Source organism: Lepidochelys olivacea (genome assembly GCF_965140295.1).
Source record: "Lepidochelys olivacea isolate rLepOli2 genome assembly, chromosome: 12".
In the NCBI taxonomy this organism is placed as follows: Eukaryota; Metazoa; Chordata; order Testudines; family Cheloniidae; genus Lepidochelys; species Lepidochelys olivacea.
The window spans coordinates 24,878,453-25,009,780 of NC_140422.1; the positions used below are offsets into that span (position 1 = coordinate 24,878,453).

Consider the following 131,328-nt stretch of genomic DNA (forward strand, 5'->3'; position numbering starts at 1 on the left):
CAGCCCTCCCTACGGGTTTCACTGAACACAGCCAGCAGTGCATTATCTACCTGTAAATATGTCCTTTTAAAGCATGTTTTTCTAGCCTGGCTCTTAAAATATATTTTGTTAAGAGCTTCAACAGAAATCCTACACGTATGCGGGAGACTAATGTAAGGGGCTGATTGAACAGAAAGTTACATGTAAAGGGTTCCAAATTCTACTTACTGGGAAAGCATAGTTTCTATATTGCTAACCCAAAAGGCCGCTCTTACTGGAGCTGCACTAGTGACTGTATCAGTTTCCTCTACTCTTACTCCAGGATGTAGTTTTTAAAACAAAATTTTGTCTAGCTGAGTGATAAAAGAACAGCAAGCCCAGAAATCCTATTTTTAAAATGAAATAACATAAGGAGCTGGCTTTGGAACCCTCTGGCAAGAAACAAGCTCGAAATAATAAACAAGATATTGCTAAAAGCATGTGCCTAGAGTTACTGTGGTGCCCAAAGTTCTCATGCACGTGAGACTTATTCTGACCAGTGATACATGGGATCAAAGGCTTGATAAATGATTGACAGCTAGTCGATTTGTAGTCATGTATCCTCCACTCCATACTCTGGTATCCTTGAGTAGCAAAATATTTCCTGTTCTTGGTTGCTCCTACCAGGCAATGCCATGATAAGGAATGAAGATGAGAATCCTGCAGAAAAGCCATGGTTTATGCATCTCTCTTCAACATGTTGTAAAAAGGGCCCCAGAAGATGTTGCAAATGGAGGACTCTGGAGTAGGGTTAGCCCTGGGTTTTATGTGAAGGAGTGGGAAATAGAAGAGGACTGCTGTAATTCTCTTGCTCCAGGAAGTGAACAGGAAGTCCTAGATCCAGCTTATTGGCCATTTCTTCAGCAAATAGTGTCAGACAAACTTTGTGGAAATACATTGCAGGATCCAACCAGGACACTTTCTACCTAGGGAGCTAGAGTAAAATGTACAGCTCTTTGCTAGGAGAGTGACAAACCAAGAAAATGTCTTGCCTCTGTTTCTTGAGCTTCACACTTCCATTCCTCAAGTTTACTTTTTCTACCCTACTTCCACCCAGCAGTCCATCCTGTGACCCTGGTGCCTTCAGTGACCTCCAGGAAAGGTGCTGACGTAAGATGAAAAGGAGTACTTGTGGCACCTTAGAGACTAACCAATTTATTTGAGCATAAGCTTTCATGAGCTACAGCTCACTTCATCGGATGCAAGCTGTGGAGTATGCATCCGATGAAGTGAGCTGTAGCTCACGAAAGCTTATGCTCAAATAAATTGGTTAGTCTCTAAGGTGCCACAAGTACTCCTTTTCTTTTTGCGAATACAGACTAACACGGCTGTTACTCTGAAACCTGAAGTAAGATGAGAACCATACAATTGACCTTTGCATAGATGAGTTTACTGTAGCTCTTGAAATGTTCCTTCAGTTCCTCTTTGCCTCTAGCTGGCTGGTGAAGTTGTCATTGTTTCACCCATAAGCCCTCTTTGCAGCAATTCTGAATTATAAGGAGCACAATTCAATTGATATCCCCTGAGCTGTTTTGGCTTAAGTAAGAAACAGAGCCTGTTCCTCAACTGGTGTAACTCAGAGTAGCTCCATTGCCTTCAATGATGCTATGTCAGCTGACACTGGCTAAGGATTGGGCATGTTCTTTTCAGAATGTGCCAAGAGGAATAGTTTGATTTGTCTCACTGTCACAGCCAAGGCTGGATCCTTAAACACAACTGATCAGTTTTCTTTAACTTTGTTAAAACCGTAATTTTTAAGTGACATTTTTAAAGGGCCATTTTTTTTTTGGTACCTTTTGTATCTTTGGTGCATTTGAATGGCCTTAGCCAATGCACTAATTGAACTGCTAGGTGTCCACACCTGTAATCACCTATTTGCATGTACAAATTTGGGTTTCTGTGGATTTTACATCCATTACACAGACCTTTGAGAATTTTATCTTAAAAGTGTTCATCTTATGAACTGACTGTTCTTTGCCACTGTTGTTTGCCACAGACTTGCCTTCTTCCACTTTGTTAGCTTTCATGCCTTTCTCAAACTTTGAAAAGTCCATTGTTTGCTGTTTGTTTTCTACTGCATAAGAAACATGCAATCCCACATCATGTATTTACCTTTGATGTGACTGAAGCTGGCAGCATGAGAGTGCGTGCACAAGAAAAGTGCAGCTACGACCATTTATTTGCCACTTTAAATACAGGTGGAAGCACCTTGCAATCAAAACAATGCGATAAGACTAAAGGGATGAAGGAATCAGTTCAGTTACACAGAACTAGGGGCTCCTTCTAATTGTAAGTCTTAAACTGACACAAAACACTGGTCCTTTTTGGAGTCTTGAAAAAGCTTGGTAAAAGCTCTAGCTTTTCTGAAGTTTAGTGCAGCTCTGCACTGCCTTGCTTTTGATAAGTCAGGAAGTGTTCCTTGAAGGCTGGCCAATGGTTTTGCATTTGGTAGGTTGACTGTGTAGTTTCCAACTCAGCCTAATGTGTCATGCTTGATAAACAAGATAGCCAATTCTTTCTCCTGGTCTCTAATTTAGCTAATAGCACCCACCCCCTGTTGGATATATCTAAAACTTCTAATATCGAAAATCTAATTAGCCCTAGAATAAGCTCTTTTGTGCTTTGGGGAGAGTGAAGTAGATTGTAATGGATAGCGACCCCCAGCTTTTATACAGGTTGCACCAGGCTCCTCCTGATAGTCCTGCAAAGATGTAGATTGACTTACACTGAACACCAAAATGTTATTTGGTGTGGTATGAACTAGCCTTCTGAATTTACAAATTTTGGCTAAACTGTCACTGGGAATAAAAACCATTAGCACTGAGCAAAAAAGGAGGAACCACTATAGGGTAACGTAGGGCCAAACAGATGGGAGGCAAAATTATGATTTCATTAGGTAAGCTTAACAATGGGAAATTCTCCTATTTCCTGCAAAACTTGCAGCCAGGGAAGGAAACAGAATTTACTGAGTTTGAAATAGTTTCAAGATGGTGTCTACATAAAAATCTATTCCTTTTTAATGATATGCTTCCCTTATAACTCATTTGAATTCTGGATTTGTTTATGGGAGCTGTGGTGAAGCTCAGTAAGTAAACAGCAAAGCAGATTAGAGAGAGTCTTGCCTCAAGCCTTTTTATTTTATTTAAATAATCCCAAACCCTATGCCACTCAAAATAACTCAGGTTCCAATATTTTGTGGAAGTTTGAGAATTATTTATTTTTTAAGTAAGGCTTTGGACAATCACTGAAACATATCTCTAGACCCAAATACAGCATTGGTTCCTATGGCCATAGCACCCGTAATAGTTAGGGGTAGGCAAGGCACCTTTTGGCTAGTGCTCTTTTAATCTCTAAATAGCCTTAGTTGACCACTGTGCTTAAAACGCCAGCAGTCACCAGAGGCTTCACTTAATGTGTTTACTGCTGTTGGAGCTGAACCAGTGGTAGCAATGTGGGATAGTTTAGCACAAATATTCTAGAGTAGACACAGCCTTAGCAAACATTGATGTCAGCACTATGTTTTGCAATCTGGAGAGCTCATACTTGAACTCTAGGACTGGGAATAAAGCTCTGGAGACACCTATTTCCTCCTTTTTTTTTTTTTTTGGTTTTACTTTATTCTCTAACTTTCCCCTCTCAACTGGGAAATTGCTTCGTGTTTCTTGTTTATGATATAGACTGAAGGGGTTCATCCTGTCTCATAAAACATCTATAATGTGGGTAGCATCAAAGATGGAGAATAGTCCAATGAGCCCAGGGAAACCTGCACCTCCAAAAGACAGACTGAGGTCTGCAATTGCTTTATTATTACCTGGCAGTCACCCTCTTATCCTGGACTGAATCTGAAATACCCATAGGGAGTATAGCTAGGAGAGTTGTCCCAGCTTCCAGGATGACCTAGCAAAAGGAAGAATCAATGCAGTTATAGTAATTCTAGGTGCTAGAAGCTAAACTGTAGTTACCTACCCATGGTGCAGACACTGTCACTTCATTGACAAGTATTTAATAGAGTCCTGATAGTTTCCAGCTGCAGAGGTCCAAGTTCTCATCTGGCAAGCTAGGCATGTCGACACCACAATCGGGAGGTGTGATTGCAGCATGTCTGGACACACTGCAGCTAGCTTGAGTAACAATGGCAGTGAAGCTGCACCAACACGGGTGGCAGCTGCTTGAGCACGTACCCCCGGTCCAAGGTGGGCAGGGCTCGCTCGTGCAGCTGCCAGTGCTGCCACAGCTTCACTGCTCTTGTTACTCTTGCTAGCTTTGATCGACCTTGGGTAGAAATATCACCTCCCACCTGCTATGCAGGCGCACTCTGTGCAGTGCTGAAGATCCAAGCCAAAAGGCTGGGGAAGTGGCAAGCAGGACAGATAGTAGCTTGGCAACAACTCTCCCTTCCTGAACAATTAGGATCATGGAAGTACATTAGTGAAATGAAAAAGGCTTCCGCAATTATAAACTGACCCAATGCGTGAGCCTCCACACAAGGGACATGAAACGCCACAGTGTGGTTCTGTTAATTAAGACTGTAACCCTCCTACTCAGAGTTGGGCAGAAGCCCTGACTCGTTCTCCCCCACAATGAATTTATATTAATTTTCCAGCATATGTTTCCTGTAAGATGGCCACAGGGGTAGGTTATTGTTTTAAGTACTATGGTTCTGTCAACCAGGCTGCATACAAGTAGGCAAAAATACTGGCTGTAACAGGAGTCTGGCTTAGTTTGATCATCCAAGTTTGTGAGATGCAGCCGCAATGATGCTCTTCTGTTAGAGCACTTTGCAAGATTGTTAGTTAAATTCTTCATACACCTTTACATCAGGCTTTACAACAAGCAGCATGAGGTTATTGATGAATTAATGATCCTCCTCTCTTCAAAATGGTGAGAACATGGCTTGGGAGGTGCTTTTGGGACAGATACACCACTGTTCTAAGCAATCCCCGCTCTTTCCTAAAGAAACATAATGTTTTGTAAAGCTTGCCATAGCCGCCTGTGCAACTGAAGACATACCAGTGAAATCTGACAGAATTAGCAGCAGCTTAAAGCCATCAATAAGGGTGTCTTATTGCATATCAGTACTTAATAGATCTGCCATATACGGGGGCTAGATGACACTATATGTCCTACAGCTCTTCTGTCCCTTGCTCAAGGCTGGAAGAGCTCAAGATCCTGATACTAGCGGCTCATACCATTAGGCCAACAGTAGCACTAGCTTTTGAAAAAGCTTCTTGGATGGGATGGGAAGGATAAATAAGGACAATAATAGTCTAGAGAGGAGGAAACTCAGGAATTAAAAATGATAATCTGAAGATTACAAGGGGTGGAATATCCAAAGTGGGGGGGGGGGGAGAAATTACCTTTATCTGCCACAAAAGAGTCATGTTCACTTGCCTGCAGGAGAGGGACACTATAGAAAGATTAGCAAAAGTGTTAAACTGATAAAACACAATCTGTCAATGTGAGCAGCTAACATTAAAACTCATTGACACGCCCATAAAGCAAAGTAACTGGGTAATGTGGTTGTTATCAGGGAAATACAGAGCACTATCCAAACCAGAGCCCTGATCCTGCTTAGCCTTTGCAGGATTATTTCCCAGGCCAGTGCCTCTCTGATGGAAGTGTGCGCATTATGAAACAATAGGTGCCCTGAGAAGGATGTGTTTATCTAATCTGAGTGCTACAAATATGAAATAGCCGGACTGGTTAAGGTTTAATTACAAATTGCCAAAGTGGCTAAATTCTTTTCTAAGTGGAGCTGCAAAATGTTAGCTATGGGCATATGTTAAACCTTAATTATTTATACTTGCACTAAAGAACCAAACACTTTCATGAATACAGCTGTAATCAGTTAATATCAGTTGGCATTTCTGTAAGCAGCATAAGGATCTCTTAAAATGTTTTTACTGGCAAACAAATCAAAATAAACTCTTTACTTACAGGCAACAAATTACAAAATCAAAGATAACTACAAAATGTCTTTATTGAAAAAAGCAGATTATAACATCTAAGGTTAAATGAAACTTCTGACTTTTAATATTAAATAATTTAGGATGATAGCAAGTAGCTGCTTCTTTAGATAAATAAATCTACATTTCCCAACCTTTTTTCTTCAACAATCAAGGGAATCAAACACTGAAACATAAAACCACAAGTCATTCTAGGGACTAAAAGACAAAGAAGCACATTTAGAAGTTTTACAAGGATATATACAAAAATAGTTAAACTAACGTATATTTGCAGCATGTAAACTAGTTACATGATATACAAACAGGGCATTTATATATTTCCTACAAAATAAAAATCAACGTTGGTCCAAGTTCTTGGAAGAAACTATATTCTTTTAAAGAAAATGAAAATATTTCTCAAAGGAAAACTTAATTTAAGTCAAATTATATATTCTAGTTATGGCATTAGTTGCATGATGAATCACAAACTTTTTAAAACTTTTCTTGAAACACAAGAAAGCAGCTTTTGTGTGCCTCCTTTAGAGCTTTGGTTTACTTAATTGTTCTGGAATTTCTTGTCTTAAAGAACTCCTCCATCCATACTTTACTTTTGAAGCCCAACTTTACAAAATATACAAAAACCCCTTTTTGAAACTTCAAATATCTGAGATTTCCACCCCCCACAATTATCATAATTTTGGTAATTTCTTTGGAACTTGTCTTCCAGTGCACTAGGGACGCTGTGAATCTCCTAAAATGGCCACATCCTTTTGGGACACTGTAGAAATCTTCCACAAAAATGAAACATGAAAGGTGTAGTCCTGACTTCTCATGATGAAAACAAGAACAAGTTGTAAAATGCTGAAACTTTATGGAAATATTCTGAAAGTACAGTACACCGAGAAGGTTTCCAATAAATAATCATGTTATAAAATGAATACTGGGAAGTTTACATCTGTGTTGAACTGACTGATATAAGAATACTCCTTAAGCAAAGCATTAGACGCTTTCATTTATACAATTCCCCAGACAGGAGGTAAAATGTACAGGAACGGTCATTAATACTAAGTTGTACAGCATGTCACTTTAGATTTGCTTATAGCTTTCTCCTTATTCTTTCTTAATAATAATAATAGGTGAATTATACCAACTATGCTCCAGCTCTTCTATTAATGGTGTAAAAGCCAGCTGACCTGAAGAAGAGCTTTGTGTAGCTGGAAAGCTTGTCTCTTTCACCATCAAAAGTTGGTCCAATAAACAATATTACCTCCCTCACCTCATCTCTCTAAAAGCCAGCTGTAATTTTGGTGTTTTAATAGAATGCCCCTGTCTATAGAAAATACTGGAACAACAACTGCTGCTTTCTGGTTTTAAACAAACTGCTCTTTCTATATTGAAACATAATTTTTCAACATTTTACCATGAAGATACTTAACACATATTGGAACTGAGTAGAACTATTAGAAAGAACTGAAAAATAAAAATGTGAAATTCAGTATTATTCTGTTCTAAAGGATGATAGTTTTCGAAAAAGAATTGTATGTACATGTTTGTTAGTGCTGTCCACTGAAAAGCAATGCAGGAGTGAAAATTTACAAACTTAAATAGACTTAGCACTAGTTAATAAACTGGCAGAGGGATGGTCTAAATGACCTAGTTTGGTCTCTCATCTCTGTTTTCTGTGGTTCTATGAAGTTCTAGCTCCCAGTCACCTGGAGCAAATGCACCTTTTAGTAGAAAGCACTGTTCTGGGTTGGCCTGCTCATGTGAACAGACCCAAATCATCTGTATGTTTTAATATTTTTTCTCTTAATGTCGGGGGTTTATACAAATATTTTTAACAATAACTCATGCTAATACAATGCCTTGAAGCCCAAAGCTGTTTTGTGAAATGGAAAAGTATTATGCTGTGACGAATACAAAATATTTACCTTGAAGCTTTGACACCCTCAATTTGATACTTTCAATACTCGAGTTACTTCAATAAAGTCAGATTTGTGCGAAGGTTAATTTTTACCTTTTACAGCTTAGGTTTCAGGAATGAGAGGCCCAAGCATCTATTTGCAGGTCATCTTTGCACATGCAATCCTAGTAACTGTGTACACAAAGGTAGTGCAAATAAATGCACAAAGCTGTACAGGGGCCTCTATTCCCATTTTCCTGAAAATCAGAACCATTGGATCAGCCACTGTAGGAAAAGGTTATTTGTAGCATTAGCAGTGCTCCAAAACATGGCTTTCACATTAACTAAGCCAGCTATTAATTATAAAATGACTGGTTAAATGCGCATTGGACTTACTGAGGAGCATCCAGTAGGGCAGATTAATCTTTGCCCACCAGACAATTCAGCAGCAGTTTCTGAACTGTTGCATTCATCTCTTTCCATCATCAATGAATGTATTTTTTTTTTTTTTTACCATAAAGATATTTTGGAATATCAAAAAGCTGTATAAAGGGAGTGAGAATCTCATGAGTTAATTATTCTGTTCAGGAATCAGAGCCTATTGGTTGCTCCTTGTGCTTTCCAACCATATCCTGAATTGCCTTATTGCATCAATGGAGTCGCCAAATAGCTATTTCCTTAATTAGTTTGATGAAACTTAACATGTGACAATCCTAAAACTGATGGGCCAGATTCTTAGGTGGTATAAACCTGCATAGCTTCATTGAAGTCACTACAGTTCTTTCAATTTACATGTGTTGAGAATCTTGCCTGATATTTCCACCTAATCCACAGTAAAAGAATTTTGTCATAATTAAATATATCTAAGGAAGGGAGCGATGGCCACATTTCAAACTATAAAATAATTTCAGGAAAGTGTAGCTCAATTCTCATGAGAATACATGGAATTGTTATTTAAACATAGAGATGTGTGATTGCATGTAAATCATCAAAGCACAGTAGAAAACAAACATTAAAAAAAGATTCATCTAACTTCCTATATGGAAGATATATATTACCCCAGACTTCTGAGGTTATTGTAAAAGCTTATGCAAAAGATGAGTGTGTACATTCTGTGTACATCTAATACTTGTTATAAAATACCAATTTCTGTTTCAATTGTCTGAAACCCTAAATTATTATTTCTGCTAAATCATGCTTGGTTTTCAAATGAAGATCATCACTGTAATCATTCAAAACTACATCTGGAAAAGAACACATCAAACTGAAAAGATGACAAAACTGCTGCCCATTTAAAAAATGTAACGACAAAAAATTGCAAAGCAGTTTATAACAAATGAAGTCTTGTATAAAACAAGTAGGATCAAGACACAGAAATGTCTCCTTGCATGGCCAAAAGGACTGCTAAACCTAGTAACCCAAACAGGTTTAAAAGATGGACTGCTTAGTAAGTGCCAAATCACCAGAAGAATATGACACGTGCTTCCAAAGCTGTGGCTAGTCTCACGCCACTACAAGCTACAAAAAACCAAGCATGTAAATGGCAAGTTATTATGGAGAGCCAGAATTTTCTTCATACGCAATAACCCTTTATGAAATAATCTTAACTTTTCAAATGGACACATTCTTCTGCAATGTGCTTCCTATAGAAGACACCTGTCATGTTTCTGCAGCAGGCTAAATACTCTGTTGGCTCACTGTGATAGCAAATAGGATGGAAAAGACACTGGCCTGAAGCCTTTCATAGGTGTGAATGCTATTAATTACTAATTAACCCACGTTTGAAGATTTTTCTTACTAAAATATATATTTACTTTGCTTCCTATTAACTACTACTGGGAATCTAAGTATTCTAGAAATGTGAGAATGTTTATTCTCTAAGACCAGGATGCAATGGGACTAGCTAAAATGCTAGTATTTATCTTATCACGCTTGTTGTGATATGTATGTTGCTAAATTTGGGGGATGAATTTTATACTTCTTACTTGGGCAAAACTCCCACTGGAATGAAGCAAACAAGGAGTGTAGAACAGAGCCTTTCGTACCACTGTACTGGGAAATGTTGCTGCTTACAGTTAGTTCAGCGGTGCGCACATTTTTTTTTTTGTTTTTTTTTTTCCAAGTAAGTGGTGTCTCAGTGAAAATGCTGAAGGTAAATAGAAACATGGACATGATCATAGAGGGCCTCTGACATATGATTTAAAAAAAATAATAAATAACTTAGCTGGTTTAGATGGTTATTAGAGAAATTTCATCTTTAAAAACTGGAAAGTCATTTTTAGTTCTTCCATCTTCTTTCTAGTGATTCATTGCTACAGAAAGTGTCTTTTAGAGCTCTGTAACATGCATTGGATAGCTTGGAGGTGGATGTGGTGACACTTTGATATTGAGGCGCCTAATATGACAGCCATGACAGAGTAGGTGTCCCTCTAAAGGATAGCAACGATGGCCTTCCTCATCGTTGAGCTGGAGACCGCAGTCCTAAGAGAAACAAACACACATCCACAAGTTAACTAGTGAATGATTGTCATTTCAATAAAACATCATTCAGACTTTGAAGCCTCTAAGGTGTCTCTTGTTCTCTCTTTCCTGTTAACTGCAGCAATCTCAGAACTATTTGGTAGATGGACATTTGACTATAATGTATTAAGAGTGACATCACTGAAATCTAAGGGAATATGAAATTTATGCAGTTTTGTGGCATATCTTCTCAGATTGACACCTGCATTTATTTTCTTCAGTCCACCTCATAGGTCTAGCCATGACAAAGATCAGACTAATCACATGGTAAGGCAGCACACGCTGACCTCTTAAATATGGAGCCGGTCAGACAAGCTGAATGATGTTGGACTTGGAGTGAGGAAGAGCAGAGATAGTTGGAGAACCAGAGAAGAGCCGAGTAAAGACAGACTATCATTTGGGCGAGAGAGAACCCATTTGAATTTTGAATTGTGATGAAGAACGGACTTCCTAAGATTGGTGTTCTGGTTGGGGCATAATTTAGAGATATGAGGCAAGTTGCAAAGTTCAATGGGTGTCAGGCCTCATGTTCCAATTTAGGCCTCTCACTAAGTAGGTCTCTTCCCTTTCTATAGTACGTTTCTCAGATTAAATTTAGACTAGATGAAGTAAAGTTGCCATATTTTTACAAAATATTTACATATTTACAAAATACCTCCATAGAATGGCCAATAATTTCAGCCAAGAGTAAGTACCAGAGGTAAAAAGAAAATAACCCAAGCAAAATAGGAGTCCTCCTTGGTGACAATTGTGTGCTGCAGCAGGGAAATGCTTGTGTTCAGAGAGTCTCTTGGTTACTTATCCATGCCAGTTGAGGTCAGGCAAATCATGGAGGTTTTACATTTGGATTCCGGGATTTGGAAAGAGGGTAGGGAGTACATAGAAATTCCAGCTTCTAGGTAATCCTGACAAAGTTGAGCAATATGTGCAACTAGATAATTTTCAGTGCTCCTCACCTTATATTTTTAATATCAAAGATGAGGCAAAGTTTAATTAATCATATTTTAAATGTGATCTGTTAAGATTTGAGCATTTTACCGTAAGCTATGGAAGTTGTCATATTTCTAAAGTGAGAGTACAAGAAAGAATAAGGTATTAATGTGCTTTCAGGCAATACAGGAGCATTTTATAAAAGTTTAGGGACCTTTTATTATTCAGATAATTCAATAATTTATATTTACTTAATAATTTTATATCATTTAACTTAAAAGATTACAGTAATCTAAGAGACCACTTTGGTAAAGAAAAAAGATCATTGTTGGTTTTGGTTTTTTTTTTTTTGGCCAGACATTGATAAATTAAGTTAGGAAATACAGAGGTAACAGGAAGGAACTTGAGATTTTATGACTTAGCTTCCATCACAGTTTATAAATGAATCTCACACATTCTTTCCCATTTAATTAGGTAGGAAATTTTGAAACAGTTCCACCACAGAGTCCTTTTTTAAAATGTATTACACTTCCCTGTAAAGAAATCACAGTAGCTGGAATATGGCACGTCTTTCTTCCTCCTATAGACTCTGCTATATTGACAAATGTTCCCCACAGTGTAGGTAAACACTGCAAACTCTGAATGCCCAATTATTTTTAGACCATACGCCTCAGATCTTGAATTAGAATCATGACAGACTAGATAGCAGGCTCATAAAAGTGGACTGAACAGCAGATTTGATGGGGGTCTGAGAATGAAATAAACCAGGACTGAGACATAAGAGTCTGGGCTCAGGCTCGTTAATTGCTAGCCAAGCACTGTATCGAATTGCAGTCATGGCAGCAGGCGTGCTACCCACTGGCAAAGCTCTGTTAGTTCAGTCCCTTGTTTAGAGTTTTAATGACTAGGGATTCACTAAAGAAATGCCAAATGCTAATAATATACCTGGCCCCCCACCTCTTCTTTTTTCTCCTATCTTGCTGCACAAACATACAAAGTTGCCCTAAAAAAGGCTGTCCTCTTAATGAATTTCAGTTTTAAAAGGAGCCCTACTGATTTACAAACTGCTGTTTGGTTTGCAACACAAATACTATGAAAATTCCTTTCATATGCCTCTTCTCTTGAATGAACATTTAATTCCTGCTGAGTTAGAAGGCTTTCCAAAGGGACTAGTGCGTTTGGGTGCCCAAGGTGACATCTGAAAGGGTTTTCAGGAGCAGGTGCTCAGCTCTTCTGGAAGCCAAGCACCTTTAGTGTCTCTCAACCTGGTACCCAAAAACGAATGACTCCAAAAATTCCCAAGTCACTTTTGGAAACCTTGACAGCTGAAATGCACTATTTTAATGGCCCCATTTTCAAAGGAGCCCGAGTCCAGCCTGTAAAACAGCCCACAGCTTTTCCTGTCCAATATCTGTGTATGTGTAACACGCTGACACACCCCAGTTGTCAGTGGGCGGGACCTCTGGAGCTTAGTGCATGAGCTAAAAGCCATACAGCCCTTAGCTCAGGTGTAGAACAGACTCATTCATCTCTCTCTCTGTGGTCTCGGTGCCACTAGATGGGACAGAACACCACCCCCAGAAGGTGTGTGGGTACATATGCCCACGGCAGGCAGATGTCTAACTATGTTATCTATGCACATAATGCAGTTAGCCATCCTGGATGAAAGCAGGGAGGCTGACTTGCTTCAAGCTGGAGGGAGAATGGTGAACTGAATAACGAAAGAGAACTGAAAATAAATCCTCAGTGGGGCATTCTAATATAAAGTTGTGGGAGAGAAAGCGAGAGAGCTGCCATCTCTTGGATATTGAGATTTCCTATGATTGATTAAAAAAGTTATTTTCTTAAAACATTAACAGAAATGGATGGCTTCCCCATCTGAGAGACAGCTGGGGTAGACTGACTCATTGAATTTCAGGATCCCTCGCTTAGCTTTCCTCTCCCCCACTCCCCTCCCTCACTTGAAAACCTGTCCCTGACAAACTCCTCTGAGGAGCTCTTGTCTTCCTCCCACTTCTGCCTTTTTGCTCTTAGTGCCAAGTAAGACAGACCATGCCAGCAGACAGCTGGCTGGAACTACTCACTATGGACCACATCACCATCTAAAGCCCAGCCACTGATTCACTGCTACACTCAGGCATCCTCTGCTCCTAAAGGCCAGATCTTGCCTTGATCCAACTCAGTGGCAGAGATGCTACAGGTTTACCTCGCAGTGATAACATTCCACATGGTAATCTCTGTCCATTGACACCACTCGAATGGTCTCCTCAGAGCCCTGGTTTGGAAAATAGAGAGGAAAAAAAATCAGATCAGGAATGTAGGTGGCATTTTGTCAATTTTCTACCTGTTGCTTACAGTTTGTAACATATTAGTATTCTGGCAGGGTAGGTATCCTTGATCTCTAGGAGCCCCTTGTTTAGACCTCAGCTTCACATGCACAGGTCCCTCTGAAGTCATTGGCAACTTCTCATGTCTATTCAAAGATCAGAATTTGGCCCATGGTTCACAAGTTCCTAGGACTCTCCTTGAAAATGAGCCATGTTCAAAGGGAACCCAGGATTTGGAATAAATTGCCAACCAGAAACGACAATTTATTAAGCTCTGTTCTTTGCAGCTGCTTTGGGTTTGACTTTCCACCAACAGTTGCGTGCGCGCACACACACACACACACACACACTATCACCACCAGCTGGAAATTTGCATAATCAGCACAACTATTAGCTATGTGAGTGGCCAGTACCCTGGCCAGTGGCTACACATGCATTAGTGCACGTATGCCAACCCAGGCCCTGTAAAACAGCACGTACGTCACAGGTAACTTCACCAACTCCTTTTCTGAGCCACTGAAAATGAAGCTTCCTTTAAAATTTTGCTTTGAATTGTTTCTAGTTCCAGGTGTGCTTACAGCCTGCGTCACATCTGATGCTCTCTGGAGAGGAGCGGCAGGCAAGTCATTACCTGACCTGCCAGACTTGAAGTAACACATACACCCTCCTTGGGAAACAGCATATCAAGTGCTTGGAGGAGGTTTGCTGCAAGTCTTGTTAACTGCCAGCTAAGTCAGAGGATGGGATAGAATGGGCCAAGCTTTTAGGGGAAGGGTTACTCTGTAATATGCAAAATACAGGGAAATAGATGAGACTAAAGAGAACACATGGAATCCGGGCATGCTGTCGCAGGCTCTTCTTTAGAAGCATTTCAAGTATGAGAGATGCAGGCACCTCACTGAAGCAATATGTGTAAGATTGTGGCACTTATACCTGATGTGCATTGGAGGAGCAGAATTATGGCATGTCACATTCCCCATTGTGCATGGCAGACACAGGCTCAATGGGATATGGGATGAACATGATGTGGCCTGCACAATGCGTACTATTAGTCTGGAAACATGGAATGTGCACCAGGAAGTAAGTGTGCGTGGGGGGGGGGAAATTGTCAGGCCCTGGACTATAACCTCGAGCTGACTAGTCACTGCCTCTTGGATGATAAGAGTGCTGCTGGTTCTATGCCATTTTCATGTCACTACTAGCAGAGTATGCGTTAGTGTCACATGCAGACAGGACAATAAGAAGGTATGTGGGTGAACGGATCCTCTCTTCATGTACAAATGTTGTTCTATGCCAAAGTGCCACTTCCAGCTAAAGATAAACATAAGCAGGGATCAAATGCCAAAGTATTCAACCATTTGGTCAAAGACAATTTAAATAAATCTGAATTTTGGTTTTGCTCAGTTCAGTCCTGCTGTTATTGGCTTGATTCTGCCACTTCTTTTCATGTTGCATAGTACCCTCTTGCAATCAATAGGACTATTCACAGAGTAAGATGCTACTCAATATGCGTAAAGGTGGTCGAATAAGGCCCTATACATTTCATACTCAAGATGGGTTTGAAACACCAGCTGCTTCCCAGGAGCTACAGTTGCAATGCATTGAGCGCCCCCAATTTCCATTGATTTCCATGGAGTTGGGGGAACCCAGCACTTCCTGGGAGGCTGCTTACAGGACTGGGCCCCAAGATAGTTCTGGTATCATTATTGTAACTACTGGCAGGGAGACCTATAACAAATTACTTGAGCTGTGTATGTGTAACTTTGGCAAAGTAAATTCTTATTAAGTAAACAGCACCTGCTCGTGGGCTTATGGAAAATAAAATCCCGTAAATCCTCACTTTGCATGGTTTGGTAAGACCTCTTTCCTACAGTTAATTTGCATCCTCACTTCTTTGTGCAGCAGGTTGAAACTAACACAAGGTCTGTCATATCCATCACCATGAACAGTGATGATATTCTGTCCTGAAAATCAGTTTAACGTTCAGGCCATATTAGTGCTGCTTGTACAAGCTCTGAAGCCTTGTCTTCCTCGAAAGGTTGAGTAGGTTTGGTTCTGGAGTTCTGGTTTCAATTCACCAGACAGAGATGGGCCCAAAGCTTGGTGGGGTTTGGAACCAGCGTTTTGCTTCAGATCCATCTCAAATACCTGGTTCCCCAGCTCTGCCTCAAACATCATAGCCAACTTTCTGCAGCACTTTCATCCATGCCACTGTGACATGGCTGAGGCCATGTGCTCTTTGAACAGGGCAAATGTTACCATCATCCCTGTTTGGAGCCTGGATATCTTAACAGCTAACATCAAATTTAGCAATCAAAGTGTACTTCTTGAATGAATGGGAAGTTGAGAGAGTCTGAAAATAAACAGTCTGTTCTCAGTTCTCTAGCCAGGGCTTTGAATTGAATCAGATGTACAGCAATGTTAATTAATACCCCTGAAGCACCCAAAGGATACAAAGTGCTTTAGTGTATAAAATTGCTAAGTACTATGATTATTATGACTCTTGGAGTTGTATAAGAATTATATTATTGCTGAGCTGTGTTTAATTTTGTATTAGATATACAGTTCATTCTGGGGATGGGGAAAGGGTCTTGAATAGCCAAGGTGTCTATTTCTTACAGTGTTTGAGCAGATCTTTGAAAAATGTCCATATGCAAACAACCACATTATCTAACAAGTTACACACACCCACACCCCCCCCACAAAACTTCATACCTGTGCTGGTAGAATTGGCTGGTTACAGGAAGCGCATTTTGGTGCAAAAACGCTAAGAGTCAAGAAGAGAAAATGTTCAAATTAAATTTAAAAAATTTAGAACCCCGAGAGCATTTCAAGCATAGCTTCTCTTTAGAGATGGGCTTTAACTGCAAAATATGGATCCAAATCAGGAATTCAAACTCTGCGAAAGTTTGGATCCGGGAAAGGGCTGATTCAAGCCTATCTCTACCTCTTGCTTCTATTTCTATGTCAGATCTCTCAAACATCAACAGGTACCTTTTCCCCTCCTCTGTTGACTATTGAATCCAACACTCTTATTAATAAATGCAATACCCATTTCCTCCATGAACCTGTATAGACAGAGAAGTGTTTCTTGACTTGGGGGTTGTGACCCAACAGGTGTCAGGGTAGTATGACCATCCTGTCCTTCTCTTACTGCTAAATGGGAGAAGAGTGGGTCCCAAGTAACTGGAGGGGGAGTTTCAGGGGCTCTCGGTATGGAAAAAGTTGGGAACCAGTGAGAGAGAGGGACTGTATGGCGAAGATCATTCCAGGACTTTGTCCATCACAGGGCTTGAACAACTTTCCTCTGTGATTAGAGCTCTAACACCTGTGTTCAGAAGCCGCAGTTGGCTTGAAGAAAAGGTGTTGGCTATAAGTGGTGGTTGGGGGTAAGCTGCTCACGCTGAACTGGTCACACATTCTTACCTACAACTGTGCTATAGACCAGCTGTGCTAATATTCACTCCACTGCCGTGCTGGGATGGATTAGAGTGGATCTGGAATCCTGTTGACTTCAGTGTGATTCCTCTTGGGCACAGGGGTCTGCATTAGTAGATCCCATTGCAGGACTTGGGCCTATGGTTTGTGATATAGCGGTGATAGTACCTAAGAGCCTTCACATTCTCTTTGACAGAAGGGAATCCCAGAGTGATTACTGAACCTCAGCACAATTCAAAGAGTTGTCATCAGGATGACACACGCAATTCTAACCCTAACTGGAATATTATGGGCCATTATATTCCATTACTACCCATGATTAATAGAGCTAGGCTCTGTCAGGAACAGAGGATTTACCTGTGTGCACACAAACCCATACTCCTATGAGTTTGAGAAACCTCAACAGCCCCTCAGGAGAGGGTTCGTGCATTAAGCCTGATGCTTCTTTACTGCTATAAAGTAGCCTTTAAGTGGATGTAAATGTAAGTGACTCTTTATGCTGTCAGAGTGGTGTAAAGGGGTCTTGGGGCAAATAGGAGTAAGACTCCAGGCCAGAGTTTTAAAAGTATTTAGGCACCTAGCTCCCATTGAAATCAGTGTCTATTGCAAAGATGATTCAATATGAACAACTTTTCAAAAGCAGTCAATGCATCTGTGTTCTTACGTGTGATAGTCTTTGACACAGTAAATATTGTTCTCCACGTCTACAGTGAAGGGGACTCCGTCCAAACATTCATTACAGACCACACAGCGGAAACAGCCAGGATGGTATGACTTTCCAAGAGCCTGTAAGATCTTAAGAAGAGCCAGATGACAAAATGAGAGTATTTGTTTTCCAGACAACATCCCCCGTGCATCAGCATTTCTAATTTTAAACAAGGTATGCTCCTCAGGAAGAAATATTGACTTTGTGGCTTCACCAGCAAAGGGCCTGATCCAAATCCAGATTCTCATTAATTTCAATGGGCTCTGCACCAGGCCCTTGGTGATGTTAGGGGACTGTGAAAATTGGGAGTAAAATGGGAAAGTAGCTTCACCGTTCATTATGAAGGCATGATATTGCAAATGGATGTACATTAAACCAGAACTCTTCATGCACAACCGAAAGTAAAAATGTCTTCGGATGGAGACTGGATGCCTTTCTGGAAGATATGTATGTTTTAGCCAAACAAAAGTTACTGGGCTCAATACAGGGGTGAAATTAAATGGCGTGTGATATATAGGAAGTCAGTCTAAATGGTCCCTTGTGGCCTTAAAATCCATGAATCTATGAAAACGGTAAATTACAAATATTTATTAGTTGCTCTAAGCCACCACAAATACAGCCCGGCTATCCTCTACTTCACTGTCACAGTGATGGCTCTCTCTTTTACAGGCTGATCAGGTCTATCTTAGTATCAGTTTATATTCACTGAACCTCAGAACTGTCACAGGCTTTTGAGACTCTGCCAATCAGTGTTTCAGCAACTGGCTTCCAGCACAGTCCCTTCTATACCCCCTTTTGCTGCTGGTGACCTTGCAAATAAAACCTTTCCATTGCAGCGGTGGTATTTCAAGGAGGCTGTGCCAGGCATATGGGGCAACACTGGGAATTTATTTTGCCTCCCATACCATTACATTACGCAGCTCACAACAAGTTACATCAGACATCGGATATTTTTTGTGGGTGACACCTTCTGAAAGCAATTTGAAATTGTATCTGCCAGTACATTCCCCCTTAGCTCAGTCTTGAGAAGCTAACAAGTTAAAGATCCTTTCCCCTCTAAGGTCCTAAAGCCCTGTGAATATTTTTATGAGTAAAGTTCAAATCAATAAAACTCGGTGCCTAGGAAAAAGTATGAACTACAGTCCAATTGTGTTTTTTAAAGAATACCCTAGGGTTATCTAGTCAGTGACAGGGTACCAAGTTTAATTTGATCTGTATGTCTGTCATTACTCAGAAACTACTCATATTCTCTCTCTCTCTCTCTCTCTCTGTTTTACCACATGCATTGCCTTGGTATCTGGCTATACAGATAATGGACCAATTATTACATTGATCTGACTCTGCAGACATTGAGGGCACAAAACTACCACTGAGTCAACTGCAATTCCAACTACTGAGCAGCTTCGGGCCCAAGTCTGTGGAGGTGTCATAGGTCTGATTTTTTTTTTTTTTTTACCTTGTGCAATGATAAGCAGGATTCCCACTACTGCACAGACATGTTTGTTTTCCTACTCATTACTGGGGAAGGGCTTGAAGGAATTAGCCAAATAAGACTGCTTAATTTCTGGAGCTCACAGCAATATTTCCTTTTGTTGTAGCATGCTTGCTGATAGGAGAAGGCAGATGATCACCTGCCAAGCTTCCTACTACAGAGCTCCACCAGCTAGATACTATGGACTCCTGAAATGACCCTTCCCCTCCTTCACAGCTCTAGAAATTTGTTCTCAGGCTAAAACGAACAATATCCTTGTCCAACTGGGGCACCCAGATAGGAGTAAGAATCCTCATTAGCTAAGTCATCCCAGCCAACTCTCATTTCCAGACCCTCCCAAACGTCAGTGCTTGCAATTTAGTCGCTATTTAACAACTGTGTGCTAACATTTTAATACATTTTAAGCCAAGAGGATAACACTGGTGTACTAGAATCTTATTAACACTCAGCTATAGTCTACAGAGTTCTTTAACATGCATTTAATCCATTTTGTTTGGGACTTTTTGCTTGGGCCAAATTCAACCCTGGTCTCACTCTAGAGGGTGCATTTGGCTCAATATACCCCTTTTCTTTCCCTTTAAAAAAAAAAAAAAATCAGTTCTGGATGCTAGCTCTCTTCAAGCCACAGCTGTAAGCTCCCCTCCTCATTAATAGAGACATCAAATCAGCTCGTAGCTTTGTGGGCCACACTGCTGCTGTCTGCTGGGGTCTGTTCTCCCATCAATGTACAGAAGGGGGATTTATGGGTAGCACTCATTTATTTTAATAGGTGTAAACTGTGTAAATCAATGGGAGAGCAAGAGCTGCTGATGGGCCAGCAGGGGGGACTGCTGCTGTTACAGAAGGACAGCATGTAGCCCCAGAAAATAAGTCCAGCTTCTTTGTCCTGTCAGTGGTATAACCAAAGAGCTTCTGGTGTGGCTCCTTTAGGTTTTGTACTAATTCATGGATCTATAAATTGTAAATTTTTTCCCTCCTTTCAGTTTTATTCTCCTGGATTGGTAGTAATAGCAACTACATTCCCACTGGAGGATCTCAAAGTCCTTTACCAACAATAATCAGTGCAGCCTTGTGTCGCTGCTGTGCCCAGTAAGTATTCTTCAAGTGATTAGTCCCTATTGGATGCGCACGTGCGCCGTGTGCCCGAACAGTTCTGTAGCAGGGTCTGCTGACTCTTACATGCGTCCGCCTTGTGCAGCTGAGGCTAGGAGAGGCCGTGTGGAATGCCACCGCTCCAGTTCCCTCTCACCGCCACATGGTCAGAGTTGGAACCCCCCTTGCTCCTGGTTCTTAGCCTCGCTAGGAGAGTTGGCTGTCCATTCCTTCTTGTGTATATTGCTGTGGATACTAATTTTTTCTTGTTTTTGTAGCGTGTTAGCGTTCTGCATAGATACAAGCCCCGCCGTGAGCATGAGACACTGACGTTATTTAAGCTCAGTACCAATGTGGACACAAGAACATATGGATATAAACTGGCCATCGGGAAGTTTAGACTTAAAATTAGACGAAGGTTTCTAACCATCAGAGGAGTGAAGTTCTGGAATAGCCTTCCAAGGGAAGCAGTGGGGGCAAAAGACCTATCTGGCTTCAAGATTAAACTTGATAAGTTTATGGAGGAGATGGTATGATGGGATAACATGATTTTGGTAATTAATTGATCTTTAACTATTCATGGTAAATAGGCCCAATGGCCTGTGATGGGATGTTAGATGGGGTGGGATCTGAGTTACTACAGAGAATTCTTTCCTGGGTATCTGGCTGGTGAATCTTGCCCACATGCTCAGGGTTCAGCTGATCACCATATTTGGTGTCAGGAAGGACTTTTCCTCCAGGGCAGATTGGAAGAGGCCCTGGGAGTTTTTTACCTTCCTTTGTAGCATAGGGCACGGGTCACTTGCTGGAGGATTCTCTGCACCTTGAAGTCTTTAAACCATGATTTGAGGACTCCAGTAGCTCGGACATAGGTGAGAGTTTATTGCAGGAGTGGGTGGGTGAGATTCTGTGGCCTGCATTGTGCAGGAGGTCAGACTAGATGATCATAATGGTCCCTTCTGACCTTAATGTCTATGAGACCTGGGCCTAAGGCTGGATCCCAGTCTGGGACAGCCTCTAAATGCAGTGTTGCCTCCCCGAGCTGAGCCGGGCCAGGTTGGGCGAGTTGCAGGTGGACTTGGCTGGTCCATCTCCTAAGAAGCCCCAGACAGAGCCATGATAGCTGACCCTACCATGCTGTCTTTCATAAGGCAAGATCCCCTTATGCCTGAACCCCAAATTCATTGCTAAGGTGGTGTCCGCGTTCTACCTCAACCACCTGCCAGTCTTCTATCCCAAACCCCCACAACTCCAACAGAGCCAGGACACTGCAGTCTCTTGACGTCTGCCACGCACTGGCCTTCTACCTCCAACGCACATGGGCATGCCTCACCCAGACTCTGTTGCCAAACGCTGCAAGGGCCAAGCCCTCTCCTCGCAGCGCATCTCCAAATGGATCTCCCATTGCATTTACAAATGCTACATTCTCTCCAACATAACTCCACCTCCCAGAGTCACGGCTCACTCCACACAAGCAGAAGCCACCATGTTGACCTGCCTCGCAGAATTGCCTTTTGCCAATCAGCCACGTGGAACTCCATCCTTCACCTCTCACTACGCTATTGCTCTGGCAGCGGGGGCTGATCTGGCCATTGGTCACGCTGTTTTGCAGTCTGTGACTTCTTGCGAGTCCTTGTGTCCACCTTCATGCTGATCACTGCTCGCTACTCACCCATGTTTGGAATCCATATAGGGACCATCACGCCAAGGAGAAGAGGAGGTTACTTACCTGTAACTGGAGGGTCATCAAGATATGTGGCCCCTATTTGGATTCCAGTCCCTGCTCTCCATCCCCTCTGCTGCAGACTATATGCTTAGCGGTAAGAGGGCTTGAGAGCGGCATCAACCCACACAACCTCTGATAGCCTTGGCTGGGCACATGAGGAAGATGCATGTGCGGGTCAACAGACACGGCTACAGAGCTGTTCCAGCACATGGTGCGCTGCACATTCACATTCGGAATACAAATAGGGACTACACATCTTGAAGAACCTCCAGATACAGGTAAGTAACCTCCTCTTACTCCCATTTTACAGAATGGGATACTGAGGCACAGAAAGGTTAAGTGAGGTGCACAAGATCACAATGCAAGAGAAGGGAAAAGAGCTCAGAACTTCTGATTCCTTGTTCCCCCAGCTCTGACCAATGGACCACGCTCCCTCTCATATGATACGGTTCCTGCTGTTTCACCTAGCTATACAGCATTCCTTTTTGTTTTGTTTCCCCCAGAAAAGATTCTATATTTTATGGCGTGATACTAAAATGTACCAAAGTATTTTCACTGCTAGCTGACTATATCCCCTCCTCCCTGCTTGGCAGACCTCTCAGTAACCTCAAAGTTCCACAAGTTCAGATATAGGAGAAGGGCCCCCTCTATACATTTAAGTGATAATGGCAACACCGTGTGAATTTATTTTCATTTTAATTGTGATAATTCCTTGATTAAAATGTCCTTGGCAGTAGTGGAGACATGGCTATGATCTGACTAGGTCAGAAGCAAACCGCACACTGCAATATACTCCCTGAAATGCATCAACAGAAATGTATTCCACAATTAAGGAATTAACTCTCTTACCATTTCCATTATGAGGTGTCCACAAACAAAGCACTTGTCCGCTGTTTGTTGAAAGCCCGAATACTGTTCAAATGACAGAAGAGAAAGGATTGTTAGTAATTGCTAATCTCGCTTCCTTTCCTTCTGAAACTACACCCGTCGCATGAATGCTGTGTTGTTTTTTCCATCTGACCTGGGATGAAACAAACCAAGCTGCGCTGTCGGCTCAAATACTGTTTTGGTGGCCTACTTTGAAATGCTCTTGGAAGACACTGATTCAAAGGGTTTCACACTATACTTTGAACATTTTCAGGTACTAGTCTTAAATAGCTTGAGTTAGTTTTGCCCTCTGATCCAGGTATGCAGTTCCCATTGAGGATAATGGGGGGAGGGATAGCTCAGTGGTTTGAGCATTGGCCTGCAAAACCCAGGGTTGTGAGTTCAATCCTTGAGGGGGCCATTTAGGGATCAGGGCAAAAATTGGGGATTGGCCCTGCTTTGAAGCAGGGGGGTTGGGCTAGATGACCTCCTGAGGTCCCTTCCAACCCTATGATTCTATGATTATGGGGACTGTGAGCACAATTACACTCTTCAAATCTTGATTATAACTCCATTTTGTTTTTGGACAGATGAAAGTGTATTTACAAAAAGATAAAAAGTGGGTAAGGATGTATGAGTGAAATCCTGACTTCGTTCAACTCAATGGCAAAACTCCCATTAAGTGCTGTAGGGTCAGGATGTCACCCTGTCTTGTTTAGAGACTGAGAGAAGGGGGAACTAAGATGCATATTCGTAAACCAATTTATCAGCCTGACAGCTGACCTACTGAGTGATACCCTATAGCATAGAGTTTGCCTGAAGGACTCCAAACGTAATTTTTAAACTGATATTTGCAGTAGCTGAACTTTATCCTCCCCACTCCTCAGTCCAATATAAACAAACTGCTCCATGTGCCCTCTTTCCTATCGCAGGGAATGATTGCTCAGTTGTTTACGTTTGGTTGCACAGTAAGTTGAACATTTGTTTATTTGAACATTTTGGGGTTATAGCAAAGTTCATCTAAAACATGCTGTGGTCTTGGAGCTAGACTTGGAACATGAGGCCAAGGGTAGGATCTCAACGTGTAGATCATGTGCCACAGCCCAGCTCTTTGGGCCTGGAGAGCATGGTGTGTTCTTACAGCCATGGATCTAACAGAGACTAAGGCCATGTCTACCCTTACTGGGGATTGACGTTGCTGCGATCGATTCCCTGGGGGTCAATTTAGCGGGTCTAGTGAAGACCTGCTAAATCGACTACAGAGCGCTCTCTGGTCGACTCCAGTACTCCACCGGAACGAGACGATTAAGGAAAGTAGATGGGAGAGCATCTCCCGTCGACATAGCATGGTGTAGACACCGCAGTAAGTCAACGTAAGCTATGTCGACTCCAGCTACATTATTCACATAGCTGGAGTAGCACAACTTAGGTCGACTTACCGCGGTAGTGTAGACAAGGCCTAAGGGCCTGATCCAACTGCCAGGGACGTTAATGGGAGCTGTTTCTTTGATTTCAGTGATCACTGGATTAGATCCTAAACTAGCAAGACATTCTCTTTGTTTTATTTTTCCAGATAAGTGGTAAATTGGGGCCATGGTTATAAATAATTATAAACTGAAGTCACTTTCACATGTCACAATGGACAAATACGTTGTTAATTAAATAATATGCTATTTCAATTCTCACAGCCTTCTCTTTGTCTGCTTTAATATTTCCTATGTATTGGACAATACAGCACATGTAATGATAAAAAAAACAAAAACAAAAAATCCCCTTAGATTAACTAAACCTTTTAAATTGTAACAAATGACCATCTCAGACTGTTTGTTTCATATACACCAGTGTCCATAGAATGTTACTCATATATTTCTGCAAGTCATTTTGCTGCATTGTGTAATGGAATTAGTGTGAAATTGTCTAGACCTAGAGAAATGGTTGGGATCCGCTCCCCACCTTACTGTCAACAGCTTTAAGACTAAAATATTTGCTTTCTTATTCTTATTCCAGCAGATAAAGATGCTGCTACTACCCGGTAATCTCACTGGTTCCACTGTATCTGAATGACCATCTGGCTAGACTGTTTCCTAAGGTTGCGACCTCAGGGGTTGCTGGAAACAGGTGGGGAGGTCCTAGCTGAGCAGACAGCAGAAGATTAACAATAGTATAAACCCAGCTAATTCCAAAACCCTGTCAGAATGAATTTAACAGTACCATCTGGCTGTCATTTGATAAGGAATGCAAAGGAGCATTTACCCAGTTATTGATTAACAGGGACCATATTCCCAAAGAACTGAATGGCTTGTGGTCAGGTTAATGTCATTTATTGCTGTCTGGATTGCTGTAAATTACATTATTTGTCAGAAGGCAGGGTTTTGTTGACACACAATCTCTCTTTATATCACTAAACCTATTAAATTAAAACCATAATTTGTTTCTAGTGGGGGAATTGTATTTGTAAAAACGCAACAAGAGAATGATTACCCAATTTAAGAAAATGCTACAAAATGGCACAAAGTCCAATCACATTGACAAACTATCTTATGAGCTCAGTGAAATGACCCTCTTTACTACTATATTGTGCTCTTTTTCTGATTGTAGTATTGATCTGGAAGAGCCTGAAACCTTTTGGTTCAATGAGAGTTAGGATCTGGATGTGTCTCCCCTGGTGAGTTAAATATATATAGGATGGAGAAGAATGATAGCCTCTCCTCTCAGGAGCACTTTTTTCTACAGTAAAGCAGCATGGTGGATACTGCTCTATTAAATCTGTATTATCCTTGACAATAAATGGCTTTTGCCAGGTATTCATAACTCAACCCTGCAATACATGTGTTTATGCTAAAGATGGAGGGCTCACACATCAGTTCTAGGTTTTAAATTCTAGGAACACAGAGCACAAAACACAATACTCTGAAACAGTAATAATACTTGGCACTTTGCACCTTTCCTCTTTAAAGTGCTTTACTAATACTAAACTGCACAACCTTCCTGTCAAGTAATAGTTATCCGCACGTTGCAGGTGGGGAAACTGAGGCAGAAAAGTTGTGACTTGCTCAAGACTGAAGAAGGGCAAAAATGGTCTTGCACTTAAGGCATAATTCTAGGGCTCAAAAGAACTAGGTTCAGTTCCTGCAACAAAGCCCAGTATGGTTTATTAACAAGTCTCTCATTCCCACTGGGTGGGATTTTCAAAAGAGCTCTTGGTTGGTCTAACTTAGCTCCTAAGGAAGTTAACAGCTTCCATGGGAACCATTAGATAACCTCAAGTGCTTTAGAAAATCTCATCCTATGTTTTAGTTCTTCCACCTGCAAAATGGAGAGAATATTTCCTTTCCTCATGTGAGTGCTGGGTGGATAAATGTCCGTAAATCACTCAGACCATAGTGATGGTGGATCTACAAGAGAGTCACAGGTGGGGTTAAACTCAAGAGTTCCTGGCTCCTACTCCTGGGCTTGGGCTACTTGCCTGTGCCTTTGTTACAGACACCACTGGTTTCAATGCTTTCATTAACATGCAGCTCTGTTTTATTTTACATTTTATGTACCAAGAGTTTATAATTCTGACACTGCACATATTTGGCCATCTTTTAAAATTCACTGAGAGGATTTTGTTTAGCTTTTCTGAACATGCCAGTGACTTTTTCTCCTATTACTGTTTCTGAAGCAGATAAATATAATTACATACTCTTCTAGAACTAGAAATGTACTTGCATGGGCCCATGTACAGTATGTACCCAAGATAAATGAGACGAATTTTTGAATATTCACAAATATTGAGGTGTTTGGTTTTTGTTACTAATACCATGAACAACACTGAACAAGGTTAAAGTTGTTACACAAGCAGAGGAAAGCTCTAAAATTCAATGCTCAGCCTAAGGCATCCATCCGCCTTCACTCCCACTCTTGTGACTTTAAAGTACAATACTCCTTACCAAAATACAAAGAAAACAAATGGATCCTGGAGAGCTAACAATTTACTGTTCTGGGATCTCAATTTTGTCCTAACTTTCCTCCCCCATTTAACTCTTTATTCACACCCATCTCTCCAGGTGTTGTTATAATCTGTGATTTTCTGTGCAAGAGTCAATACCTTGTTTCAGGAGTTTGATGATCTATGCATTATTTATCTCTAGCTTCTCAGGTAGTTCTTTTTGTAAATATACAGATCTTGAAAATTATATTGGAGTTCAAGAGTAAAAGGTAAAGCCTTAGCTAGCTGAACTTTCTTTTGTTTGCTGTCTCCCAGCCTTTAATTACCAAACAGGCAGAAATCACCAATGATTTTTCCCAAAAGCCTTTGTTTCAATGGGAGAGAAAAAAAGAGGTCACATTCTGCCCAGATTACTTAAATCTGTTTTGTTCTCCCCTGCCCCCCTCCCCCCCCCCGATAATCTCAAATTTTAAGGACTCTTCTGTCCAACGTGCAACATATTCTAAAGAAATTAACAATGTTTTTGGGGCATTTAATGAATAATTATGCATGGAGGGTAATCCCACCAAGTACTGAGAGTAATTTCTCCTTTCTGCAATCAGTTCTTGAACCAGCCTCAGCTATCGGATCTTTTAAACCCTGATGCTTGCATCAGAAGTTTAAAGAGAGAACATATTGAGAAATAATACATCTGGAAAAGGCTTCAGGACCTTCTACCTTAAATTAGAGACATGTCATTATGTCTTCTTAGCATGCCTAACCATGTCCATGAAATGGATGCTGCTACTCCCCCACCCCCCACCCCCGGTGTGCTTGTGACAAAAATTGCTTTCTCTCTGATGGATGCTTGCAGACACCTTTGCTTTCTCAATGGAGATTTTTAAAAACTAGTAAAGGTTAGTGGGGAAAAGATCAAATACCTTAGATTTTGGCAGATACTGCAGGTGACCTGGCTGTAGTAATGTTAGGAAGTTATTTAAAAATCACAGATATGGCACTGCAAAAGTTGTTGAATTTCATCCACTCAGCCTAGATTTGAGATTCCTTCTCTTTTATGCTTAAAAGGCCTTTGAGAGGGTAGACCAGGAGTTTTTGCCAAGATGCTTCAGGCGTTTAATTCGGAAAACTCATTTCTGAATTGGGTGCTATGCTAATAATGTATTCCAACCCCAGGCAGTCTGTAATCCCTCAGAGTCTCTGCTCCTTGGTTTCCCATTAGCAGAGCATCTGTCTTCTCTCTCCTTTATTGTTTGCTCTCTGTGTGGGACCCTTAGTACATGGAATACAACAATGCAAGAAATTCATGGGATCACGTTCGGAGAGGGAAAGAATATAAAATTTTGCTTTATGCAGATGGTCTTTTTTATTTATTTTACACACAATTAAATGAAGCTATTAAACTGCACTGAACAAAATGGGAACTTCTCAGGCTTTAAGGTTTTTGGAGTCTCGTGGCAGGGGTTAAACTGAGGCAGAATGGTCTGCAACCGTGTTCTGCATTTTCCCTGAAATACTTTGTGTCCTGCTGCCTTGCCCTGTCTTGCTGACAGTTCGGGAGTTTGGCTCACGTTGCTCCCACACTATGGCATCAGTCCCTCTTCCTGCTTTTTTGGCTTCTGCTTTACTCCTCTGATTAGTGCTCAGATCCCTTCCTTCCCCTGCCCATGCACTTTGGGTAGAGCAAGGAGTACTGGTTCAAACTGTGCACAGACCTCTGCTGAAAAGCAGGACACTCCTTGGGAGCAGAATTTTGCCTCAGTGGTTAGGCATCTGGTGACCTCTGCAGACAGCATAACCTGTGCTACACTGGAGGTTTGAGGACCTCCATGTCCCAACACCCACTGGGGCTGTTTTTTGTCTTATAAGGTAGAGGCCAAATTGTGACTTCTTTCTTAGTTCTATGTGAAGAGCATTTCACTGGTGTCAGTGGGAGTTTTGCTTGAATAAGGAAAGAGGAAAAATTCAATGAAGGCTTAAGAATTTGACGCTTCAATACTTGCTAAGGGGCAACTTGTGCAGTTCTTACTCATGCTAAGTAGCACCTCGCTCCAAATGTAATACCATTTACTTCAGATACACAAATTATGTACCATGAAATGATGGGTAAGAAGTTGTGTACGTCAGAATTTATCTTCCTAAAACATTAATACAATTTTATTCAAAACAGGTGTCAGAAAGAATTCAATTCAAAACACACACCAGCTAATACAAACAATTATTTCAGAAGTGGACAAGCACCACTTTCTCACTAGCATTTTTTCTGACTCTCAAACAGAAAAAATTAGCGTGCTCTACTGACCCAGTGTTTGGCATGAGTTATACGCAACTACAAGAACTTTATTTCCCTTTTAAGTGCACTTCAGTTACACAAATATAGGTTTCAGTGTAACATTAAGAACAGGAAAAGATAACTTGGCCTTTTTATCAGAATCTTACCAAGGAAAAGGATAGTGAAATGATGACTGGCATGTGATCAACTTGATTTTGCAACACATTCTTCGGGACACAGTGCTAGCCAAGGTAGAGCACAGTACAGTTAGAAGAACCTTTCCATAAAACAGAATTTCATCTCTCCTCTTTCCTGTCTCTTCTGCAGATTCTTGGGATACTCTTCTGCAGTATGATTCTTGGGATCCATCTTTAAATGTTTACAACTTTTTCTACCTTATGAGGCAAACCATCAGCCTGGTCTGAACTCTCATTCCTAACTGGATGACACGCTTTTAAAAAAAAATTGTCTAATGCTGAATTATTCAGAAAATGCGGAGTTCCTTTTTTCCTTCATCCACACATTTCCCTAGCTTATTTACAGTATTGGGGTCAATACGTGCAGTTGTTATTCTTTTGTGGACTTTGGAGATTTTGTTGGACTCTAGCTGGTCTCAAATTTCAAGACTCGGATTTCTTCAGGTGCGCAGCTGGGCAATATTTCACCAACGGCAGCATTCATCATTACCTTTCCTAGTCTCCATGCTTTTTATATGAACTCTTGTTTAGGAGTTTTCATCTTCAAAAATTTGTCCTCCAGGATTAGCTCCTTGGGTAAAATCCCAGCCCCACAGAAGTCAGTGGGAGGTTTGCCACTGACTTCCACTGAGCCAAAAATTCACCTCTTTTGTTGTACGTGTAAACGTTTTGCATTGAGATGAACCCAGACAACAGCCAGCTCCATAATCTCCAGAATTTTGCATTAAGATCCAAATCCGAAATTCACAGGGCAAATCAAACTTCCAGATCGAAACACCTCAGAACACTAAGGAATTGTGCAGTTCGGGCCATCTCTAGATCTGATGCAACATTCTGAAGCAAGATATCCTGATGATTCATTTCACCACTGTCAAATCTGCTTACAATATAAAACTGGGACCCCACTGGCATCTTGCAAGCTGTTGAGAAAAACTAAAGAAAACTGGGACAATCCTCAGATTTTTTTTTTATAAGTAACTATTTTATCTTGTTTCCTCCCAAACGGATTATGCTAATGCATAATATATCAGTTGTCTTTGTTTTCAGTGGTATCATCAGGGGTCCTAATGATACTTTAACACAAGTGGTTTCTTTTCTTTTTGTTTTGAATATATAATAGACCAGATCCTACAAGCATTCTTGCTATGGGATGATCACAGGGCTTGAGAGCACTTGAAGAATTGAGTCCCCCTGTTTATAGAACATTCATAGATTAGCCGATCCCCTTCCAAGCCTTCTTTCCATTGTTTTTTTTTTTTAAGATGCTAATGAATACCCTTATCTGCCTTATGATTGGAATGTGTGTTTTAATAATTTATTTTTTAGGTAGACTGCATTTAAAAGTAAATATTACATTCACATACTTATCTAAACCTTCATTTACTACACTATTCCCATTAGATGGGAAACTAACTAACAAGCTATAGCTTTTGCCATTTACCTTTTCAACACAAGTCTATTTTCTGATTGAGAATCTCAGTTAACAGAGATAGTGCTCTTTGACTAATGCATTGCTTCCAAAGCTCACCTCTCAAAGGAGACCTACAACCATTTATACTTGCTGAGCTGGAAAATCAAACCGCTGACTCCAGCTGACACTAGTCCCCATTACACTAAATAAAAACTATCTTCCTAGGGCCCAGCTCCCAGGATGGGGCTTCTCTATCTTCCACACTTCCAGGCTTAGCAATAGCATATGCAAAAACTACAAAGAATTATTAGATAGTTACTACTGCAATAGTGCTTAGAGACCCAAATTAGGGTCCGAGCCCCATGATGCCAGGTGCTTTAGAAACATACGATAACATACTCCCTGCCCAGGCTTCATTTTGTAGGAGGGAATTATTGAACAGTTTCACATACCTCTGTGTATAAGTACAAGACTCTCTGGTTAACCAATCCTACAAATGAGAGTTCTATTCTATTCCATATCACATTAAAAACAGAAATACCCTATGGTAAAACAATGCTAACATTGCAAAGTCATGTACTCAAAGGTTAGGAAATGCCAGAGGTTCTTGGCACCACTTTAATTTGGCCCCCCTGTGCATATGCAGTATGATACACTCTTTAATTATAGGCCCTTGCCCCTCCCCATCTCCTGCTTCTTACCTCCCCTTCCCCCCCACTGCCCCTCCTGCTACAGTCCCCCTAACTCCTACCTGTTTCCTCTGCTCTAATCCTTCCCCCCAGTCTCCTGCCTCTATTCTTCCTATGACCCAGTTCCTGCCTCCCCAACACTCTGACTACCTCTATTCCTGCCTTCTCAGGTCCTGCTCTAATCCCTTCCTCCCCCAGGCTCCTGCCCCTTCCTCCCCCACCTTTCATTGCCTTCTCCTCTTCCATGCTGCCTCAATGCCAATAGGGGGTGCACTGAGAGCAGAGGAGAAAGCGCTCAGTTCCTGTGCCTGGTGCACAGTAGGACCCTGGCAGCCAGGAGGCGCACATGGAGGGACATCTCTGCTTAGCCCCTGCAGTGTAGGCTGGTGCATTCTCAGTAATTTTATGGGGATGGTGCATTGCAATCTGGATAGCATTAGAACCTGAAGCATGCGCCATGCAGATGGAATCTTTGGCACATTTAGCTGCCAAACTCTACTGAGCATGTGCATTCTGAGGGGTTTGTTTCCCCCAGCAGCTTATAACTTGGTCAAATTTGGTGATTTTATTTTTTAAACGGGGATGGCAAAAGGCAATGCATTTTCCCTAATCTTTTTCACAGAAATGGCTGAACTGTGTGAGTTGCAACTCTTTTTTAATTATTATTATTAGCCTGAGGCAGACACCTGGTATGGAAAATTTCAGCGTAAATGGCTAAAGTTTGGCAAAGTTACAAGTAACTGAAAAAAGACCCTTATAATGGGAAGTGTCAGGTAACCTTAACTGTTGGCAGTGCTACCTTCATTGCCATAGTATTGAGCACTTTCTACTAGTGTATTAAGCGATGTGACTAACATCTGTCATGTGTGGGTCATTTTCTCTCTCATCCCCTCTGTAGGGGAAAATTCTCTTGTCTCAGCCTCCACAAGATCCCCTCCCTTCCTTCCCCGCCTCGCCCCTCAATACTACTACCTCAGCAGAGAGAAGGGGAAAAACGCTATCTAAAAGAATGACAAAGAAGATAAAAGGTCTCAGACTTCGGTGACATTTTCTAAATGTTTTTGCCAACAACAATAATAAATTTATTTAAAATTACTTTATGGGAATTTAAACATTGCTGGGGAAAGACAAATTGGCCCTGATTAAAAATTACTGAACTATTTCCCCCCCCCCCAGATTATACAGCAATTTATCAATAAAATGGAACAAGTAACGCCTGACTGGGATTATTTATTATAGTGGAAGGCATTTATTTTTACTCCACCAAGAACGGTGTCCCTGTTATGGCTAGTTAGCCATCTGTGTTCTACGAGCTTTCAGGGGAGGATTAAATTGTCATTTGTTTTATCTCCTTTCATGAAGTAACTATCATAACAGGAGTGAGGCAAGACCTGCATGCTGCTAGACTTGCTACCTTAAAAAGAGAGAGGGTGGGGAGCACTGGCATTTCCCCTGAAACCAAAAGAAATCTTTATAATTTTTTTTTAAAGTTTATGTTCAATAGTGCCCTACATTAAGTGCTCCCACTGGCACTTAATAGAGATTAATTATCTCAAGAATGTACTTATACTGTATTTTTTATCTGATTCACTCATTGAATTTAAGCAACACAATCCAGGTTTAAACTTTTATAGCAGTGGCAAGGTGCAGCGTCTGCTGTGGAGAGCTGCAATCGGGATGTCAAATTCAAAAATGGAGTGAGCCATGCACCTATTGTGTGGCCCTGGCTTTCCAGCCCTAGTCTTTAGCATTTTCATCCATAACACTGCGTACAAGCAGAGCCTTTACCTACTATAGCATCACTACTGCCACAGCATCATTCATTCTAGTACAGGGCTTCTTAGCTTGTGGGGCGCAAACCAAAATTGGGTCACCAGAATGTTTCATGCTGATGATGGGCCGACCAGGCCAAATTTGAGTGAGTAGTGCTGCCCCTCAGCACAAGCTGACAGCACCACTCACACAAATATGACCCAAGGGGTCCCCTGTCAGGGGAGCAGGGCCAAATCTGAGCAGTGCTGCAACTTTGGAGGTTGCCCAGACAGCCGCACAGGACAGGAGCTGCTGCTGTGGGGTGAGTGTAAGTTGGACTCTGCAACCCCCTCTAGGTCTGCCACCTACCCACCCCCAGGACCCCCTACTCAGGGGTAGCACTTTCTTATGTACTCGGTCATGAAAGTCACTCGTTCCAAAATGGGTCCTGAGCCCAAAAAGGTTGAAAGCCGCCGCTCTAGTACCCCTTTGTCCCACTCCACCCTCTCATCTGCAACTCCACCAATAGCACTAAAGACTTGCAGTACTCCCTCCCTACAGGTGAAGAGAGAGAATCCATGCCCTCAATAAGAGAAAACAGGTGGAGAATTGAGAAGAATGTACCTGCCCCTAGTTTTGCTGGGTGTATTTATGTCCTGCCTTCAGGTTTGGTGGTCCAGAGGAACTTGCTCATAGTGAATAACCATGATAACATCTACATTTCATCCATAAAGATCTCTAAGTGCTTTACAGACAATGGGCCATATTCAAAAAATGCTCAGTGCCTAGCATCTCCTGTTGTGACACTTATGGACAGACTTCCAGAGAGGTCAGCATCTGATATGCAGTCAGTACACTGAGCTCTTTTGAAAATCTGGCCACCTGTGTTGTTACTCAAATGGGAGTGGAAATCTTCTGAAAATCTGGCCCAGGAATCGCATCATCACTGAAATGCAGATGCCTCTGGAGTGGAGAGAGAGCCCGCGTGCTCCATGACTGTGTCAGGAGGGGACAATTTGGCCAAGCATGCCAGGGGAAACCTACACTCTTATGAGAAGTGCCACATGTTCTCCCAGATCAGACAGAATATCAGTTTTTACGGTCTCACTTTAAGATCCATAAACAGAAAGCTGCACTGAACTCAAAGCTGTTCTGTTAAAAATAGCACCACTCTGGTTCATGATCGGCTTGTGAGGAGTTCTTCGCCAGGAGACATCACTTCGGCCGGCCGACCCTCATTGTGTCTCTTGCTGGGAGGGAGACGAGAGGCAGCGACAATTGCTATTTCTAAGGGTTTGTGGGCAATGAAACATTGACAACCATGCAGCTGCCTCTAGGAATCAATGGAAATGCTACATTGCTGTCTATACCACAAGCCTGTGTCAGAACAGGGCTTTCCGGCTGAATTATTATTTGGATTTCACCCACAGCCACAGTGTGCTAGGCACTTTCCAAATGCAGATGGAGACACAGTCCCTGCCCTGAACGGCTCATTGCGTTTGTCGCATGTACAGGGTAACACGGTTACAGAACGGCTGTGCTGTAGCTCAATGAAGGTTTTCCTAACATGATTTATAACCATATTATCCTGTTCACACTGCAAATAAAAGCCACGTGAGAACATGGGTGCCTGAGTTAGACAACTGCTTGTTGGTGGGGCTGGAATTATAATATAGGCAGCCTGAAAGCAGCTATTCCGTCATCGCCTTTTGAAATTTATGGCTGTAATATAGGAGTGGGGCCAGAAGTTGGCCTAGATCAGTGGGGTGTGTTTTTTGTTTTTTTTTTGCTCTAACTCTGACCAGAAAGAGGCTACAGCAAGCTAAAGGAGAATTTCCCTGGCACAGGAGCATCGTAAGTGTGGCAGATGTTGTCCAGCCTAGGGGCGTGCCTGGGGACATGCTGTCAAGGGAGGAGGAGTGGCCAGACCACTGATGCCTGAGCGGGGGTCGTCTCTGTTGGGCCTGGCAAGGGATGTAGCAGAGAATCTAGCCTAACACAGTTTAAGCTTTAAATGTGACCATTTTTCCAAACGCATCCCCCCCAGGATTATTTCAGACTAACATCTGCCATTGGCATGGTGATAGAAGTTCTCTCCATTGGCACGGTTAAAACCAGACTGGACAAAACACTAGAAAACAGACCGTAGGAAACAATCCAACATTGGTGGGGGGTGGATTGGATGATCTCATACTTCAGTAGTGTCCCTGTCTCTAACATCTCTACTTCAGTGTTATGGTGACATCCGGAGGGAATCCAGAGTTGAAGCTGCACGGAGATTTGTACCTACAGTGGAGATTAAATTGCTTTCTTTGTTGCATCTAAAAAGCCCTGCATATCAGCTACAGCCTTATAGCACTTACTCTTAAGGGAACGACTGGCTTTTCAAAGCAGCTAGGAGTAACTCTGTTCAGTAGTTTAGGGGTCAGAAGCAGTTAAAAGGTTCTCTTTAAATAAAGGCTTACAGCCTCCCCTTTCTTTTAGCTGCCTCCAGCTAACTAATAGCTGCGCTGTAGCATTTCAAACTTTAGGCCCTCTGTAAGCCTAGACTAAAGAAATAGGCTAGATTTTAATATATAAACAATTCCCAGCATTCTTGTTGTGATTTGTGCCACGGGAAGCTGCTGGAGGATGTGTTCTTTGTAAAGCAATCAGTTTACAATGCAAACAATGGAGGGTTCAGAGCTTCACTGCATCTCCTGGCTCCCCAGCAGCCTCCCACAGCCTGTTCCTGAGGCAGCACACAGCAAGCCCTCCCCAGGCTCCTGCGGACTTGTTAGGGCTCACCCGTAAAAGCTCCAGCCTCACAAACTAGTACCAAGAGAAGTCCTGAGTGGACCAGAGTTCACCCTAGAATCCCTACAAACTCTGCTTCCTAGGGAGTGTTTGCTGCCAACTTACCTGCTCCAGGACCCCTGTAGCTAGAACAAAGGGTGGGGGTGAGCGCAGGAAGAGCAGCTGCTCAGAAAATGCGTGGGATGGGGTGGGGTGGGGTTCAGCAGAAGTGTTCAACTTTTTTCTAAAACATTAAAATAAAACATTTTCTCCTGAAAACCAAAAGATTTTGACCAAAAAGGTTTTGGACTAACAGTTTGGGGGTTTTAGCTGAAAGGTTTTCAGTTTTTCAACAAATTATTGAAATGTTCTGAGGAAAGCAGGCACCATCCAGGCACAATTTGTTTAGTCAAAGTCCCTATTTTCTATTGAACAACAGGATCAATGGAAAATTTTCAACCAGTTCTAAGCATCAAGTAGGGCAGGGTTGCCAACAGTCCCTTATTACAAGGGACGTCCCTTATATTTTCATCGCTATACAACAAGATCAGGAGTTGCTGAGTGCTGCAATAAGCAGCAAGAAATACCCCTAGAAAATGTAGGTGAGTATTGCTTATTATTAATATAATATACGTTATATCATTAATAATATAATATTGTGAGGAGAGTTAGGGCGGGGGTGCTAAGAAAACAGTTCATTGTATTTGGCAGATTGGAAGATGAAGGTATTTCAGAGATTGCAGAGAGTAATATAAAACCTGTAGGCTGTTTAAAGGAGAAATTACCAGGTCAGAATATAGGGCATCTCTTTGCATTTGAATAAGCAGGTGTTTGGCTTGCAGGAGAAGTAGTTTTTATTGGAAGGGAATCTGAGCAAGCTAACATTTTTCAACTAAAACAAGAATTACTTGAAATATGGTGTTTTGCAAAACTTTTCAGTGCAATTACAAGTATTTTGATTTCTCCAGAATTTCCTGTTTTTGACAACAAACAAAAAAATTCTGGAAATATTTTTGAAAAATATCAGTGTGTTTTCTTTTGGTGGTAAAATCCCACTCATGTTTTTTACTTTCCTCCCCTTTCTTCCACTGGAAAATGGAGGGGTTGGGGAGTAAAAACAGTGAGAAAATATGGGATTTTCCCCACCAAAATTTCAAATGAAATGAAAAAATGTTCCTGGTATTCTGAAAAAAAAAAAAAGTGTTACCTTTTTTCAAGCGGTTCTAGTTGTGGTGACAGGTAGGATGGGATTGGGGGATTATACAAGTATGAAGGTAGATATGATTCCTACACTAGAGATTTCGCTGATTTTTATGGGTTGAATTGATGAGAAATGCCCTTGAGAAGCCCCGGAACTGCCAGTTAAAGTTTTTGGTGTGGGACGAGCATTGTTTGAGGTTGTGGGAAGAAGATAACCTCATTACGTAGGGAAGGGGGTAACCTCAGACACTGAGCCTCCAAAAGGATGCTACTGTTTCAATAAATAAGGAGCCAGATGCTGTAAATTCAGCATATTGATTCTTTCGTTTGTCATCCTGTAAGCAAACATTTGACACTCCTCTCTGATTTCAGTTCCCAAACATCATCTCATTTTAACCTTGATACTGTCATTCAATCAAATCACTTTCTGTCTGTTGAATTACTTGTAGAATCCTCCCCTTAACTGAACATACATTTTATTTTTGGAACACAGCTGAGCAGCGTGCTCCATTTTCCTTTTCATGAATCAGCCCCTACAGCACTTGCAAAGTCACTGGGTGTGTTGAGAGAAAATTAGTTGTTCCTCCGTGGCGGACAGTTTTCAGCGAACCACACTGCAGCTCCACGCAGTTCGTAGCAGAATAGTGATTAGAACTATGCCTTTAATAAAGCAACACTGTATACAGTGATGCGGATAATGCAGTCTAACCAGTCTCCCCTCTTGTTATGATTGGTATTCCCCAGCTGTTTGAGTCTGAGCTTAGGCTTGGCAAGCTTTGTGGCTGCAGTTCAAGCCCAAAGCTTGAACAGCTCGTGTTTACTCTTATAATTTATACTGTGAGATGATTTATAGACAGTTATGCACTTGGTTTCATGTCTACAACTTCAGACTAAGGGCCTGAGCCTGCTGCCACTGAAGTCAATGGCAAAACTCCCGCTGACTTCAGTAGGTGCAGGGACAGGCTGAAAGGCTAACTGGTCTCACGCTACACATCAGCCGGCACAAAACACCACCACCACCACCACCGTTTACTTTAAAAACAAGCAAACAGAAGAAAGGCCTGAAATCTTACTTACTAGGAAGTCTTCTTCACAGTACACTTTACCATTGACATTGTAGAAGGCTTTTCCTCGCAGTCTTCTCCCTGTTAGTAAAATATTTTACTGTCAGAGTCTTGTACTCCATTTCCATAGCAAAAGTCTCCAATATGAATTTTTTTTTTAAACAGATGATGCACTGAACACCATCCAGAATGATATGCTCAACATTTGACCTCAGGGCCACTCCCTCCCCATTATTTCACTTTTCTAATTTGCATTATTAGTTAATATTTATATTACAATAGTACCCCGTACTCAGTGGGGATTGGAGTCCTATTGTGCTAGGCACTCTACAAACACAGAAACGAGACAATCCTTGGCTGTAAGGGTCACACCGCTTGAATGCTTGTTTTCTTAAAGAACAGTTATTGTCCAAAAAGTATGAAATAAATGTCATGTTCTTACATAACATCTCCAGACCCAATTGCATCTGCTAATGCTGCTGACAAAAACTGCTTGTGTAAAATCCACTGGTGAGTGTATGTTATGGGTCCCTTGCTGTGCCAATCCACAGAGGATATGAGTTGCTAGAGACACATACTAGAAACTTGTGGCTCTTTAGCTCAAGCTGTAGTAGCTTTTACTTTTAGTTTTGAAGTTCCGGGTTCAATCCCTAGTATGGCAGCCATCACATTTGTTCTTGTTATCATGTCAGTGACGATACATCTAACAGAGTGAACTGGATTGTAGTCTGGGTTGTTCATCAACAAAATTGACAGCTAACTTTTAACTGCAGGATCTTTATTAGTGGTCGTGGAACCCAGCTTGACTTTCAGATCCCAGTATAAGAAATTAGAAACAAAAGCATCTTAACTTTTTTCTAATTGTAAATTGAGAACATTTTATTAACACCCGCAAGCACCTTAAACTGGCAATATGCTCAGGTGATGGAGGGGGGAAACAGATCTCAGTTTCAACCTTTGAGCGCTTACTATATTATGAGTAGCAGTTTAATTGTATTTATAACATGTGTGTTCATCATATAAACTCTGGACCTCTTTACAGTTTAAAAATATAGGACAGGCTCCAGATTAATCTCAACAAACACTGTGATATACAGGAACTCAGACACGCCACAACCAACCAGTCACTGAGACACAAAGGGTCTGAGTCTCCTCTCTCTTTTATACTGGCATATATCAGGAGTTATTTCAGTGTCAAACCCAGTGTGCGTAAGAGAAGAATCAGGCCAAAGGAGCCAAACTCTTCCTGTTATAACTCATCTCCTGTCCACTGAACTTTGTTCATCTCCAGGGATTTAACTGGCCCAAGCTACCACCCATTCTGGTGTGCCCATCAAACCATTAAGAGGCAGCAGCGTGGGTGAAGAGATGGCAATATGCCCCGTTAAGGGCCACACACAAGAAGCCATTTGCAGTGCACAACAACTTGATTGAACCCACAGACCTCTGAACACCACAAAGGTACCCTATGCTTACAGGCCAATGATGATGCTCTTCAAATACACTAACTATATATACAGTGAAACTACTTTTATTGTGTAAAACATGCACTATTCCTCCCTGCACCCCAAAGGAACAAACTTGGATACTCACAGACCCAGAAAAAGAATAAGTTCCAGAGATGAGCTGCTCCACCATAAACCCTGGACTATCAGCCTCCAGTAGTTTAAATCTGAGGGCTGTGTGCTGGTGAGCCAGCTAGCAGAATGCACTTGGGAGGGGGGCCGAGAGAAATCTTTACAGTTTCTCTAAACAACATTGAGGAAAATGTGATTAATTTTAAATGCTTAAAAATGTCTTTTAGAGCTGCTGTGGTCTGACCATGGGAACCTGTGTGTGGCACGGAGACGTTTGGACCGGAGCTGACACTTTTGGGTAATCACAGGCTGTATGTGGTTGGCTGGAGGTTTGTTGGCATAGCCAAGGGAAATGTTTCCTTTCAATACAAATTTCTGAAGTGTAGCTCTCACAAGCTGCTGTCTCTTGGTGCTATTGGTAGGTGGACACTCGTGTTTAAAGTCTCTTCTGTAAAACGGGTCCATTCATGGAAACAAGTCATTGCGCTATCTGACTGACTTATACACCTTCAGCCAGACTACTCTTCAGTAGATAGACCCGCAAGAGGACCATTGACACAAGTATTAAGGGACAGTTTTTCAAAGCAGTGTATGTGTTAAACTGTGCACACTGTTGCTGCACCTGATTCTGCCTGCATGCACAAAGCCAGGCTCTTGACTGAGTGCAGTTCCTCATTCTGCATGTGTGTGTGCATTCAAATGACCTTCGACAATTCGGTTCTCAACGTGAACTGACTCCTATAGGTCCTCACTCAAAATGAAACCTGCAGCAGATATACTGTGGTGTTTGGCAGGCAGCACTTTGGAAGATTACCACTATGAGGACACAGCCCAGTAGCCTGAGTCACAGCAATAGGCTCTTTAGAGCAGTCTTACCTATTGGTTAGCCTTCCTTGTGCTCATCTGAAATTTAACCCTGTAGTGACTGTGTGCCATGTAAGTGGTGAACATGCTGCCTCTTGGGGGTGTGGCCCAGGTGTAAGAGCTGTCCTTCTCTCCCTATGTCACCTCCCACAACTCTCCCCTCTCTGTGATCTTTGTCTTCTCCCCGTTTAGCTTCATCTTAGCTGTTGTAACCCTCCAACCTGCCTCGCTGCTCTGCTTGCAGAGCTGCCTCCCAGATACCTCTCCCCTGCGTGTCCTCCCCACCGCCCAGAGCTTTGCCATTCCCTGAAACCTGCTTCTTATCCCTGCCCTCAGAAGCCAGGGCACAGCTGTCACTGCTCGCCCTCCTTCTCTATTCCACGCCTCCTCCAGCAGCCGGATCCAGGCTGGAACCCTCCTTCCACCCTACCTGACCCCTCGAGATGGAGCCCTAATTCCTGCTCCTCATCCCATCAGTTGTTGCCCCCTTCTTCCTTCGGGGCAGCATCGCCAATCCAGTTGACCGTCCCATAGCCCACTCGCAAAATTCAGTTTATCTAAGTGCATTCGCCCTCCAGAGACAAAAGACCCAAATCACTGCAACCACTCAGGCTCCAGTCACCTGTAACCTGCCTTAGAAACTTCTTCAGGCCAATGTGCATCTGCTTGCTTTGTGTAAAGGGGACCGTACCCTACATGTGTCACCATCTGCCAAGGCAAGGATCTCAGCCAATCACAGATCAGCCACATTTCACCTTATCGCCTTGTAAATGGCACACAAATCTGTGCTGACAGGACACAGCTCTACATGAGCAGCTGCCTTACTCCTTTCCAGGCAACTCCTTCTCTCACATCCCTACCACCCACCCTGACCATTACTCACCTGAGTCCTGAGCTCAGCCTGAAGTCAGTGAACAAGGAGGCACCGGTCACATCCCATTCCCCCTCCCCTGCTTTCAAAACCACACAAAGCGTGACAAAAATGATTTTTGTGGTAACATGAAACTCTGTTTCGCTTGCATCTTTAATCACCGGGTAAAGCTCTTTACTGCCGCATATGCTGTACTCCTCTGCCATCCATATTATCCCTTAATCACACAAGCCACTGGGATCCAGGCAACATCAAAGGCTGGTTTCCATGGGTCTCCTGAAGTGTCACTCTGGCTCATTCTAAAAGTGTTTTTTCCAGTCCTCTGCCTTGCCCCTAAACACATGTGGCTTGTGCCAGCTTGTAGACGAGTTACACCCACTGTGGGCCCAGGCTTGTCTGCCCAGACTCTGTTACCCAGTTCAGAGCCAAGTGGCAGTCACAGATCTAAAACCAAAAAAAAGAGCTCCTGTGTGGTTCTTGACACTGTGACATGGTTGTGCACACCCTCAGTTTCAGAGCGGGCGGGCGTAAGTACCTGCCACTTACCATCTGAGAGCAAGTAGGAATAAAGTGGCCTCACTATGGCCAGGAGCTTCTGCTTGTCCACTAAGTAACATTCCCATGTTATACACAATGATACCCAACCTGTGAGTCGGTGCAGAAAACTCATATTACTATTTTAAATGGTAATTCTCTCTCTCCTTCTCGCCCCCCTTCACCCATAGTCACTGTCACCAGCAGCCCCGGCAATGAAGTGCCAAATCCTGGACTCTAGCCTGATGTGATCTCTGCAGGGAAAAGCATCCTCGCCCTAGGCCAGGGCAGCCATGGCAGCCTCATGGTGCACAGTCGAAATGGTGTCAGGGAGAATGGCGCTGATCCACAGGCCCTGCCCTGTACTCCAAAGTGCCTTGCATCCTGGGATACAGGAAGCCCTGCAGAGCACAACTCCATGGAGAGTCCCCAAAGCCAACCCCAATTTTTTCCATAGCAAGGCACAACTGAAGCAGTTCCATTGTGTCAGGACTCCCCAGGACTGCAGAGAAGGGAGCACAACGTGGCCCAGAGCAAATTGAGCCCCAAAGCCCTCAATTGACTGACAGCCGGTCGCCCTGTGAAATAATATAGCTTCAGCAAACCAGAGCACAGGAAAACTCTATTATTAGTGGCTCGCCACTGTGTGGTAGTTTTCACCAACTGTACAACATGCAACCCCCTGCAGCCTGATTAGACACTGCTCTCAGAAGTTACCATTCCATATGCCCACAACAAAGATGGCCACCTCAACCTCCCCTTTGATGTAATACAACATGTCAATTTCTGAACATGATTTTAACTCACACTTTTATATAGCACCTTGTATCCAGAGATCTCACAGTGCTTTACAAATGAAAGCAAACATGATAATTCCTATTTTACAGATGGGAAAACTGAGGCACAGAGAGACAAAGCGACTTGTGTTAGCTCACATAACATATCAATAGCATAATGCTTCCTCACCTGGCAACTAGTATTCTTAATAATAATTAATAAGCCTAACAAGACTTTTACCTTGGAGGAGTTTATTTGGTCAAGGATAATACAATCCTTGTATTATCCAAACACCACAAACTCCTACAGAACTTTGGTCTCTACATATGTGTTTCAGAAAAATAAGCAATGATGTGCATTCCATTCACTGTACTGAATAACTGAATTCAGTATAATTAAGCTCCAAACCCTCCACTATTGTTGACCAGCTATTGAATACCCAAAAAATTATTATAGTTACTGCTCAGCCAGTTAGAGTGAGTAAAAGCCAATACCTATTGGTCCAAAAAATAGCTGCTAAGTTTCCCCTTCTAACAACTATATCTGTGTACCCCACTGCCGGCTACTGTCCTCTTTTGCAGCGTATTGTAACCACTTTCTAAAAGTCAGAGACTGACAAAACCAGAAGCAACATGCAGATAGATCACTAAATCAGTTATAATAAATGGCCTGGCCTAGAGTCAGTCCATAGATGCTTGTGGGACTTTTTGTACCATCACTGCAGTTGTGTTTCATAAACACTGTGCTTCCTTCCTTCCTTCTTCTGTGGTTAGCTGGAGAGAGACCCTGGCACGTCTGCCTTGTCTGACCAGTTTTCAACAGCACAGAGGAAGTGACTCTCAGTTTCACACCTGCCTGGTACCAGAAAAACAACAGGTCAGCCTGGGACACAGCCTGTTTGTAGCTCAGGTAGGCATACCTGTGGTCGCTTTAATCTCACTAGCATGGGTAAGAACATCAGCATAGATGTGGTGGCACGGGCTTTATTGCAGGCCATCTACCAGAGTACAAGCTGCCAGGGTGCTTGGATGTGCAGTCTGATCGTTAGCAGGTGCTGAAGCCTGAGCCACCTTATCTACACTACCATTGTTACCTGTGCCAGTTTGATTAAAGTTAGTGTGGCTGTGCGCACGCACACACATACGTTCACTTGCAGTGCACACTTACCCAAAGAGACTGCCTATACGATTATCCACCGTTGACACTGGCTGTCCACCCCTGCCTTCCCCACACCTCAGCTGGTGTTGACAACAGTCAAACTGTTAGCAGAGATGAAGTGAGCTGTAGCTCACGAAAGCTCATGCTCAAATAAATTGGTTAGTCTCTAAGGTGCCACAAGTCCTCCTTTTTTTAATACCGTTACAGAAAGCATGATCTAGACCTAATGAAACAAAATATGATTGAGGCCTGGTCGCAGTAGATCTCAATGAAGCTTTTTATAACTGCTGAAAATTGTCCAGTCCCCTCCATGCTAGTAGCTAAAGCATTTTCAGTGCCATTTAGGACGGGAAAACCTGTTATCAGCAATGCGCTAGTTGTTCGATGTAGATGTAAAGTTGCCTTTATTAAGTCACAAACTCTTAGGCCACATCTACATTAGCACTTATGATGGCAAAACTTCTATTGCTCAGGGATGTGAAAAACACCCACCCCCCTGAGTGACATACGTTTTGCCAGCATAAGCACTCATGTGCACAGCACTATGTCAGCAGGAGACACTCTCCTGCCGACACAGCTATCCCTGCTTGTTGAAAGCTCTCTTCCGTTGGCAAAACGCAGCGATGTGAGCGCTCTTACAGCGCTCTGCTGTAAGCTTGTAAGTGTCGACATGGCCTTAGTGGGGAAGGTTCTGATCTCAGTTACATGGGTATGGGTGTAACTGAAATCAGAATTTGTCCCAGCAACTCAACCTCTCCTTCTGTGAAATGGGGGTAGTAATAGCTCCCTGGGTGACACGGCTGTTATTAGCCTAATTACTATTTGTAGAGTGCTTTGAAGTTAAAAAGTGCCAAATATTATTATAATGTGTGTAAAATTCTTTCATGAGTAAAAACATGCACGCTTTGGGAATTAGAATGGACTAGTATCATATTATGAGTGAGATCATATGAAAAGCCTGTATTATATGCCTGACTAATGTTGGTTAAGAACATACCACTATTTCCATATAATGGGAATGTCATGCATCTAAACTTCAGCCCCCAGGACAACACATGACACACCTCCAAGACTGTCTGTCCATTTGGAAGAAAATACATGGCGACACTCCTCACAATCACAATCTTGTTGTGTGGAACAAGAAGCCTATATTTTGCTCAGAAAATCTAATTAGCACATCTTGGTGTGATGAACAGTCAGAAGTCAGATGTGGGTACATCATTTCCTGAGGTGAGAACAGCTCCCTAATTAAAGCAAATCTGATTATAAATGTCTCAGTTGTTAAGGTTACCAACCTGGACTATTATGTAGAAAGTGAAATCCTCACCTCTCATTCCTGTTGTCTGAAGGTACAATATAAGGAATACTCTTGCGTGGGTCTGTGCACAAAGCTGGTGGAGAGCTCCCTGAACCTAAAGTTCTAATACCATTTCTCCAGAAGAGGGCATCATGCATTCCCTTAGTCACCCAGGGAGCTTCTGCACTGTCAGCAATAAGAAAAGAGCCGACACACAGAAGTGCTAGGGAGAGCTGTGGCTTCTCTCTTGCAACAGCTGCTATGCCCCGTTGCAACTAATGACCAGAAATATAGAGTGGGATTTCTCAAAGCACTCAACACTGGTCCAACTCTGCTTCCACTGAAGTCAATGGCTGAATGGAAGCAGAGGAATGCCTATACTGAGCACTTTGGAAATTGCACCTATAAACTAGGAGTCCCTGCTAGAAGAGCATGAATATAACCATGGTGTCCTATTATAACTGACTCCTCTGGAGAACATGAGACACTGATGCAAGATATAATGATGCATTTTTAGTAGGCATCCTTTCCACTATTAGTTTTATGTTATAATTTCCACTTCACTAGACATGGAATTACCACACCTCTCTGAGGGATACAACCACTAAGAGTTCTGATTCATGACTCACAAGGCTTCCCAGGCACACAGTAATTCCTGGTTTCTCATGCCTGACTGATAAATGAATTGTGCATATTTGTTTTATTGAGCAATGTTAACAGCTTAAGATGTCATCTTTGTAATGAATGATGTTAGGACAGCATCATTATATAGGTTACATACTAGCATTTGCATTTGGTGACATCTGAAGGTTTGCATGCTAACCTGACCATGTAAACATACACACACAGCCAAGTTGCAGCAGCAGAGAATTGACTATATTGCATCTGACTCAAAAGAGGGAAGCAAAGCTCTGGAGCTCTGCACACTGACTTTGGACTACACTCATAGCAGCACATAGGCTGAGTCCAATTTAAGGTTCTATTAGCATTTCCATTATAAACTTGGGACCAGATTCTTTGCTGCCCCTCCTGGGAGACTCAGCCCAGAAGGCACAGCCCAGGAGGAGGTGCCAACCTTTGTGCCCAAATGCCCCTTGGCATTAGTATAGGGCTGCTCTAACTTAAAACAGCCTTACCTCTGCAGGGCAGGATCCCTGAAGCACTGAGCACTACAAACAGGCTTCTTTCTGCCCTGCTCACTATGCTGCAGCCATCATGGGAAAACAGTAAATTGGCCCTGTGCTGCCCCTGTGCCAGGGGAATTCTTCCCCGGTCCACTGTGTCTCCTTTAGACTCCTACACAATATCAGAATAGCATATGGGCTCAGCCTCGGCACCAGGATTGGTGCCTTAGATTGTGAGCTCTTTGACACAGGGACTATATCTTTACTTGCTATGTAAGGCATCATGCATTCCTATGGTACCAGTCCTGCCAACCCCAAGTATTCAAAAATCATGAGTAAGACCTCAAAATCACTGGCTTAAAAACATGAGACTTTTAGAAATAATAAATGTTGGGTATTTTTTATTCGGCTTCAGGTTTAGGGTCACATTTTCAATCTTTTCCCTTCATCCCTGCGGGCTAGAAAGCTACTTTAAAAAAGAAATGGAAGCGGAGATTCTCAGGTAATCACAAGAGCTGGGACCTTATGTAAAACTCCAAATACCACATATAATAAAAAACAAATAGTTGGCAATACTAATTATTAAATAACAACAACAAACCCATCAATATCAAGGGATCTGTTCCTCATCTCTAAATTTACCCTAGGATAAAACTTAGTAGATGAGTCTCATCTAGGAGGCCCGCTTTCTTTTACTGTCTTAAGAAAAGAACAATTCGCCCTGTGTGTAAAATTACAGAAGTGCCAAAAGGAAACAAAAAGATTCAAAATCTTTTTGAGTTTCTCCTAAACTCACCTGTGGGTTTGTGGCCTACACATCCACATTCCTCCCTCTGGGCTTAGCTGTGGACATCTGCCATGGAGATTTTCTGTAGGGGCCGGGGGGAGGAAGACTCTCCACTGTTTTACCCCATGCCACTCATAGGGAGCTATAAACCTGCTTTGGGCCCTTTTGCACTCATATGACTTATTAACCTTGGGAGGCACACTCAGTCCCCCTGCAGAGGACCGGCACAAGACCCAGTAGCAATATGAGTGCTGCTTTACAGGGGTGGCGGCAAAGCAGGGAGAATTATAAGGATCCAGTGGGTCAAATAAACCAACAAACAAACCCCATATTGGGGCATGGAAGGGCAACAGCAAGGGTTAGCCTAGCTCATAGCCTGCACTGCAATCACAGTGCCTCTATGGGTGTCCCTTCCCTTCCCCCTGCCCCCCAGTCTCCCAGTCACCAAGCTTAATCGCTCGGGCTTTGTGCAGGGAAGGGTGAATTTCTAGGGCTTTTGATTATTTCAGGAAAGAAAAAAAAATCAGTGCCAAATTCCTTTGAAAAGAAGATATTGCATGTTGGCAGAAGCCATTTTTCACAGGCTTCAGCAGTTTGAAATTTGAAACACTGAGAAGTGGCTACTGTGGATGTGCTGTTTTCTTCTTTCCAAAGAAATCTGGCACAGAATTTTACTCCCCTGTTTTAGGACCCAATCCTGCATTCCTTTCACACCCAGACTCCCACTGATCTCAGGGAATGCAGGATCGGATCCTAAATGTGTGCTTCAAGTATGTAGTAGTCCCTCATGGTTACGATCTATTGAGCAGCAACACACAAGTGAAAACCCATTTGGAATTGCAGGCTCATCTGATGGGCCAGAATGGTTGTAATGATCTTTCATTATTTCAGGGGAAATGCCTGGCGTGTGTATACACACAGAGTCACACATTTTTCTGGATCCAGACTGAAGGAATGCCACCTGCCCCAAGCATCAAGATGCAGCAAAATATTTCAGAGCTCTGCCCTGATGTCGAATAAAGAAGGAACTAAATGTAACTTTGCTATTTAGAAAACAAAACCCAGCGTACGAGCAACTGTATCCCATGCTTAGTTTTACAGAGAACTTTTGTAAAGCCCTTTTAAAACAACAACCCACTGAGTTGATTAAGACAAAACAATGTCTGACGTTGCTATTTTTGAGGCTGCTGTATATTAAGTTACTAGGCTATTACGATGCAAATCTCAAATGTACAAGCTCCTTACTTGGCCATAAACACAAAGCAGTGTACATTGTCTTTTCAGAAGAAAAGGTTTGCTGCTAAAATAGCAGAAGCCCTACGTAAATAAGCAACATTCTTTCTGCCTGAGGTCACTGACTTGCCCTATTCAATTTCAGCCGAGTCTGGGATTTGACAATCTAAGCAGGGGAGAGGCCCTTTCCTTTTTTTCAAAAGAATGCTGGGATTTTATTTGAAATTTAAACTCTTGCAAACAAAAGGTGGCATCGAATGCTAGAGGCCTGTGAAGGTGGAGTACAGGATGTGTATTGTTTTCTCCCTTTACATAGATTCTTTCAGGAAAGAGCATTCAGAGCCTGTGAACAAATTCTAATAAAATATTATCAGGGAGATAGAAAAAGTAGGATTTTTTAAAAAAAATATTCATGCAGGGCGATCAAAGCAAACATTTTCAAGTTATAATATTAAATAATGTTTTTTTAAATTCTGAATTTAATGTACCCAAATTTTTAGACTGCTACCTATAATTAACATTATTATTTTAATGTGTCTTTGGATCAGAAATGCAGATTAATTTTGATTTTGTGGTTGTACAGCTATTACAAAATCAAGATTCATTTTGTATCTCTACATCAAGCCAGTCTACCTTAGCAGGTCAAAAGTTTTTATCTAGGCTCTCTATCTGTCTGTCCATTTGTAGTTTGTCCACACTATGGGATCTGGATGCAAACAGAAGTATAAAATTCTTTAGAACAAAATTCAACGTATGGCCTGTTGGCCTAACTGTCCATTGCTCTGCACTGCGTGTGGTCATTTCCATCCATGCAAAGTGATTGCAAACTTCTACGACAAGAAAATGATTGTGTTCCACGCCCATTTTGCAGGGGTCTACAGGAGTCTACATCGGCGCAGATCTGTAGCCAGCAGAAATGGTCATAGCTCTGCTGACGTTAATGGAGCCATGACAATGTACACCTGCTGAGGAGCTCCCCCAAGGCAGATCTTGTCTTCACTCGGAAAAAGCTGTGTTCTTACCATGTGTTAGCTAGCGCATGGTACAATCCAAGTGGAGACCAGGGGGCTGTAGTATTAACACATTACCAGGTCAAGGTGTCAACCAGATGCTCCCACCAATATTTCCCTTGATGTGCTAACATTTTAAAACAACAACCGGTCTCGTCTTCACTAGGATTTTACCTCCTGCTAGTGATCACAATGTAATTAGGCCAAGTCAAACCGTGATGGGCGGTATCGTGTTCACTTCGCCTAGCTACATCGTGGTAAAAACTGCCTGCACGTTGTCTCCACTAGGATCATACAGCAAGACAGCGCTCACGCATTGGTTATCTTACTGTAAAAGCCCACCGTTTTTTGGCAGTGCAGACAGAGCCGTAAGTACATTGTTTGCTTTAGTGTGGAATTCTCTCCCTTTCCTACGCTCCAGTCACGTTATTAAACCAATGTAACGCAATGCTATTGGGACAAGAAGGGACTCTGTGGCCCTTAGGTGGGGAAAGAATGTTGTTATAGGTACATTGTGAACCCAGGAGACATTTTCAATCTTTCTTGCAATGTGAGAAGCTGAAAATTTGGCAGATGTTTCCTTTCTCTCCTTCTTATCTATTTATCTAGTCTATTCTACCCTTTGTTTCCAGGGAAGGACATAAATTATTTCCATGGATCTTAAACGGAAGAACTTATATTGAAAAAGAATTTATAAAATTTAAGTCAAGCATGTGTTTTAAAACTGAGAAGTAACAGCTTGAGTTGCTTTAATAGCTATTTATTTTATCTATATACCCCACTATAAACTAGTAAGGGGATACACTGGCTGAGAAAGGAAAAAAAAACAAACAAAAAAGCCCCAAACGATAGTTCAGTTCAGGTCCCTTTCCACAGGGCTAGCTTTATTAATAACACAGAAGATTAAAACAAAGGCAAAGCGAGTCAGAACACTTGGTAACAACCACCACAGCCTTTTCCAGCATTCAGCAAGCTGGGAGAGGATACTCCTACCCCCCTAGGAAGCTCCCACTACAGCAGCTTTCCCTTTGCTTCATAGCCCTACCCCATCACCCATGTGACAGGCGGGGAATCTGGGCTTTCTGTGTAACCCGTTACATGCTGGAGTTTAAGGGGTTGTCTTATACATTGCCACCACCCAACATCTGAGTGCATGTTGATTTTATATAACGAATACATACAAAATCAATCTGGTGCTTTTCCAGCCTGCCAGACTCAGGAAATAAAACTCTGCCTCACCTCCCAACCTCCTTGCTCCCATTGAAAATGCCCTGTCACCAGCCCCCTCCATTTAACATGGGGGCTCTTAGTTCAAGCACATCGGCTGATCGCAGCTGCTGTAGTGTCCTAGAGGGATAAGCCAGGACCCAAACTATTTAGAGTTTTATAAGTCAAAGTCAACACCTTGAACTGCACATGGAAACGAACTGGACGCAGACCTGAAGTGGAAGCCCATGTAAACTACAGAGCACAAATGTAACCATTATTTGTTTTGCAATAGTACCTTGGAGCTTCAGTCAGGAGTCTTGCTAGACACTATGCAGACAGACCCTGAAAAGTAACCTCCACCCCAAAGAGTTTATACTCCATGTATGTGCTCCCTGTGGGGAATATTGCTAAATAAGGGGACCACTGAATTCTGCACTAGCTGAAGTTTCCAAGTGGCCTTCACATACAGTTTACTGCTATAATCCACCTGCAAAGTGACTATTGCAGTAGGTCTCTATCCAAAGGAAAAGACTGCAACCTTCTAGTCAAGCGCTCTTGGTCCCTGCTTGCTATTTGAATAACCAGAATCAGATGGGGAGCCAACACAGCCTCATGTTGCAAACTCTCTCAGCTGAGGGGGCTCCCGCATTGCCTCCAGTTCCTTCCCCAGCCTATTAACATCACCTCTCCGTCACTTAAGTTAGCCTCAAACTAGCTAGCCCTCAGCACAACTGAGCTCTTGTCTAGACAATGACAGATCTGATGAAATAAAGACAAGGAGCAGAGTGTGACCTGCATACTCTGTACGCTGAAGGCTCTGCACCCCATACCACCTCACTCTCTCTGCTAATGTTTCATATACACACTGTGCACACAGGATGGACAAGACCGAATCTTGTGGCAAGCTGCAACAGAGATTCCTGAAGGCAATTGCCCAAAACTACCCTCTGAGTCCTCTAAGACAAGAACAGATCTGCACAAGAAAAAGCTTGCTTTTTTTCCTGCCAGCAAACGAACGTGCATCAACTCCTCACCGTCAGTGGCATCAAAAGATGCTGCTGACAAATCTAAATGAATCAGTATGGACACTTTATCTGAGTCATATCCAGAAAGAGATCCTCAGCCAGTACAGTCCCTGTGCCGTATCCATGTGTAAAACCAAATAGGAAGAGGTCACCCATGTCTGAAGACCCGAGGTGCGGCCAGAGTTGTGCCACTGTCTCAATACTGAATTCTCATTTCCACAACAGTGGAACATCAGCAACAAGACAATGATGCTGAGATTCGCAAGCAGTAGCCCAGCCATTATTTCATTAAATGATGGAAACCCTTTCCCATCCTGAAAGGAGGTATTGACAATCTCCAGCAACAACAGACCTAATGATGCCCGGCTGCACTTTGCCAGTCACTGACTTGGGACTACAGCTGTGAGTTAGACCCAAGCACCCCACACACTTCAGTGCGTGACACTCTTTGAAGCTCTGCATTTGTCCATTCCCATAGGCAAAGTTCTGCCACGATGGAGGATGGCGATCCTGGCCCAGTTTAAGAGGTCTTATCAACACAGCAGGTGGAAAGTTCTCAATAGTGTGAAATCCTCAACTCTGAATTTCAGCCGAGACATCCCAGATTCACCAGGCACTTTGTCACTCAGGCCAGTTGCTTTGATTCCCATAGTAAAGGCAAAGCAATTTTCTTTGCTTCTTATATACTCAGTCCTTCAAAAATTCTTTATCTTGCAATTGGTCAGATTCAGACTAACTTCCACCACCAGCCTCCCAGCCACCTTCCCACTCCCTTCATCTGTCGGGAGCCATCTGTATACCATGGTGACATGGCAGAGTGAAGCAGAGGAAGAGGGGACACCACAGCAATAGCTGAGCACAAAAGGCCTTTGAGAATATTGATAGAGTGGTTTGTTAACCGAAAAGCATTCTCATTCAGACACATCTGAAACCGAAATGGTTAAGGAAGCTTAGGAAAGCTTCAACACCCTGATAAGCTTTTGAAATAGTATCACGATAGATAGTGGAACAGTAAAACAATGTACACATTTTCAAAAACACATATTCTTAGTTACAGAATATTTACTACTAAGTCAATTATTTATTACTAGTTTTCGGAAACAGACCGCAGTCTGCCAGCTCAGTGACAACAGAACAAACTCTTATTTTATTTACACTGGTGTAAAGCTGGAGTAACTCTCTTGAAGCCAGTGATGTTACTCCAGATTTATACTCATGTAAATGAGAGCAGAATCTGGCCTATGATCTTTGATATCTATCTGATCACCTTTTGTGTGTGTGTTTTGTTGTGGTCAAAAATGACTGACAACTATCTTAATTAAACATACTTTATGAGCAATGAAAAGAGAGTTGGAGCTTGCCAGGTCACCCAATGTTTTTTTTAATCAGGAAACTGTCCTCTAAAATGTACCATGCTCAAGTTTTGGTGAAAAAAAATGATCCAGTCTTCTCCACCTTTTTGGACGATATTCTGAGGTTATGTTAAAACTAAAATATATGCAACTTTCAAGACATAGAATAAAGAACTGCACTGGTAGGACTCTGATAGTATGCTCACTTCTTTTGGCACTCAAGTACAATAAGGATATTGTTTCTTTAATACTATTCTTTTCTTTAAGAAGTATGTGAGGTTTCAGCCAATTCTCCCTAACGATTAGTTCAGGATGAATGTACTTAACTCAGGATTCAGCTGGAAAGAACCCAAGTAGATGCAATCAATTTTCCACTAAATCCACTTCCTTCCTCTCTTCCCTACCCAGCATGAGCCATCAGCCCACCACTAGCTATAACCAGTCATGGGTGACTAAGACAATGAAAATCTCTGGATGTCTTTCAGCCTCTCTTATATCTAGTTTGGCCACTCCCTCTTGATTTTTTCCAGTTTCCATATTCTCTTATCCTATTCACTAGCCCAAACCAAAATTCAGATATTTTACAAAACTACAGTAGCCCACAAACACCACACCTAATGGTTATTATAAAATCATGGGGTCAATCATCAAAAAAATGTAGGGAATCAACTTTGTAAATTCTACTAATATTGGAGTATCTTCTACCTTTATATAGCAGATAGTAAATATACAATCAGCATAACATCTAAGGTTAGTCCAGTAAAAGATGTCAGTAACAGAGTTCTGTAGACACCAAACTGCTCTTAAAAATATGCTATCATGTTTTAATTTTATAAGCTGCTGGTGTGAATATGCTATTGCTGTGTTTTAATAGCTTCCCCCCCAAAAAAAAACCCCAAATAAATCTTAGTAAAGTAAGATTGCTGAGGCTCTCTCACAGAGCTCAAGTCCCCTTTGAGCCACACTGCCTGAAAGAAGAACATTTGTAAAGCCAGCAGATGATTTGCTACTAGTATTAACCCAGGGGTAATAAAAAATATATGTTTTTGACTCTTTTGAAAGTAAGGCTTAGAAAATATGATCTCTGGCTCTATTCTACACACCTTCTTGGGAGTCTAACTGGATGATCCCCCCCCTCCAAAAAGTGTGCAAATTCCCCTTCATTAAATAACTCACTGAAACAGCAAACTGAGTCCCTGTTGGCTATGTATTCTTTAAGCTACTTACCTTTTTTCTTCTGAGAAGACTGCTGTGCCGTTAATACTGATCCAGCAAATTGTTTCCATAGGTTTGATTTTACATTACTGCAGATCTTAAGGTCAGTAACCCACTGACTTTTTCAAAGAAATTATTTGGGCTATTTCCAGGCAGGAATTTCTCAGGGAACTCAGCTGGAAGAGCTACAGTACAGAATACCTAGGCAGTAAATTGAATTAAATGGTCATAGTCACATTACCATAACCAATTTGGTACTAAAAGGACAATTCTGTGTTAAAATTCATCGATTATCATTTAGACATAGCTATCAGTTATTAACAATTATTGTTATGAACTGCAAATCCATTCCTATTTTTGCAGGAGTGTTCACTTTAGATGCCCTTTGCTCTCTGCAGTATATGTCGAATTAAAAGGTCTAGCAGACCTTTTGCTGTTGGCTTTATTCTGCATACGTGCAGGACAAGTTTGAGTCACACACAACACTTGAGTTAGTGAAGACTTTAGAAGTCAGTAGACTAGCTGGTGATTTTATTTCTTCCTCCAGGAGACATCTGAAAACAGGTTCTTTGTTCCTTTCATCTACTCTCACTGTTTATTACCCACTTGAATTCAGAATCTTGCTAGTGGTATCACAATCATGTATTATCATTCATAATAATGTATTGTGCCCTAAGTTTACATGATGCCTGATAAAGAAAGTCTGTGCCCTTAAGACTTTACAATTTAAGATGGATAAGTAAAACAGGAGATGAACCCTGGCACGAAAGCCCAGAGAAGGGAGAGTGATGAAAATTTACTGGTGAGGAAAACAAGGAAGGAAATATTCCTGAAAGAAGTGAGTTTGAAGGAGAAAAGGAAGGAAGTGGGAGACTGTTCCAAGCACAGGATTTAAGGTACAAAGTGAAGAGTGCATGAAACGAACAAAAGGAGCAGTAACCTGAAAGGATAGCAAAGCGTGTACAGTGTGAGTGGGTGAGGTGGAAGAAACAGCACCTGAGATGTAGGTGAGGCCAAGACGATGTAGCGCCTTGAAGGGAAGGAGTATGTACTTGATGTGCAAAGTCTGAGGGAGACCATGGAAGAATGAAGGAAGGAGGGGGTGGGAGGGGCTGGCATGGTCAGAGTAGCAGGAGAGGAAATAATTTTCAGAGTAACCAGGTTGGAAGAGGATAAAAGTAGAACTTAATGAGAACATAAAACCTATTGGGCCAGATCCTCAGCTGCTGCATAGCTCCATTATGGTCTCATTGTACAGCTTTAAAGCCCCTGGTGCCTTGTATTCTTGACACTTCTGCCTTTCCCTGAGTTCAGAAAGTTACAACTTCCTGTGAGATGTCACTTCAATCATAGCACAGTTTTCCTCCGATGAAAAGAAGCCTCTTTAAAGGCCCTTGTAAAACGATGCTGTTATCAGCATGAGGCTATCCAAACCCCACTGCAGTCAGTGGCAAGGTTCCCTTCGTCTTCAGTGGGCTTTGGATCAGGACCTGAATCTCAGAACTTCAGGGCTTTTCTTTTTTAAAAATAATTGGAAGACTTTTAGTTAGAGCAGTAGTAGTAGTTACTGTCTTTGACTTCATGGCTTGTCCTCACCTACTGCCATCACTGACCCATGATGCTGAGGGCTCTCTGCATCTCTCTGGAGGTGCTCAGCACCTTGCAGGATTGAGCCCTACAGCGTTAAAGATACTATACCTCATTCTGCTCTTTGTGACACAATGGGGGCCTACAAGGATGTGGTGTCAACGCAGTCACACGTTTCACCTTTTTAGTTAGTAACAGAATTATTTGATTATTAATGCCCCATAGGTTAGTGGCTGAAAGTTTGAAATGAAATACCCGTGGCTCCCATGGAAGTTGGTGGCAATTTACATCTGAGTTAGGGCTGCAGGACAGGGGCCTCTATGTTGAGTATAAAGTGTATGGAATGTTTTTGCATAAAGAAAGCAGACCTGTGTGTCAACCAGTTGCTGAATTTCTGATTGTGCAAATGCTGCACACTAAGGAGCAGCTCCTGCATTCTAAGTTCGTCTCAAGATCAGTTGGAGTTTGGGGTATGCAAGGAATGCAGGATTAGGCGCAGAATTACTGCATTTTACATTCTAACATCCCTCTTCCCCTTTAAAAAAAATCTCTTTCTTCTAATTTATTTCAATTTTAAATAAGAAAGATTCTGACCAGGCTAATCTTGTGAGCTAGGAGATCCCAACAGCAAGATGACAGCTTTAGGATACAGCATATAAAGTTCATGTATTAGAGATCAGCTCCAGTGTGTTAGAATGCTTTCATCACACACAAAAGAACACTCATTTTTAGACATGCACAGATATTCCAGTGCAAATCACATTATCTGTGTCAGCTGCCAAAGCACATTGGCTGCGTTAAAGAAGACACACAGTTTTTGCTGACTGCCAAATGGACTCAGTAATGTATAGACCGAGTGGTACTGAATGAGATCTGGACATTGGCCATGGAGGAGTCTCTAATGAAAGCTGGGATGAAGTGGGGAGGTTTTCTGGAGGTTTGTTTTTAAATTTTATTTAATGTACTTAATTGATCACAGTGGGATTGTGTTTGGGGCATAAAGATTTAAAATTCCAATGTGCATCAAGCCAACATGATGCAACCTTTCCAATGCATCTATGTAGAAGGTTCACCCTAGTAAGACCAGGGGAGTTACTTAACTCAGTAGCACCTGACAGAAGTTTTCTTACCAGCATTAGCATAGTGTTCAACATCAAAATAAAACAGTTTTACTTCAAAACTACTCCTCTCACCGAGCTGAGTGGAATAGGCCTGTCTAGAGAGAACCCCACCATACAGCTTCAGTTCTGACTCTACTCTTTCAGAGCCTGTTCATGCTTCATTGAAGTCAGTGGGAGCTGGATCAGGCCTCTACTGAGCATGTGAGAAGTCAAGAGCCCAGTCTTGTTCCCAGTGAAGTCAAGCAAAGTTTTGCCACTGATTGCAATTGAACCACTATTTGACCCTAAGAAAAGACAAGTCTAAAAGGCCTTAGCGGAAGCTCTGGTTAGACGCAGGATTTTCAGGAAATGAGATAGTTACTTGAAGCAAAAAAAAAGGTTTTTTTGTTTTTTGTTTGGCTAAAATCAAATTTACCGACTTTCTTCCTGTCCTGTTGATTTCTGGGAGAGTGCATGTGTGTGTGTGTGTGTTAGGGGTGGGGTGGGGGTTGGTTTCCAATTTCTTTCTTACCTGGGCAACAGCCTGGCTAAAACTCACTAAGAAGTGAATGATGGGAAACAGTTCTGATCACTGGTAAATATCTCTGGAAAGTAACCTGCACAGAAGTCAGTTTTACCCAAACCAAATTGTATCCTAATCATTTTATAACGCTAAGTTTAGAGGTAAACAAAACATTCAATGCATGTTAAATACCAGGGGTCAACTGATGCACTTTCATGGGTGCCCAAGGACAGCCCACTGTAGTTATAATTGGCCAATCCTCCAGGGTCCTTTCATTTAAATGAGAAAGAATTTATGGCTGTTTATGTAGGCCTCATGCCAACCCTGTTTCTCTGATAAGCTACTCGGGTGCGTTTGTGTCTCACATCCGATTTAGAGTCCTATGGACATTGGAGACAGCATTCCTTGGATACTTAAATTAAAAACACAACCTTCAGCATGGACACAAGAATGAGAAAGTTATTCATGTGGCCCAGGCTCTAGGATCTCTGGGGAGTGGTGCTGGGAAAATAGTCTTTTGAAAACCTTACATTACTCTTCTTATTTAACGACATATAATCTTCAAGATAGTCTTTTATAAACTGTAAATGTTCCTTATTTGAGCAAATCATTATTTTCAATGGCATACTGCAGCAGCTGTAGGGTCCAGCTGACAGACACTGTGAATGCTCCCTCCAGATAAAATACATATATCTAGAATACAATAGTAATTATTACTAATAATGATTTACAAGACTTTGCACTTCTTTAGTTCTTCCATTTCAGCATCTCCAAGAGCTTTACAAATATTAATGAAATTAGCCTAATATCAACCATATGTAGTAGGTAAGAATTATTATTTCCATATGGACAAAATTGAGGCATAGCATTTAAGTGATTTGTTCAAGATTACACAGGAAGTCTGTAGCAGAGCTAAGAATAAAACCCACAATTTTGTGCTTTAACCCTTCTTAAATCAGAAGTCCATCAGTTCTGAGAATTTGCTGATATCCTCCACTGGAAAAAAAGTAGGCCTGTATGACAAAAAGCTGGGTGGGTCTTCATTTTCATGATATGTTCAGGGACAACTAACAACAGGCCTGCTTTCATGGTTTGATTTTATAAATGTAAAGAACCTTGCAAACTAAAGATCACTCAGTTTCCACCACCTTTTCCCCTTCTATCAGGTGACATTCTCCTTGAAATAAAATTCTTAAAGCAAGTGAAAAACAAAAAAAATACTTTCATGGGGAATGTCACCTGAAGTAAATGGGTTGGGAAACAGAATGACCTTTTGATTGTAAAGTTCTTTACATTTATACACTTAGACAGTAAACAAAGTCCTACTTTCCAATGGAGGGTCTGAGCAAGTTTTCAGGACCAGCAAGGCACCTCTCCCTTGCAGGAAACTTTGTAAAGGAAAAGCAGCATGATCTATTAGACAGGTACAGGGGGGTAGGACAGGTGGTAACACAAGCAGTTGCAAGAGGCATTGATGAGATGGGCAGGACAATATAAATAGGGGGCGTATCGGGAAAAGGATGACAGATCGTACAACAGAGTTTAACTTTATAGTAATCTACCGGCAGAGCTGCACAAAATACCTTACAGAGAGTATCAGTGTGAGGTGGGACTGATAGACTGCGAGTGACATAGGGCTCCGGGGGAGGGTGGGGTAGAGAAGTCCAGTTACTGCAGAGGGGGCAGCATAAGCAAAAGTGCAACTCCAACCATGAAAGGTTGTGGGAAGGGACAGAGAGGAGGTCAAGGTTGGAGACAGAAAGTAAACAGAGACCAGGAGCCAGAGTAAGTGGAAAAAGATCAGAAAAGGGTTGAGTTGAACAAGTTTGGAAAACAAGGAGGGCAGCTTGGTTAATGGGTAGAAGACCCTTAAGGTATCAAAGTTGGATGGTGACACAGTCTTGCTTCCTTGGGCAAGATAAGTCATGCTGCAGTATTCTGGAACTCTTAAAGTTAGAGAGTAGGGATTCAGAAAAAAACATAAAACTGGCAATTACAGTAGTCAAAATGGGAAATTAGGGCATAGTAAGAATTCAAACAATGCCAGGGTCAAGGTGAGGACAAATTCTGGCAATTTTGCATAGGCAGTGGGGTAAGCGGATTTACTGATGAGGCAGCTAAATTAAGGTCCAAGTTAAGGTAAGTTCTAGTGTACATTTGCAATGAGGAACAAAGAAGAATTTCTAAACAGAAACAGGACCAAACTCTATAAACTATTCTGTAGTAGAATAAGTATCAGCCAGAGTCAAAATAGGCAGAGACAGGGATCAGAGACCAAATCAAGGGAGACAAAGTTGGTGTCCTCTTCATGGAAGTTGTATCCAAGGTGGAAGGTGTATAAAGAAAAGAAGTGGGCCACGAACAAATCTTTGGAGCACTGCAGAGCAGAAATTATATAGGGAAGATGTCAGTACATCTGAATGGCGGGACAGAGGAGAGCCCAGAATTCATGCAATCTGATGGGGAGGGGAGTGTGGTGCCCAAAATTCATGCATTTAAGGAAAAGCCCCAAATGTATGAACTGGAATGTGTGTAAGAACTGAGCTTACGAGGGTGGGGGTGAGGACAGAATTGATTAATTAGTGTCAGGAGGAAGCACTGATTTACTGGGAAGATTGAACTGATTTTATCTGACCAGACAGAATTGATGAACTGGTATGTGTGAGAACAGGGATGATTCACTGGTGAGGGAGTACGGATGTCAATTAATTAGGAGTGGCTTCAGGAAGCCATGACCTTCTGGAGTGTGGCTATTTTACCCCCATGCTAATGCTTAGTCCTCAAAGGAGGAGGGGCTCAAGAACATTTGGAAACCCTTGCCTGAGACATTTTCTGGAACACATAGGGACAGATAATAGTACAAATTTAGAACAATAAAAATTACATGAAAGTCAAAATTTCCTGAGGCTGATCCTTCCCTTGTTAGTGTTTCTCTCCTCCTGACTTTTCCTGATTGTTTTTCCTTTCATTTTGTACCTTTTTTAATAGTTATTTTCATTATTGTCCTTTAATTTCCTATATTCTACATCCAAAACAACTATGTTAAAAGAATGTTAAAGATTGAAAATTCAAAGCACTCAAAAGTTAGGAAATGCCAGAATTCAGGGTGCCCATAATTATGGCTCATGGAAAATAAGAGATATGAACATTTATTGATTATGTCAACTGACTCGCTTCCATTCTCCTCTGGCTTATCTGCACCTCTTCCACTTTGAGAAGTGGATCGTCTCTCTGATTGCAGCATAGGAAAATGTTTTCTCTTTGAGAAACTGAGGTCTGTGTTACTATTTAGATCCAAGAAAAATATTTAGAACAAGAAAGAAAAAAAAAAAGAAAAAAAAGGATGAGTCATGAGAGAAGTGGGATTCAGACTAAGAGAAGCAAAGGCAGCACATACACCAGCAGCTACTAGGCGGACACGATGCTGACAGGACAATAAGAGGGTTTCAGCAGAGTTTATTGCCCCAGTTAACAAGAGGTGGTATTCCAAACACAAATTCTGCAAGGAAAATGATTAAATTCTCCACGGCATTTACCATAATTCTTAAAAATAAAAAGCAGAGGCAGAAATTTTGCTAATTATAGTATGTTTGTTTTTACTATAGGTCCTTGAGGCAATCAGTTCCACATTAGGAATACAAAAATACTGTGAGAGAAATAAAAATATGGGTATGTACCCAGAGAAAAGTTTCCATCATTAGCTGCTGAGCACCCCCCACCAATTAAAATAACCATCAAAGGCCAGGCATTTAATGCTGGAATAATTAATAGCAGAGCACAATTAATATCTTTCACAGAAACCAGGAGACAGAGAGCGTACCACCCACCAACTATTCATCACTTGCCTTCTGATAATGAAAAATAGGGACGGGAAGTGCTTTGCTTTTCCACTTTCCAGTAGTCTAGCTACCTAGAGACAACCTCTCACTGGGACTCTCTCTTCATTTCTGTGAACACTGATTGTTAATATAGCTACTGGAGACAAGAGATGCCATGCATTAAGATGTCCATCCAGTAAAGAAGAGCTTAACCACCTGCTTAACTTTAAGCACCTGAGGTACTCCATTGAAGACAAGGGCCTTGCCTAGACTAGGAAACTTAGTCATGTGTAAAAACATGCTAACTAATAGGTTTTAACTCACATGTTTTTAAACACTTATGAAGAGGGGGCTTAACACCTTTAAAAACATACTGGCTCATGGTGGCTGTCCCTGGGAGGTGGAAGGGGCATGACCAACAAGGCAGGTCAGTTACTTAAAACCAAGCATGTGCATAAGCGGTTTGCTGGGTCAGGGCACAGCTAAGAAAACAGAGGGGCACAAGGTCTGAGAAAGCAAGACTGCAAACTGTGCTGGGGTGCAGGAGATTTTTACCAGAATCTGTGTCTGTGTTGATCGTCTGAAACACTTAACACTTCCGCCCTCTCAAATCTACCTGTGTGTTGCAATATTCTTGCTTTTCCTAAAGCCAAAAATGATGTCAGATTAGCAATGGGTCATAGACCAAGGAAACATTTTGAAGTCAATGGGAGATTAAGGTACCCAGCACCATATAGGACAGGGGTGGGCAAACTTTTTGGTCTTAGGGCCACATCAGGCCAAAAACTGTACCGAAACTGTATGGAGGGCCGGGTAGGGAAGGCTGTGCCCCCTCAAGCAGCCTGGCCCCCACCCCCTATCTGCCCCCTCCCAATTCCCGCCCCCTGACTGCCCCCCTCAGAACCTCCAACCCATCCAACCCCTGCAGCTCCTTGTCCCCTGACCCCCCCTGACAGGCCCCCCGGGACCCTACCCTCTATCTAACCCCTACTGCTCCATATCCCCTGACTGCCCCACCCCATCCACACCCCCACCCCCTGACAGGCCCCCCGGGACTCCCACACCTGTCCAACACCCCCTGTTCCCCATCCATGCCCCAGAACCTCTGCCTCATCCAACCGCCCCCTACTCCCTGTCCCTTGACTGCCCCGTGGGACTCCCTGCCCCTTATCCAACCCCCCCACTCCCCGCCCCCTTACCATGTCGCTAAGAGCACCAGGACTGGCAGCCGTACCACGCAACCAGAGCCAGCCACGCTGCCGTGCTGCCTGGCAGGAGCTCGTAATCCCGCCACCCAGAGTGCTGGTGGCACAATGAGCTGAGGCCATGGGGGAGGCGGGAGAGCAGGGGAGCTGGCAGCAGGGGACTAACCTCCGCCGGCCAGGAGCTCAAGGGCCTTGCAGGAGGGTCCCGCGGGCCAGATGTGGCACATGGGCTGCAGTTTGCCCACCTCTGATATAGGAGGTGCTCAGCTGGGCTTTTCATTACTGGAGAGAGGCTTCAGTTCCTTTGCTGATATTAATTCATAATGGAACCATAAGGTAAGCGAACATAAATTACCTGCACCCCGCGGTTAGCATTACTATAGTATCTGTGTGTTCTGTTCTATAAAGATTTACAAAGCCTCAGAAAGACAAATCTGAGTGACTGGCTGATTGAGCGTCTAATGCAGTCAAAGCCAATTCTCACCTTCATTTCCTTTTTCCAGTCTATCTCACCAGGGTGCAATCAAAAGCAGGTCTAAAATGTGTTCTATTTTTCTGAACTCTGCCAACTACTTGTCCCATCCCCTCCAAGTGCAGAGAAGACAAGGGTTGAGCTTCATATTGACCTGGACCTAATCTATCGCTAAGAGGTTACTGTTTTACTAGCTGCCTCAGTGATTCTTCTTAGCTGAACTCACTCCCTTCCAAAATATTTAGCCCCCACTGAGTCCCACATCAATCACCTGCCTCACACACATCACATTTCCAGGATGTGTCAAGACACACTGGTGTTTCAGAATATGGCTAGGAAGCCTCAATGTTTATATAGGGCTTAGTATACTGTACTTACAAATGTGCCATGAGAAAAGAAGAACACGAATATGCTGCTGGGAGTTCAAGAATTTTAAAAATCATCCAAGCTCTCAGAAACACGCCATGAAGGCAAAGATATTATGGATATTACTACTGGGAAAAAACAAGGTTCATTCCCAGTTACCTAATATGCAAAAGAACTTTTTCAGTAACTCTAGCCTTTGATAGACTCCCCTAGGCAGGCATGACAAGCAGGGGATGGCTGTAATTATTTTAATACCCATTTATATTACAATAGCACCCAAAGGTGTCAGGTCAGGATTGGGCCCCATTATACCAGGCCCTATATAAACATAAATGTGGACATGATCCCTACCCCGAAAAGTTTGCAATCTAAAGTCAAAACCTCACTCATTTTTTATGCCAGCTGGAGGACACAAACTATTTCAGGAATGGAGACTATGCTCTGAGGCTGGCAGCGACCACTGTTGTGTGCAGACCCATACCATGCCTCTTGGAGCTGCTGCCAAGGCTGTGTGCTGCCACACTCCCCTATAATCTCACAATACACCCTTGTGCGTTTATACTTGGTTCCAGCAATGAGCTTTCAAAACGCTGGAAACAGCCAGGGCTGTCAGTTATCAGCTGGAATTGTGAGATCTTGCACGTTGTCACTTTTATATTCAACTTCTGTATAAAAACCCAAGTGAGTGCTCCAGTCTGATCAACAACAGCTAGGAAAGAAACGCACTGCACACCTTTGGGATTGTACAATTTTCTGTAGGCTTCTGATTTATCTTGCTATGATTTCCTGGGCCTTTTAAAATCACCCATTGAAGGAGAGATCCTATTGGGATCCAGGAAGTGGGTGGGGAGAGCCCGCCCACTACTCAAGGACCTCCCCCCAGCCTAAGGGGAGTATCCACAGGTCCGGGATTCTAAGTGAGTACGGGGGACAAAGATAGAACAGGGACAAGGGTGAGGTCAGAGGGCTAAACGAAGGGAACCTGATGAGGACACCAAACTGAGAACCCTGGACAGCGCCCACAGGAACTCCGCCTAGATGCGTGAGTGGACGGAGGATAGGAAATAGGCCCCAGTGTCACAGGAGATCCCCTCTGCCAACCTCCTCTCCCTGGTCTTGTAGATGGCCATTTTGGCCAGGGCTAGGAGGAGGTTGAAAAGGAGGTCCTGTGACTTCGTGGAGCCATGGATAGCAAGTGCGTAGATAAGAAGGTGAGGGGATTAAAGGCAAAAGGAATGTTCAAACATTTGCCTTTATGTGAATGAGGAGAAAGTGTCATTGGTGAAATGTATGGAATTTAAACTTAGTTCCTTGTAGCTCATTTTCTGCAAATTTACCATCATCATCTGAAACTAATATAAATATAAAATTGATATCCTTCACTATAAAGATTCTTTTCCTATAGCTCTTACAACAGGAGCATTTCCATTAATATTGGACTAAAACATCACTAAAATAGCTTAACATTTTAGTGTGATACTGCTTACATAAAGGTTTGAGTGCCTTGTCTGCTGAAACCTGGTGACTCGGAACAGTAACTAAAGGCATTGTTACTTTCTGCAACATGTATCACTCGCAAAGACAATCCATAAATAGCTGTATCCCATCACCCACACTTAAGAGTACATCACTGCAAGGACACTACACTTTCAAGAGGGCTCCCATGTTCTGAAATACCACCACTTGGGATTAGATGTTGAACATTTCAGGGATAAACTATTCTCTTGTGTTCTGCAAGTGCTCCTGGCCATACGAATGCTTAATTCTAAAGAGAGAGAACAGTGTATGCTGCCGGGTAAATTCTCATCTCTGCTACTTGAGGATAGGCTTGGCAGAAGCTGATTTTTAAAAAAAATTTTTTTGACAGATATCAATGTTTATTTTTAAGCTTTTTTTTAGATTTGTCTCGATTTAAATTTTCAGTTTTTCTATCTATCTAGAGAGAGAGAGGGGTGGGGGTAGGGTGTGGGCGGGAGGACGGTTTGTGTATGCACTGTGAAACCAAAGTTTCCTGACATTTACCAATAAAAATCTAATCCTTCCAAGCCTACTTGATTCAGCAAAGCACTTAAACACATGAGTAACCTAAAGCACTTATGCACATGCTTACGTGTTTTACTGAATCAAGGCCAAAATACGGTTTCAGCACTGTAATAGCTGAGAGAAGATTTTTGGCCCAGCATTTAAAAAAAAAATCTTTACAAGCTGAAATAGTTTTCTCTGAGTGATTCTGTAGGAAGGGTTACATTGTGCAGTCACACCCCATTGAAACCAGAGAGCTCTGGTTTTCACCTTACCAGAAGGGGGTTACCTGACGTATAGAAAACTGAGCATCTCTCAGAGGCATGTCCTATTATGAAAGGAGCTGAGGGTCTGCCCCATTCAAAAATGGAGCAATGCCACATATAGGTAAAAACTGTCCAAAGGAGCCTGAGGCTCAGATGCTAGACGTCCTCAACTGCCACAGATCACAGAAGCTAGGGTTTAACATTCAATAAGTTCACTTATTCCAAGTATTACTAACAGAGAGGCAGACATAGGTCATTATTTTACATTAAAAGGTCTCTACTTCCCAGGTCTCTGGCATTTTTGCTTTATCATCCTCTCTCTGTGCTCAGATCTGCAAGATTTTTTTATTATGAGGATGTCCCAGGCCTTCTGAATCAAGACATGATCAGGGGCTTCCTCCAAGACTACTAGAAATGGGCTAACACTGTGGTGTATCGAAGAATTACAATTTTCTGTGTTAATTAACAGGAAGTCCAAGGGTATCATGAGTAAGGCAATGATTTAGTCACGGGTATTTTTAGTAAGAGGCATGGATAGGTCACGGGCAATAAACAAAAATTCATGGCCCATGACCTGTCCATGACTTATAGTAAAAATGCCTATGTTTAAATGGGGGGCGAGGGGGGTCCTGGGTGTGTGTGTGGGGAGCTGCTGCTGCTGGAGAGCATGTGGGGGTGGTGGCTACTCGGGGGGGGGGGGGTGCCTGGGGCCAGCGGCTCCAGTTGCTGGGGATCACGGTTGCTCTGGCCCGCCAGATGGGGACCACTGCCCGGGGCTGCAGCTGCTCCAGACTGCCTGCCGGGGACTGCTGCTTGGGCGGCCCTGGGCAACCACACTGGCCCCTGAAGAAGTCATGGAATCCGTGACTTACATGACCTCCATGACAGACATGGAGCCCTAATCACAAAGTAATTCCATGTTTGTCCATTTACTAATATTTGCATCTATCTTATATATTTCTAGAGCACGGCTAACCTAATGGGACCATATTTTCAAAAGAAATCAATACACACTGGGTGCTGAGCTTGCTAAAATCTGGCCCTAAAACCTAATAATTCTGTGCTAGCCCATCTGAGGTTAGGAATCCTTCACCAATATTTTTGTACTTTTGAGCTTTCCTGCTAATTATGAATTGAAGGTATCTTTCAGGAAACGGTCCTTCTAGCAATCTCCTGATGTTCCTTGTAGATTTTCTTTAACCAATAATGTTTCGGTTACCATTGAAACAAAAAATTCACATGTGGAAGTGGAAGTTGTTCGATGCCAACTCAGGTGCCGTTCGTTACTCAAGGGGAATTTCTTCATCTAGAGTCTTTTCCCATTTATCCAGATAATTACATTGGTTTTCCACATCAAGCATGGAGGCTCATTATCACCCTTTCAAACTCTGTAAGTAGTCTCCAAGCCACATTTCCCTAAGGTTTGAAATCTAATTTTTAAATCTTTGAATAGTTAAATATTGGGCGTTTATCTTAATTAAATGTGCTTTGTGAGGTCTCCAGGTCTAGGGCATATTTCTCCCCATTAACTAACTACCTTACACTGTCTAGACCATTTAGTGAAAAACAGGACTGGTATCTCCTAGAGGAAAGTTTGGACCATGTCTTATTGTTTTCAAAGAAGGAAGAGGAAAGATGACCCTTGCTTATCTGAGATTTCTAAGATCTGTGTAAGTGGAAAGCACAGATCTTGGAATTTCGGAAAGAAAATTAATGTTCCAAAGGAGTAGCAGTATCTTCCTTCTGCACAGCATTTACTGCTGCCCTTATTAGGCCAAATTACCAGAACTGTATCTATGCCTGATCGTATCTCTTCATTGAGTCACAGAATTTAAAGCCAGAAAGGGCCATTAGATCATCTAGTCTCACATATTGTATATCGTAGGCTATAAAATTTCACCCACTTATGTCTGTATTAAACCCCCATAACTTGTGTTGGCTAAAACAGATCTTCCAGAAATGCATTCAGTCTTAATGGAGAATATACCACTTTCCTTGGTAGTTTCCTCTAATGGTTAATCACCCTTGCTATTAAAAATGTGTGCCTAATTTCTAATTTGAATTCTGCAGCTTCCAGCCATTGGTTCTTGTTTTGCCACTAATCTCGGTTAGATTAAAGCAATGTTTACTACCCAGTATTTTCTCCCTGTGAAGGTTCTTATACACAGATACGAAGTCAGCACTCAGTCTTCTTTGTGATAAGCTAAACACATTGAGCTCTCTCACTGTAAGGTATTTTCTCCAGCCCTCAAATAATTTTTGTGGCTCTTTTCTCCACCCTTTCCAGTCTTCCAACATTCTTTTAAAAACATGGATGGCAGAATTGGACACACTATTCCAGTATTGGGCTCACCAATGCCACACAGAGAGGAAGAATCACCTCCCCACTCCTACTCACTACTTCCCTGCTTATACATCCAAGGATCACGTTAGCCCTTTTTGCTACAGTATTGCATGCGTAGCTCACATTCAGTTGTTTGTCCACTAAGCCCCCTAAATCCTTTTTAGAGTCACTGCTTTCCAGAAGACAGTCCTGTATGGCCTCCATTCCTTGTTCCTTAGGTCTGGATCCACTAGCCCTCCTTCCAGTACTGGTTTGCCTAATGTTTGAGGGGAGTTGAGGAGTTGTTTTTTAAAGCAATTCCTAGAATCACATTACCCTAAATAAAGAATGAAGCTGATGAGTGGTTTTGTTTAGGTAAAAATCTTGTCAAGTTGGGTTGGGTTTGGTCCTATTTAGAAATCTTCCAAAGCTCAGGGAAGTGAAGTCCAGAGAAATGGTTCAATTTTTGGCTCATCTCTGTAAGTAACTGAATGTATGCTTTGATTAAACATGTTTCACCTGCAATTAGACCTGTGTTGCAATATCAATAACACAGCTACCATTCAAATGCACTATGTTAGAAAGAACAAAGGATCCATGACAAACTTTGTTTTAACGTGAATCTTGCAGAAATCAAGCTGGTAGACAAAAAGAAATTAAAAAGTGTTCTTTCTTTCTGATCAGGGTTTGGGCATTCTAGCATAAGAATACCGTAATGATCAGCTCACAGGACAACATGGTGCACTGTTACCCAGTGTAATATGCAGTGACTCATATGCCATAATGTGAATCACGGAATTCCGCTAGCACTATTTGGGGTTATGCGAGGTCAAGTCCTACGTTGCATTCAGCTAGATGTACATCGGCCACATACATACTGGGAGGTCAATCTGAAAGTTTACTGCTGCATTTTAACAACTAACCGAGAATTATATTTTGTTAATAAAATACCTTCCCCTGCCTCTAAACATTCTGTTGAAAAACAGAATGACTTACATAGAAATCTTTATGACAGTCAACATATGTCCTGACTTCTTTTTATCATTTGTGTTCTGCCATGTGGAGGGAGCTGTAATTTGCTCCACGTAATTAGGTTAAATTTAATTTTGGTGATGACTGGATAGATATTATCTGATATTGTATTTTGTCATCCTCTGCTTAGCAGGTTGCCTAAAGTACTTCATTCACTTTGGGAGCCAGCAAAATTGCCGCTCAGTCAGTGGCATATTTGGAGAGCAAATTACTCTTAAATTTTAGGCAAGTTTATTTTAGAACCTGATCATGGTCCAAAGTGGTTTATAAGGTTCCTTAAATTCTATGTTCATTTTTAAAAACAGATATTTATCTATCTGTACAAAGCCTGAAAGAGAGAAAAAACGCCAAACCTTCAACTCTCCTTTCATAAGTGAACTTTACAATGGTCTTTTCACTAGAAAGTTGTTTGGTTCTATGCCAATGATCTTTTACTCTTTTTCTAATCCTTAATTAATCCCTTTTAAAAACAATTTATGTGCTGCATATTCCACTGATGCTCAGCCTTCTGTCTGTGTATATGTATCGCAACAAGATCTTTTACAGCAAGGCTAACATTCATAAATTACAAATGTAAATCCATATTGAGGCACTTCAGTAAAAATGAACTGATTTTTCAGAGTTGATGACTGGCAGCTCCTATTGAAATCAATGGGAATTTGTGTGTGCTTAGCACTTCTTAAACACAGGCCACTGAGGTGCCTAAATATGGATGTCATTGCCTAACTTTAGGCACCCACTTCTAAGAGCTTTGGCTCCATTTTCTAACATTTATGAGGTCTTCAGACCAGGGAGAATATCTGTCTTGTTAAAATACATCAATGTGAGTCACCATGAATTGAAAACAGACGAGTTTCTCAGTAGCAAAGCCATGCTTTTTTGCTAAAAATCACATACAGTGTGTGGACACCATTCCTTTGACATGCCTGCAGATTCAAAGAAATCCTACAAGCTATTGGAAGGGGCATGGAAAGTTTTGGAGGAAAGAATTAAAGAACAACTGCCACCAAATGCTGTAGCAGTTTTAGAGCTGAATTTTCAACATGCGGTCTCCATTTCTGCACATTCAAACATGCACGTGCAATTTTTGTGCATTATTATGTGTGCATGTACATGCTTGAATGCACAAACATTTGTATGTGCATAAAATGAATTTTGCCTGTATCAATTCTATTGTTTGTGTGCAAAAATTATAATGCACATAAAACTCCACAAAAAGGGAGTTATGTACACCAAGTACCACAGAGGCCAGGCCGAAGCCCCTTTGAAAATGTAACACTTAATGTCAATGAAGTATTAGATTTATGTCCTCTTGCTTAAGAAAGTGCAGCTGGATGCTTAGAGATGGAGCATGCTCAGTGTCATTAATCACCAGCCTTGAAGCTGGTGATGCGAGTGGGAATTTTGACTCAGTAAGGACTGCAAGATCGGGCCTTAGGCTGTATGTTAGATGTTAAACGAATACATACATTGGAAGGAAGCCACTAGACACCATAGATCTGACTTACCACAAGAGCAGCATGTGAAGCAGTTGGTGTGGTAGAGGTTACCCATTGCTTGGCAAGCCTGGCTCGCTCCATAGACGCCCTTTCCACACTTTATACAAATACCTAGGAAGAAGAAAGAGACTTAACATCAGAATCCTCAGCAGTTCTAAAAAGCAGCTGATGGCTATTGATTTGTAAACACTTATTGTACCCTCATCAAGCCCGAAAACCATGAACTAATGATCCTGATAGAATCCAGACACCAGAATTGGTGGCAGGCATCTTGAGTGAAATGACTACGTTAAAACCAATCAAAAATAAAAGGCAGAAAATCCTAGCGTGGCTGGTGAAACAAAGTATGAAGAGCTAGGCTGGCCAAAAAGCACAGAAATCCCCCGGAGACAGGTAGAGAAGGGACAGGAAATCTGAATGCCCGCTGGAAAGAATTCGGACTTCCAAAGAAAAACAGCAGCGGTCTTTTATACAAGGTAAGTGATCTCAGCACAGCATGTTACATTCAGCATTACCAGTAAAACAAACAATATGGTCAAACAGTGTCATAGAAAAAAAAGCATTTATTTTGTTCTCTCCAATAAAGTAATCACCATATCAATAGTGAACTGAAGTCCATAAGGAGCTCAGTGAAATGACCCTGTCAGTCATATGTAACATTTTTTAACTTTCTGTTGTTAGTAATACTTAGCCCCTACACACTGGGAATTTTACAAAACAAAAGGCAAGACATTTACCCCCTGGAATCTGGGTTTTCAGATCGGATTCTACTCGGGCTACTTAGTGCATATTGCAGGAGCTATACTTCTATTCAGAACTAGCACCCGTATGTCTACCAAAGCTGGAATTACACCTCCAGGCTCCACTGAAGACAGACCCTAATGGTGCAGACCTGGCAGGGAGTTCTGCCATTGACTTCAGTGGTGTCCGGATTCTACCCTAAAGATCTGCTCCTGCTCCTATTGAAATCAATGGCAATTCGTATCAGTTTTGTACAAGAGAACAGTTGAAGATCCCAGCATAGCTGTGGCAATGCCAGTTAGCTACTGCTGCTGCAGAGTTCAGAGAAAGATTTGTGATTTGGGTAGGTGCTACAAAGATTGTGGTTAGTTTTTTCATGGTAAGGGAGTGATAGGTGGCTGATTATATAGAACTGGCAAATTTCCATTGTTCAGATACTTTTCTTGATGAGATTGTAACTATTTTAAGGTAGGTCAAATGTGTCTCCTAAAACTCTTGAAGCAACATTGAATTAATCCCTGACATGCTTGATTTTAATGGATTTGTGGCCATTTACACCAGAGATTAATTTGTCTCTGTGTCTTTAATAAGGAATTTAATACATAAAACACTGGTACAAAATTACCTCGTTTCATACAGATTATTTTTTGTTTTCCTGATATGTCCATTGGTCCATGACTTGCCTGATTTAACTGTGCAGTATGCAGTGCAGCTGTATCCGTGTTGGTCCCAAGATATTACAGAGACAAGATGAGTGCGGTAATATCATTTATTGGACTAACTTTTGTTGGTGAGAGAGACAAGCTTTTGATGCTGAGGAAGAGCTCTATGTAGCTCGAAAGCTTGTCTCTCTCACCAGCAGAAGTTGGCCCAATAAAATATATTACCTCACCCACCTTGTCTCTTTAATTGTGTAGTGTAAATTAATAAAGTCAATGTGATTTTGAAATTACTTTAGAAGAACATAAAATACACTTTTGCTTCAATTATCTTCTGTAATTAAGCTACTTGTATGCTGGTTAAGGCCCCGATCCTGCAAACATTTATACATATGGTAACTTTAAATCTTATTAAAACAACAAGGATTCCAGTGGCACCTTAAAGACTAACAGATTTATTTGGGCATAAGCTTTCATGGGCTAGAACCCAGATGAAGTGCCTAATCACATCAGCCACACTATCAGAGGCTCGTTCACCTGCACATCTACCAATGTGATATATGCCATCATGTGCCAGCAATGCCCCTCTGCCATGTACATTGGTCAAACTGGACAGTCTCTACGTAAAAGAATAAATGGACACAAATCAGACGTCAAGAATTATAACATTCAAAAACCAGTCGGAGAACACTTCAATCTCTTTGGTCACTCGATTACAGACCTAAAAGTTGCAATTCTTCAACAAAAAAACTTCAAAAAGACCCCAACGAGAGACTGCTGAATTGGAATTAATTTGCAAACTGGATACAATTAACAATTACAATTGTTAATTGTAATACAAATTACAATTAACTTAGGCTTGAATAGAGACTAGGAGTCTTTGTCATTACACAAAGTAAACCTATTTCCCCTTAAAAAGAAAAGGAGTACTTGTGGCACCTTAGAGACTAACAAATTTATTTGAGCATGAGCTTTCGTGAGCTACAGCTTCATCGGATGCATTTCCCCTTGTTTATTCCGCCCCCCTACCCCCCCCAGTTCCTCAGACGTTCTTGTCAACTGCTGGAAATGGCCCACCTTGATCATCACTACAAAAGGATGTCGTCTCCATCTCCGTCTTCTCCCCCCCGCCCCCGCTGGTAATAGCTCACCTTAAGTGATCATTCTCCTTACAGTAAGAAGAAAAGGAGTACTTGTGGTACCTTAGAGACTAACCAATTTATTAGAGCATAAGCTTTCGTGAGCTACAGCTCACTTCATCAGATGCATCACTTATATCACTCCTTACAGTGTGTATGGTAACACCCATTGTTTCATGTTCTCTGTGTATATCAATCTCCCCACTGTATTTTCCACTGAATGCATCCGATGAAGCGAGCTGTAGCCATGAAAGCTTACGCTCAAATAAATTTGTTAGTCTCTAAGGTGCCACAAGTCCTCCTTTTCTTTTTGCAAATACAGACTAACACGGCTGCTACTCTGAAACCAATTTTTCTGGCCTCCCCATATACCTCCAAAGAGATTTCTCCTCCCCCCTCCTCCTCTTTCTGGAGTAGAAATTACCAGTTTTGGTATAGCACTAATGTTGCTGTCTCTCCCTATGGTTGTGTATTTTGACTAACGTACAGGGATAATGGGTTAAAAAAGTATATTTTGAAAAAACTCCTTTGTGTTACAAATTATTATATTTAAATAAAAAGAGTTTTACAAATTGCATGCAGTTTTCAACATTTATACTCTTAACTGACTTCACCTATCTCAGATCATGAAAATAGACTAGTCAGTTTCACCTTTGTTGTCTGATTCCCATGCGCTAGCAGGGGAATATTTAAACCTAAGCAAAACACTGTCTTCATTTAAATAAAATAATAATGAAGCTGTTTCTATTAATATTGGATTTTATGAAACCTTTAAAGTTTTTGGTGCTGAAGTACCTGACAATTTCCTTTTAATACCATTGAATCTCAATGCCCTAAATTAACCCTGTGATACCAAAACTCCTCCAGAGAGATCTATCCAACTGCCCTGTAAACAAAATTGTAAGAAAATGTTGATTCTGGGGCTAAGTATGAAATCAGATTTAATATAATAAATGAGAACTTTACTGTAGTAGGTTGACTACCTGCAGGAGCTCAACTATTACCTCTTTTTTTTTTTTTTACCAATGATTACAAAAGGTAAGAGGACTATTATTTACTATAAGTTAATGATTCATTTGCTGGTGAAAGTTATTGATCCCTCTGTAACATTCTGATCCAAAAGTGCAGCCACTTCACTCAACTAATGTTGCAACAGACCCCACACATGACAAAGCCACTGTCAGAGCAGTGAGAGTAACCAGTGAACCCCTCTATCTTCCCTGTAACTTACTGGAAACTCTAGAATCAGCCTGGTCTCTTATGTCCTTACAACACCCTAGAGGCACCCTGGGGCAGGAAGGGTTGGACATACAATACAATAGTCACACATTCACTTTTGAAACACAGTCTGTTCTTTTAGCTTAAGGCCCTGGTCAACCTTTCATTTTATTTGGGGTAAGAGACCCAGATAAGAACAACCCTTTCAGAGTTCCTGTCACTACCACCAGCCATCTTCACCCATTCTGTCCGCCCTTTCATAACATTAGTGCACTTGTGACTGACTGCCACTGACATCTCAACTAGGAGGTGGAATATTCATGTATACAGACACACCTTCGCCCTTTTCCTGCTGATTTGTACATCAAGGATGGCAGAAATCAATAGTCTACATTTTCCTGAAATGTCTCTCTTTGCGATCTCATTCACAAATGTCATTAAATGCCAGACCTACTACAGTCAAGAACCATCATGGCATATAAAAGCGATCACCTCATTTTTTTTAATCTGTTAACCCACTGGACCATCAGTAGGGTGACCATATTTCCCTATGCTGAATACAGGACACCCGGTAAAATTACTTGTATTCAAGCGAGTTCAATAACAATCAGTCAGAACTTTGCAGTACAAACGTTCAAATGGACATCAAGTTGACTGAGCCTCTGTTAAAAAGAAACACTGCGTCGTTGGATTATTTTTATTTACTTTCTTATCTTTAAGGCTTTAGGGTTCACAGAGTGAGGGGTGACACACATACCCCTATTCCCTCGCCCCCACACACACAGGGAGAGTGACACACACACACTCCCGTACACCTCTCTCACACAGCAGGGGTGACTGACCGACCGACCAACCGACCTGACCTTCCCTGCCCAGCACTCTCTGCCCTCCATGCCTTGCTGGGCCTCCGGGACAGACACACCTCTCCTGGAACCTGACTGCAGGGGCTTCAGCGAACCCAGCCAGAGAGGTGGTCTGTAAGGTGCCACAAGGACTCCTCCTTGTTTTTCCAGCCAGAGAGGTGACTCAGCAGGGGAGGGTGCCTAGGGGATGGAGCAGTCCCGTGCTCGCTCAGGGCAGGACCCAGGGCTGGGGGCTGAAGAGGGTGCTAAGCTGTTGAGCCTGCAGGTTTGGGACATGAACAGGCTGGAAATTCCCCCCCCTCCCGGTGTTCCCCCCTTCCCCTGCCACTCCAGAGCTTAGCTGAGGGGTGGAGTCTTCCCCATGCCAATGCTCTGCGGAGCTTTGGCACATGCTTGTCTCAGCACCTCCTGGCCAGCACCCCAGGCCGGAGGGTCTTGGGCTTTCCTGGGGCACCAGCCCAGCCAGAGGCAGTGGGGGAAGGAAAGAGCCTGCCAGCCAGGCTGCTGGTGAGCTCAGTGCTCTGACTAGTGTCTGGTTCTCCGTGCAGGACTGGGAGTGGGATGCACCCTGCCCGGGGGGATCTGGTGGAGCAGCAGGGCTGGAGGGGCAAAGCAGGGAGAGGACAGTGAGAGGGGGAGCACATAACGGGTTGATGGGTGGGCTGCAGAAGCAACACATAACTGGCCGCTGCCTGGTGCCTTCCTGCACTCACCAGCCACTGCAGCTCACAGCCAGAGATGGCCAGAAACGGGACAGGGCCCTACTGGCCGAGAGTCTGCATGCAGCTAAGATAGTGCTGATGGACCAGCAGGGGGAGCGGTTGGCCCCGCACGCTGCATCTTCGCCCCACCACCAGCCTTGCACACCCATTCCCATCGTCGGCCACTGGACCCCCCCATCCCAATCACTGCTGGTGGGCGGGTGGCTGGCGTGCCAGGATCTGGCCAGCAGCAGGATCCGCCAGTAGTGATGGTGGGGAGATGGGCAAATTGTCCCGTATCTTCCGTTTTTAAGAAAAAGTTGGGACAACAGCAGGAGGGCTTAAATACAGGACTGTCCCTTTAAAAACGGGACATCTGGTCACCCTCACCATCAGAAGCAAGTGAATTTTTTGATTGTGAATGGTTTATTTACACAGCTCTCCCCATCATATGATTCATTATGAGCAGCTGTCAGTTTTTTAGTTCACTTTCTCTAAAAGATTGGTCATTTATTGCAGGAATGAATGACCACAGAGATGACTGGCATTCTAATAAGATTTCATGTATAATTCCATTTATATATTTTGAAAAATATATATGCAGCTGTGGTGTGAGCTCATAATGCCCTGGAAAAATCACTAATGTGTAGGTTATTTATGATCAGTTTTCCACCAATCGCAACCCAGGCTGTGTGTTATTAGTTTGGTAAGAGGCCATACTTAATAGCAACACTGCATTTTGTTTCAGCTTTATTTCTAAATGCCTGTTGAATTTCCTATGAAGAATGTGCTATTATGGAGCAGGCATATCACATTCTGGAATTTTATTGTGTGTCACTGTTTGAATCTACTGTTTCCAACCTTTGTACAACTCATGTGCTTTTCTTGTCCCTCCTTTTCCATCAGTGTGATTATTCCAGACCTACAGCTGAGAATGTTCAGAGCTGCTCAGGATGGAGTGGAACTGAATGGGCAAAGGTGTCCTTTGTGCTCTATCCTGATACCAGGCTCATTGTAAATTAGAGCACTTTATGGATTGTGCTAATTTATGCCAGCTACCCACAGCCTCTTTAGGAGATCACAGGGATGTCCTGGCTGCAGAAAGCAGGGATGAGATAGGCACTGCCACAATGACTCTACCCGATCCAAGTATCCCCTCATGCAGGGAGAATCCTCCTGTATCCAGATCAGGGTGTAGGGTTGCTTCGCACTGCCAGCGTGGTGCAAAGCAGCCCCAACACATCTGCGGATTGGGGCCATTAATTCTCCTCTGGAGTAGCCAGCTCAGCCTTCAGCAGTGAAAGAATGCAGTCAGTGTGACCTCACAGCCCATTAACATGGAATCGACTGCATTTTCATATGTAGATAATACAGACACAAGGAGATCAGAGTCTGATAGATGCTTGGTATCACTCTTTAGCTGGAGAGATATTACATGGTGCTGTGTGTAGAGGCATTACTGGCATTAATATAAAGGTTCTGTGGGCGTGAGTATGGGATAGCTGCTCTCTATTAGGGCATATCCTTGAGCTCATACTTCATACACTTTAACATTTGCTTGAAGATAAGGAAAAAATCAAAGTAGAGAATAACCAAGCACATATGCACAATGGACCTCGGCAAAAGAGCACAAACAATTAATGCTGGAAACTGAGACTTTTGATTGAAATTAGCTAAGCAAACTCCCCACAGCTCCCCAGATAGTATGAAACTAATCCAGTTCCTCCTGATGATGAATTGCACATACTTTCTCAAAGCTGCCTTACTGAGAAAGCAATGATCTGAATGTGACTGGGACAAGTCTTTCCAAAGCTGAAGAATAATGCTCAGTGACTGCTTTTTTGGAAGATCAGAACAGTGACACGTTTTCAGTCTAATACACAGAGAGACAGTTGCTGATTTAAGAATTTATCAACCCGGACAATGTTTTCAGATATATTCAGTGACTTTGCTCCAAACTGAAACGGTAAGAAGACAGCACTATGTAATGAGCAAAGGTATCAATCACAGTCTGACAGACCCAGTGTGAACTGGAGAATTCCCCAGCATGCACTTTGACCAGAGATAGTTCCAGTCTGGAGCCTGTAATAAAAACACCCCTGGACTTGGTGAACAGCATTTTCTGGGCCCATATCTACTCTTGACAGGTGTTCACAGTGCTCTCTGGACCATCAAATTGTTGGCTGGAGATCTACATATTTCCCCAGGTCCCCTAATGATAGAGAAACCAATGGCCAGAATTTGGTACCATGTTTTCTGTGATCCAGTTAGCAGGTGAGTAAATACACTTTAGGTCCACCTCCGTCCTCAATTACATGCATGGAACTCTCCTTGGGTCAAATTCTGCCCTCACTCAAACGGCACAGCGCTACAGCAGTCAGTAGAGTAACGTGAGTCTCAGAAAGGGAGCAGAATTTGTCCTGCTGACTTCAATGGGAGCAGCATGTGTGAGTTGGACGGAAATCTGGCCCTCTTTCTCTTTTCTTTAATTTGACAGTGTGCCATGAATCAGAGACGAACCGCAGCTTTCTTTCCCCCCACATCATCTCTCACTGGGATAAATGCTACATACAGTGTACAGTAAGAAATGCCCACGCCCTGTCATTATACATTAGGGTAAAGTTAGCATTAACAAATAACACATGGCACAGATAAATCTTTGGCTACATGGTCCCATTCACAAAGCAATGGGAGAGCAAAAGGATTGGACATGTATAACATAGGGTTATTGCAGGATCCATTTCTCTCTCACACTAGTTGAGAACTGTCTTTCTGCACATCAGCTCAGAGGTGAGTCAGGGGTTTGTAGAAGGGCAGGAGGTTCAAACACACAAGGACATGGAGAGAGAAGCTGCGTGGGTCAAGTACATGTCTTAATTCAATTTAGAGACAGTTAACTGAACAAGACTGAGGGTAAAAAGCCAGAGAAGGGAATATGTGCTCAGCGGCCCAACCAGTGAAGAGAGGAAGGACATGTGAGGTAGGGAGTTGGATTAAATGCTTGTGTACCACAACCAGAGTCTAACCTGGATTGCAGCAGCCAGGAGATTCTGAACAGACTGGAGAGAAAAACTCCTTTCCCTTTTAGCAAATAACATTGGAGGGATCTTCAAATGTACAAGTCACATGCCACTCAGAGGCTGAGAGGAAATATAAACCCACTCCCTACTCAGGCTCCAGTGGCTGGGGATGGTGGGGGAGGAAAGCCAAGCTTCTGGAACTCTCATTCTCAGGGCTCCCGCCACCTTCATCTATCAAAACTATCTCTTGCCAATAGGTTGTAATCCTCCAGTTACTAAGGCTCTAATAAGTTTTCCCAGTCCTGAATATACAATATAAATAAGTAAAAGCCCAATTCACAACAGATCCAGCAGGAGGATACCCAATTGCATAGTAACCACACATGACTGCACAAAAATCAGAGCGCGCTCCTTTGGCATAGATAAGAGAAGCATGATGCAGGAACCTGCTTACTAAGACTACATCATACTGCCTTCTCCAACAGGGGGGAAGGTCAACAGATAACACAAATGTGAATACACCTGAGAATGCAGAAGTTCCCCGCAGTGATACAGGAAAGAATGGAGACCATTTGCAGGTAAACATTTTAAATCCCTGTTTTAAATCATAGGCTGTTCATGCCAGGAATCTTGAGGCTTCTAAGCCTGACAGTGGTCTGGCTCTATTTAAACAACAGAAACTAGTTCTGTGTGATACTTTAGAAAGTAACGACTTAACATGGCAGTGCAGACTAATAGAACAGCTCACACAGGCCAGAGTGCTGGAACTGGCTACACTGAGAGAAGAAATGTTGTCCAGGCTACATTGGTACCTAGTAAAATTACTGTTTAAATGAAGTCAAAATTAGAATCAGGTCACGTGCCAGGAAATGAAGCTATTTTAATTATTAAACCTTCCTCGGGGTTGCTACCAACCTTGTTCTCTTCCTCATGGAAACAGGATAAAGCTATTGCCACTAACTGGCTACAGCCTCCAGATATCTGTCTATTTTTATCAATCTACTAACTTAAATGCACTCCATCCCCATAGCATCTGTGCGTCTTATAATAGAAATAGCTTGATTACTTTAGTGTGTGTGTGTGTGTGTGTGGTTGGGGGGGGAGCGAGTTAGAGAGATGAGTTTGCTCAGTTTTATCTCTTGCAGAAATGAATTCTACAGTCTACCTCCAATTCCCATCACAGTTCTGATTCTCTCACTCATGAGCCTCTGTCTATTGGCTAATAATTTCATAATTTCATTGTTCCAGTAGGATATAGCTGTCATGGGAGATCATGGCCACCAAAGGAGATGCTAGGCCAGTCCCATGAAGGACTTTGGATAACAGGCCACAGAACCTCGACTCTCTTTTATATTCATTGGGGAGTCAGTGCAGAGCACCAGGGTGAAGCATTTGTTCATGGCATCAGCTATGGTAAGTAGATGGGAGGCTATATTTTATACCAGTTGGAGTATTTTCAGGGTAAGTGGTTTCATACCTAGATACAGTAAAGATGATGGTGGGGAATCTGAAACTGCACTGCTGTAGAACGTCCAACACTGCATTTCCCTGGCTCTACGTTTTAGCAGTTATAAGCCCAAAGAACATCTAGACAGATGGATTGAGGTATGTTAGCTACAAGTCAAGTGGACTACAAGCACAGCCAAGTGGAGGATGTCATGGGAGACCGTATCAGTTCTGATTAGCAGCTGTTGGAAATTGGAAGGCTTTTCTGCCATTTAAAGTAGATTCATCTAATCAAATGAAAGTGAAAGACACTAAACTGATGACACTAAGCTGAGGGACAGGTAGATATGCTGAAGGGTAGGGATAGGGTCCAGAGTGACATAGACAAATTGGAGGATTGGGCCAAAAAGACATCTGATGAGGTTCAACAAGGACAAGTGCAGAGTCCTGCACTTAGGATGGAAGAATCCCATGCACTGCTAAAAGCTGGGGACCGACTGGTTAAGCGGCAGTTCTGCAGAAAAGGTCCTGGGGATTACAGTGGATGAGAAGCTGGATGTGAGTCAGCAGGGTGCCCTTGTTGCCATATTGGGCTGCATTAGTAGGAGCATTGCCAGCAGATCAAGGAAAGTGATTATTCCCCTTTATTCGGCACTGGTGAGGCTACATCTGGAGTATTGTGTCCAGTTTTGCCCCCCCCCCCCACAACAGAAAGGATGTGGACAAATTGGGGAGAGTCCAGCAGAGGGCAACGAAAATGATTAGGGGGCTGGGGCACATGATTTACAAGGAGAGGTTGAGGGAACAGGGCTTATTTAGTCTGCAGAAGTGAAGAGTGAGGGGGGACTTGATAGCAGCCTTCAACTACCTGAAGGGGGGTTCCAAAGAGGATGGAGCTCGGCTGTTCTCAGTGGTGGCAGATGACAGAACAAGGAGCAGTGGTCTCAAGTTGCAGTGGGGAAGGTCTAGATTGGCTATTAGGAAAAACTATTTCACTAGAAGGGTGGTGAAGCATTGGAACGGGTTACCTAGAGAGGAGGTGGAATCTCCGTCGTTACAGGTTTTTAAGGCCCGGCTTGACAAAGCCCAGGCTGGGATGATTTAGTTGGTGTTGGTCCTGCTTTGAGTAGGGGGTTGGAGTAGATGACCTCCTGAGATATCTTCCAACCCTAATCTTCTATGAAAGCCTGAAGCTAGTGCAGTAAATGCTCATTGCTTCATATAGTACCTGAAATTACTGCTGTGAACCATGAAATTACTAACTATCTGCACTGAGTTGACTCTGTATTACCTGTCGGGAAAGAATACATCTTGGGTGCATCCACACCACTCTCCTTTATTCTGCCTTTTGATGCTCATGATGCTGATACTGCTTCACTTCCGCAGGATGCGATTCACAGCCCTCTTGTTCTGATCGGCACTGTGACATCAACCCATTGGTTTACAAACAGTCGTTCATTTTTCTACTTTTTGGCCCTGTGTCAGGCAATGTCGGGGTGACTCATGCTCACTTGAGACTTAACGTCAGTGGCCAAGGACCTTCCTTCGCTAAGCACTGGAAGACAGAGTTGTTCTGGGCGCCCAGTCCCTCAGCTGCAGCACTTTGAGTTGCCTTGCAGAGGGATCAGAGTTTGGAGCTGGGTCACAGTCTCTCGCAGGTGAGTCAGCAGGAGTTGGGGGCAGCTCCACTGGTGATTCACAAACATGAGGGTGAAGAGAGGAGCCTTCGAGAGAACACTCACAGCAGCAATAATGACCTATGCTGGATAACAGGTGGGAGAGTGATGCTTCAGAGAGAAACCTCACGTCTCTCCACTATTCCAACAGGCCCAGTGTTGCAGTGCTTACCACAGAGAGGGAATTTTGAGATCCACTTACACTGAGTACTGGGGTGATGCCCAGTGGAATGAGCGGACTGTGGTGGGGACATAAGATGGAAACATGCCTCGTTAAAAACCTAAAGGCTCACCTATCCCACTCATCACCTGGGGCCCAAACTTTGGGTTTCTGAGACTGCCTCAAGCCAAACTGAGGGAAGCAAGGAAGCCAGTCAGCAGGCTAGGGAGACAGAGTAAAGTGCCACTCTCACTCCAGCTCATAATAGCAGAGGGTATAACGCTAGTACTGTATATGCACGACTGACTCCTCTGCACATTTCTGGCTATGAAGCAGGTGTGCAGTTCAGCTGATTGGGGCGGTTGGGGGCAGGCAGTCGGCCCAGCTGTGCATTCACACAGATTTATGGAGACAGTAGTTCTTTGCTGTGTGCTCTCCAAAGGAAAGAAAAAAGTAGCAAAAGAAATGAGAATTCACTGCACATGCTACACATACTAGGCAATGGAAGGGATTTGTCCAAAGCTTCAGACTACAACTGCAGTAGTAGCGACATGAAAGTATAATCAAGTTTGCTTGGAAATGTTTGTTTTTAATGAAGAAAAATACGGTAATACATTCCAGGGCTTTAATATGCACAAGCCCATTTGGTTGTCTGCAGCAACAGGTGGAGAAGATCATCTGAGCTCGGAGTTAAGGCTACTGCTTGCTCTGGACCATGGAGTCAGTCTACATTTATGCTGGCATAAATGAGGCTAAAACCTGGCCTTCTGTCTCTAGTTTATGCTGCTGTCTCTGGTAGCTTTGCAGACACCTTAAAACAGCATGTGACTGCTTACTATACTGGCCAATAAGTAAGCAGAGCAGTGAGACCTGGAGATGAAATTAGAAGCAATAATTATGAATTTTCTGGCTTTGTGAGGGTTTCATGCCCTTTTAATATTTGCATATCTGTTTTGCAGGCAGAAAAACCTGCCTTATAGAGGCATATTTAAGAAGCCTGCTGAAAATGTTGCCCTTTGTGTTTATTGCAATTACATTCCTGTAATATACACATCTAGTGATCACAGCACAGAACTAAGCTAGGAACACCAAAATTCCAATGCCCTTTCTGACAACGATTCCCATGATAGTCTTGGGCAAACAATTTAACTGGCCCGTGCCTCAGTTTCCCCATGTATAAAATGAGGAGCACAATACCTGCCCCATTGGGATTTTGTTAGCATTAACCAGGTAATGTTTATAAAGTGCTTTGAGCATGATAATTAATATTTAATCATTAATAATTAATTTAGCATACTTGTTTTGCCCAGTGTTTTGGGAAATGATATGCAAATCTCCAGAAAACAGCCAGCTAGACCTTTCAGGGGTAAAAGGGGGGGGGGGGGAATTGGAGAAGTTTATATACCACGTATTTGGGCATCTGTGAAACCAGAGATAGCAAAAATGATACCAAAAGTACTAACAATCCACCAGTACAGCCCCAAACTACCAGGCAAGTCGGAGATCTGAGAATATCAGTTGCACACTCTTTAAGCTGGAGAGCCTTTTTCTTTTCATTACATTCGTCTGTCATTTCAACTGTGAGTCATCATTTTAATATATGGCAGAAAAAGGTCATATTACAGCTGCCTTACTTGACATATTTAAAATGGGTTCATGATTAAACAGGGAGTCTAGTCTAAAAGTTCCCAGGTGCACTTTTCTATTTTCTTAGATAATGGTCTATTTCCAGAACCAGCATGACAGTCTGAAAAAAGCATGTCTTACGTAACCCTGTTTGGTTACAAATTAAACAGGTCGCTCCATCCTCTACAGCTGACGTGTAATTTTGACACCTACACTACACAAGCACTACAGCCACTGGTGTGCCAATTGTGTGTGTGTTTTAGATGTACAGGGATATAAATAAGATAGTTAAAAATGTGTGTAAATGTACATAGATTATATATAGGATTGGCAGAATTCAACTTTTATTTTTTATAATTTTGATGAATTATATCAATTTTTTAGGATTTTTATCTATTTAAATGTTCAGTTCTGCAAAATTATGGGTTTTAAGCATCTTTTCATTTGTGTCATTTTAAATTTTCACAATTTAAATTATGGGAGGGTCACAAAATCATTTAATAAGAGGAGATGCTGAGATTCAAAAAGGTAAAGCTTTATAACTGTTAAAATATTGTCAATATCACATATCCAAATACACAAAGTAAATGTCCTCAAATAAAAACCCTCAGAAGTTCTCAAGCAGTAGTTTTCTTATTTTGCCAATCTGTAAATTTCTATTATTATATATGGAAATTTGTTTTGCCATTTTGTGCCTGTACAGTTAAAAAAAATATTGACATTTGCCGACATTTACTGATAAAAATATAATCCTTCCAAGTTAAATTATATAGCTACATAGATGGATAGATAGATAGATAGATAGATACTCACTCAAAGGAAGCTGATACACTACTGAGAAATGTCTCCTTACATAAGCTGAAATCCACTAGGCTGCTCCAAGTAAAGTGAATCTCTGAGGGTACGTCTACACTGCATAAACCACCCCTGGCACCGAGTGTCAGAGCCCAATTGACTTGAGCTCATGGGGCTTGGACTGTGTGGCTAAATACTGCAGAGTAGACATTCAGGCTCAGGCTGGAGCCTAGACTCACCCTCTTCCCTCATGAGGTTCAGAGCCCAAAAGTTCACACTGCAATTTTTAGCCCCGGAGCCCAAGCCCTGCAAGCTCAAGTCAGCTAACCTGGGCCAGCCACAGCCATGCTGCAGGTCTTTTATTGCTGTGTAGACGTGCTCTGGAGGGCCTGTAAATACCGTAAGGATGAACAAAGGAAACTTTATGCCCTCCTGTAGGACACCCTTTATAAAGGACAGTTTCAGAGTGTTGTTTTTCAGTACTGGTTTTGCCATCTACAGCTCGAGAAGGATTTTCGTTCTAAAATAACTCCTCTTAAACCCACCCCATTTTCCCTGAGCTTTTTATTGGACAGAGAACACTCTTCTCTGCCCTTGCAAGGCCCAATCCTGCGAGTGGCCCAGCATATACTGCAAGTACTGAGCACCTTTCTGTCTCATTTGACTTCAGTAGGAATGGAGGTAGGGTGACCAGATGTCCCGATTTTATAGGACAGTCCTGATTTTGGGGTCTTTTTCTTATATAGGATCCTATTACCTCCCACCCCCGTCCCGATTTTTCACATTTGCTGTCCGGTCACCCTAAATGGAGGGTCACAGCTTTCTGCAGGATCAGACCACCAGAAAAGCCTGCCCCGATCCAACAAGAGGAAAACCCATGGGATATTCAGTCAAATATAGCACTAGCAATAAGTAAACAGGAAATTCTAATTTTTTACTTTTCCCCCAGAGAAACAATAAAATACATTGCTCTATATGCTGGATAATTTCCTTCCTATGGGTCCAGCTCAACAAAAACACACAGCCAGCTTCCGTAGCATGGAGGAAGCTTCTGTAGACTCGGCCACATTCCCATGTGTACACTGTTGCAGTTGTTGAGCTGAGATCTAAGATAGATAATCGGTATTTGTTGTTTCTCTCTATCAGTTTTGCATTTGTGATAAACGTCTCACTAGGGGACAGCCTGGTGCTCTGTACAGCTGCGAAGGGAGATGGCTTCAGTTTTTGTTCCTGGTTGCTTGCCCCATGAGTCAGCTGTGCCTGGGAGCTGGGAGGGTTGCAAAGGTAGCATTGCTCAGCCCCGTAGGAAAGGACACACCTCATTTTGCTTGCGGTGAGTGGCTGTGGGGGAGAGGCCTGATTCACCACTCCCTGGCACCTGGTGTCATCATTTATCCCGTGAAAAATGAGAACAAAATGGGTATAAAATGCTAGCAAATCAGAATTGTTTTACAGCCTCTTCCTCCAGGTGAAAAAGATGGCACAGGCTACAAGGCAAAGGAGAATCAAACCCATGACCTCCACTGGAAGGGTTAAAAGTTGCACTATGCCGCTAGGAAAGTCTAAGGGTACATCTACACTGCAGCTCTCAGGGAGCCTCCCAGCCCAGACAGACAGACTTGCATTAGCACAGCCCAAGGGGCTTATTCTCCCGTTGGCTTGTTTGAGTAGCTCCCATTAATGCCCATGAAAATTAGCATGCCTGCTGAGGGGAGACTGGTGCAAATTTTCATCCCCAGGCACAAAGAGGTCTGCATAAACATGTGTCCATGTCTGTTGTGCCACCCACATGTTAAATTTGCATTGACAGACGTCTGCATAAGCGCACCTGAGTCTTCAACTCAAGCTATAGACACTTATCTCCTATGTGGATCAGGTACAGAGGGGGACACAAAAGACACATGGGCCAGTGGGTTGCAGAGGAAAGACCTGCAAATGCAACATGCCTGTGCCCATTTTTCCAGGTGACCTGTTGTGCCTGCAGCCAAAACTTGGCCTGTATCCTCTACAAAGAAGCCTGTGGTCATTCTGACAAGTGCGAAGCTGCTCCTATTAAAGAACATGTGTCGCGAACTAACTGTTTGGCACAGAGAGGGAAACAGTGATGAACTACTTGGGATTTCATGGCGAACATCGAAGCCTCTCTACTTTAGAGGAGAGGGGATTTCCTGGAGAAATAAAACAGTCCTTTAACTGAATAGAGCACTTGTGCTGGATTGGTCACCCCAGAGACAGATTTCCTTTAGCCATGAAAAAGAGGCCATATGGGCAGCTGGAGTAAAAACTACCTCACAGCAGCACGGTCACCTTCACCGTGACTGGCAGGGATCACTTCTAGAAGCAGGCAGTCACTTCATCCTCCACGTCCATGCTGCTCTCAGACTCTGTACTGATACTGACAAAGGTGCTTATTATCAAGTGGAATTCTGGAATATGGACAGCTCTCCACGCGGCAGCAGACAGAAGATCTGGATTGGACTCACACGGGTAAACTAGAGGTGAAAAGCTCTATAATCCCATGGGCCACCACTGCCCATACATTACTCACTTTAATGAGTAATTCCTCCGACACCAACGGCAGGCAGAGAGGAGCAGATGTGGCTAAATGTGTAGCAGGGCTTTTTCAGAAACACCTCTGGGACAATTATTTATTTAAGTCCTTTCTGGAAGCAGCTAAAAACAAACTCAATATTGAAAAACTATGGAAAGACTGAGCAGACCAAAAAAGGGTAAATTGTTAGGAAGGTTATTAGCTGCTTTGCTGGTTACAATAAATGTCTCATCCAAATAAATGGGATTTTATTCAGCTGTCACCGGTTTGAAAGGTTCTATGGAGTGTTGAAATATTTGTTAATTTATGACTTAGAGGATTGGAAAAAAAAATAACAGAAATGCGTAATCCTACAGCAATTATAGAGTCAACACTTAATTGATCTGAGGAGCCTCTATTCATAGCAGCTAAAAGGAGCATTCATTCCATTTTACATCACCCCTTGAACATGGTGTGTCGATGCAATTTTCAACACCAGGGGAAATCACTGAAAAAATTGAAACAGTCTGAATAATTTTCTCTATCTGTTTTTAATTAAAATAATTAGCCAAACACATGGAACTGATAAGGAGATGTAACCCTTTCCACCTCAGTGATGCAGTTTATAAACTGGCAATATTCATATGTATCCACCCTTATAAAGCATGTTGAAAGCCTCCTACAGAAGGTACAATATTAATGCAAAATGATTATTATTAAATCATTGGTTCAAACCCAGCTCAGGGTGGCAGTGAAGTTCTCATCTGATGGTCATTCAGTGACTTATGTGAGGGGAATTTAAGTGTCCCAGTCCAGTTCCTAGTAGTCAAATGTCCACATGGCCAACACCACAACGGGCACCATTTGGAATCCTTGCTAGCAGACTCAGCAGAGAGGCCAAGGACTGACTGGACATGGAAACTCAATCCTCTTACTCTCCACACATGGACTACAGTGCAGTGAGGCATGTTGATGGCATAGGGTGGATGCTTACCCACACTGTACCTATTCTGTGATAGAGTGAGAACGTCGTTCTGCAGGGCTACCTCCTTGATACCTTCCACAGGCATTACAGTCACACCAAAAAGTAAACCACCAATCAAAACATTGAGAAGCATCATACAAGTTAAGATTTCAATCCTAACCATGTAAATCATTACTGGCCAAACTAAATAGGATTATTCCCTTCACTTCAAAGTCCCTTCTGACTCCTCGCTTTCATTTACACCATTATGGAATCCATTTGCAAATGTCACTTTTCCCCTTTTTACCAGAACTTGCTCTGTTTAAAACTTTTGCAGAGAACTGGCGATTTGGTTAATTACCAGAGTATTTGTCTCCATGACTCTAGCCTCTACCCTAATTATACCTATGAACATAAGGGAAGTTTTTGCTGAGTGAATGAAGAAAACACTGCTGTGTTGTTTCTGTACCAGTTAAGAGCAGAGCACTGAAACCATGCCTACACGTCCTTCCGCCTCCCCCTTCGGTGCCTGTAATACTGATGATTCCATCATTTTGGGAAAGGAATTGTTTGTTCACAGAGCAGATCATTGTTCACTTGCCATTCAACGGAGGCTGTTTCAATCTAGTACCAGGCACACAGAGAACAAACAGAGATGGTTCTTCAGGCTGGGTAAGAAACACTAAACTAACTGATCTCTTGAAACAGTAGTTCCCAGCGTGATGGTGTCTGGTGGAAGCCCTGATTTTTTAGCTATCACTAGATTTCTATGAGTCAAGCTGGCTTTATTGCTGGCGTATTGGACCACTGTGGGTTTGCTGGGAGGATTTGCGAAGACTGACAATGCAGCCCGTTCCCCTGCTTTTCCGGGGACAAACTTACATAATGTAAAAATGTGCAATATCTATACAACATGGGAATGGTTCACCTGTGAAACACCTGGATTCTTACAACACCAGGTTCAAACCCTAGCAGAGGCAATTCAGCCCTTTGTCTTCTGCAGTAGGTAAACTGAGATCCATGATGCTCACATGGGGGGGCAGGGGGTGAGGCACATCCTTCGGCTCAGCCCTTATATACTGAGGTTCCGTCGGGAGATCTAAAATCCCAAGGCACTTTTCATACAAACAGGGATGTGTCTTTTGACAAAGACGCTGTCGTCTTTCCCCCCTCCCCCCCCCTACGTGCACTGCCAACTGCCCTCAAACCCAGGGGCTCTCAAACTTTTCTTTCTGAGGCCCACCCCAACATGCTCTAAAATCTCCACAGCCCACCTGTGCCACCACAACTGGTTTTTTTACATATAAAAGCCAGGGCTGGGGTTAGGGGGTAGCAAGTAGGACAGTTGCCTGGGGCCCCCTGCCGCAGGGGGCCCCATGAAGCTAAGTTGCTCAGGCTTTAGCTTCAGCCCCAGGTGGTGGGGGTCAGGGCCCCGGGCTTCAGCCCTGCATGACAGGGCTTTGGCTTTTTGCCCTGGGCCCCAATGAGTCTAATGGCAGCCCTGCTTGGTGGGCCCCCCAAAATCTGCCCACCACCCCCAGGGGCCCCCACACTCCCAGTTGAGAACCGCTGCTTTAACCCAGAGGGGACTGTTTTCCAGTGGCTGGGTCCTGAGAAGTACAAAGCAGTTCAGGATCCTTTAGGATGAAAGGTGATCTGTAATTGTACTTTGTTCCTACTTATGATTAAATGTGTGGTGTTGGCCCCTCTATACATCTACACTCCTGCTTCTGCCCCTGCAAACAGGGTGTGCCCCCACCTTTCCACCCAGCTTTCTCTGTAACCTCAGAGTCAATGCTCTGGCCTGGAGCAGGGGGAGGAAAATGCACCCAGACGATTTGTGATGAAAACTATCACTTTTGACCTCAGGAGACAGTTTATTCTAATTTAAATTTTGAGACAATGCTCCCTTTGTTCTCTCAAACCAAGCCCGTGGTGAGATTCTCAAGCTGTGCCATCTGACAAGTTCAATCAACAATTTGTTGTGGGTTTATTAAATACCTTTTTTACTACTTGGTGGTGGGGGGAAGGTTTTGCGAAATAACATTACAGGATGAAGTGTTGCGCGGAGAGAATTGATTCTATGACAATGATGCTCGGAGGTCATGTTTGCTACCACTGTGAGCTGCTAATACTTATAACAGGACTTTGCACTTACCCATCACCTTCCTTCTGAGGATGTCCAAGTGTTTTAAAGACTTAAATTGATTAAGCCTCACAAGAGCCCCATGGGATAGGTAGTGTTATTATATAAGGCATTGCCTTAGTGCTCATCACCAGAGCATGAGGGTCCAGGTTATTATTTTTCATGTATTAATTTCCTCACTTTAGAATTGGGGAAAGTGAGATGCAGCTGAGACTAAAGGTGGGATCCACGAAGGGACCAGGTGTTGCATCACCGAACATCATGATGCCTAACTTTTTTGGCACCTGGAAAATCACAGGTACAACATCACAGAAACCACCAAGCCGAGCTAGGTGCACAAGCTCTCTATACAACGAATGGGGAGAGATAAGCACCTATGGATATGGGCTCAAGCCTAAGCCCCTTTGCATCTACACTGCAATTGCACCAACCCAGGCTGCAAGACTGAAAGGTCCAAGTATGAGTTAAGCCACGATCCAGCCCCGCTTGACTCGGGTTCCAGGAATCAGCCAGAAATATCCCACAATTCCATGGGTAAATTTCCTTAGCTCTCTCTCTCAACAATCTGCAGTCCACTTTATTGAAAACAGAAGCCACCTCCCTTTTGCAAAGGGCAGCAGCTCAGGTCAGCATTAATCCATTCTCTTCTGAGCCCTGCAAACAGACTATCAGATAGCCTCCTGGGTTTGCAATGGATGGCAAACGGATCAAGCCTTTTGCAAAGTGAGCTGCTTCCTGGAAACAAACAGGGTGGGCAGTAAAGTTTTCCCACAGTGCACCATGGTCCTAGGGCTAGAGTGGCCATATTTCGGGGGGGGGGGCGGGGGGAGGAGAGATATGTTTACTTTGACTCAGGTCTGAGCACTGCAGTCATAATGCCAGAGCCCAAGGTTGGAGCACACATTAGAAAAATCTTAATCTAGGATTAAAATACAATGTAACTGCTCAAGCACAGGGCTCCCTAACACAGGTCAGCTGACTCAAGTCCCACTTACCTCTCTCCGCAATAGGAGCCTAAGTCCAAGCTACAGAGAGGTACCTAGTTCTGCTTAGCTAGCCACAAATAGGAACCCCTCTCCTGGAGTCAGGTGACTTAGGTGCCTAAGTCACATCTTGAGGGATTGGGTTAGGCACCTGCCCCGGTCCACACAAAACAGCTGGAGGAGATGCTGGTACTGCCACCCACCTTATGACTTTTAGCCGAGTCATAAGAGCTTCCGTCTGGGATGTGGGAGACTAGTTCAAGTCCCCCCTCTCTGCCAAAGGGGAAAAAAGGAGACCCCCTGTTCGAATCCTACCTCTCAGGAGAACGCACTAACCATTGACCCAGGGGATATTCTGAGGTGGGGCTCCCTCCACTCTGGACAGATAATGCAAGAGTGATCGAAGCAAGTGTTTATCCACAATGGAATAGTCATGGGGCCCAAGAGAATGAGACTGACTCTGTAGTCCAGTGGTTTGGGCACCAAGCTGGGAGACCCTGGGTCTCGTCATCCTGCTCCTGTCATGTATTTATTATTTATCCAGAGAGGAACAGCTTCAGCAGGAGAGATGAAGGGAGCCTCACATCAGAAAATACATACATAGATATAAATTAGCAAAATAGAATTTGGGCCTGCTCTACATGACAGCATCCCTTTAAATTGCATCTTTAACTGGGGACTGTTTACAAACGGAGAACAAGGCGCATGTTGTTTCCTTCAAAATGTTTTTAAAAGTGCTGCAGGCAGCAATCTGTAAATAATGTTTCTTGAAGGCACAAACAACAAATTGTTAGTGGGGAATGGAGCAGAAGCCTCACTGATGAGATGAGATTAGGGGGGAGACGTACAGAAGTTAGAGGAAAAAACCACACTAAATAAAAGCAGGCAGCAAATGAGGCAAGTAAGAGGGACAAAGAGTGCTTTGAAATATTACATTTGGAATATAAAGTCAATGGCCCAACGCACCTCAGACAAGCTGAAACTTTGTCATTCCCTCACTTCTTTGCCCCTCTGGCCTTGTCCACCCAGTGATCTCCTGATGTGACAGAAGGTGCAGAGAAGGGTGGACACATAACATAGTCACACATCCTTGGATATGGGCCTACACTGCAGTGGCTCCTGAAGAACTGCTCCCTTTACTGTACTGTTGAGTTATTTGTCCAGGCGAGTTTTAAAGAATGAAAGAGAAAACTAGCTGGAACCCCCCAGGAAAAGGGCAGTTACCTCATGTGCAAAGGCTGGGACATGTGTACCAGGAGGCCCACTGCAGATCAATGAATTATGGAAATCTCCTGAATCAGAGCTGCCTGATTTTCAAGCACAAAACAAGTGAATGAAATTATTAGACGACAATCTACCCTCCCTATGTTAGCCATGGTTATTCCCAGAGGTGGAACAAGGCAGTATACTTGGGGTCAGGTCCCCGTGGATGCAGAAGAAGAGAGTCAATAAGGGACTTAATCTATGGTGCTGATCCTCAGCTGGTGTAAATCAGCCTAACTCCACGGATTTTAATGGAATTATGCAGCTGGGGATCTTGTTCTCCCTGGGGGAAGAGGAGAAAGAGAGAGAGGCTAGGAAGACAAGAATGTGTGGGATGGAGCCAACAAAGTGTCCGGCTGCCTGGAGCGAAGAACCATGAGATATGCATTGGGGGAGAGGGGGAGGAACAGAGGGGGGGTCAGGTGGAAGAATCTGGAGTGTGCATCTCAATTTTTTTGCCCCTTCCCCACAAAATATCTGTGGATCCAGGCCCAATCTAGTCTTAATCCTCCTCTGTTGAATTCTAGCTGTGGGCCAGATTTGCCTTCTGCCACACCCATGCCAAACTCCTACTGACTTCAAGTGCCAGAGGGTGGGATTTGGCTCTGTATTTACAAGGTTCACGAATGATGGTACAACACAAAATACTGTGTTAGTTAGACAGAGGGGAGGCCTACTGGTCTGAGCAGTGGAGTATGTAAATTGCAGCCGCTGTCTGACACTGACTCCCTCTAGCCTTTGGCAAGTCATCAGCCTCAGTGGCCACATCAGCATAACAGAGAGAGCAACACTTGCCTACCTCGCAAGTGTGCTGTGCAGAGTAACCAAACGGGAGCTGAGTATTTTAAGATCAGTTTAGTACTTCGTCAAAACAATACTTCCTATTCAACACTATAATACCCCCTTTCTCTGACTCAGGAACAACAGAATGCTCTATGGGCCCAGACAGTCAGTCTTTAACTAGGAAAAATTCCCTCTCACTTCAATATAAATTTTGCCTGGGTATGGAGTGCAGGATTTGGCCTTAAGAGACAAACTTGGGATCAAGGTTTTTTTCCCCATAAACTCGCTGGAAACAACCCAAGCGAGGGTGACCACAGCTGAGTCAGAACACACGTGGAGTCATTCGGCAGTGCAGACAGCTGGTTCGAACTCACCCCTCCAATGTTCATTCCTCCTCCACAGGAGGACACCAAGTAAACACCCTGCAAAGTGTTAAGCAGAGGCAGCAGGGAAGGCCAGTGCTGCACATGCTGGGCTTGCAGGGGGACTGCGTTGCAAGTCTGCGTTTTGGAACATCTTCAAAGTATTTGCTTTTTGTGAATGTATGCAAATTAGCCTCCGGAGATTGCCTCTTTCTGGGCCAGCTCCTCACTGGCCTGAGGTCCCTTAAGGCATGTAGCTGAGGTTGGGGGAAATGCTGGTGCTAGCGTTGGGGTATCAGAAAATGAACGGAAAGTTAACTTGGTTGGTAAATTCTGAAAGAGCCTTTTCAGGAGCTCCCTCCACCACAACAAGCCAAATCCTCTGTCCTGAGTCAAGCCTTAGTGAAGGGGATCAGAATAGGGCTGCTCTTGTGGTCTGGCAAGATCCAGGGATGAGAAGGAGTAGCAGAGCCACTCAGGACTGCCCTAACCTCTGTGGCCACTGAGCCCCCTCCCCCAGGGTTTGGCTAGTCAGTGGATGCACATAGTTGTGGATCACCACGCCTCTCCCACTCCTACAAAGAATGGTGGGTGGATTAGATAGCAAAAGACAAACCGTGCCATGCCCTGCTCTGCTCAGGGATATCACAGATCTCAGAGCCCTAAATATAATGATTTCAGAGTAACAGCCGTGTTAGTCTGTATTCGCAAAAAGAAAAGGAGGACTCGTGGCACCTTAGAGACTAACCAATTTATTTGAGCATGAGCTTTCGTGAGCTACAGCTCCCTTCATCGGATGCATTCATCCGATGAAGTGAGCTGTAGCGAAGTGAGCTGTAGCTCACGAAAGCTCATGCTCAAATAAATTGGTTAGTCTCTAAGGTGCCACAAGTCCTCCTTTTCTTTTTGTAAATATCACGAGTATGCCAAGTCTTGGATTTGTTTTTCAGAATCTGCCAAAACCCATTTTGAGGGATTGTATTTGCTGGACCCAAGATTCATGATGCTCAGAGCTGGTCAGTACACTCTCATCACTGCTGGGTTTTCCTCCACGGTTCTAACACCTTGTCTTCCCCAGGGTTGTGTCTAATAGCCTGGAAATGGGGGGCACACGCAGCCCTGGCAGTACAACCACCAGCTTCAACACCTCTGTAATTGTCTATAGATCAAAGAACTGATTGATAGCAGCCATTCACACCTTCCAGCACAACAACCCCCTCCCCCGCCCTTCCACCCATATCCCAGTGAAGTGTAAAATGTTGACAGCCTGAATGACTTACCTCCCAGACAGAAAAGAAGCATGTGTGGAGGGAACCATACAGAGCCCTTGGTATGGAAGGAAATGGGTATGGGGGAGGGGAAGAATGAGGGGCACCTGGAGTCCCTAGCTTGGGGGAAAGGGGCGCACAGAGCCCTTGGCATGGGGAAGGAGAAAGATGGACAGCAGTATGGGAGTGGTGGGAGGGAGATATAACACAGATCTCCTGGCACAAGGCAGAGTGAAAATGTGGGGGGGAGGGAAAGACTGGAGGACAATGGTATGGGGGGGAGGAGGTCATGGGGACACACAGAGTCCCTGGGCATGGGGGAGAGAGAGGTACACAAAGCCCTTGGGCATGGGTGGGGGGGAAATGAGGGACCCCGGTATGGGGGAAGGAGACACAGAGCCCCTGGCACAAGGGGCGGGGGGAGGAGAGAAGGCTGCAGGGAGTCCTTGAAATACAGGGGAATGGGAGGGAGGCGTGCAGGGAGCTGGTGGGGTGGGTGGGGCAAATGGAGGAATGCAAGATGCTCCTGGTGCGGGTAATGAGTTAAGTCTACAGATGCAATGAAGCGTGAGACCCTCTTCTAACCTGTAGTAAAAGGTTAGGCCCAGCCGGTATTTAGGCTCCTAACTTGCACTGAAATCAATGGAAGTTAGGAGCCTAAATACCTTTGGAGATCTGGCCTTAGTAACCAAACAAACCACTCCAGCAATGAGAACATAAAAGAAAAGCAGACGTTTGCTGGTCTCTTCTGTAAATTAAGTCACAATGGAGCCACACTGATTTACAGCTGCTCAGGACCCGCACCATTCAAACAGGCACTAAGGGAGTGTTCATGAATCAGTGTGATCCTGGATTTCTCAAGGGTGAGTCGTCTTGGTATTCAAATTCATCTCCTGTCAAGGCAGGGAATGATTAGATAACCTAAAGCCGATAGCCAGTTTTGTACAGTATCAGCATAGACAGGGCAGATGAATTTATTAATGCATCATAATTCTCTTATTTACATCATCTGCTCCATCTGCTCTTTGTTATAGGTGTAGTAATTTTTAGGAACTCATTATGTCTATCTGTCAAGATACCAACTATTCAGACAAAAACAAAGCATAGATTTTCCCACCAAAGCCTGAAAGCAGAGAGTAATCTCATACCAGATTACTCTGTATATCTAGCCAGATGTATATCCACATACTGAAATGGAGTGAGCAGGCATGGCAGAAAAGAAGGTTAAAGATAAGATGGAAGGGCAAGTTTAACTTATTCCCTTATCTCTCATAGTGCAACACAAAGAAACAAGTTTCAGAGTAGCAGCCATGTTAGTCTGTATTCGCAAAAAGAAAAGGAGGACTTGTGGCACCTTAGAGACTAACCAATTTATTAGAGCATAACCAATTTATTAATTTATTATTAATAAATAACGAAAGCTTATGCTCTAATAAATTGGTTAGTCTCTAAGGTGCCACAAGTCCTCCTTTTCTTTTTACAAAGAAACAAAAACGTTTTAAGACTGACCCAAAAACAACTCTAACTAGCCCCAACGACACAAGAATGGGACTGTCAGCAATTAGGGAGGTCTGGTTTAATTTACCAAATCAGAGCTGCAATTTCAAAATAAAAGTTTAATAAGTTGGTACCTTGTGTGGAGTTTGTTTTATTAGAGAACAGAATCAACTCCATTAAGTTTAGTGTAGCTTGAAGTGGGAGCCTTGCTAAGTATGACTAATGTGACCATCTGTGTTTCCATTAAACATATCATAATTGTTTAATTGTTGATTTCTCTCCTTTTCCAGAATTTTAATGTGTGATCTGAGCATTTATTTTTGGCACCACTTGGCTGAAATTTGTATCAAGCACTTCAAAATGTCCACAGTAAAACTGCAATTCCCTGAAGTGCTGTTGCAAGAACTCCAAACACATCATATATCATCCACCAAAATACAGACGCAGTACTCTGATGCTACAGAAACAGCATGTGAGAATAGCTAGGCCTAATAAAAATGTGCACATATGAAAATTTAGTGTTTGATGTACCCCAGATAAAGGGACAGTGTCCCGGTCAATAGGGCAAAGTTACTCTGGGAGTAATGACGCTTACATAAGGTGGGAGACTGGGGAATGGGCTAAACACCCTTTCCACTCTAGGCCAGATCCTGCATTCCTCGCTCCCCCGGAAGTATTATATATCGGATTAGGGGATCAGAGAAGATTGCAGGATCAGGCCCCCAAAAGGCATTAACATTTGGTAGCTGATCTGTGCAAAATGAACTGGTGGTGCCAGTCCATTTCCTAGTAAACAGACGTTAACATTACATCAGCTCCCATGTTAGCCATCTAGGCCTGGATTTTCTCTGTAGCAGAGGTGGCACCTGCAGATAAGGGTTGGGGACAGTGTAAGGAAGATTGCAGAGCCAGTGAGCTGCCCGTTCTAGCACAGATTTCACATACTCACTGTTCTGTAAAGGGCCTACTCAATGCAACTGAAGTCCATCTATTTACAGGACTGGAGGCTGAGCCCATGACACTTTTTTCCAACTGTATCACAATGGGGACGGGGAGGGCTCCTACTGACTAAGCAAACAGGAAGTAAGGGAGGAATGGGGCATGGCTCCGTCCCATAATACTCTGGGTAACCCCATTACCCCTATCATGACCACTTTACTAGACACTGGGTAGTATAAGTCCTGAGGGCGCACAGGGCCATTGTGATGCTGAGCAACATTAGGGCTTCAATCATTAAAACAACAAGATGCAGGCTTTCCCTCTGCAGGGCTGTGAAACTGGCACCTTCCCCTTTTGTCTGAAAAGCACTTTTAACACATTTACAAATCTCCACCTCTTGCACATCCCATTCCCAAAAAGCTGCCTGCTTGTCAGCAGAGTGCAGGGCCAAGGCTTGTGTGCATGGGTGTGACTGCAAACAAACTAGCCATTCATCAGGTATCCATATAGGGCCTGGTCCCCACAGGAGTCTTCTGTTTACCTAGCTACTACCCTGCAGAGAGGTGCATTTCCTACATGGACAGAAAAACCTCTTCCAACGCATCTACACTACAGCAGCATAGCTGCAGTTCCACAACTGTGCAGCTATACTTCAGACATACCTGAGAAGCTGGGAGTTTTGCTAGACTGTAGCCCTTATATATATACACATGAATCAGGATTGTTATTTTAATGTTATTTTATATTCGTTCCAATTGCAGGTCGGTTCATTTTGACAGGTTTCAGACTAACAGCCGTGTTAGTCTGTATTCGCAAAAAGAAAAGGAGTACTTGTGGCACCTTAGGGACTAACCAATTGATTTGAGCATGAGCTTTCATGAGCTATAGCTCACTTCATCGGATGCATACTGTGGAAAGTACAGAAGATCTTTATACACACAAACCATGAAAAAATGGGTGTTTACCACTACGAAAGGTTTTCTCTCCCCCCCACCCCACTCTCCTGCTGGTAATAGCTTATCTAAAGTGATCACTCTCCTTACAATGTGTATGATAATCAAGGTGGGCCATTTCCAGCACAAATCCAGGGTTTAACAAGAACGTCTGGGGTGGGAGGGGGTAGGAAAAAACAAGGGGAAATAGGTTACCTTGCATAATGACATAATGCATAATGACTAATGACTTATGACTCCCAGTCTCTTTTCAAGCCTAAGTTAATTGTATCCAATTTGCAAATGAATTCCAATTCAACAGTCTCTGGCTGGAGTCTCATTTTGAAGTTTTTCTGTTGTAATATCGCAACTTTCATGTCTGTAATCACGTGACCAGAGAGATTGAAGTGTTCAGTGTCCCTTTAACTGCTTTTTTGTATCAATTCAAGGAATAAAACTGATTAGTTACTTAAAAGTTAAGATACTCAGAACAGAATAGAAGTGGTCTAAATGAGGCAGTTTGCCTTAAGTATTATACAACAGGGTAGTTCTGTAGTATCATAGTGAGCAGATTCTGGAAGCTGCACAGCAAAATGCAGCACAAAATCAGTTGTATCACAGTATGAGATGTGACTCAAGAAAATCCGATCTTTCAACACGTTTTCCCACCTAGGGCACTAAAGCTAAACATGGCCCAATCCTCATGTCACACTGGTTTTACAACAGAATAACTCCATGGATTTAAATGGTTATTCCTGATTTACACTGCTGAAGCTGAGGGGAAAACAACCTGCACTGTCTCTGTGATTTATGTGAAGGACTAGGTAAAACAAATCTGTTTCTAAGGATACCAACAATATGTGCTTGAATAGATTATGGAAAAAATTAGATGCTGATTTCTCAGACCAGCTCCAAGTTTGGAATCTAATACACGTGCCGGTTGTATAGCACTGTTTTCTCTCTAGTGTTTAAATCTGGAAAACATGGCCCTGATTAACGAATGGCCAGCACACCAATTATGGGGAATAACTGCTTGGCATGAAGGGTTGCATGACTGCCATTCATTAAAACTCCTCTTTTGCCTCTGAGCAATTAGCTATTTCCCCATTCTGCTCCTGAAGGTTGTGCAACCCTCAAAAGGTTAAAAACATGTCAACTGCCACAGCTCTAGGATAAACATTTTCCGAAAGGAACAGACGCATCAGCATTGACTCAACTGTTGTTCTTTCCAACTGTCCAGGAGAAGAAGTAGCAATTTTGTATAACTCTAGGTTCCAATGCTCTTCTTAGAAAAGGTTTTGCTTCTTTCCATTTTTCTTGGTTCTTTAAAAGGAAATTGAATATTCCTTGGGGGGTGCAAGTGATTTAATGATGGATTCTGTGTAAACTGAGGGAGCAAATCCTGCTCCTGTTGAAGTCAATGGCAAAAACAGCTGAGCAAGCAGCTAGATAGCAAATGGCCAGGTAAAGTAAGCAATGTTTCTTTGGAATCCAAAGACAAGACTAGAGTCCACTCTCTATATATTAAGCTACTCCTCCAAGGGTATGTCTGCAGTGGAGCTGGAAGGTGTAATTTCCAGCTTGAGTAGCCATACTTGCTCTAGAACAAATCAAGCGAGCGCACTAAAAATAGAAGCGTAGCCAGGGCAGCAGGAAGGCATACCCACTACTGCTAGTAAATATGTAGCATCTTGGAAGGGACTGTACTTGGGGCAGCTAGTCTCTCCACACTTATTGTTTTAGTGTGTGCAACCCACAAGAGCTCAGTTAGAACTAGCACAGGTATGTCTATCTGAGCGGGAAATTACTCCTCCAGCTCCAGTGTAGACGTTCCCTTAATCAGATCACCTCAATGTTTCGTTTCTAATCAGTTGCTCTGGGGGATATTCAGACTTGCTCTGCACACACAAATGGATCTCAGGAGGAATTCTACACAAGGAGCAAGAACATATGCTCCTTAAAGGCTTCATTCTATGCCCACTAATGTCATTGGCAAAGTTTCCATGGGCTTCCACGATGCAGGATTGGGCTCTAAAAGCCTAAATTCCAACTGTCCCAATTCAGGAGGGACTGTCCACATTTTGCTTTATTTTAGCAAAATAGCACTTTCCACAGAACGTCTCTGCAGAAGCTCTCCAGTTCCAGTACATTTCAATGGTGTTAAAAAGTATGGCTCTTAGTTATATCAGTTTTCAGAGTAGCAGCCGTGTTAGTCTGTATTCGCAAAAAGAAAAGGAGGACTTGTGGCACCTTAGAGACTAACCAATTTATTAGAGCATAAGCTTTCGTGAGCTACAGCTCACTTCCTCAGATGCATATCGTGGAAACTGCAGCAGGCTTTATATATACACAGAGAATATTCATATTCTCTGTGTATATATAAAGCCTGCTGCAGTTTCCACGATATGCATCTGAGGAAGTGAGCTGTAGCTCACGAAAGCTTATGCTCTAATAAATTGGTTAGTTATATCAGTGCAACTCCATCAGTGTCACTAGTATAAAATACGAGCAGAACTTGACACACTGCTCCTATTGTCCCCTCAAATACCCCTATTTCAAATGCTGACAAAGCTGCAAGGTACATTTCAGGTTGTATAAAACAAACATTGCATTTCATAACATCTTTGAGATACTAAACCCTATAGCCAAATGTTCAGAATGCAGCTGGCTATGCCCAAAAATTCCATCCATTTTCACATGCATCTGCAGGTGCAAAACTCCCAGATAGGCTTGTAAATGGAATGTTGTGTGTGTGATGACCTGGCTTGCATGTGCAAATGCAGTGTAGATGTGTGTACCTAATTTTTGGGCATGCATGCAGGTCTCAAATGATCAAAGATTTAGCTCAGAACATTCACAATGTTATTTCTGTTGTAATTCACAAAAATTCCATGGATCATTTGGGATTGACAACAGCTCCTGTTGACAAAATGGAAACCCAAGTTCAAGAGTGACCTTGTTACTGATGCTCCTTGTGGCAATGGAGGCCAGAATCCTCACGGTAATGGAGAAGAAAGCCAGCTGCAGCACCTATTACCATCAAACCATTTTAGTCCCACTCCATGCTCTATTGATGATGTCAGAGTTGTCAGTGCACTAACTATGAACAGGTTTCAGAGTAGCAGCCGTGTTAGTCTGTATTCGCAAAAAGAAAAGGAGGACTTGTGGCACCTTAGAGATTAACCATTTATTTGAGCATAAGCTTTCGTGAGCATCCGATGAAGTGAGCTGTAGCTCACGAAAGCTTATGCTCAAATAAATTGGTTAGTCTCTAAGGTGCCAGAAGTACTCCTTAACTATGAACAGGAATGGGTCTGTAACAGATGAGAAGATGCAGACAAGGCAGGGGCACTTCGTCTGGACTGGCAGGAAAAAAAGAGTGGAGGCTCTTTTAAGGTCCCCCCCACCCTTGGGAATTGGGAAGAAGATGGCTGGGAAGGGACCTGGAGGGCGGGGGGTTTGGTCTGCTGTGGGCATTGTGCTCCTTGCCTCATTTGGGACTGGGAAGGGATTTTTCCCTCACCATCAGAATGGCCAGGGAAGGGAGGGGTTTTTCACCTTCCCTGCAGCAGCTCCAGGACCTGGTGGTGTATATCAGGAGTTAAGTAAGGTTCAAGAGGTCACAATGCAGCAGGTGGCAGATGCCCAGTGCAGGCACTCATTCCATAGGGGGCGCCAGTTCCCAGATAAACTGGATTGGAAGTGGGCTCAGGGAAAAGCATCCCCTTAAGAGTTCTGGGGGAAGGAGTTGGATCTCCTAATGTCTGGAACAGCTGGGAGAGAATTCCCTGCTTATAGCTCCTTCCCCCTCAATATGGGTATAGAGCAGTGGGGGTCCAGCAATCGGTTGGGACCAGCTCTAGAGTTGGGGAGGCTGATGACCACCCCCCGCTAGGTGGAAATGATTAAGGAAGGAATCATGACCTGCACTGTATGAACTACTCCCTGTTAGTTCCCAGATGAGTTAAATAATAAAGTTGTGGCCTAATTAAGCCACATCCCTTGAATCCTGTCTTTCTTTCCACGTGCCCAGGCAATGAAAGGATGGGTGTTTCCCATGCTTGAGAGAGGCCATGGGGTATCCATGGATGCCATGAATCAGTGTGACTGTTAAATGGCCCACACCTGAAGGGCTCAAACTGTATCTGAGGACAGCTTTTCTCTCTTTTTTTTTTTTTAAGTAACCATATAAAAAGAGAGAAAACAGCTTGTTTTCACTTTACAGAATTTCTGCGGTGCCTGCAGTGAAAATGTTTGCCAATTAAGCAAAAGTTTGTAGGGCTACAAAAATGTTTCAGAAAATTCCCAGTAGCTCAACTTTCCACAAAAATGGTAACATTTGTAAACTTTTGAATTGAAAATCTGACCACTATGGACAAGCTATTAAAACACACACACAAAAACATAGCTAGCCATTACCTTGTGCACTACATGGCTATTTGGCATATTAATCATAGCTGCAATATTAATACACTTTGCATTTTTACAGTGCCTTCTGAGGAGCTGAAAGCATTTACAGACATGAGTGAATTAATCCCCACAACACCCTGGCAACATAAGTAAGGTTGCCCTCATTCAAATATTGCTGACAGATATGAAAGCCATAGGAACATGTTATGCACCCTCAATCTTGTCTACACTAGGATGGATCAGGTTCATCACTCCCACCAAATCCCAGTCCCACTTTGTGAAATGGTATTGAAAATGATTTTGCCCAATCTACACTTAGCACTTTCCCCATTTTCAAAATAAATCCACAGGGCATCATTGTGGAAAACCATTTTCAGCAAGTTTAATTTTCTTACAGAGACAGGGCTCCAAATAGTCTATTCATGTTTGATAATATTGTTCTAACTCTGCTCCCAGACAAAAAAAAACTCTGGTCACAGTGATCAAGGAAGCTGTACCGGTCTACGTGTTCGTAACCAATTTGGGTTTGCTCCCAGTTTGAACAGTGACTAGCCAGATAATTTGCTTATTAGCTGCATCCATATTTAACTTCAGACAATATGAATGTTTCATATAATCAGAGATATTTATCAATTGAGACTGTTTAGGAAAAAAGATAAATACAGTAGTTTGTGGTTGATCACTAAATGAAACCACATTGATGGTTGGTATTTTTCCCTTATGAGTCATAGGGTCTTTTCTAAAAGTTTGCTGGCACACATCAGTGATGACATTACTGATTTAATAAAACCATTCCAAAGAAATCTGAGATTAGGTTTTAGCAGAAGTGAAATTTTCCAGTAGGAAGAGAATGCCGTGCTTTGCTGCACTGCAAACCATTATAGTACTGAATGTCCTGTTATGCTGTTGTCTTAGATTTCAGATGATCAGCAAGGCACTGCTGAGTTATGCTGATCAAAAATTAAAACAAAGCATGATAGAGTTAAATCAACTGTAGTGAAAAATGTAGCATGCATTGCAGAAGAAACATCTGCTAAAGTACAGAAACAAGGACACCAAAAAGGTGGTGGATTTTTTTTTTTAAAATGAGATGGCATTCAGCTTAAACTTGCACTGCTCCCTGGAAATACTGTGCCTACTCTTGGTATAAGATGCCTAACTATTGATGTTTGCACCCAAAATCCTTATCAGTTCAAAAGTGGGGGCACAAAACTGTACCTGCAAAACAGGATAAGTAAAATTCTGGCCTTGTGACTTCACTGCAGGACAGGAAGGAGGAAAAACCTTGCTGGGGGTTGGGGAAGGACCGAAGTAGACAAAGAATACAGCACACAAGCCAATGCCAGAAATCAGGAAGAGAGATGGTACTGTGAAAATACATCTGTGGGGCTTTGGGGGACTAGGCTCTTATGTACATTACTAGGAGAAGTGCGTGTATAATCCACAGTTAACAATATGGTTGTTTCAAACTTTTCTCTCTTCATGAATTTTCCACAAAAAGATCAGTTTCCTCACATGTGCTATGAGATTAAATATGTTTTTATGTTTTGCTCTCAGATAACCCTGAACATTCTAATTTGGAGCTGTGTTGCTCAGCTGCAGTTGGCCTGGTAAAGTCACGTGGCATTCTTTCTGCTTCACCAGTTGGATGAGCGTGTAATTGATGAAATTTGCTTCCCACAACATTTGCATTGCTCAAAGGTTTGATGAAAGGCGCACAGGGCAAGTTCAATTCAAAATTCAACCAAATGCTCCTGGACATTCGTTTGCATAATTCAGTCACTTGTAATTATTAGGTTTCAGAGTAGCAGCCATGTTAGTCTGTATTCACAAAAAGAAAAGGAGTACTTGTGGTACCTTAGAGACTTACAAATTTATTTGAGCTGTAGCTCACGAAAACTTATGCTCAAATAAATTTGTTAGTCCCTAAGGTGCCACAAGTACTCCTTTTCTTTCTGTAATTATTAGCAAATCTTTAAGTCTGTCAGCATTTGGCGTTTGATCCCACTCCCAAAGAAGTCAATAGGAGTTCCACTACTGACTTCAAAAGGAGTAGCTCATGGCCTTGGGGTATTTCCAAGGGATGCCACATCACACAGGTTTTAGGTACCTATTTCCTGTTAGAACTTGAACATTTCAGGCAGTTAAATGCAGTGCTCTGACATGAATGGCAAATGCCTTCTTAAACTACTAACAATGCTTAGAGTCACCAACCATTTCAGTGAATTCCTTTATGCTGTTTCAGTTTTGCTCTGTGTAATTTATTACCAATTCTAGTCATCACAAACTTTTTATCTACGGTTTGGCATAAGTCAAATACTGTATTATATAATTTTAAATGACATTCGTTCTCTTCATCCACAAATTAAAAACCAGTATTGGACCCAAATGAATTCAGAAGGCAGAACTGTTGCATCATTAAACCCTACAAAATAAATCACATGTGCTTTGAAAGAGGCTAACTGCAATTTACCGAAAGATCTACTCCAATACAGCCACCCCACATTTCCCTGCTGAGACATGGAACAGCAGAATAGGAGATAAAAGAATCCCAATAACTAAGAAATGGCAGCCTTGGAACATCGGATTCATACTAATGCAGTCTGCTTTCTCATCGTATGCAAAAAGGTCATAATCTCAACCTAGCACAAACAGGACACTGTATGTTTCCCAGGAAATGAACACAGCCACCTTAAACACAGTGAGGTTGAGGAAACAGAGCACTATGGCTCACTTCTTGCAGAGAAGGATGGGACAGTGGGTGAAAAATATAATGCAATAACTTTGTTGCAGGGTCGAACAGATGGTGTCGAGTGCAGTCCTTTCATACCTTTTGGGATGTAAAATTGTTACTAGGCCAAGTTCTGAACTCACTATTTACTCAGGCAAAACTCCAGCTGAAGTACATGGGAGTTTTACCCAGGTACATTTCAGATTTTGGCTCACTGCCATTATAGTTTGATTTTTGTTTGCAAAATCCTTCTAGACACTTGAAAATAAAAATGTCTTCTCTTGCCAAAATTGTCATTTTATTATTTGGCAAATCCTGGTGTGTTTTTTTTAATAGCAGTTGAAATCAACATGGCTGTTTATTTCCTCGTTCTTAATCATAGGCATCAATTATATTAGCACAGCACTGAATATAGGGTCTGTCAGTTATCTGCTGCTGCAGAACCCATATGGGGGAAAACACAATTTTTTTTAAACCTGAGTCACACATAAAAAACTAGCTATTGTTTCTGAAAATAGAAATGTACAATCTGGAAGAGATTTCCCTCCAAACTGTATCAGCTTTATTCACACATTAAATATAGCCAGTTAGACAGTGGCTCTTTCATGTGGGGCTAAGTTCCACTCTTAGATACACAGCTAGGCACTGCCATGTAGTTCATAAAATGATTTACTGCTAATGTGTGTGAACTGTGAATGTGTGGTAGGTGATTTAACACCACACTGGTTATATACCCCTACATATCTCTGAGGAGGCTCAAGCACAAAGACTATACTAATAGCTGCCAACAGGAGTTAAACTCGGATGGAAAAAAGTCCTCACTTCGAATCTTTCTTAAGCTGCTAAAATGTTTCTTAAGATGTTTCCTTGACCATCTGAGAAGATGAATCCTGCTGTTTGTTTTTAAACAGAGAATGCTAGAGAAGGGTCTGAAGTTATATCCAAGAATTTGACTCCCCCCCACACACACTGTAAATCAGCTAGGAGCATAATATGAATCTAGTTTCAAACTAGTGACTATGTCCTAGAGATTAACAGATCTAATAAATTCCTCAGTGTTTTATACATAAGAACTTGTCACTTCAGAATTACCAACAACATAGGAGGCTTAACACATCCCAAAACAAAGCAATCTGAAGCATGGACTGATCTTCAGTCTTTATAAGCTCATTTCTCTCTGAAGGTACTAATTGTCAATGACAAGCAGAAAAGACTTCTTTCTCTATATACATTTCAACTATAAATGAAAGTGTTTAATTCAGATCTATAGGACTGAATGCCTCATTCCCCCACCCCTTTGACACATGGCCTGAATCATCATGTGGCTTAGAAAATCAGCTACGGTGTTCTCACAGACATGTGTGCTGGTAGAATTTCCAAACCATATGGTGATAGTAGAAGGGGGGGTGTAAATTCTAAGAATTAAACCGAGACTTACTTTCAGCGTGGTAGCTCACATGCCCATAAAATGCAAGTCACAGTCAACTGTACTGAATCCAAATCCCAGGATCAGAAGCCCTAAGTCAATGTGTGACTATGGCTTAGAAGTACCCTCTGTAGCCACATTATACCCATTCAAAATATAAATCACGCAATCAGTGGGTTCCAGAACTGTGTTCTGCCTCCTGACTCCCCCAGGGAAGTCTGAACCCCAACCAGGATTCTGACTCTGATATGGTTTTAGTCAATTACTGCTCAGCAAATAGGATCTGGCCTTCTTCATGCCATGGGACACGGATGCACTAAATCAATTACAAAACCAGTTAAGCTTTACTGCTAGTGTACACAGAGCTTTAAAAAACACTTTGTTTGTAGACTTTTCTAGGGTGCTCATTGCTGTAGTATCTGAGCACTTCACAAACACGAATCGATTTAGTCTCACAATGCCCCTGTGACGGAGGGAATTATCTCCACTTTACAGATGGGAAACTGAGGCACAAGGAGATTGAATGATTTGGCCAAGGTCACACAGACAGTCTGTGGTAGAGAGCCAGAAAACTGAGAACCCAGCTTGCTCACATCCTGCTTCAGGGCCTTAACCACAAGGCACCACCGACACTAACTCACTCCCCGGGAAGCGCCTTGGAGACAGACCTACTCACTAGTCTGAGAAGTCTCAGAGGAGCAGCCGTGTTAGTCGGTATTCGCAAAAGGAAAAGGAGGACTTGTGGCACCTTAGAGACTAACCCATTTATTTGAGCAGAAGCTTTCGTGAGAAGGAAGCTTACTAGGACAGAGGAAAAAATACTTGCTCTGTGGACCCCACCCCACCCCCAAAGCCAAGCTCCCTGCAATTTAAAGGAATGACAGTTGTCACCATTTATAGTATACACCGTCAATTGTAAAGTACGGTCACTTGACGAATATATTTTTAAAAGTAAGTTACCATCTCTTTCTCTTGCTTTCCTCAGCCCTTCTATTCCTTTCTAGCTTCACTCTACTTTTTATCCCACTTCTTTCCCACAGTCTCTAGTGCCCATGCCCTTTTTTCTTTCTCTCCCCCTCCATCTTTATAGCCCTTTCCCTCTCTTTCCTTGAGCTATGTGCTCTTCCTCCTCCCCTGTGTCCCTACTCTTTCTATCTACTCACCCTACTTCTCTCTTCTAACTTAGCCCATCAGTCATCCCCTCTCTCCCACCCATCTAGATCCATGTACCCCACCTCACACACCCTCGCCCCATCTGTTTACATATCCACACCCTCAGACACAGGCCGGAATTAAAGTGAGCCCCATCTCCCAACCCAGGAGTCTCACCTAGGTGCAAAGTCAAATCTCCTCTAACCCCCACTGTCTATGAAGGGGAGGGTAATGGGATTGCTATCAGGGGGCTCCCTGAGCCATACTTTGGGTTCCATCTTCTGTTGTCTCTAGGCAGAAAGTGTCTGATAAATGTGAGCATCCTTCTGGCTTCTGGAAGAGAGAAGCAGCATTCACACTCTCATGCGGTGGTGATGGTTGGTCTCTGATAATCAACCACTGCTGCAGCTTCCCCCCATCCAGCATCTACTTGTTTTGGGGCCCTCTCCTGTGAGCAGATCTAACTCTACTATTGAGAGCTTTCCAAGGGGTGGCAGCATGAAATTGACACGATTCTGGTCAGTTTCATGGGTACCCACAGGATTTCCAGTAGCAGCACTGAGACACTTTCAGTCTGCTGTAATTTAGCAAAGCTGAGAGCAACCCAGAGGCACTGGAGCTACAACAGGCTTAAAGCATGGCACAGCTCTACACTTTATTTATGTTCGGAAGGCTATTGTTGTAACCATAATGTCTAGACACTCTTTTAAAGGAATGCTTAGATTATGTAGACATTGATGGCACTCACCCGGTAGCTTCCTAGTCAAAGGAGAGTGAATTTTTCATGCCCTGGATAAAAAAAGATTAATTAAAGAATAATCCCCAGAATTGATTTTGCTTAAAAAGACAACTATAGTGTATCAATTGTTATCTTTCTGTGTTGGTGGGAATAGGAGAGACATAATAGTTTATAATTAAAGTTTCCTAAGAAATTAGAATCTGCAGAGTAATATTTTAGCAGAAGTGTTCTGGGCACTAATAGCAGCCTTTTGCCCAGTTCCTTTAAATTTCATTCAGATTTACAAATTGGGCTGGTAAGTTACAAACAACATTTGGGGCTGGAATACCACTATTAGTCTCAACCTAGCCTCCACTTGTGCATGCAGGCTTTCTTCACATTAATACCTGTGCATGCGGGTGCCTGTGAAAAGGAAGTGTGGCTGCACAAAACTGTTCACAAACAAGTCAAGTCCGAGGCCCCAGATCAGTTCCTTGATGTCATTTAAATGTCTCTACATATAAAAAAAAAAGAAAAGAAAAGAAAAGGAGGACTTGTGGCACCTTAGAGACTAACAAATTTATTTGAGCATAAACTTTCGTGAGCTACACGAAAAGCTTATGCTCAAATAAATGTGTTAGTCTCTAAGGTGCCACAAGTCCTCCTTTTCTTTTTGCGGATACAGACTAACACGGCTGCTTCTCTGAAACCTACATATACAAATACTAAATTAATGTTTAAAATTTGTCAGAAGATACAAACTAACAAATACCTTAGTGGTCTTAGTACGTTTTTAGAGCTTCATACATTCCCCGTGGCTCTGTTCAACATTGTATCACAAATTCATAAATTACACTACTCACTGACTGAGAGACCCTATTTAAGCCATCATTTGAGGGAGACTGCAGCCTGCACTTTCAAGAGAATGGACTCACTGCTGGAACACGTACCTGCACATGTACATGTTACATGCCACATATACCATGATTATATACAACTGTCTTAGTTATACGGATTTCTATTACAAGAACAATAAAAACCAACAAGTGTCTTAGGGCTTGTCTGCCTGGCAATATTACATTGATCTAGCTTGTTTGCTGTAATTGCATTGATTAGACATGTGAACTGAAAGGCACCCCCACAACTTCATCATGCTGGCTTAAGATTCTGTCCTTATTAATCACTGTGCCCACACAGCTCTGCATATGTTCAAATTAACCACACAGCATTCTGGGTAGATATCCAATGGTGCAATGTTCCATCACTCAGCCCTGTGCTCTGGGATTTTTCTCAGAATGTCTACCCAGCCTACAAGGATTGTGGGACTTGTGGGTCAAACTAACAAACTCCCGTGATTCCTCTCCTGGCACTCCATAATTCATCCAAATTTTGCCACTGGCACTTTCCAGCGGCTGTCAGGCAGCACAGACGACACACTGCTGAGAGTCGCAATCATGAGAGTCACTGACGCGAACAAGCATTCTATTGCAGCCACACAGCCGAACGGGTGGCTCAGTGGCTTTGGGCGGCTTCAGATGCAATAGAGCTACAAGCAGAGGAGAAACAGGAGGGTGAAATTGGGCAGTTACTTCTGCAGAGCCTTTATCTGGAGCAGCTTCACTGAGTGGAGCCATGTTCCTGGACTTGGTCAACTAGAAGAGACTGGTGGGATGGGAGAGTGATGCAGAACTGGGCTGACCAGCAGTGACAGGAGAACTTCACAGTGCAGAAGGCTACTTTCCGAGAGACCTGTGCAGCACTCACCCAAGAGCTGGAGAGGCAGAACACCAGCGTGAGAGTTCTCCTTAGCATGTTGTTAGCCCCATCTGGCAGCCTCTCACCCCTAAAGTGCTACTGGTCAGCAGCTGATCAAGTTGGTATTGGTAGATCAAGTGTTAGGGCTGCTGTCATGGAGATTTACGATGCCCTGGGGAAGGTGCTGCTGGGCTGGGTCATAAAACTTAGCAATAAATAGAAGGTTATTGGTGGCTTTGCACGGATGGTGTTTGCAAACTGTACAGGGGCTATTGATGGGACACTTGCCTATTCTTTACCGCTAACACCAGGCCAAACACAACAGGAAGGGGTATTTCTCCATGGTGCTGCAAGACCTGACTGACCATTGTGGCAGGTTCACCAGTATTAATGTGAGCTCTGGAAAGGTCCATGATACCAGTTTCTTTAGAGAATCAGGCCCATTTGCTGGACTGAGCTAGGGAATTTTTGCTCCCCTGAACCACTACGGACATTAAATGGAGTTATGATTCTTCCCATTATTTTGGGAGACCCAGCTTATTTATCCCTGCTTCCCTGGCTGATGAAGCCTTTCACTGGACACTTGACAAGAGAAAGGAACAGTTTAACTGAGCAGCTGCTGAACGACAGCGGAGCATGAGCTTGAACGACTGCAAGGCGGGATGCTTCTCATTATGTGGCTCGTGGGATAAGGGATTCTCTCTCTTGCACCCATCTGTGAGATCCAAGAGCGGGAGTCTGGGCGGGAGCAGGATGTGGAATGGCTTTCTGATCCTTCTGGACAGCCAGAGAGGGTGCCTCTGACAAATGCCCCAAGTGGCCAGGGAAATGGGGTCAGGGATGCATTATGCTCTTACTTTGAGGCTAGAGAGTAGTTGTGAATAATGAACGTGCTGTAACCAAAGAAATGACTGAAATGTGCTTGTGTATCGATTTGATTAGGAATTGACTCTATGGTGGGGGTGGGGGTGGGAGGATGTTCTATGAAAGATGGGGGGAGCTGTTCATAATGACATTTTTCAGCTGAGTGGAACCAAAAGAAAAAAGTGACTGAGTTTTCCAATAGCACAGATAATAAATAACACTGCTTGAATGGAAAAGAAAGAAGAATAAAGACTGTAGTACAGACTTCAAACCAACAGAACTGTGGCATGCCCAAAATGCAGAAGGCTCACAAAGTCCTGCAGGTAAGGTGCAGTCACCTTTTCTTCTCCATCCAGTTAGATTGCTGGGAGAAGAGCATGAAAAGTGGCTGACTGAAAGGGAGGTCGCAGTCTGATGTGTTCTCCATAGTGTGCAGGCCATTGCCAAGATGGCTGCTGTGCTTGACCTTTGTAACAAAAGATGCTCCCACATAGCGATTTGCCTCCGCATTGTGTCCCTGTCAAGACCCATATCCTCCATTCCAACTGCTCCTGGAAACCATCCCTCCCCAGCCCCATGTCAGGATGCAGTCACTAGTACCTTGAATGTTTCCTCTCGTCTTTTTTTCCTTCCTTCCAAGGTTTGTCAGCTTCTCAGCAGGGCCGTGGAAATCAGAGAAACCAGTAAAGCACAAGGACTTATTGTACCACTCCTAGTCTCCATGCCAACGATCACAAAATGTTGCTTTCCCCACAATTTTGGAATGCCATTCCCCACTCCGTGCGGGGAGGGGATTCACTTCAAGGTGGTTAGACATATTCCAGATTATTTCCCCTTTGTAAGGGACCTCTGTGGGTTTAGGTGGGCAGAGGGAAGGTTAGTAATTGCATATACACCCCTGCAGGCCAACTAAGTTGGAGGATGTTCCCTGAGGCAAATCCTCAGGAGACATAGAAGGGTCTTGTTCCAAAAAGACAAAGGGTAAACCAGGAAGATATGCAGCGTGGCTATTTGCCAGGATGGTGTCCCTCCATCTGCAGCAGGCGTGGAAGGGAAACGGTAGCTATGGTCAGTCCTAGGGGAGCAGCACTGCCTTGCAATGCATGTGCCAAAATACAAGCTGTGCCTTAAGTTCTCTTTTATGACACTGGCAGATCACCATACAGTGCATTACAAAATAAACAGAACTCTGCAATCATTGTTCCGAATCCAAGAGAGTGTCAAATACCCACGAATGCCTTGTACTGCCTATGCATTTTGAAACATCTGTGAAGCCTGATTTGGGTTCAAGTTCAAGTTGAGGATATTTATAGAACCAGAAGCCAAATTACATCTTCTGTTGCTCTTTTCTCTTTCCAGGTCTGCCATTATGATAAGCATGCCTGCTATGCAACACCTTTGATTGTTTTAACCCCCGTGCTGCTGCTCTCTTGGGTGGGGAAGGAAAGAGGGTGGCAGGGAACAGGGAGAAGGGAAGGAGAGCAAGCAGCCATTTGAGAAGGGTGCATAGAGGCAAATGGGGCTGATGGGTGTGGAAATTGGTATGGCCAGGAACTAAAAGTATATAGCTTTACATCTCCGGTGCAGATGCCACATTGAGTGCAGTGCGGGCGTGAAGGGGTTAAACACCCATTAGGTGGGGAGAGGCTTCTAGCCCCACCTAACAAGGCAGCAGACAGCCAGTACCCAGCAAAAAGTATGTCCCCCTATGCTGTTATCTTGTAATACAGCACACAACACTTCCTGAGCAGCTCCCCCCGGCCGTGTTTTCAGGCTGGCTGATAGTAGAGGTCTGCACAGCAGTTTGTCTAGCTGTCCCCACACGGTCACGCAATTCTTGGCCATCCAGAAAAACCTGCTCCTTGTCAGACCCTATGGTCTATATGGGCTCCAGGGTGCTTGCCATGCTGTCTGCGGTGCCTTCTGGAAAACTGTCCACCACGTAATTCTTGAGCATAGTGTTGGCATCGCTTGCAAAAACATAATCCAGGCCCTCATAGTTTGGGCAGGTAGCGGAGCATTACCAGAGTGGCCATGCTTGGCCCTTTGTCCTCAGGTTCTTCTCCTGGAGCTCCTTTGCTTGGACTTGGCACTGGGACTAGCTCCGGGCATGCCCTTTTCCTCCTTTGCTCTGACACGGTCTTGTACATGCCTGCATTCTGGAGACAGATGGGACTGGACACGCAGCTCTCCAAAGTGGGCAATCAAGTCCAGGAGGTCTGCAGGCATCCATGTGGAGGCTTCAGGGCACAGCTGCTATAGTGAGGACGTGACTCTGGAAGGGTGAACTCACCATTACCTGGTATTAAGGGGCTCACCTGACTGAATGCCAGCATGTAAAGGAGAAGTGACAAGATGACCCTGGAGTAGTGGTGTCCATACAAGTAGACAGACAGAGCAGTCCAGGTGAGAAGCAATGCAGCGTGCGATAGCAGTGGGATGACTGCCAGCAGCAGAGTCATGGAATCATCTGAACTTTAAAGCAAACTCACTGCAAAGTGGAGTTACTCCTGTCCCAAGGAGGATTAGTCTACACTGTTACTTTCAAAGCTAAAACTTTAGTCGTTTAGGGGTGTGAAAAAACACATCTTTGAGCGACAAAAGTTTTAGCGCTAAAAAGTGACAGTATAGACACTCTCATTTGGGGTGGGTTGTTTTTTAAATAATCGGGAGAGCTCTCCCCTGGCGATAAACCGTGTGTACACTATCCACATCACAGCACTCCCGCGGCCGCACTGTAACATGGGCAGTATAGACATACCCTTGCTGCAGCAGCTAAAGATGCCAAATAATTTGCTTTAAAAAAGATTGTACACAAGGTACCGTCAGGCATATAAATTAAAGTTACTTCAATGTAACATCCCCATGTAGACAAGCCTTCATTTTGAACAGAGGTTATGAGGACTGGTGTTGAAAGATACTAAAATTAGCAATGTCACAACATGTAAATGTACTTACTAGATACTTAGGCTGATCCAGTTAAGGAGCTTTAAACCATTTGCCCTGTTTGTTAGACTATTAGGGTTAACACTTTCAATTTCTACTGGTAAAATTATAGCATGCCTAAATATTGCAGGTGTTTGAAGGTCTTCCAGACTAATCGGATACTTCCTAATAGAAAGCTCCTTTTACGTACTGATCTGGGTACAGAGGCTACGGTGACTAGATAGCCAGACCTTTAAGTTCATTTATATGGGTATATGCCAGACGCTTAGTACTGAATGCAGTAATGAATTTCTATTGCCTTTGCTTTACTAGCCGTGAGTGTTAGGAGAGGCTTCCAAAGACCACTTAAGCAGTATCCAAGTGACTAGCCAAGCCATTATATCTATCAGAAGAAGACCGTTTCCTACCCCATCACTCTGAGCCTCTTGCAGCTCCTAGTACTGCTCTGATTATATTTCTCTTCACCCTTTCAATCTTTAGTCACACAGGGCGCAACCCTGAAGTGCTCGCTCAGGCAAAACTCACCCTTTGCTTTGACTCAGAAAGAACTCCAGGATCAAGCCCGCATAGTCCTACTAAAAACAGCAGTAATTTAATTAAATAGGTGCTACAGAACACTGATAATCTGAGCTATGCCGTTTTAAACCTTATCTGGTGTGCGATCTGGCTACCAGACAGATTTCTGTGTGCCATTGCACTAGTTAAGGTCTGCTGGGAGGTTTTCAAACTCTCCTAGATACGAATTTCTGAGCAATGGAGGCAGGACATTCTTAACAGAGGGTCCTAAACTCTGAAATGTGCTTCTCCCATCTGTCTGACAGAGCCTCAGTCTGTTGATCTTTGGGGCATATTGTAACGTGTTTTTATAGAATATACATGCACCTAGCAACAGTTGTGACAGGCAAATTCTTGTAAATTAAAAAGTTGTAGAATAGAGCCCCTCTCACACACACACACACCCCGTGCCAGTCTGTCTCCCAATGGACTCTTCCATCCTCTCTGAGTTACTCCCATGCACTTCACTGCACCAGAAGGCAGCTTTTAGAGGGCCAGGGCTATCAGGCTAATATCCTCTGCTCTGAAAGCATCTTAGTGCTCACACTTCCACTGAAATCCATTGAGATTTGCAAGACAAACATTACTTTGCCTAGTGTGATAATTAACTTCACAATTCAGCTTCCGTGGCTACTTAATGAGTCAGAATAATTATTATGATCGTTTATATTGTGGTAGCCCCTTCAGACTTCTAACCAGATGGAAGGTATTGTACAACTATGTAGTGAATGAAAATCTGCTCTCCTACCCATCTTTGTCTCCTACATGTGTCTCTTAACCCAATTCCTATTGCTCTCTCTCTTGTTTCACCAGCATTAAAATTCCTATTTCAATTCACAGGAGTCTGAGAACCACAAAGCAATGTATTTATAAATAGCATAAATATCTGTGCAAGACAGGTCCTTCCTGCTGCTCTGGAATGTTCTCAACTACCACAGCTGCCCTTCTCGGTCCTTTTCTGTGCCAGCCAGCACCTCACTGGGACTCCAACCCCTTGCAGGGCTGTGGCCATGAGTGTCCCTCTCTCGGCTCCTCCCTCTCCTGTGGAACACTCTATCACACAATCCAAAATGCTCATTAAATCCATTAAAATAAAATGGATCCTGCTCCTCCAGAACATTCACATGAACTAAAAAGAACATACCTAATAGGTAAGGTCGGTCTCTCCTCTGCGCCCAGTCTGAGTAAAAGGGCAGGGCACTGAGGGGGGAACCTTCCCCTAAAAGGCCACAGCATCTGTTTCACTGCTCCACAGGGAGCAATGACCAGCGGATGGATGCATCAGTGCATCCACTTGCCTTTCCCTGACCCACCTCCAAGTTGCAGGGCGAAGGCAGCTGGAGCTCTGGGTAAGCGCTCATGGAGCCTGCTATACACAACCAAGCAGCGCACCCTCTGCAGGACTGGATCTCTAATGAGCGCATGCGGTGGTCTATATGAGATCTTCCAAAATCCTCCCTCCCTACCCCACACCGCATTTGCCTGCATTGGGAGATCCCCAGCACCTGCAGAGAATGGGGCAGTATTTGCAAGCTCTCTGCAGTTGTCTTTCAAATGCAAATATCTTGGCTATTTCCTTTCACTTTAAAAAAAATACCAAATGGTCTTAATTTACACTGCAGACTCACTGCAAAATGCATTCATTTGTTTCACAGCACTTTTATTGTTCAGAAAGACAGAAAAAGAGAGAAGAAAGGAGAACATATGCAGGCAAGGTGCAGCCTGGCAGGAAAGGATCTCATCGCCCCAATCATCTCTTCTGGCTTTCTAGGTGTGAATCCAAGCTGTGTCACACTTGTGTGCTGTGAAGAGCCAAGCAAGGCCTTGCAGGCCAGAAACAATCCATGCCAGAGGCTCCTGTGAGCATCTCTCATGTTCAATCGGGGCAAAGATTTTATGGAAGCAAGTACTAAGACTGGCTTCTCCAGGTTGCCCATTATTTATAAAAACCAAAAATACTGGGCAAAAGACTTCAGACGTATCTATTTCAGATTACATTAACTTGTATGCTAGAGTTAGGGAGTCCAGAAAAGTTTGGTTTATAATGGAAAGAGAATTAACCTACCACACCAAACCACACTGGCACAAACAGGTGCTTCAATAATACTTCGTGCATTGTTTCCAGTCACACCAGAGAGGGGAAAAACAAGGAAAATGAACTACAGAAGGGATAAACAGAAGGGGAAAAGGTCCAAAACAAACAAACCACAGATTTTTGACAGAGGAATGGGATAAAAAGCAGCTTTTTAAAAAAAAACAGATCTAGTGTAACAAGTGGAATGGATCAGGAGAAATGCAATCTAGAGCCAGAGGAATACCATTAAGAAAACTTTTTTTTTTAAATTGGTCCTTTAGCTCTGGACTATAGCAGACTTTGACAATATGTTCCTGGGTAAATAACCTGCATAGAGAATGGCCATGAATGTCAGTGACTATTTTCCTACAGGTAAAACTGTTAGTAAAAATAAGGTCTTATAAGGGATCATCTTGAATAGTTTGACTCTTACAGGCTAATGCTTCTAATGTTGGGTCTTTCAAGACTCTAAAAATCGGCTGGTTAAAAATCACGGCATGACTGGATTTCTCCCCCCCCCCCCCCCACGCCTTTGTGGAATGTACACAGCAAGTCAACTTTAAAGCAGTTCCGCTCATCGTGTGGAGCCGAAGGTACACTCCAGGCTCCAGTCTGCTGTCGGACTGTGGCCATAGCAATGCAATCCCCTCTCCCCCCTCCCCCCCCCAGGGCCAGGCACTCCCAGGCACAAGCAAGAGGATGCCACTTACCAAAATATTCCTTCTTCATGTGCATCTCCAACTCCTTCTCCAGCTCCAGCGTCAACGCTTCCAACCTCCTCTCTGCCTGGCTGGGTCCACTCTCCCTGGACGGGGTGACCTGATACGGAAGCTTGAATTTGGGAGCTGCAGCGGACCCTTTGGCTGGGCTGTAGGTGTAGGATGCTAACGCTCCTGAAGCCGAGTCGGGGTTGGCGGCAGCAGGATGCTGCTGCTCGTGCCTGGGATAAGCATCTCCATGCTCCTGCGTGGGATTTTCTTCCTGTAAACTTGGTCCCAGCATGGAAGAGCGGGGCGAAGGCAGCTGGAGCTCCGGGTAAGCGCTCATGGAGCCTCTGGAGCTTCTGGAGCTGTGGCTGGAGATGCTAGACCTGGGGCTGATCACGGACGGGTTGCAGTTCCCCACCGCCCCTGTCCGACCGTCCTGGCTGCAAAGGCTGGACCTGGGGCTGACCACGGACAGCCCAGGCCCGCCAGCCCCGTCCAGCTCGGGATTCCCGGACGGGCCGTAGCGGGAGTCCGAGTAGCTGGAGCGGGGGCTGGTGGTGCAGGAGTACTGGCTGGCGGTGCTGGACCGGGGGCTGATGTGCCGCTGGTCGTAGCCCATGCTGATGCCGCTGGTGCGGTTGCTGCTGGGCTTGCTCCCGCAGTCGTAGCTGTTCAGACTGGCCCGGGGGCTGGAGTGTTTGCTGGTATCACTGGCCGTGCTGGCGTAGCTCGACCGGGGGCTCAGCGCGCTGCCTTCGTACTGCACCAGGCTGCCCCGGGGGCTGGTGTATTTCTCCTGCCCGGGCACCGCCAGGCTGGCCCGGGGGCTGGAGAACTTCTCGTAGCCCGGGGCGCCGCTGCTGCTCAGGCTGGACCGCGGGCTGGAGAAGCGGCTGAGCTGCTCCTGGCAGGAGGAGGCCAGGCTGGCCCTGGGGCTGGCCGCGGTGTACTTGCCCTCTGGCCCGGCGTGGGCTCTGCCGCCCGGCTTGGGCACGTAGACGCCCTCGCAGGCGCTGCCGGCGCTGTGCCGGGCGCTCTCGGAGGAATAGCGCCGGCTCTTGTCCGCGAAGCCGCCGTAGCAGGGCAGCGCCACCTCGGAGCGGGTGCAGAGCCCGTCCTCGCAGCAGCCCGGCTCCGGGCCGCCCCCGCGGCTGCCGGCGCTCAGCGAGCGGAACTGGGGGGCGGCCGCAGCCTGGAACCCTTTGCCGGAGGCGGCGGGGGCGTCCCCCGGGGGGGCCACGGTGCCATTCATGTTCTTGCCTCTCGGGTCCGCCGTCATGTGGGCTGCGATGGCCCGTTGGGCGTCTTCCAGCAGCTCCCTCCTGCTGCTGCAGCCCCGGCCGCTGTACAGCCCCTCCTGGCCCGCCTCGTAGAGGGACAGATCTTCCATGAACTTGCTGGCCCGGGCAAAGTCCTCCTCGTACCTCTCCATGCTCCGCCGGCCCCGCGCTGGGGGGGCGGGGGGGGGACGGGACGGACACACCACGAAAGCCGCCGGCTGGGAAGTTTGCAGCAGGGAAAGGCACTTTTCTGCCCCGGCTGCTCCCCTGCCCCAGAGCTCTGCAGCCAGGTGACACAGCCGCTCCGTGCACCAGGTCACCTGGAAGGCATCCCTGCTCCAAAGCCCGTCGCCCGGCCCGCTCGCCGAGCGGAACGAGGAGAGGCAAGAAGAAAAAGCCCCCGTGTGTCAATTTCCAGCCTTAAATAAGTTGCTCGGGCCAGTCAATGGCGCGCTGCGCGGAGGAATTTGCACTCAGGAGCTGCCTGCCTTCTTCCCCTTTCCCAGCAGAGCTGCACCTAGACCAAGCGCCGGGGACAAACTCCGAGCCTGGGGGCAAGTGCAGCTCCCGGCTCCCAGGGTCTTTGTGGCGCTGGAAGAGATGCACAGAGGCCAGGCGAGGGAGGGACTCCTTTGTGTGGGGCAGGAATGCGAGGAAGGAGACTGGGCGCTGCGTCCCTCTGGAATGTAGTTAATGCTGGAGCCAAACAATGATTTTAACCAAGTCAGCCAGAGAGAAAGAGAGGCTGAGGCTGGAGGAGCTGCCTGGAAGCAGCGAGGTTGCAGTGTAGTTAGCATTCCCTTCATGTGACATTGTTCCTGTTCCTCTTCTCCACTTTCACAGCCCAGGGGAGGGGGAGCACTGAAGCTCAAGACTAGAGGAGGTGGGAGCCCTGTGCTTCACACCTTGAGGGGAGTTCAAACTTTTCTCCTTAAGCTGGGGTTTGCAGGATATAAGTGTAATCTTCTCCCCAGATCTAAATAAAATCGAGCTCACCAAACAGAGCCAGGAAATTCAAAGCTAAGGCTGACATGCTTGTCCTGAATTCACACACTGCATTTGCTCCATCTCTCCCCACACAACCAAGTGGGTGAATTTAGGGAGTGCCAGCCTTCTCTCTGGATTTACTGGGTTTTGTCTGGTTGTGGCACACGCTGAGCAATTATTATTAAAGTTCTTAGGGATATTGTTCTGTTTTCTTTAAAAAAAGTTCTGTGCAAGATTATATTTAATGCATGTTACTGATCTACATACTGAAACAGAGAAGAAAAAGTAATGATTCTTTTTGAATAAATATGTTTTTTTTATTTTTAATTTGATAAAGTCTCTTCTGAGATGGATGCATCAGCAAAGCAGAAAATTGTAAGCAAGTAATTAAATATGAACTGCTCATTAAAAACAAAAAACACACCACAAAACCCCAGTAGCTTTGAGGGAGCCATTCTTGTCTACTGGGGAATTCGGTTAGAGACTTTATATATAAACCCCTCTTTTCACTCCTTCAGTACTTCCTCAGAGCTCTTCTTTCTGCCTGGAACTTTCTATCGTTGGTTTCAGCTGTAATATGGGTATTTCTGGGGCAGTTTAAGACAAACTCATTCAATCATTTTTGAATTAGCTAAACTGTATCTTTCCCATTTTTTAAAAAACACAATTTATGAGCAAAAAAGTGTATATATTTTTGTTCAAATTAATGGATCTGAATTGTTTGCAACCGCTGCTTCCGAGGCTGCTTTCGATTGTGCAAATCTGTATTTAATAGGGTGTTCAGAGGGATTGCTTGTTTGTTGATGTGGATGTCATAGTCTAAACAAAAGAAGCAGTCCTGTAGTTTTTATTCATAGCAGGAGGCCCACTGAATTAAAGTATTTTAGGCTTTGTCTACAACTGAGTGTTTTGGGTAAGTCTCCCCTGGTTGCCCCAGCACCAGTGCAGTTGCTCAGGCGTTAGCCATGGGGGGACAGCCGTGTAGTGGCATTTTTGCCACTATGTGTTTGAGCATAGAACTGGTAGAACTCTCAATAAGGCCTAAAATCAAATAACATGAATTTAATGGGGCTCCTCAGGTGCTAAGAATTATAGGATCAGTCCCAAGATTACATGTCAATTCTGCAATTGGATCATTGCAGACTGACAACCTGCAGCTGTGTGGAGCTGTACAGGGGTGTGCCCAGGGGAATCCAATTGCAGGATCAGGGCCTTAGAATGAAAACAAATAACTTATTCTCAGGTATGTATTGAGACTAAATTTTTTTTAAGGATATATATGATGTATATACAGTATTATGGCCCAAAACAATTTCTGAATCAACATGAGTTAAAAAAAATCTATTTATTTTGGTTCTATGCCTATGCAGAAGGAGTTTCTACCCTATTTTATGTGCTGATCCAGTAAGAAGCATAGTAGTACTTGCCATTTAAATTTGTGTGACTTAAAAAATGGTGGATAATAAAGTCTAAAAGCAAGCTAGAAATTGTTACTGGTCTGAAACCTTGGATACAAAGGTGGAGCCTAAAGTACATTTTTGCAACTAAGTTATAAGCCCCTGCAAATAGCTTGCGTTTATCAGGGAAGTGCTGACGTAGCCCTAACAATAGCTATGTGGATGTTGCCACTATTGTGCTAGATGTTTAGTTGCCTGCAATCAGTGGAAAATGTTGCAAGTCTGAGCTGTGGGCACTGAACAGTGCCAGGAACATTTTATCCTGTTATCATACCTAATTAAACATTAAAAGCAACTGTGTACTTGAAAAAGTCCCTAGCCAGGGAGGGTGATTGGCAATTTTTGTGTGTGTGTAAGGGAAATAGAAACAAAATATGTGTGTGTGTGTGTGTGTGTGTGTGTGTGTGTGTGTGTGTGTGTGTGTGTGTGTGTGTGTGTGTGAGAGAGAGAGAGAGAGAGAGAGAGAAAGATTGGCAATTTGTGAGTGTGTAGGGGAAACAGAAAAACTCAGGGGGGCAGAAGGATAGGTTCCCTATTTGATGTCACTGCCAACATAATGTTTAGTTCCAATGACAAATATGTGCAAATACTGTAAGTCCTGTCAATAAAACACACTTTTCTAATACATTTTTATGTACCTAATTTCTTTATCATGCTTTTTGTTGGGCTCCTCAGTATGCTGTTGCCATGTGCATGTACTATTGATTGCTTTCCCCCTTCATTAAGGTGTATTATATTTTAGTCTGCAGTTGTTTGTGCCTTGTAAATGCAACCTGCAATATTTTGTGCACCTGCCATCTGTGATGGCTTACTATCTTTGTTCCAAACATCAAATATACAGTTGCCAACCTTCCAGGATTGTCCTGGAACCTGCAGGAATTAAAGATTAATATTTCATTAAAAACTGTATCATGTGATGCAGGGGTGACGGAAGCTCCCTAAAAGTGGGGGTGCCACTGGCACCAGAACTGTGGCCCCACCCCCATGCTGCCCCCTTTCTCCCTGAGCCCCCACTCTCCCACCACCTCTTCCCCTTAAGACTTCATCCCCCGCTCCCTCCTCTCAGCCCACTCACCCCATCGCTCGCCTTATGGCTGGTAAAAGTGATGGGGTCATGGCCCCCCGATGTGATGAAACTTCCAGGAATATGTCCAAACAAAATTAGCAACGCTATCAGCACCATTGGACAGCAGTAGTATAATCTTCCCTGCAATTGTCCTGCAACTCTGACCTGGAGGGAAGCTCACAAAGCAGCATAATGTGGACAGGTTTCAGAGTAGCAGCCGTGTTAGTCTGTATTCGCAAAAAGAAAAGGAGTACTTGTGGCGCCTCAGAGACTTAGAGCTACAGCTCACTTCATCAGATGCATCGGATGCTGTAGTTCACGAAAGGTTATGCTCAAATAAATTGGTTAGTCTCTAAGGTGCCACAAGTACTCCTTTTCATAATGTGGACAGATATCCACCAGGAACTGGTCTGAGAATACTTATCTCATGCAGACCACAGAACAGCCTTCAAAAGATAACAGATTCAAATCATTGGTAACTTGGGCCCTGCACCCATATCAAGCCCAACGGAAGTCCAGCTGTAGGACTAGGCACTTGGGTTGTATGACCCAGTGCCCTACAGGAGGAAAGTTCTATATCCCATTACCAATAAGTCCCATTTATAGTTATCTTGGCCTTTTTCTGAGATCTTGTTTTCTGTCAATATTTACTTATTTGCAAATATGACACCGTTTTCTCCTTGAGTAACCATGGGAGTTGCTCAGATGACATGGTGGGAAGGGCCATAAGAGAACTTGAATAGATAATTTGACTTACTGAGTGACAATTTTTCAATTACTTTCCCCCAGGAAATAATCAACATCAGTACTAATATGACATGGTGGACAGGTTAGTGTGAAAGTTATCTCTAGCGACTCGGGGTCATATCATGACCCTTGCTGTGTGCTCATGCAAGGGAGTAAAGGAGTGTAAGGAGCCCCCTTACTCCCCTGTATTTTCCTACCTCTGTTGTAGGCAACAACATAGACAAGGAAAGTAGCCAGATGGCCACTTCTCCATCTCCTGTGCAGGTGGGTGGGATGTAGACAGGAAGCTCCAAAGAGTAATTGCAACCTTGTCTCTGTCTCCCAATGTGCCAGCTGGCAGAGCTGAGAAGATGGCATGAAGTAGGGTAGTGAGATGTGGCAAGAGAAGGGCTAGTGGAGCGGATTGCTCTCATGAAGCAAGGGTGTCTCGGAGTCACAATTCAGTCCCTGTTCTGCTTCTGGGGCAGCACAGTTACATGCTACCCATTGCTCAGGGAAAGATTGCAAGATTATAGTTGAGCCTTTGATGCACAAGGAGTTAAAGCATGTGCTTGCTTCTTTAGTATGAACTCAGCAAAAATATTTGGGACTAACAGGGGAACCTGGGAAAATCACTTTTGGAAAGCATTTTGGATTAATTACATTTTTTACAAGCTTTCTATAGTAAAAGTAAGATTACACTCGATATATCAATCCAAAAGCAAGGATTGTGTCATGCTACTGCAGACCACTGAACCTCCTTGTGTATGTCAGCACAATGGACTTCTCTCTGTCCTTTTATAATAAGAGATGCTAGAGACCAACTCTTCACAAGTAAATTGTACTGCTGTAGTACATGTAGAGGAAAATACTTATACACACTAGAATCACAGATGTGGCCCACATGGGTGAAATAAATATGTTTGCAGTGGTATATAACATGCCTGAATGTTGTTACATTTTCTCATAGAAGACCACATGTGTTGCAATGTGCAAACACAGAGGGACTGAGCTGAAAGTGCTGTAGCTATTATAAACACTCTAGTAGTTCTCTCCACTTTTATATTTATGAAAGAAGCCAAACAACAGGAAAAAAAAAACAACAGAAAGAAGGCAAGTAACAAATTATAATTTGATAGTCTCGGCATTTTTCTCTTGATACTAATTTAGGCATATTTGCCTAGATTTAACAGCTAATAGAACCAGCTGTAAAATGTATGTGTAGCTATAGGGCTCATTCCTGCACAAAGGAAATCCTTCTTCAATGGCTTTCATAGAGCTACCTGGCAGTATTAAAGTTAGATCAATAGACGGCTGAATTTAGCTGCTTTATTTGGCATGTTAATCTTTACGTTTGATTTTTAAGTGATACCAGTAAAACAGATATCAAGGAAAGCCACCTGCTTCTGTTAAATAAGCTCCTTTGTCTAAAAGACTTAAAGGGAGAAAAAAGCCAGGTGGAGTTATTGATCTGTGAATATCAGCTGGCTGGGCCTGGCAGTCACTGGACTCTTATTTCTGTTAATTGCCAGTGCGCCTTCGAGGAAACCCTGGCCAAGCAAGATCGTAGAAATAAATTACTCTCTGTGTGTGGTGATTTTGTGTCTCTCGGCTGCAAATAGCTTACTCACAGGAAAACTGAGACTCTGTAAAGATAATTCATGGGTGAAATCCTGGCTCCATTTAAGTCAATGGCAAAACTTCCACTGGTTTCAGTTGGCCAGGATTTCACACCGTATGTTTTTACTATGATGATGCTGATGATGCAAGGTTGTTTGTTTTCATTTTGACCTCCCCGGTTCAAGAATCTGGAAATGGTGAGAACTTTTCTGAGATTCACTTTACCAGATTTAATGCTACCCAATATTTAATTTTTGGCTACATCTTCTCCCTGCTCCTCTGTCTCCCAATACTGAGTACAATACTTAAATTATGTTGTTGGGTACACTATTGTAGATTTAATATTATATAAGTTTACTACTACATTTTTCCTTTTGAAAAAGCAGCTCAAATTTTTGGTGGGGAGAGGAAATCTTATGATTATTCCTCCCCCTTTTCTGTCTTGGGCCAAGATTTTTCAAAATTAGTGGTGATCATTTCGAGGAAAATTGGTTTGTATGTCTCCGGGTGAAAGTTAAACAAAATAAATACGCAAACAAGCCTTTTCAAATCTGAAGTTTCGGACATCACCATACATCATTGCTCAGATGAGTATTAATTGCTTGCAAAAAGGTTATTGAAAGTAAATCTATTTCTTCAGGATAATTTAAAACAGAGCAGCTGTAATACCCTCAATTCTCCCAGTCTAGCTGCTTGACTTTTAGTGGTATTATAGATATCTATTTTTACACTGCTTTGGGGTATATCTGAGAATAGAAGCATCACAAATGCCACATTTCTTTCCTTTTGAGGTTGAAAGGGCTCTGTGAATCTTGTGCTAATATGTTTATAAAAATACTGGAACTCAATTTATTATGCTATTAAGTTCTGGTTATTACTGAACATGTTTCAGAGCACCATCTTCTGGTAGACAGGCCACATTGCACTTGATCAACTACATGTAACTGCTAGACAAAGCTATTTAAAATATTTTTGACTAACACTACTCTGCAAGCTTTGCAGATCATTTTTCATTCTAAAGCTGCATTCAACAATGTTTAAAGTGTTTTACATTCTTCTTATTCTTTTAATATTTCAGTGCAGATGCAGCTAAGCACCAAGCTATATAACAGGACAACACCTTGAAAATACCAATGATTGGTGCCCATAAGCTTAAACCAGCAGACAAAGTATCCCCAAGGATTGCACTGGTCTATTTCACTATTTCCATATAAAACAAACATTAGCAAGTGTTTCTCATTTGTCATATAGTTTCGCATTCCACAATCCCCAGGAGTTTAAATAGTAAAATTACTTACTAAAACAATTTGTTTCCTAAGATTTTGGATGGCTGCAACACCAGGTCTGTCTTAATCATAATGATTCACAAACATAGGACATATTTTCAAACATAATCAGCTGGTTTCAGACCAGACACTCCATTTGCACATACACAAACCTCACATTTACTAATTCAAATCAGTTAATTACGCACCTATAAGTTCATTTAAATGTGGGGCAAAATCAGAGGCCTTGTCTGAAGGTCACTCATTTCAGAGATCTGAAGGGAAAAAAAGGGGGGGCGGGGCGAAGACACATTTATAGCTATAGGGCTACAGTTTATCTTTTAATGATAAAAAGAAAGTCATGAAAGGAATACTACAAAACCTTGTCCAGTTAGGAAATCCTGATGTTCTTACAGTATGAGCCAAAACACAGGCATTACATAGGTGTCAGTCCACTGTGATTTTTCCTCTTACTTTTTTTTAAATGTCAGTTTACAGTTGGTGCAAGATACACCATTGACTGAAGCCTTTACTTCAAACCCACCCAACAAATATAGCAGGCCAGTAGCAGTGTTAGCTTGCTGATATTGCCCAAGCAATGTGCTTCGCCCATGACCTGAGGGATCTTTTCTAGAAGTGAAGGGGGACTCCAGTCTCTGTTGAGATTTCTACTTTCAATCATGATGGTGGTTTCAGAGTAACAGCTGTGTTAGTCTGTATTCGCAAAAAGAAAAGGAGTACTTGTGGCACCTTAGAGACTAACCAATTTATTTGAGCATAAGCTTTCGTAAGCATCTGATGAAGTGAGCTGTAGCTCACGAAAGCTTATGCTCAAATAAATTGGTTAGTCTCTAAGGTGCCACAAGTACTCCTTTTCTTTTTAATCATGATGATGGTATTTTCTTCTAAACAATTATAACTGTACCAATTTAATCTTTATGTTCAATGCAAATAACATTAAGTAAAAACATTTCTCAATCTCTCTAATACATTAGTGAAATAATACACAGGTAATAATGACAAATAATATAACTTACATTCACATAGCATTGTTTATTCCATAATATGTACACTGGGATCCCTTCATCCAGGACTGAAATGTAGTCACCTAGGGGGAGAAACATAGTAACACAGCAAAATTACAAAACTATGATAGACAGTACAGGAAGCGAGGAACAGTGTTACCATAGGAACGTCAGTGGACCTTAGGAAGGAAGAAGATACTTACCATGACTTGGAATTTGCTCAGGGCATTGGAGCCAAGCCCATAACTTCTATAAAATGTGTGGTGGGAACTTACCTGACTACAGTTGGTCAAGGCACTTGGTGAGATCTTTGTAATTACATATAAAACCATCAACAGCACAGCACTCCCAGCATGATGTTGAGCCATGGCTCATTGATTAAGAGTATGTCTATACTATACCTGGAGGTGTAATTACCCCTGGTAGGTTTGATCAAGCTAAGGTGCTAAAAATAGAAGTGTAGCAGCAGCAGTGCAAGCAGCAGGTTGGGCTAGCTGCCAGGAGCAGGATCCCACCTGAAGCCCTAGGTGGGTATTGTGGGGGACGAGCCTCCCCTGCCATTTGCATTGCTGCAGCAACACTTCTATTTTTAGTGCACTAGCTCAATCAGAGTTAGTACAGGTATGTCTACTGGAGCTGGAAATTACAGCTCCAAGGTAGATGTACCCTAAGAGAGAAGAGTGTCACCTACTGTAATCACTATTCCTTTCTGAAGACATCATTTTCCTTATGCTCTCCCCAGCCATGACCACCAGCCTTCTTCAAGGCCTTCTCTTACTTTTGTTGCCCAGTGTTCTAACAAGCCTCCAGTCTCTCTTCCTTCAGTTCTTTCCTTAAAACACCCTTCTCCCAGAAGGTTGAGCCATCTTATACATCCATCCTTCCTCAAAGAAGTGTCACTACAACAAAGGCAGGCCCTAAACTGCCCATTTCACCATTAACACTTCACTGTTAGGTACATGCCATTCCCTCTGCAGTATGCCAGTCTGCTTAGATTGTAGGCTCTTTGGACAAGAAGCACATCTCAGCTGTCCATACAGATCCTAACACATTGCTGATGCTATACGAATGATAAATAAAAGTGTTACTGACTCTAGCAGTATTTCTTGTTTTCCTTAAAGTGCCAGGTCCTGAAATCAAAGGATTACATAAGAATTGCAGTGCCATTAAAAAAAAAAACCTAAGTACCCAGCTCTCATAGTTGCAGAGCAAAGCTTGAAAATGTAAACCAGTGTGTTTACAAAAGGTTAAACTCCCTCCCCCCGCAAAAAAAAAAACAACCCAGCATAAAAGAAAAAGAACCCAGTTTATAATTATTTTTTAAAAAACAAACAAACATGATTTTAAGCTAGTCTTATGATTTTGTGGCCTGACTCTCATTTGAATGCTTCAGATAGGCAACACTGACATTGTCTTTATACTGCTGACAGAGTCTGAATCTACTTAGCATATGGGATTGAACAAGTGGCTGGCAATAGGCTTACTGTAAGGATCACAATTTGAAAATGCAAATTAGATGCTACTTGGCCACTGTGAAAGTCAATAGGCGTTGACCGGGAATCACTCATGTCACTGGATGGCTCATAATTGTCAGTGTCATGGAACAAAATTAAGCTATCAGATGGAATTACTACAAGCAGTAAATTAGTAATACCAATTTCAAAGCTGATTTTTCAGGAACCAGGCCAGTGAATTGTTGCCAGTTGCCCAACTTAGGCTTTCTCCCGACTGAAGGGGATAGGAAAAAAAAGAGTCTCATTTTGACAGTTCAGCGGAGGGGTTGGTTAGTCTGCCACATAAAATATTTTGAGAACCAAGCAGTTGCTTGCGTGCAGGGCTGGAAAGTTAGGGAGAGTCCACAAGAATCTCTTCCCACAAAGTCCACAGAACAAAGGAGCATGAGCTTCCATTTTAATTTCATGCTAGTTTCCATTACCCAGTTTAGTAAGGATGTTTGAGGTGGAAGTGAATGCATATGTTCATATTTAATTATGGTAAATATTTCACTGTAGTTGTGCTTTTCATTCCAGCACCCCAAATTGACAATTAAGCTTCAGAACATGCCCATAAAGTAACAAGCATTAAGTACTAACCCTCTTTTACAGCCTCTTTCTGGCTGCTTTCCTAAATAGCTACATTAGGAAAAATGGCATCAATGTAATAAAGAACCATAGCAAGTTGCACCAACACAGAAACCGCTTTACAACAGTTCAATTAGCAGTTTGCACTGGTGTAACCACACTGAAGCAATTATACTGCTGCAAAAATCTCTAATGGAGACAAGGCCTTACTTAGCATCATACAGTAACGCAAGTGAGAAACTCTGAAATAATCTCTTGACTCCGCCTCTAGTGTTTTAACCATTAGGCATAACCTTCTCGAGTATATTTTCTTACTTTTTTTAAAAAACACCCATACAAAAAAAGAGTTTAACAACTGAAATTGTCACAGCTGAAAATGGTAAATTTCGGAAATTCTTTGTTCAGTTTTCTGTTAATTTAAAAAAAAATCTGGAGCTGTCAGCAGCAAGATAAAGTTTAGGTGAAAAAAATCTGAGTATAATGTGGTGATGATGGTCAAATTAAGGTGATCCAGCTTCCATCATTTTGAAATGTAGACTTTCATTTGCTCTCAGAGCCACTTTGCATATTTAGTGATTCATCAAGTATTTCTGAACTTAATAAAGGACCCAAGAGAATATCCAGCACTAAATGAACAGCACATCTTGAAGTCACCTATTTCTATAGAAACAGCCTGTTTAAAGGCAGTATTTTTATAACTCCCTTTTAAATATTTTTTTAAAAGAAAGAAAAGTCTCAGAACTCATTTAGTCACCTAAGCATTGATTACCCAAACAAAAAAGAGCTCAACTCCTAAAAACATTTTTTTTTTGAATGAGTAGTGTTAAATTTTAGGCTAGATTTTAAGTTGTAAATCAGACAGTGATGCACAGGTTACATGGAAACTTCACTCAGCAAATACAAGATTTTAACTGGATTGTTGATATAGGTTTTTGCATCTAATAATTTAGTTAAGTGAGGGTATGCAATGCTTCTAAGTAGTACAGAAAAAGCACACATTCACAGGTAAAATATTTACCACATACACAAATGCCAGGCTAACTCCTACGATTCAAAGTTTAGGGCCAAATACTACTACATTTTAGCTCCATACTGCAGGATTTCTGGAAACTGATTTAATAGTGGTGTATTCAAGGAATAGAACAAGCTGGCAAGGCAGGTGGCAATGTGAAACACCAAGGGGAGTGTTCCCCGCAAACTTTGGGAAACGGTTGTAATACAAAATACAGCATTTCAGTACTGTACAACAGACAGAACACCTAAGCGTTTGGGACCAGTGACCAATGAAGCATAGAAAGAAGGTTTGGGTTCCCCCCCACCAGCCTTCCAATCTGTGAGACTAATGCCTTTGAATGTTCCTTGACAATGGAACAAAATGAACAGTGGTGATAAAAAGTCCCTCAAGAAAGTAAATCTAATTGTTAGAGCAGAGAATTGAGAGCCATGACTCCAAGGTTCCATTCTCCAATCTGTGAGAAAATCCTGTTGCAAAATTGCTTATGTTGTTTAAAGGAAAATCTTAGCCATTTGGCTCACACCAAATTCAAATGCCAAGAGATGAAAAGCAACCCTCAACATGAGTAAACTTGAAATCAGAAAGTTAATCAAAACTGCAGCCTTTCCCTGATGGATAAAAATGGTAGGTATTTCTCAAAGGCCTTTCATACCAGCCATTGTTAACAAGCATTTAGGTAAAATATGAGACAAGGTTACAGCATCTTGGACACAGGCTGTTAGCCCAGATGGCATGAGTTTCTGACTGTGGCAGGACAGCAAAGCTCTAATATATGGATAACAAGCAGTAGTAACGAAGCCATAAAGTTTCTTTTAAAACACATACACAAACCTTGTAAAGAAAAAGTGCATTTGCCTTAATTTTCTGGAAGTACTGAACAGTTGAGTAAAGGAAGATTTACATCTGAACATGTATTCATGACATTCTACAGATTCTTTTTTAAGAAGGGCTGCAAAGACACATCCAAACTCTTGTACTTGAATTCCCCATGCACACAGAAAGCTACAGAAGCAAAATATCAAGAATGTTAGTCCTCTATCAAAATTTCTTTTCTCTTTTCAAATTGATGCTACTTTGGCATGATTAAAAACACTTTTGGATCATGTCTTCATTTTCAACTTGACATCAAGTCCTGCCCTGTCAACAAAAGAAAAAGACTAAGCATCTAGACCTAGAATTTCATATTTGGATTTTTGAATAGCGAAACCAGTCTTATATCAAAAATACAATATGAAAGAAGACTAAATGTGGAATTGAGG

General features: G+C 43.0%; 1 protein-coding gene and 1 long non-coding RNA gene across 2 annotated transcripts; one reads left to right on the forward strand and one right to left on the reverse strand.

Moving 5' to 3' along the window:
- Positions 1-6,039: 6,039 nt before the first annotated feature.
- WTIP (WT1 interacting protein) lies at positions 6,040-120,081 on the reverse strand. Its single transcript, XM_084644242.1, has 8 exons — positions 117,551-120,081; positions 70,508-70,609; positions 38,266-38,333; positions 22,947-23,009; positions 17,746-17,876; positions 16,359-16,410; positions 13,523-13,591; positions 6,040-10,347 (listed from the first exon to the last, which is right to left on the reverse strand). The coding sequence occupies exons 1-8, from the start codon at positions 118,977-118,979 to the stop codon at positions 10,195-10,197; spliced, it is 2,067 nt and encodes a 688-aa protein (XP_084500368.1). The 5' UTR covers positions 118,980-120,081; the 3' UTR covers positions 6,040-10,194.
- On the forward strand, positions 75,188-87,289 carry LOC311529070. The gene is made up of 5 exons (XR_014713763.1): positions 75,188-75,276; positions 79,325-79,417; positions 80,088-80,252; positions 81,672-81,943; positions 86,507-87,289. It is a non-coding gene; the product is annotated as an uncharacterized lncRNA (long non-coding RNA).
- Positions 120,082-131,328: the final 11,247 nt, after the last annotated feature.

Coding starts and splice junctions, on each gene's coding strand:
- WTIP (XM_084644242.1), bottom strand. CDS start 118,979: ATGGAGAGGTACGAGGAGGACTTTGCCCGGGCCAGCAAGTTCATGGAA. Junction 23,010..38,265: donor ACTGTGAAGAAGACTTCCTA/GTAAGTAAGATT, acceptor TCATTTGAACAG/TATTCGGGCTTTCAACAAAC. Junction 10,348..13,522: donor TGGAATGTTATCACTGCGAG/GTAAACCTGTAG, acceptor TGTTTCTCTTAG/GACTGCGGTCTCCAGCTCAA.